The sequence below is a fragment of the Prosopis cineraria genome, unplaced genomic scaffold (assembly GCF_029017545.1).
Source record: "Prosopis cineraria cultivar Desert tree isolate PC_DT_omini unplaced genomic scaffold, ASM2901754v1 PC1, whole genome shotgun sequence".
Taxonomy (NCBI): Eukaryota; Viridiplantae; Streptophyta; class Magnoliopsida; order Fabales; family Fabaceae; genus Prosopis; species Prosopis cineraria.
In genome coordinates this window covers 44,838,904-44,963,520 of record NW_026555332.1, presented here as the reverse complement: position 1 = coordinate 44,963,520, position 124,617 = coordinate 44,838,904, and the positions used below count along the sequence as shown (strand labels likewise).

Sequence of the window (124,617 nt, the reverse complement as noted above, 5' to 3'; positions counted from 1 at the left end):
GGTTCTTTAAACTCGAAGGCGACAGTTAAACAGATCTCGCCCGACTTCAGACCATGGGCAATGGAAGTTTTCCAGAGATTTAAGAATTTAATCGACACTGAATGAAGCCCTTGTTGCCTGTATTCCTGAGAAAGTTGCCTGCAAAGCGAGAGAAGGAACGGGAGGGGTCCAGACAACTAAATGAAATCTTTTAAGAAATTCTAAAATACAAAGAAGGGAAAAAGTGGTGGGACCTCAATCTTATACCGTCGCAGATTTTTTGGCTTCGTGGTTAAAACTTCATTAAGAAAAAGAACACAATGAAGAGCTCCACAGGCGAGTGAGTAGATAAGGAAAAGATGTGTTTGGATTAGATTACAGAAAAATACAACCCAAGATCGAGACTTTCATTAGATGAAGAGGGAGCGATGTGGAAAAGATGATACGATTCATAAAAAATACCTTATGCCAGAAAAAACATGACGTAGACCTTTTTTTATTTTAAAAAGACATAGCTATATGGATAGAAAAGAAAAAGTCATGGAAGGAGGAGGAGAATGGTGAGTTCGTTGACGTTTTCAGTCAAGATATCTATTTTTAGACATAGAAAGCTTATATTGTTATTTTATTTTGGGACTTGAGTGGCTACGATATTACAATTAAGTAACATTGCAGCATTTTCATACGGATGGATCGTCAGCTTCAAACACAAATTGAAGACCATAAGACCAGAACGTATGAAAGATCGTAATCTGAAGACTGGTTTAGAGGGAAGAGAAAAGTGGAAAATTCTTTTTGGCCGTATGAGGCTGAGTGAGACCAATGCAAATCTCAACAACCTCTCTTGTACTGAGATCTGCCTCGCTGCCTTCGACAAAATTGGGTCCCCTCCTTTAAAGCATTGTACGTTTCGCTTGCTCCCAGTATTCACCATCTATTTCTTATTTAATTTACTAATATTAATTTTTTTAAAAAAAATAAGTATCGCATACAAATTTTTCTCTTTTTACATATTCTCTTTATTAATTTATACACAACCAAGTAAGCTGTTTTTCTTTGTCTGATTCATCAATAGTAAGTCAGTTTCTTACTTTACAAGTGATGAAAATGAAATTGAATGGAATAGCTGCTAAAGAAGTCAGATTTTTTATTTAATGATATTTTTTTAGAAACTATTCACCAGCCTTATAGTTTAAGGACAGGGTTAAGATACTTGAATTAATATTTTTGCTGTATTTTTTCCAATTTAAATCATATCGTGGATTTATTTATTTATCAAGCCTTTGAGTCAGATTTTTTTTTTGGAGAATGACAACCAGGTCTTATGCAAAAACAATTAATTACTATAAGAGTTATTAACAACTGATCAATTTAATTACTGTATTGTCAATGTAATTTAGTTTAGTTGTTAATAGATCTTTGTGTGTGGGACCTCAATGTAATTTTATTTTGAACAAAAAAAGATTACATTTAAACCCCACATAAAAATCAACTATTATAAGATATATTAATTATTGAATAAAAAAATTAATAATATAATTAACTGTCAATCTTGTTAATTCAGTTCCCACTGAATGTTTATAATAATTAATTTTTTATATAAAATTTTAATGTAATTTTTTTTTAAAAAAAAGTGAATCTCATGTTTCTGTCAGTTTACTGTGTTGGTTTTCAGAGACTCTTCGTCTAAAGGATCTAAAATATTTTGACGATAAGTCATCTTTTCCCCCAGAGTAGCTACACGGCAGAATTAGCAACTAGCAATTTAGCATCTTTCAGGCTTTGAAATCTGCCACCATTTGCACTCGTAAAGTTTGCTGAAAGTCAGTTATTAATACTTGGTATCATGCTTTTCAGCAGATTCACTCTTTTAATGTGAGTAATTCAGGTTTAAAAAAAAAGGTTTTAAGAAAATCTTTTTGTGTGTGTACTTTAGATTTATCTCTCTCTCTCTCTCTCACAGAGAGAATTAGATTCAGATTACCTGAGATTGTGAAATTCTAAAATATTTCTGAATAAAAAAAATAAAAAGAGTCGTATGAATATTTTCATTCCTGTCTCGCTCTCTTTCTATTCCGAAGTACTTTTACATTTACCTTTAAAATATTCAATTCCAAAAAAAATCACATTCTAGTATTAAATTTTATGAGGAATGCATATAATGCAGAACTCATATATCTGATACAATTTGTCGTTTAATTAAAGAATATTATTAATTAAATGACATGCACACTGCACAGTAATATTTTCAATTTTCACATTTGTGAGCATTTTTATTATCTCTGACCTTAATGTTCTTGGCGAGACTCCAGGCCAAAAGCCACGAAGGATACTGTTTCTGGTCCTAACTACCTAATCCCAACCACAATGTTAATAATTAGGAATCTATTTTGTTTTGTTTGCGTTAGGCCAAGTTAATTTAAATATATTTGGTTTCATCTACTTTATGACGTTGGATAATTCCCCACACATTACCCATTCTCAGCCTTAAATGCCAAATAACAATCATATTGCTGTTGGCGAAATAGAAAACAATATATTGCCGATAAATTTTGGAAAAAAGAAAAGGAGTAGTTTATTTATTTTGGTTAGGCTTTGATCCTCTAATTTTATACTCCCTCCATTTAAAAATATAAAATATTTTTAATTAAATATCACCCTTAATAAATTAATTATTATTTTTAAACTAACTCTATTTTTTTTATATTTACACCTATTTAATAGGATGTTTTATTTAAAAAAAATATTAAAGTCATCTATTCAATAAGGGACTTTTTTAAAAACAAGTTAATGAATTACATATTAAAAGACTAAAAATACTTTATATTTTTAAAATTTAACCCCTCTAAAATATTTTATATTTTAAATTGAGGGAGCATATAAATTTCATTTTAATTTTGACTTTTTAATCATAACATTATTGATTTTAAATTATTTTTAAGACAATCATTATTATTTTAAAAAAGGTTAATTTAATATATCAGCATGCAAAAATATTTTAATAGTATTTAAAAATTTAATATATAAATTTATTTTTTGATAAAATTAACTATGTTAAAATTAAAATATTTAAAGATGCTTCCTTATAAAATTAAAAGATTAAAATTGTACTTTAATCTTTTGATTATTTGCCATCTTTTCTCTCCTCTTTTGTTGTCTTGTTTTTTTTTTTGGTCTAAATTATATTGGACGGTTTAAATTAAAATTTTAAAAATAAATAAATAATTTAAAATATTAAAATTTAATCTAAATGATTTGAATTAATTAAAATAAGGGATAAAAGAAAAGTAGATAAACCAAATTGGATTACGTGCCAGGCTACCACAGGGCCACCTGACCCATTTAACATCGGAGTCAAAGCAATAAAATTTTAAACATACTGTCTGCGCAAAAAACAAAATTCCCATCTATTTATGACACCCCATGATTCGTTGGCCTGACTTAGGAGTCGGTTGGTCATCAAATTAGCTCACTCTATTAATAATTAAATACTTCGATTAAGACACTTTCATCCATTGCGGAGACGGAATACAAAGAAATTCATGACTACGTTTTATCAAATGTGAGTCATGAACATAATGTATTTTTATTTTCAAAATTAAGTCTACAATTTTTTAAAAAATATAAATATATAGAAAATTTAAATTGGTCCCGTTACAGTGCACACTTTTTGAAGGTCACTTGCAAGGGACATCATTAAAATTATTGCTGGATGTTGCCCCCCAAAAAAAAAAAGGAAAAAGAAAGAAAGTCCCTGTCGAGACTCCGGAACAATCAAGTCATTTTTGTGACATTTGAGCTAAACATGTGAATCTCACTTTTTCTTTCTATATATATAAAATTATATATAATAAATATGTGTATTAGAGACAGTAATTTAGAGAGGCAGTTCAATTCTTAAATTTAAATATTGATAGATTTAATTAAAATAATTATACATTATTAATAAGATTTCAGCTCTCAAAAGTTTACTTAAAGGAAACCAAGTCTTCTTCTTCTTTTTTTTTTTTTTTTTTTTTTAGCTGAGAAATTAGCACTGGTTAGGTATGCAGTATGCTCCTACAAGGTGACAACTTTTAAGTGGAGATTCTTAACATTGCTCATCTCATTCTTATTTATGCTTTTACTTCAATAACTCTGGGAGGCCCCTTGCTAACCCCACTTCATTAATTATGTACCTTCTCTTTTTCTCCAAACCTTTTGAATTAAGAGAAAAAAAAATCAAGGAGAGGATCTTATAATGAAAAGGATGTAAAATCAGATTCATCATTTTTTAAGACATTATAATAAAAAAAATTAATTAACAACAGCTGGATCAAAATAAAAGAGACTTAGAATCTTGAAGAAAGATTTTAAGTCTGGATATTCTGAATGAGAAAAAATATCTTATAATGAGAAAAAAGATATAAAACAAGATTAATGATCTTTCACAAATATTGTATAATTATTAAAATTTCTTAACTAGGGTTAAGTTCGCAACAGAAAAATTTGAATATAGTCTTGAATCCAAGTCTTATAAATTTAAAAAAAAACTAAAAAAAAAAAGCTTTCTCCCTATTTAGATTTCGGCAAGACTTAGATTGAATTAGTTAATTTATTTTACATAAAACAGTGTTCAAAAAAAGAAAATTGCGGACCCCAGAAAACCCATTGTAATGGGATGTCGCTTCATTCTTGTTTTATCAATTTCATTCATTGCTTTTAATGCACTGATTAATAATTATCATTAGGCAAAAGATTAGCCTTCCAAGTCAAGGCATCTTCCACTCTTTCTCTTGCAAGTGCTGCTGCTGTCCTCATCAATTTGTGAAGGAATCACGAACATTATGCGCAGCGGTCATATTTGAAGTAAATATCTCTCTGTAAAAAAAATTTTTTTTTTTATGAGTGAATGTTAAAAAATATTATATTTTTAATTTTTTAATATATAATTAATAATTTTTTTAAAAAATAATTTCAACAAATAAATCATTAAACTTTTTACTTTTAAGTATAAACACTCTATTAAATAAGGATAAATATAAAAAAATACTGTTAGTTTAAAGATAATAAAGTATAATTTTATTTAAAGTGACTTATATTTTTAAATGAAGAGAGTAATTTAAAACAATGAAGTAAATAATCCCTTCCTTGGCACAGAATTACACTGACAGTGTAATTAAAAAAAAAAAAAAGCATCTAACAATTGATAAACCTGATTACCATGACGAATACCAACATGCCCTCGTCAAGGAATGAATCAGAAACTTGGCATGTAAGTGTAAACTGATCTTTCCTTGAAGGTCACATCCGTTCCCTTTTTTATTTTTTTGGGCACACAAGAAAAACAGTAGACAACATTATGAGTAGTCTAGTCAATAAAAGTTGATGGAGGAAAAAAAAGGTAGAAACCAGCATATGGCTTGCTTGTATTAAAAAAAGAAAAAAGGAAAAAGCTAACAGTGAAACTAGCAAATGCAATTCAATTCATTGCCTTGGCGCAGCTTTACCTTTTAGATACCACTTCGACTAAAGCAAGAATGCGTGTAATATAGACCTAACTTTAATTCAAGCTCACCCTCCCACCCTCTCCCTTCACTGCTATAATTGATTGTGTTACCTAAGCTAAGTGGATCAACGTACCTGATTCTGTATAATGCCATCATGATATTCTAATTAGTTCAGCTGTTTTGCCGTGTACGTAATGGCTTTGTACATTACTGGATGGATTCATGAGGGATTTCGTCTTGCCCGTGTGAGGGATAAAAAGCAAAAAAGCGCATGGAGACTAACAAGAAGCTCACGCCAAAGTCACTGCATCAGAACAGAAAGGGGCTCACACTTCACAGGCATATAATGTATGTATGAATACGATCCCTCAACTTTCCAAATGGGGTCCTCCCTCCCACGTGCCTCTCACAAGATGACTGACCAGAATGTTTACGTTCCAAGCAAGCAGAACCAAGCATGTGCTGTGTGGGTTTCCCAAGCACGAAGAGATTCCAAATGTGGACAGCAATAACAGTGATTACATGAAAAGTTGAGTACTAATACCGCATTACTATTTACTAATAATCGTGCTGCTCACTGACTTTATGAACGCTACACCTTACAGAAGTACTAATCACATTAACAGAAGGGCAATTAGATATCACCAATAACTCATGATTGAAATGTTTGCGAGTGCTTTTATTCTTGTGCTTGTTGGATTTTCTGTCCAATTCCTGCCTTCAACATGCTAAATTGTGAATCTGTTTATGAGGTGAGGAACCGAGAGCTAAGTCTGCACTCTGCACAATCCTCTTAAACGCCGTAAATTTCTCTTTTGACGAGAAGGGAAAAAAAAAAAAAAGGTTTACGCAGAAATTCTCAATGACAACTAGAAATCTTAAATTCAGCTCCACTTCCCTCCCTAGCCCAACCACCCAAACCCCTCCCCCCCCCCCCCCCACCCGGGCCCCCCAAAAAAATTAAAAAAAAGCGCCAAGAGCCTCATTTGACAAAATCCACTTGCAGGTTCCCTGATAAACGACGTGATCTGGTAAAAGTAGCAAAATTTCCCCAGAAGAGACGCTCAGCAAATTCAAGTGGCGCAAATGAAACAAAGGAAAGAGAATTAAGTGCATTTTAGCCCATGATTACGAACTAGTTATAAGATTGGGTCATAGATGTTAAAACGCAACAAATTTGGGAAGAAGACATGCTAAACAGTCAGATCGCGCAAATGAAATAAAGAAAAGGTAAATGCACATTTCGCCCCCATGAAGTATTAATCCAATCATAAATAAAATTAATACATAAACAGCAAAACGTAACAAACACCCTCAAAAATTTTCAAAATGTAACTAGCGCTTCAACTCCCAGGCACGGACGAAGGACAACAAAACATACCCATAAAAATAGTGTTCAGGGGGTGTTATGTGTACTTTAAAGCTCGTGAGATTTTGCTGCGTTTTTAAAATTCACAGTTCATAAGAGTAAATTGTACCTTCCCCTACAGACTATCTTTCATAAGCTAAACAATTCAGAGAAATAGAAAGCAATCAAAACTGCTGGAACTTGGAAGTTTTTCATTAACAACGATGGCAAATTCACCAGCCTGGTAAAGATTATTGCTATCCCTTGTTTTTGCTTCTTTGGCAAACCTGAGATCAGAATCAGCTTCAACCTAGCAATTCCAATAGTTCACCCTTCTTCATTTTTGAAAATCCTTTTAGGCCTCGTGACTTCGCTAGTACCCTCAATTCGGACAGCTTCAGTGCACTCAAATCCTTATTCTGAATCACTTCCTTCCCTTCTCCATCCCCGTTAATGAAGGATCGTTCAGAATCATTTGTATCATCCTCCGCCAACTCATCCATCCCAACATCTTGGAAGAAAATATCATCCTTTGGATCAGGTTCTAACTCAGACTCGGGCTCTAAATCAGTCTCAGGCATCAAACCCAGACCTGCTTTATCCTGATTTTTCTCTCCAACTTCACTGCTTAGTGGGATTGCATTTACATCTTCCACATCATAAGAGACAGGCTGGTATTTTACACGAGCAATAGGAGACCTTCTTTGGAAATTTGATCGAGGCCTGGTGACAAATGGGGCGTTGGCTTCTCGAGTCTCATCATCCTTTGCAGTACTATCCAAATCAGAAAACCTAAGGCTCTGTCCTTCGTTGTACTGGCCACTGTCTTGCTCCAAAATTGAATCCTTTCCTCTAACATTTCCACTGCTTCTTTTTACTTGTTCTACCGAATGTTTTCTCAATAATTTGAGGAGGGAATCTACAGTGCCATTGTCTCTACCTTGCCCTTGGGAGGCTTCGGCCTTCTTTCCTTCTTTGGTAGCAACTCTCTCTTGTAACCGAGCTTGAACCTTCCTAAATAGTTCGACAATCTCCTTCTCCTTAGGTCCAGGAGCTGCAGTGGCCTGGGATTTTGGGATGCTAGAAGAAGAAAGGGATGTCAATGGGCCATTTTTTGAAGATAACATGTCTTCTTCGAAGTTCTCAAAGTTGCCTTTCCCTTCACCATGCCTGTGTTTGCTTCGAGAGAATCCATGCTTGCTTTGCCTTGAGATATCTGGATTCCTCCTTGCTTCACACACAAAAGATGCTCCAACAGAAGCACACTTTAGCCCTTTAAAATTAACATTTGAATAAGTTCTGCAATCACCTCGAGAAGAGCATGAATATACAACAGCTGTTTTTCCAGAAACACCCAAACATGGGAGACACCTGCTGTTGGGCACTCCACGACCTGCATGATCACCAAAGAAAATTGAGCAATCAAAAAGAGTGAAGCATATAGAAAAGTAAATCAATATATTATTTATGACAAAAGAAACTAAATACCACCCTAGAAACTCATGTAAAGGCTCAAGTCATTTGCTAATGAAAGCCTTTGCAATTGAAATAACTAGGGAAGAAATAACATTAGAATCCAAATGTAGAAAGCCAGCTCAAACAGCCTAATCATTGTGAAACAAAAGCATCTAATTCATATAGTTTTGGAGTGATACGGTCCAAGGCAGAAGCGGGTCTAATTGGCTGTGCTTGCACCTATTTATCAAGCTTGAAGATAATCACAAAGGTATAGGGAACAACAGTTTTCACGTCTTAATGAATGACCCTGCACTGAAAGAATAGTGAAAAACAATTGCAGAAAATGATGTCCATAAATAACTTAATATTTGCAAAGATGAGATCAGAGAAATTTCTTAAAAATAACTAAAAATGTATAATTTAATATTTAGATCACTTCTTTCTTTTTATTGCATTTGTCAAATTACTAAGAACCTGATGACTTCCTCGCTGAATCACTTCAACAATAAATGGAAAATAATAGGAGAAATCCAAAAACTACAAATACACATGGAACATCTCTATCTCTCAACAGAATCTCAAAACGCAATTCGCCAAAGGGACGGAAGGATGAACCATGATCATGCCAATGAGAGAGAAAAGTCTGCAGAGCCAGTCATCTTCAACGACATAATGCAAGGAAAAAACCATATATTGTACGACTAATTACTAAGATCCACCCAAAAGCGTACAAAAACATCAAACCAAAAACACGCACACCGGTGAAGCTTTCTAATCCAACAAAAAGAAAAAAGAAATTTCCAGCCTTGGGCATACAGTACTGAAACGCCTGTGCTTAGATAGCATTTCAAAGGAGAGTAAGTAAAAATAAAATTGAGAAACCAGATGGGAAATAAAAGCACCTAATTTAGGTTACAACGCTTTCATTTCATTCTGAGGAACGCGAAAGAAAATAATTTTAAGTACAACGGCAAGAAACGACAGTCGAAGACCAACAGAGCCGAGACACTCACCGGGGGCGGTCTTGGTGACGGAATGCAACGCTTGAGACATGGCCCGTAGAGCTGGAACCCAGGTCAGTGGCGGTATTTCATTTTAGTCACAACTCCTAGGTTTTTCCTTTATGAAAAATTGTGCCCTGCTGATAAGGGGCATTATAGGAATAAAATATTTAACGACGGGCAAATCTGTGGTAACGATAGCAACTTGCGGCAATCAATTAATAATTAAAAAAAAAAAGTGCCAACTATACTTCAATACTATTCAATAAGTTAGATTCCATTACGATGCATCAACACTTCACAATATTGATAATCAAACTAAATAGGAAAAATGCCAATTCAACAGGCCATGGCGTCTTTTTTTTTTTGCAATTAATTTTTAAATTGAATTACAAATTTTGATAAACTAAATTTAAATGCAAGACTTTAAGATAGGCTTGGAGTATAAGACAATAGATAAGAGGTGATGACCTACCTCCGTCTTACTTTCTCTTTAATTGCAAGGGATGGAAAATTTAGACTGATAAATATGAAAAGAAAGAGACTCACTTTTATCAATCTTTCATTTGACAAAACTTATAAGAGGTGTAATCTTTTATCTTGGAATAGATTCAAAATTTTTCAATCTTATATATCTTCATTTGACGCTCGTGATAAATTATCAATAACAATATGATAATTTCCTTTGGATCCTCCCATCTTTATATAATTTTCATAATTAGAAGCCTTTCAGGCTTTGTAGCAAAGATCTTTGATCTTAAATGTCCTTTACTGCAATATACATTCCTTAATTTCTTGTTGTGCTTTTGTTTCATTTGTTATTCCTATGTTTAGTTTCTTTCATTTAAACTTGGTTCAAAGACCTATATTGTTGCAAATTATCTTTGCACCTTATTAATATATTTGATCTTTTTATAAAAAAAAACCTAAATGTAAAATTTTTTTATTTTCATAAAATTATATAGGGACAATCACACATTAGGCCCACCAAAGGAATATACTCACACTGCATACCCAATAGACTCTGACATTACTTTGCAAGTCCAAATGCCTTAAGTACAATTTTTTTAAAGGTTAAGAAGATTGAAATACCCTTGATGAGTGAGAATGTTTGAGCTACACATTAACCGCATAAAATTAACAATAGAAAGTATGCAATTGATAAGAAAAGTTTAATTATTTACAATAAAAAATTTTTTTATTCACAAAAGTCTTTGCAGGTTAAATTTATAAGTTAACCAAATAAAATAATAATAGAAAGTCCATATATAACACAAAAGTTTAATTATTTACAAAAAAATCTATTTATTCAAAAGAGTCTATATGAATTTATATTTGTAATTGAAAAATTTACAAATTAACTGAAGAAAATCAATACTAGAAGGTTTGAAAAATAACAATAAAAGTCCAATTATTTATAACAAAAAGTCTATTTATTGACAAAAGTTCATGCATTTTTATACTTGTATTTGAGAAGGAAAAAATTTACAAGTTAATAAAAAAAATTAATACATAAGGTTCATAAATAACAAGAAAAATTTAATTATTTATAATACAAAGTTAGTTAGTTTACACAAATTCATGTGAGTTTACTTAAGAGTTGTCTGGTTGTTCCACCTTTGAAAATAATTGCATTTAAGGTCTTTAGACTTGTAGGGGAGAATCATAATCTATTAGACCTATAATGTCAATATGTCCTTCTAAGGGCCATATATGTAATTCTCTCAATTATATATGATTGAATTAATTTTAAAACTAAAAAAATATAAGTAAATAATATATTTTACGCATGTTTAGACTTAAAAATGAGCAGGACTTAAAGAATAGGCCTAATAAGATAAGAGGTGCATGGAGCTTATAAAGATGAAGCGTCATTACTAAGAATACAATTGGTCCTGAAATAGAAAAGATCACTACTATAAAAGACAAGTTAAAGTATACTTTTAATTCTTTAATTTTATAAAGTATCTTTTTAATCTTTTAACCTTAACATCATTAATTTCAAATGATTATATTTTATATCAATCATTATTATTTTGAAAAATTAAACTTAATATGTCATCATTTGATAATATTTTGTCAATATTTAAAATTTAATGTAAAAATATGTTAGGATAAAACTAATAAGATTAGGATTAAAGGACTAAAAATATATTTTATAAAGTTAAGAAATTAAAATAAAATATTATATAAAATTAAAAATTAAATGTATGCTTTATTCATTAAAAAAAATACTTTTTTATCTTAGTTAAAAAAGAACTAGTATGAAAAGTGTGAGCGGTGATATTTTTTGTAAATAAGTGACCTTATTCCTAACTTTCTACACCGTTTCTATAGATAGCTAGTGTAAAAGCTATTTTCTACACCAATTGTCTTGATATTATTTAAAAAAATTAAAAATAATTGATTGGCTTTCTACCCTTTTTTTAAATAACTAGTGTGGAATGTTTTTTTAGTTATTTTAAAAAAGCAAATTTTAAAAAATTATTGCCATTCTATATAGGTTACTTAAAAAAAATAACTAATGTAAAAAGATTTTAATTTTTCAGAACATAAAAAAATTATGAATTTTTGTACCAGTTCTATAGACAACCAATGTAAGAACCTATTTTACACACACGTTATTTTAAATAATCAGTGTAGAATGTTTTTAGTTTTTTTAAAAGAAAAATTTAAAAATATTGACTTTTTACACCATTTATAATAAGAATGTATAACTTTCAATGTGTAATAATTGGCGTAAAAATGTCAGCTTTTTTGGATAATCAGTGTAGAATATAAATTTTTCACACCCGTTATTTAGATAATCAGTACAGAAAGTGCTTCTCATTTCCGCCACCTGCCCCTCTCCTCGAAGCACTTTCTACACCAGTCTCATAATTATGTAGCAGTGGGTGCGAAGCGTGGGTAGGATGGGCGGGCGGCCTTAATGGGGTTGGATTTCAAGGAATGCGCAACATGTCAACGCTCAAGCCCTATCTATAAATAGCATCAATCCAAACGCTAGTTATTCATAAACCAGAGACATTCAATTGTTACTTGTATTCTTGGAAAGCACTTACGACCCATCTGCATTTATCATCCAGTATAATTTATTTCAACGCAATTTACATAATGTATTTTACATTTTAAGTAAGCAGTGTTCCACCTTCTTACAAGTATTTTCCCAATACTCTCTTTAATCTTTATGTTGTGACTATACTGTATTGTAGCAAATGGAGAGCCTATAATAAACAAAGTATTGATAACTGAATTGGTCATTGAATCAATTAAAGTAGTGGTTCATGGGTTAGTAATTCAATCGGGAGTCAAACCGGAGTCAAACTGATCATAATTAAAATAATAAAATTTAATTAAATTATACAAAATATTTTTATTTGACTATAAAAAATATTTAAATAAAAAAGATATCAATCCTCAAAATATTATATAAGTTAAAAATACTATTTTTTTAAAAATAAAACATTTTATAAGATGAAATGTATAAAATGTATAACTAGAATTAAAAAGTAATTTTTATTTTTTACTTAACATCATTTAAAAAATTATAATAAAATAAAAATATAAAGATTAAATATTTGAATATATATACATATATATCAAATGGCAGAAAAAGTTATGGTCACCAAGTTATATTCAAAATAGGGGTAATAATAATAATATTTTAAATGTTTTTTAGTTTTAAGTAATTAAATTAATAATTACTGATATTAAAATTTTAAAAGCACCAGGTCCCAAGAAAAGTGGAGGAAGCGTGATGCAATGGGATTAGGGGTCAATAAATAGTATAGGCTTGGTTCTGTTCAATTATCACATTAGTGTAAATGGTGCAGGCACATTTTTTAAAAAAATTAAATGAAGTTTGAAACTTCTCTTCTCCCTATTTTTTCTTCCGTCGTCTGTGTGCGCTTTGAAACTTTCATCCTCCTTAAAAATAGATCGAAGTGGAAATCACAGATGGGAGAGGTTGAACGGCTTTGGCATACGATTTCTTTACTATTTCTTTCTTCATCATTTTTTTCCTGAATCTTCTCATCTTCTCTTTCCTTTTTTTCCCTTCCTTTTTCTTCATCCCTCATCTTTTATTCATCTATATTCTTTGTCTCTTTCTTCTGATGGCTAGTTTTTTTCATTTTAATTTTGTTCCCTGCAGCTTGGTACCGATTAACCCAACGGGTTGGCCGATTTTTTTCGAGTTAATCCCGAGTTAACCAAGTTATTGTGCTTCTGGTTTACTTTCTCAATTGAATCGGCCAAGAGACCGGTTCACCGATTTACTGGTGACCGGCTGGTCCTGTCCGGGTTTAAATACCATGGTATTAAGGGACTTCAAGAGCTTAAGAGTATCCAATTTGTATTCATCCCAATTGGCCCAGTTTCGTTACAGCTACAAATGGAATGAGACTTTGAGGGAGGGATAAGAAAGAGGTTTGGGACAAGATGGGACATGGGATTGCCCTCAAAACATCTTGTCTCGTCCTGAATATTTTATATATATATATATATTATTTTTTATTTTAAAAATATACATTAAATATATAAATTATTTTAATATAATTTATACTTACATTTATTATATTAATTATAATTTCAATAAGAGCAATTCTTATTTAAAACTAAAATTTTTTTATATTGATAATTTTAATGACACAGTGTAAATAATACAGGGTGATATCTTTCTTTATAATATATTAACCATATTAATAGAATTTATTTTTATATTTATCTATTTAATAACTTCTGTTTATATCATATTTTTTATTTTATTTTAGAAAGAATAATTAACTTAGCATATCTTAACTAAATAAGAAGAATAATAATTTGATGTTGTGCCTGACTTTGTCTATTGTTGTTGGTCTTATAGCCTAACACTTGTAATTACTATCATAATATGTTACACACGTGTAGTTATGATTGATGTAATTTAATAAATGACTTTAAATTGTTGTGATTTATGTACTTGTATTGTTTTGATTTTAAAATTAATAAATTATGTGACTTAAAATTTTAATGAATGTTATTATCCAAATATTTCTCTCACATTATCTGATTTATAGGGACGGTGGGATATCTAGATCTCGTCCCAGTTCCATCCCAATTCTTAACTGGATGGGATGACTTTCGGAATAGGATGAGATGAGACAAAAATTCAGTCTCAATCTTTTTTCAAAACGGGACAGAAGACAAGGGTGTTCCGATCTCGTCTTGTGAACACCCTACGAGAGCCTATTTTTGTTTGATAGAAGTCGTGATACAAGTGAAATTGTTTTGAGTTTACGTCACACACTTCGACGATGCCAACAAACTTTTTTAGCATACTCAATACTGGTGGGCTAGAAAGCCATTTTTAGGCTAACAATCATTTTTGGTTATTCTATCAATATAAAAATGATAAATCAATAACAAGAATGAGAAATCAAACACGAAATTATGTTCCTATCGTCAAACAATTAGGGCTATATTTAAAATAAGGATGATATAATTTTTTTTTCATTAAAACAAAAATGAAAAATTATTAAAAAGGAGTCTAACTCAAGGGTTAGAGGGCTAGCCTATTGTGGGTCATAGATTTGGCAAGCTAGGCGAAATAAGCCCACCTTTAAATGGGTTATAAATTTTTCAAATACAACCCACTACTCTTTGGTAGATTGGCCTGTCAAGCATAACTCATATTCTTGACTCTATTAAACTTAACTATGCAGCACATAATTTTTTATTTTGCTTTTAGAAAAAATGAATAAATGAAATGATTGGTTGGGGCACCGAGCCTACCTTACTTATTGTCCTCAATGTATTTATTGGAGTCCTCCCTCAAGATGTAAGGACATTTTAACTATTAGTATGAATTGATTTAAGTTTCTCTTACATGATGCTTGTTGTGTCCTTTGTATCAATGTTTAGGATTTTTTTTAAAGATGGAATGGAATGAGAGGGCTAGAAGTCTTATGCTATTGTTTGGGATAAAAATTTTTAAATGAGAGTGGAATGGCTTAGGGTGGCCTTTTAAGCCATCCCTTGCCATTCGAAACCTTTTTTTCAGATCAATGATGGAATGATATAATACAAATAATATTTTTTACAAAATTACCCTCATCTTTCTCACTCTTTCACTCCTCATCACCTTCAATCTGAAAATATAATGATACCTTATTCAATTCTATTAATGTTATAACTATTCTCAAATAATGATTAAATAAATTCATTTATTCCTTTAATGAAACTCCTAAATAATGGAATGCCACTCCATCCATACAAAATCATTCCGATTAAACCCTAAAACTAGGTTAGGCAAATTCATTTAAACCATTGAAACTCATATTAATTAGATTCATCCAAACCCTAATCTATGTATCCTGCAAATCCAAAAAGCAAGAGAACTAAACGATAAAGACAAGGCACAACTAGATCACTTACAAGAGGGATTGGAAGCTTCAAAATGCACCAAAGAGGCTGAAATAGACAAGCTTAAATGGAGGAGATCCTGCACCTTGTTTCTCCCTTCTCTTCCTATTTAGAACAAGAAAGTTTATGACTTAAATTATATACTTTATGTTTCTCTAGTACCAAATGAGTATATTAGATGCTGGATAGCATCAATTTTATTACTCTCTACACTAGGCACATGCATGCTTAAAATTATGATTTTTGGTCCAACTGAAACCCAATTTAAATACTTGACTCTATTTTAATCATTCCTTACTCTTTTCAAGTCTTTAAAATAATTTTTTGGATGTTATAGATGGCCTCGTAGGACCTATAAAACCATCCTCAAGTGGTCTCTATGCTCTGTCTTGTCCTTAAAATAAATAAGAATGTCGTCAATAAAGTTTACGACAAACTTATCTAAGAAAGGTAAAAAAAACCTATTCATATAGTCCATAAAACACTGTCAAGACATTCACCATCTAAATGGCATCATGAGAAACTCACAATGTTCATATGTAGTATGACATCTATCTTTAGGACATCTTTGGCTTGAGATCTCGATTGATAGCATCTTAATTTTATATTCGAGAACATTGTCGTTTTGCCCAACTAGTTGAGCAAGTTATCTTTTCAAGGTAGGGGATACTTGTTTTTTATGGTTACCTTATAAGACTATTTGTAGTCAATGCATAGTCTCATCATCCTATCTTTATTCTTTATGAATAACATTAATGAACCCCAAAGGAACACACTCAGTTACATAAAGCTTTTTTTGAATAGTTCTTCAATACGCTTCTTTAACTTTGCTAGCTCTATGAGTAAGATTCAGAAGGGATTCATGGAGATTGCTCTATTCTTAATATGAGCTCAATAGATACCTTGACCTTGCATTTTGAAGGTAACCCTAAAACTTATTTTAGAAATGCATTTGGAAATTCCCCTACAACCTCCACTTTGTCCACCCTTGTCTTTGCTTGAGTTGAAAAGAATACAAGGTAGGTTGGGTAGCCTTTTTAGAGGTAATTCTTGGCTTCATTGGTGGTCACAATCTTAACTTTTAAGATTCCTCAATTTGGATGTGGGGATCCAGTAACGCCAAGGTCATCCGATGGCAATCTAGGATGGCTTTATAAGTTCTAAGCCAATATATCTTGATGATCATATCTAACCCTTACAATAGTAGGGCACTAGGTCGATTATCATTATATGACAGATAAAAATCAATTACAAACACCAATAAGCCATAGAGGATCTCACAGACGCTTATACTGGTATAGACACCACAATTATAAATAGTAGCTCCTTTTCATGTAGAGCTAAATGTCACATGCCATTAACAAATACAAAGAATAAGATGCTCCAATATCAAAGAAAGAGAAAATATCATAAGACTGGAGTTGAATCATACTTCTAATGAAGTTGAGGGCATTCCCTACCTCCTTTTATGTCATGGTAAATATACAGTTGGTTTAATATCAGTATAATATACTAGCCCTTGTTGTAGATATAGGAGATATGCCCTATCTTCCTATACTTGTAGTAGACCTAGGAATTGCTTTAATACCTCATCCTACAAGCACTGTACTCAACTAGGGAAGCTACATTAGCCTAGCTAGAAAGAGCAAGTATAGTCAAACCTCTTTGTGATCTTTGACCCCATTTAGGCTAGCGATAACATCCTAAAAATTTAACTCCTGACAATTAAGTAATTAAGTATAAATGAGTGGGAATTATGTGGTATGTGGTGAGAGGGGACTAATGAGTGTTTTTGTTGTGATTTCAACCATATCTTTGAGCCTAAAATGAAATGGGATCACTTGGGCATCAAAAGAGGTGAAAAATAAAAGAACGCATCTATGCCACATGCCGCAGCGTGTGAGTAGTATGCTATGACTTATAGAGACAAAACATATCAAACAATCTTCTATGTAACACATGTCGCAGCACATGGGAACAAATGTCGTGGCGCACGGTGCAGATTCTATAGAAATAAGTCACAAATCAATGTTAAAAAACAAAGCAAAATAAAAATAAAAATGAGGAGAATGAAAAGAGCACTGCTAGGACATGACTTTATGAAGGATTTGAGAGGGTTTAAAGCTCCCAATCATTAAGGTAAGTCCTTTCTATCTTTCCTCTTCCTCTCTATACTAGTTTGAAGTGTAGAGTTGATTTTCGGCCTATATTGGCTATGAATCTGAACCCATTAACTCAAATAGAGTTAATGAAAGTTTTTTAGGTATTTAAACAAGTGATTGAGAATTTTACACGTTTTTGGTGTGTGGGTTTCATTAACGTTTGAAAATGGGCAATAAATGTGAAGTTATGAGGGTTTTTGTAACATTAATGACCCTATATGAGTTGATAATTGTTAGTGGGGAGTGATAAAAACTATTAAACCTAGTGGATAAGCTTAAATATGAGAAATAAGGGTATTAAGTATTTTAGAAATGGAAAATAAGAGTTAAAAATATATTTGTAGCATTGTTAATTGAGTTTGAACTTGATAAATTGTAAATTTATCATCGGGGCACCATACTTGGCTTGAGAAACAAGCTTGGAAACATATATTGAAGGGTAAACCTTTGATCTCTTAAAAGTTTGAGATAATCAGGGAAGCTCAATTTTGAATAGCTGTTTGTTAATTGAATTTTAATGTGAAAATAAGTTTTTTTGCATGTATGATTGAGTTTATAAGTGTGGAAGCATGCTAGAAATCATATAATAGAATATTAACCTTGATCTTACATAAATATGAAGTTGATTGTGAAATGCATTTTCAAACTATGAATGTGTGTTCAAATGAGAATTTGATAATGGCTGATGTATTGTTAGTGTGCTTGTGTTAACATGTGAGTGTTATATTTATGGCTAAATGGAAATTTAAAATGTGTTATAGAACTTAGAATTTGAAAAGGAGAATGTGGTAAATATGACATTAATGCTCACTTGAGTAGCATATTATCATAAGCCTAAATTAATATTAAATAAATGAAATTGTGAAATGTGTCAGTATCATACATTATATGATCATTAAGGCAGGAGTTCACCTAGGGAGAGGAGTAGATAAAATTCATATGGTACTTATGGTTGCCTTTTAGTGCATAAAGATATAGCCTTATCCCATAGTTTGTCAAGGGATTAAAATCTAACTATATTCGCCTGTTTATCGAGGGGGTTAGTTTATGATATATGACACCCCAGAGATTCGAGAGTGGAAGAAGCCGTGGTCTGAGAGTAAATACTATGACATTTAGCCAGGTCACACCTCACGATTGGTGAGCTTGGATAGTTCAATCATATAGACAGAGCCTTCATTGATATTATAGCCCATAGTTTCAGTCATAAGAAATAAGGAAGGTGTAAAGAAAGTTCAATCATGTATACGTGAGTATATCCGACATGTCACATGGTTATTAAATTTGTGACAAGTCATGATAATGGGGGTGCCATTATTACACGGTTGATTGTCTAGTGGCAATGTGTATTGATTTGATGTGTTTGAGTAATTGTCAGATATTTGTGTGTATTATAATGATGTATTTTGTGAATTAAGTTGAGAAACATAAGAGTAAGATAAACTATGAAACTATAACTTGTATCACATGTAATTAAATGTTAGGTTAAAGGTAAAAAATGTCCTTAAAGTGCACGCAAAAGGTTATAAATGACCTTAAACTTAACTAAAGATCATTTATACCCCTCAACTTAAAATATTCTATTTCTTATCACCTTCACGCTAAATATACCAAACATCATTTTATAATTAGTAGGGCCTATAATTTTTTAACATTTTTTGTTCCTACCTTTTCTCTCCCTTCTTCTCCACGCCTGCGACTTCACACTTTCAATCCCAAGGATGATGTTTGCTCCTCTCTCGGTCTGCTCTCTCCTTGTCTCTTCACCTTGTCTTATCTCCTTCTCCTCTCCCCTCTCCTCGCCCACTCTCTTCTTCACTTTTGCTATAACTGCCACTTTCTTAAGCTTCCTTAAGTCCTCTAGCGACACCATAACTTCGCACTTTCTCAAGCTTTCTCCTACCTTTTATCTTCTCTCTTCTTCCCTACACTTGCACGTCTTCTCCATGCTTGCAACTTCCCACTTTCACCCCAAGGATGATTTTCACTCCTCTCTCTACCAGTACTCTCCCCCCGTCTCTTCACTCTATCTCATCTCCTTCTCTCTTCCCTACTCTTTTCTTTATTTCTGCCATAACTGCCTCTTTCTTAAGCTCTCTCTCCCACTGAGAGTCCTTATTATGAATGTCGATCGTAAAATACGATGCTAAAACATCCTTCTTCTAGTTTTGGTATTAAAAGGATTGAGGAGTAAAAATTTGATACTATAGTATAAATGTGCATGTGATGTGTTGTACAAGTAATCTTAAGTTCATTAAGTATGGCCTGCGTATTAAGTATGGCTTTTGGCACATATGTGAGGCTTGGGACACCCTTTAGTGGTGAAAAATTTGAAAATGGTTTGAAAATATGTTTGGGTATCCAACTTTCTTATATGATTTAATTTGAAAGTAAAACCTATACCATTAGCTAGTTGATGAAAATATCTCTTCATAAATACCTATATCATCTCATGTGGATGTTGGATAGAGAAATGAGACATGCCAAAAATTGCATTAGGATGTTGTCAAATGGTAGCAAATTTACTATAAAAAACATGCAACACGCTGAGACATATAGCACAAAAAAGGAGCTGTGCTCTGTGTTTCATTCCTCAATGTATTTCAACTTTTTGATTCTTTTTACTCCTATAAGGTGACCCATGCTTCTAAATCATTATTTTACTTTGATTAAAATTTAATAAATAGTTTTGATTTTTTTAGACTATGAAAACCTGGGATCCCCATTTCTTTAAATTACAAACTTGGCAATCTTTGTTGGGTTAGTCCTTGGATTACCTCGATTTTGGTGTTACTTGGAGATTAGTGAGGGAGATATTTCACTAGCCTTTAGAGTTGTTTGTTGAGGGCTACCACTCTAATTTGGATTTCTTTATGGTTGTCTTCTTTATCCATTTCCTTGCTTAGGGCCTGAGCTACTAGATTTGTAGTCACTCTGCTTTCTAACTCCATTATAGGTATTAAGGATGTAGAAAACTGCCTTTAAGAGTTATGCTTCTTCTTTACCTTCACCTTTCTACCCGTCTTGAATGAGATGGCTGGCAGAAGAGCCCACTACTATCTCAACTCTAGTTAAGCTTTCTTTAAGAGCTACTCTACTTTTCAATTATCATCATTATGCTTTAGAAGGTATGTTGAGTACTTAGCCAAGTCTAAGAACTGGCTATGAATTCTATCTCATCCAAGTTTACTTGTTGGAAAGCATGGAACTCAACTTTCTTCTCAGCTTGCAATACCTCTAGGAAGAGCGGAGGAAGAAATGAATCTTTAAACACCTCTTGGGATATTGGAAATGCCATCATGCCTTATGCTCTCCCACTATCACCTTATATTCTTTTTTAGCAACATGACCATTAGTTGCACCTTTTGCTTTAAGATGTAAGTGGTGATCGAGAAGGGTCTTAAGGCAGTCAATCTACGCCTCTCCAATTGATGGCTTAAGGTTCTTGTTAAAGGTTGGAAGGTTAAACTAGCCGAAACTCTTCCAAATCCTTGAAATGTCTGGATAGGTGACTTGGGAGGCCAAACGCCACTCCCATTATAATCAATCTCCATATAAGTCTTTATATTTTCCCCTTGCCTAGAGTAAGCTATTGGGATATCCTCATGTCCTCTAAATAGAGTCCCTTAAACCTGAGGTTAAAGAATTTCTCTATGTTTACACGTTCTTTGGTTGATATTAAGATTATGTCTGACATCTCTTATATGGTGCTTGTTATCCTTGGTATTGGTGTACAACTTATATTAATTATTTACCACTTCTAAGGATGTAATGCACCTTAGTTAAAGGGTAATCAAACAAAACAAAAAAAAAAAAGAAAAGGATGAGTCTAAGGAAGATGCACCTATTGCCACCAATATACTACATAAACAAAACAAACAATTTAGAACCTTTTACAATTGCACCTAATACTACACGATAGAAAAAGACCTCACCAAATGTCTACTGTGATTAAAAAAAACAAACATAATTTCTCTAACAAGAGCCTTACTATTTAAGCAAATATAAGACACTACTACAGTAAAAAATGATAGAACTCAATTAATTAATTAGTCAATCAAACAATGATTCCATGTCAACTATAGTAACAACAGAGTGAGCCACTTGTGTATACTTACCATCATAAAAAAAGATTCAAACCAATTAATCATAAACATGCAATCATGCAATAATAATCCTTATCAAGTGAAACAACATGAAAATAAAGCATATATATAACAAATATCCTATGTTGACTCCACCTATTCTAATATGCTTGCAAGCACCTAGTTAAAGCTTCATACTCTTCTTTTAGGATGTACACCATAACATCCTCAATTTCAAACTTTGAGTTTTTAGTGTTTAAAAAGGATAAATTAATAAAATTGAATGATTAATAAATTAGTTGTGTTTTCAAACCATTAATGAGGTTATGGACCTTTAGACAGCTTTGAAAATGAGCTAGGGTGGAGTTACAGGTCAGTCAAGCTTGAGAGGGTAGCCAAAAAAGCATATAGTCTTGTTGTGCCACGTGCACTGTGGCCATGACTAAATTCTAGGTTAAATCATATGTGAATTGTGTTTGATTTTGAAGAACAAAAGAGAAACTGAGAAAGGCGAAGAGAAAGTAGAGCTTTTAGATAGCTAGGGATTCACTTTAGAGCAATTTAGAGGCATTTTAAGCTAACAACACCTGGGGCAAGCTTCTTATCTTTTCCTTCCTCTCTATGTAAAAATTTTATGTTTTGCATGTTTTTGGAGGTTGATTTCAGTTTTCCCTGGGTTATAGCATAACCCATTGGCTTAGCTAGGACCTTAAGGAGTTAAATTAAGTTTTTAAACATTAGTTTAAAAATTTTATAATGATTGAGATTTTGGTTAAGGTTTAACAAACCTTAAGTAAAAATTAAAAGATTAGGAGTAATGTAAGTAAAGAATTAGAGAAGTGCTTGGTGTTAAATACTATGGTGTGTGTTGGAAGTGTTAATTTTGCTAAAAAAGAAACTTTAACACATAGTGGGTACCCAAAATTAAGTTAAAAAAGAGGTTTACTTAAGGTTAATCTTATAGATTAAATATTGATCGAGCCCTTTAAGTTAATGAATTATTATAGAGTAACCAAATTGCCATAATAACCTTTTTGATGAAAAGGTTGAGATAACCAAATAATTTAATTCTTTTACTTGCGTATTTGAGTAGTTATGAGCTTTGTGAAAGTATTTGTATATAAGAGAGAGAGAGTGTGTATGTGTGAGTGTGAAATCTATTGTGAACAACTAGTGATTTATGAATTTTTTCGTATTTTATAAACGTGCATGAAGAAGTGTTAAACTTTTGTATTATTTTGTGTTTGAAACTTGACTATACTGTTTACAAATTATTGTGAATCAGATACAATATGAAATTATAGTATATGTGTTGTCTGGCCTGCCCAAGCCTACTTATACTTAAGCCTTTTAAATAGGCTCACATTTTAATTTTAACATTTCAACTATAAATATACAATATATAACCTAATTTATTAATTATAATATATATAATTAAAAGAACTTACACACTACAATATAATACAATAATAAAGTAATAACATTGATATATAGGTTCCAATCTAATTAAAATATAACTAAAAATAAAAAGGAATAGATTGATTAAAAAATCAAATAGTGAAACCGATATATGTATGATATAACATAATAATATATATATATAGGCTACTCTGTTGGTTTATAGGCTAGGTCTTAAAAAATAGACCCGATCTATTTAATTAATATTCGTATTAAAAGCCTAAACTTAACCTAGTTTATTTAATAAATAGGCTAGGCTAACCGAAGTAAGTCAAGACATAAGCTCTTAATTGGGACCCGACCTATTCCATTCCTCGTTCAATGGAAAGGCTTACCAAATAAGGAAGCTATATGGCTGTCTCAATTTAATTCCAGAAACAAATTTTCAAATTTTCCTCTTGTTGACCCTTGAGGACAAGGGTGTTTGGGGAGGGAAGTATTGATATGTAAATGTTAGGAAATATAAATTAGTTAGATATAAGAGTATAGTCATTAGTTTTATGTACTATTACTGTTATTAGCACTTAGAGTCGAATCTAAAATAAACCCCTAAGTCAGTATGTGGTGGTTGTAATTTCATTAATAGGAAGCGTATTATCCAAAAATTCTCATATATTCTCTCTTTCTCTCTTACCTATCTCTCTTCTTCTCTCTTCATCTCTTTCTACCTTATCAAAAAGCCTACATTTAATGCTTAAACTAAAAACTTCGACATCCTAATTTTTTACCCATCAAAGAGAAATAGGAAGGGAATTATGGATATAATTTAGCTAACATGCATCTATCTCTCCATCATTCATATTCCATCCAATAAGAGATGATTGTATGGCAATAACATAATTAGGCAAGGTTAAGTGATTCTTGTCAAATTTATGTTATTACAATTTTATGTTTTATGCATAGTTCTTTAGTAGTATTTTATTTTTAATAAATTTACATTTGATATTCAAAATTAATTTATTAAAAAAAATATTAATATTTATCTTAGATACAAATCCCTTACAACTAATTAATTTTTCCGTCACTAAATATTGCTGCCACATCATCCTCCCTTTTCCCGTTACTAAATATTCTACCACATCATCCTCCCTTTCCACTGATTGCAATGTTTCTTACTACATGTGGCAGAAGATACTAATATGGTGCAAGTCTCAGTTTCACAGATACAAATGCGGCAGAAGATTTGAAGATAGACAGAGATAAAAGAATAACTTTCCCAATAGCGGTTGGAGATGGACATCGTGTTAAAGGCGAATGAGTGTATCAAAATGATGATGTTCTTGAGGTGCAAAAGATACAGGTCTAGCACTCATTTTACCCCATCAGACAAGATATGATGTAAACTTGAAGGATTTGGCTAGACTTACATGGAGAATTAATGGTGGATTAGAAGAACTCAACTTTAAGAATTAATATCGAGAGATATTTGTTGCTTATAGGGCAACCCTACACAGCAGAAGACCTACCTCCATACAAGTTTGTGATGAAGAATTTCTAGAAAGGTGACTGAGAATTATTATTGAGTTTTAGTACTATGGTCATGACTTGAATATCACAATGCTATAGAACCTGACGTATAGGAATGAAAGTAGTCTAGGTCGAGCTAGGCTTTGATAAAATGGGCATGAGCCTATGTGATAAGTTAGAGGCTTGAAGCTTATATAAGGTTTTTTAATAGCTCAAGCCTAAGAATATCTAAAGTCTGGCCTGCCCAAGCCTACTTATACTGTAAGCCTTTTAAATAGGCTCACATTTTAATTTTAAAACATTCAACTATAAAATATACAATATATAACCTAATTTATTAATTTAATATATAATAATTAAAAGAACTTACACACTACAATATAATTACAATAATAAAGTAATAACATTGATATATAGGTCAATCTAATTAAAAATATAACTAAAAATAAAAAGGAATAGATTGATTAAAAATCAAATAGTGAAACCGATATATGTATGATATAACATATATATATATATATATAGGCTATCTGTTGGGTTTATAGGCTAGGTCTTAAAAAATAGACCCGATCTATTTAATTAAATATTCTTAATTAAAAGCCTAAACTTAACCTGAGTTATTTAAAAATAGGCTAGGCTGAACCTGATAGTGAAGTCAAGACATAAGCTCTTAATTGGGACCCGACCTATTCCCATCCTCGTTCAATGGAAAGGCTTACCAAATAAGGAAGCTATTGTGGCTGTCTCAATTAAATTCCAGAAACACTTTTTTCAATTTTTCCTCTTGTTGACCCTTGAGGACAAGGGTGTTTGGGAGGGAAGTTTGATATGTAAATGTTAGGAAATATAAAAATTAGTTAGATATAAGAGTCTAGTCATTAGTTATGTACTATACTGTTATTAGCACTTAAGAGTCGAATCTATAAATACCCCTAAGTCAGTTATGTGGTGGTGTGTAATTTCATTAATAGGAAGCGTATATCAAAAAAATCTCATATATTCTCTCTTTCTCTCTTACCTATCTCTCTTCTTCTCTTTTCATCTCTTTCTACCTTATCAAAAAAGCCTACATTTAATGCTTCAACTAAAAAAACTTCGACATCCTAATTTTTACCATCAAAGAGAAATAGGAAGGGAATTATGGATTATAATTTAGCTAACATGCATCTATCTCTCATCATTCATATTCCATCCAAAAGAGATGATTGTATGGCAATAACATTAATTAGCAAGGTTAAGTGATTCTTGTCAAATTTATGTTATTACAATTTTATGTTTTATGCATAGTTCTTTAGTAGTATTTTATTTTAATAAATTTACATTTGATATTCAAAAATTAATTTATTAAAAAAATATTAAATTTATCTTAGATACAATCCCTTACAACTAATTATTTTTTCCGTCACTAAATATTCTGCACATCATCCTCCCTTTTCCGTTACTAAATATTCTACCACATCATCCTCCCTTTCCACTGGATTGCAATGTTTCTTACTACATGTGGCAGAAGATACTAATATGGTGCAAGTCTCAGTTTCACAGATACAAATGCGGTAGAAGATTTGAAGATAGACAGAGATAAAAGAATAACTTTCCCAATAGCGGTTGGAGATGGACATCGTGTTAAAGGCGAATGAGTGTATCAAAATGATGATGTTCTTGAGGTGCAAAAGATACAGGTCTAGCACTCATTTTAACCCCATCAGACAAGATATGATGTAAACTTGAAGGATTTGGCTAGACTTACATGGAGAATTAATGGTGATTGGAAGAACTCAACTTTAAGAATTAATATAGAGAGATTATGTGTTGCTTATAGGGCAACCCTACACAGCAGAAGACCTACCTCCATACAAGTTTGTGATGAAGAATTTCCAGAAAGTGACTGAGAATTTATTATTGAGTTTAGTACTATGGTCATGACTTGAATATCACAATGCTATAGAACCTGACGTACAATAGCTTCTAGATGAATATCTAAAGGTGCTACAAACAAAGCCTAGCTTACCTTTAACCTTTTCATGATCCCACCACTGAACCTCCAGCAAGGAGCATCACCACCCAATATTTGACCTTAGTACCTTAAAGGTACTCATATTTCTAAAAGAGGAAATTGAGAAATTGATAAAAGAGATGATATTAGCTAGAATTATAAGAAGTAATAGAAGTCCTTTTTCTATTCCAGTATTGCTTATTAAGACAAAAGATAGAAGTTGGCATTTTTGTGAGACTACAGGGCTTTAAACAAAAATCATAATGCAAGACAAATTTTCTATACTAGAAATTGATGAGATATGAACTTGGGGATTGCACAAATCTTTTCTGAGTTAGACATCAAATTTGTTATCACCGGAATCATATGAAGCAAGAGGACGAACACAAGAAAGCTTTTTAGGCACAAAGGGCACTTGAATTTTTGGTGATACCCTTTGGATTAAAAAATGATCATCCCACTTTCAATCTTTAATGAATGAATTTTTCAGAGATTACTTACAGAAGTTTATTTTGATGTTTTTTTAATGAAATCATTATACTTAATGGTGATAATAGCACTCATTTACACTACCTACAGATGGCTTTTATAGTGTTGGATAGAATCAGTTGATTCTCAACATTAAGAAATGCATATTTATCGAGTAAAAACTTGAATATTTGGAATATAACATTCCTAAAGCGGGTGTTCAAGTTGACTAAGTTAAGGTTTGTGGTATGAAAGTATATAAAAAGGAGGGGAGGGAGGAAACCTATATTATGCACTAATGGAAATCAACAACCCCTTTCAAATCATTAACAAACTCTTATTTATAGACAGAGTGCATGATTCACATATTAGATTCATAGCATGCTTATCAAGCCAGCACCTAAACATCTCCAGATAAGTAATGATGAGAATTTGAAGAACCATAAATCAAAGCCAAACCTGAGGGTCTTGTCCACAAAAGCAAGCCTACCTAAGCATTTCAAGATTACTTCATAGCGAGCTTGTAGGAGGTCATATAAGTCAATTAACAGCTAAGCATAAAATTCCAAAAGGAAAAAAAATCAACTAAAGTTAAATTATGAATACTTGGTTAATAATACCTTATAGCAGTGCATTACACAACGACGAAGGAAAACCAACACATCCATATCACATCAAATCAAAAAGCCAACTCTAGTATGACTCAAGAATGCATTATATATATATAGCGAGCACATTAACATAGCTGTCTAAATTAACTCATTTAATATTTTTCTGATAACCCACAAAAGTTGTTGACAAACATATTTGATTCATGTAAGGGGGCTCCAAGCTCTGTCTCTTAGCTGCAAGCATATGGGTAAACCCCTTTTAAAAATATCAACACATCCGGAGGAGGTATCAAAATATTAATTTTGATTGACCCGCATAGTGGTGCAATAAAAATAGATGAAGGAAAGCCAACACATCCAAATAGGAATAAATCATAAAGCTTAATATAGTATGCCACAAGAAATTTATGAGGGTCATAGGGCTCACATGAGAGGAGTTGAAAAGTAATGAAAATTTAAGCAATCATGTTAAGGGTATTAAACCCCTTCATATATTTTTGCACGTCTAGAGGAGGCATAAAAATGTACAGTTGTAATTGAGCCTCATACGAGTGCACTTCATATAGATGTCAAAATACCAACACATATGCATAAGAGTAATCATTAATATTTCATCCAGTACTAGTAAGGCCGCCTTTCATTTTTTTCAGTTTACCTTTCATACATTACAGGGCTTGGAACGATGCTGTAAAATTAGAAAAGGCTTCACAATATACTAATGCAATTATGACTCGTGAGACTGCATTTCATATATATGCAAGCATATAAAAACATCTGTCTTAGATTAACATATCTAAGATTTTTCTGATAAGCCATAAAAGTTTTTGACAAACCACATTTGATTCATGTAAGGGGACTCCAACTAGCAGAGCCATGGAAAGTATGAGCTGCAAACATATGCATAGTAAACCCCTTTTAAACATTTCTGCACATATAACTTGATTGAACCTCGTAGTGGTGCATTACAAGCAGATAAAGGAAAGCCAACACATCCATATCAGAAAAAATCATAAAGCTGACTCTTTAATGTCACGTGTAATTCATGATGGGTCATAGCACTCACACGGGGCAAACATTTGATAAGCCATAAAAATTTAGGCATCCATGTTAAGGGTACAAAAAGCAATAGAGACACAGAAAGTGCATACCAGCATGTTAAAGATAAACCCTTCGCATTGCACATCCAGAGGAGACATATAATTCACAATTGCCATTGAGCCTTGTGGGATTGCATGTCATACAGATGTCAAAATACCAACACATATGCATATGAATAATCATTTACATTTCATCCAGAAAGCCAATTTTCATATTTTCAATTCACATTTCATACATGTAAGAGCAAGGAATGCTGCTGCAAATTTAAAGAAGGCTACCAAACATACAAATGCAATTATGTCTCGCAAGAGTGCATTTGATACATATGTCAGCATATCAACACAGATTAAATCATTTAAGATTTTTCTGCTAACCCACAAAAGTTTTGACAAAGCATATTTAATTCATGTAAAGGGACTCCCAGAACCAGAGACATGGAATGTCTTAGCTGCAAACATATGAGTAAATCCCTTCTAAAAATTTCTGCACATTTAGAGGAGGCATCAAATATACAATTTGATTGACCCTCGTAGTGGTGCATTGCAAATAGATGAAAGTAAGCTACACATCCATATCAAAACAAATTATAAGGACGACTCATGTATGCCAAATGTATTTTATGATGGGTCATAGTGCTCGCATTAGAGGGACACTTGAAAAGCAACAAAAATTTAGACATCCATGTTAGGGGTATTGAAAGAAGTAAAGACACAAAAAGTCCATGCCATAGTGTAAAAAGTGGAACCTTTCATATATTTTTGCACATCAAGAGCAGGCATCAAAATGTATAACCAATTGAACCTAGTAGCAGTGCACTTCATATAGATGTCAAAATACCAACACATATGCATATGAGTAATCATTAATATTTCATCCAGTACCAGTAAGGCCGCCTTCCATATTCTCAGTTTACCTTTCATACATTATAGAGTACATTATAGAGCTTGTAACGATGCTGTAAAATTAGAAAAGGCTTCACAATATACTAATGCAATTATGACTCATGAGACTGAATTTCATATATATGCGAGCATATCAAAACCACTGTCTCAAATTAACATATCTAAGATTTTTCTGATGAGCCATAAAAGTTTAGCAAACCACATTTGATTCATGTAAGGGGACTCCAACCAGCAGAGACATGGAAAGTCTGAGCTGCAAACATATGCGTAGTAAACCCCTTTTAAACATTTTTGCACATCCAGAGGAGGCATCAACATATATAACTTGATTGAACTTCGTAGTGGTGCATTACAAGCAAATGAAGGAAAGCCAACACGTCCATATCAAAACAAATCATGTAGCTGACTCACGAATGCCACGTGTAATTTATCATGGGTCATAGCACTCACATGGGGGCATTTAAAAAGCAATGAAAATTTAGGCATCCATGTTAGGGGTATTAAAAGCAGTACAAACACAAAAAGTCCATACTACTGTGCAAAAAGCAGACCCCTTCATATGTTTTTGCACCTCTAGAGGACTATCAAAATTCACAATTGCCATTAAGCCTTGCAGGATTGCATTTCATATAGATCTCAAAATACCAACACATATGCATATGAATAATCATTTATATTTTATCCAAAAAGCCACTTTTTATAGTTTCAGTTCACATTTCGTACATGCAAGAGCTTGGAATGATGCTACAAATTTAAAAAAGGTCTCCAATGCAATTATGACTTGTGAGACTGCATTTCATATATATGCAAGCACATAAAAACATCTATCTTAGATTAACATATATAAGATTTTCCTGATAAGCCACAAAAGTTTTTGACAAACCACATTTGATTCATGTAAGGGGACTCCAACCAGCAGAGACATGGAAAGTCTGAGCTGCAAACATATACGTAGTAAACCCCTTTTAAACATTTCTGCACATCCAGAGGAGGCATCAACATATATAACTTGATTGAACCTCATAGTGGTGCATTACAAGCAGATGAAGGAAAGCCAACATGTCCATATCAGAACAAATCATGTAGCTCACTCACGAATACCACGTGTAATTTATCATGGGTCATAGCACTCACATGGGCGGGGCATTTGAAAAGCAATGAAAATTTAGGCATCCATGTTAGGGGGTACTAAAAGCAGTACAAACACAAAAAGTCCATACCATTGTGTAAAAAGCAGACCCCTTTATATGTTTTTGCACCTCTAGAGGACCATCAGAAGTCACAATTGCCATTGAGCCTTGCAGGATTGCATTTCATATAGATATCAAAATACCAACACATATGCATATGAATAATCATTTACATTTTATCCAGAAAGCCACTTTTTATATTTTCAGTTCACATTTCGTACATGCAAGAGCTTGGAATGATGCAGCAAATTTAGAAAAGGCTTCCAATGCAATTATGACTCATGAGACTAATTTTATATATATGCAAGCACAAAAAACTGTCTTAGATTAACATATCAAGATTTTTCTGATAAGCCACAAAAGTTTTTGCAAACCACATTTGATTCATGTAAGGGGACTCCAACCAATAAAGACATGGAAAGTTTAAGCTGCAAACATATAGAGTAAACCCTTTTAAACATTTTTGCATATCTAGAGGAGCATCAAAATATATAACTTGATTGAACCTCGTAGTGGTGCATTACAAGCAGATGAAGGAAAGCCAGCACGTCCATATCAAAACAAATCATGTAGCTGACTCACGAATGCCACGTTTAATTTATCGTGGGTCCTAGCACTCACATGGGGGGCATTTGAAAAGCAACAAAAATTTAGGCATCCATGTTAGGGGTTTTAAAAGTAGTACAGACACAAAAAGTCCATAATATTGTGCAAAAAGCAGACCCCTTTATATGTTTTTGCACCTCTGGAGGAAGCATCAAAATGCACAACCAATTGAGCCTCATAGGAGTGCACTACACATAGATGTCAAAATACCCACACATGTGCATAAGAATAGTCATCCAGTAAGCCACTTCTTATATTTTCAATTCACATTTCGTACATGCAAGAGCTTGGAATGTTGCAGCAAATTTAGAAAAGGCTTCCAATGCAATTATGACTCATGAGACTAAATTTCATGTATACATGCGAGCATATCAAAACATCTGTCTCAAATTAACATATCCAAGATTTTTCTGATGAGCCACAAAAGTTTTTGCAAACCACATTTGATTCATGTAAGGGACTCCAACCAGCAGAGACATGGAAAGTCTGAGCTGCAAACATATGGAGAGTAAACCCCTTTTAAACATTTTTGCACACTCAGAGGAGGCATCAAAATATATAACTTGATTGAACCTCGTAGTGGTGCATTACAAGCAGATGAAGGAAAGCCACACATCCATATCAAAACAAATCATGTAGCTGACTCACGAATGCCACGTTTAATTTATCGTGGGTCCTAGCACTCACATGGGGGGCATTTGAAAAGCAACAAAAATTTAGGCATCCATGTTAGGGGTTTTAAAAGTAGTACAGACACAAAAAGTCCATAATATTGTGCAAAAAGCAGACCCCTTTATATGTTTTTGCACCTCTAGAGGAAGCATCAAAATGCACAACCAATTGAGCCTCATAGGAGTGCACTACACATAGATGTCAAAATACCCACACATGTGCATAAGAATAGTCATCCAGTAAGCCACTTCTTATATTTTCAATTCACATTTCATACATGCAAGAGCTTGGAATGTTGCTGCAAATTTAGAAAAGGCTTCCAAGGCAATTATGACTCATGAGACTAAATTTCATGTATACATGCGAGCATATCAAAACATCTGTCTCAAATTAACATATCCAAGATTTTTCTGATGAGCCACAAAAGTTTTTGCAAACCACATTTGATTCATGTAAGGGGACTCCAACCAGCAGAGACATGGAAAGTCTGAGCTGCAAACATATGGAGAGTAAACCCCTTTTAAACATTTTTGCACACTCAGAGGAGGCATCAAAATATATAACTTGATTGAACCTCGTAGTGGTGCATTACAAGCAGATGAAGGAAAGCCAACACATCCATATCAAAACAAATCATGTAGCTGACTCACGAATGCCACGTTTAATTTATCGTGGGTCCTAGCACTCACATGGGGGGCATTTGAAAAGCAACGAAAATTTAGGCATCCATGTTAGGGGTTTTAAAAGAAGTACAGACACAAAAAGTCCATACCATTGTGCAAAAAGCAGACCCCTTTATATGTTTTTGCACCTCTAGAGGACCATCAGAATTCACAATTGCCATTGAGCCTTGCAAGATTGCATTTCATATAGATATCAAAATACCAACACATATGCATATGAATAATCATTTACATTTTATCCAGAAAGCCACTTTTTATATTTTCAGTTCACATTTCGTACATGCAAGAGCTAGGAACACTAATGCAAATTTATAGAAGGCTTCCAAACAAACAAATGCAATTATGTCTCGCAAGAGTGCATTTCATACATATGTAAGCATATCAACACAGATTAAATCATTTAAGATTTTTCTTCTAACCCACAAAAGTTTTCCTAGCAACAAAGACATGGAAAGTTTTAGCTGCAAACATATGAGTAAACCCCTGCTAAACATTTCTGCACATCTAGAGGAGGCATCAAAATATACAATTTGATTAACCCTCATAGTGGTGCATTGCAAATAGACGAAAGTAAGCCAACACATCCATATCAAAACAAATCATAACTCATGTAGAGCTCTCGCATGAGAGGGACATTTGAAAGGCAACAAAAATTTAGGCATCCATGTTAGGGGTACCAAAAAGCAATAGACACACAAAAAGTCCATGCCATGTAAAAAGTAGACCCCTTCAAATATTTTTGCACATCTAGAGGAGGCATCAAAATTGAGCAATGTAAGAGTGCATTTCATATGGATGTCAAAATACCAACACATATGCATAAGAATAATCATTTATATTTCATCCAGTAAGCAACTTTTCATATTTTAAGTATTTCATACATGCAAGAGCTTGGACTATTTCTGCAAATTTAGAAAAGGCTTCCAATGAAATTACGACTCATGAGAGTGCATTTCATATATATGTGACCATATCAACACATTTGACTGAGATTAAATCATTTTAGATTTTTTTGCTAACCCACAAAAATTTTTGACAAAGCATATTTGATTCATGTAAGGGGACTCCAAGCAAAAGAGACATGAAAAGTCTTAGCTGCAAGCATATGAGTAGACCCCTTCTAAAAATTTCTGCACACCAAGGGGAGATACCAAAATATACAATTTGATTGACCCCAGTTAGTGATGCATTACAAATAGATGAAAGAAAGCCAACGCATCCATATCAAAACAAATCATAAAGCTTACTCTGGTAGGCCACAAATGACTAAGGATAGTTCATAGCACTCATATGAAAGGGAGATTTGAAAGGCAACAAAAATGTAGACATCTGTTTTAGCAATACTACTTGTAGTAAGTACATGAAAGTAGATGCTAGTGTCCAACAAGTCGAGCACTTCATATATTTTTTAACATATAGAGGAGACACTAAAATGTAAATATAGAATGAGCATCCTCATTTATACAAAAAAATAAAGCTCTAAATCTCGGTTCACCTGTTGAGCCACAGTCTACTGAATATCACAAGAAACTAATTGCTTTACTCACAATGTTGCAAATGTAGACCTAAAGAATTTTAATCAACTCATTGCTACAGTTAGTACTTGCAAGTGACAGTCTCACATGTTTAATTAGCTTCAATAATGAAAAGCACTATGTGAAAATATGCTTCACATGTGCCTGATGAAACTTGCCATCATCTGGTATAAGAAAGTCAGCTTAAAACCAAATAGAAGAAAATCAGTTCAAGGGCCATACAACTATACCATTTAACTAGATCTGTATCTGTAAAACTTGTATAAGAAAGTTGGCTTAAAAAAAACTATAACATGAACATAGCCAAAGCACGCTATAGAACATAACATCTGGAAAGCTTATGACTTACTTTCTTGTTTTATAAATAGAAACGCTAATGATAAAATGCAACAAGGAAAACAATCAATAGAATTCTTTAAACACCCATGCTGCCCATAATGTGGCTAGATCTGGATCTTTGGTAATTTTTTGTTAGGGGAATAGATTCAATTAGAACGAGAGGAGAACAACTATCATCTGATTAAGGAATCACATTTGAGTAAAGTTCAGAAGTCAGATTGAATCGATAATTGTTTTCACAGAAAAAGAAGATCATCAGCATATGTCTAAAGAGATGACAACACATTTCAACTGCAACCTTTTGGAGCAGGGATTGTATGAAGTGAGTTGCCATTTTATGTCAATATTGAACGATAAATGCTAGCATCAACCCAGGAACATTATACTTTAATCATATGCAAATGGCTGCTAATAATAATTATAAGTGTCACTCAAAGCTGATAACAAATTTCATAATGAAAATAAATAAATGTATTTAAGCCCATTGCAACGTCAAAGATGATGGAAGACTGTTAATTGCCATCTCATCAATATCCAGTTTAATTACAAACACTGGCAAATCCCACTGCATGCCAAAGTGACTGGAGGAGGAGTAGAATATACAATTATTAGAGGCACGTCCTCAGTTATAAAAAATAATAATAATAATAATAATATTAACGGTCAAAAGTTTGGTCCACCTCTACTGTACAGGGCATGGGCTGCTGCAGATCGCAAGCAATATGTGACTCTGTCCACAAAGTCTGTCATTTGAACTGGACCAAATATTCTACTATCATATGCTTCCTGCAATTTGAAGAGTCAAAAGGATAGCATAATTACAGCTAATCCTATATGGTCTTTGAGGACAGTAATCTCTCTCTACATGCTACTGCAAAAAATTCAAACACAGAAATAAAATGAAATTAATAATATCCTCACTTAAGAATATTCTGCTAGGTAGAGTAAATCAACTAAAAAATTATAATGTTGAGGTCTGAGATAAAACAAGCCCATATTAGTGGAAGAAGTTTTCTTTTCTTTCTTTCTTTTTTTGGGCCAACAATTATTTTTCAGTTATTACTGGAAGGAGCAAACTGGTGATTGTGCATGAGTAAAGGAACTACTACCCGAATTTTCACAGTAATAGAGTTTATAAAAGAATTAACATTGAGATACCCAAGTAGTGTAAATGTAAACTCTCTAGCCACATCATGCTTGTAAATACTGTTTTCTGAAATGCTTTCACTAAATTGCCGAGCCAAGTTTCTGACCTAATTCATTTCTGACTTGGCCATGAGATTTTAACTAGAAAAGGTGTTTAAATCTATTGTCAAACATGAATGATTAGCATATTAATATTGGTAGCACTTTTAGAATGTGCTATACCTTGGGTTTCAAATTTTGATTATCAGCCAATACCCAACATTGATCCTGCTCAAGAATGAAAGGCTCAATGTAGAATTCATTTCACAACCTTCAATGGCAGCCAGTCTTCTGACTACATGATTCTTTCACTTCTCAGGGTCCTTCAAAACAACCATATTTCCTACCCAAAAAAAAAAAAAAAAACACCTGTCAAAGAAACATGTATATTACTAACAAATAATGAAAAATGAGAACATGAGCTTCAATTGACAATTTCAACCATCAAAATGTCATTACCTAGTTCCACTCCAAAGAATAATACACAAGAATGAGACGAAGAAAGAAACCCCACAAAAAGATTATAGTTTGATAAAAAGATCTGATTACAAACAATGCCCAGAGAAGGAATAGCAAACAAGCAAGTCTTCGTCTCCAGCCTAAACTATTAAGTTTTATTAACCACTAAGGCACTATGAAAGAATATTATCTAAAAGGATAATAATTAATACAGAAAAAATGGCATTTCATGATGAGATTAAAAGAACATTAAAAAGATATTCCATGATGACATTAAAAAAACATTAAAAAGATAAGGAGACCCAACATAATTATCGCTTCCTCTGTCACACACTCCACAGCCATTTCAAAGGCCACTTAGACCAATATAGTTGAGCGGGTTGTTAGAAAGCAATATTCTGCCTACACCTAGTAAAAACTCGGTGAACAAAAAATTTAAGGATGTCAACAGAACCGCAGGGAAAAAGATGAAATGATGGACAGCTAATAGAATGGGAGTTTCAAGACTGACAATTAAGCTAGCATAGCTCCACAACAGGAGATACAAGAAGTTTAAGTTTAAGACATCTCCTCAGCACACCAAAAGGCACCAAAACTTAAAACCTATAGATAACCAAACAAAAGTTGACCTTCTCTCATCCAAGGCTGTTTCAACATAAAACTTAATCACATTTTTCATTATAAATGCTACAATGATATTAAAATAATGTACTGTCTAAATTTACCAGCTTTAAGCCTTTAAGCCCCTGATTTAAGAAAATACTTCCATTCAACTTCAAATTTCTTGATTAAAAAAATTTCTTAGAATTTCATCTCCACAACTAATCAACCAAAAAGCAAGAATACTCATGAAAACATTAATATGGCCTCTTGTTGAGCAAGAACCTTTCAAACTAACTGCAACCACCTCAGTGTAAGTGGTGCATGTCAAAGGCCAACAGAACACACTAACACAAAATACTATCTCATTCACACCAACGATCTACTGATGTGTAATCATAATTAGAATAAGAGGGATAGGTTAGCGGGTCTAGATGTAAAAATAGGCCTGAGATGTAGATGTACCTGATATGAATTGAATATGAATTCTCTCAAGCATTATCCAGAAACATCTCTCGAGTTCTCAATCCTTGCCTTACTCTCCTTTCTCTATCCTATTTTCCCTGTTCTTCACTCCCTTATACATCATCTACATATCCAAATATCCTTCCCTATTCATACTAGATAGGTTTCCTACAGTCCCAAATTCCCTAGCCACCCCTTGACTTAATCCCCAACTACTTAGTTCTCACGTGACCATACTCCCCCATAAGAATGACCCTTGTCCTCAAGGATCAGTACAATGTCATTAGTTATTGTCATGTGGGAACTAAGGGTAATGAGGGTAATCATTAGGAATCAATGGGGTAGTTAGGGAACTTGCATGGAACCTATCTAGCCCCTGTTTGTATAAATAGGGGAAGGATGGCCATGTGATGCATAAAGAATTTTCTCATTGCATTGACTCAGTGCACAAAAGATACGGACTTGTTCATAAAAGATCTAACATTCCTTGGTGAATATCTAGCCAGGAACAAATCCAGACACACATATATGGGAGCAAAATTGAAAACCATCTAGAATACGGAGGAGCTAAAACTAATTCACATGTTTTACAAACAAAATTAAAAAAAAAATTACAAAGGAATAGTCCACCACCTTGCATTTGTCCGTCTATATAGCCTTTCCTTGAAATAGAAGACAATCAGTTCCAATGCCATACAACTATATCATTTAACTTGATCTCTGTAAAACTTGTATAAGAAAGTTGGCTAAAACCCCAAAAAAAAAAAAAAAATACTTGTATACGAATATAGTCAAAGCACTCTGCATAACATAGCATCTGGGAAGTTTATGATTTACTTTCTTGTTTTATAAATAAAAAGACTAATAATAAAGTGCAACAAGGAAAATAACCAACAGAATTCTTCAAACACCTATGCTTCCTATAATATGGCCAGATTTGGATCTTCAGTATTTTTTTTCAGGGGAATAGAATCAATTAGAACGAATGAGAGGAGAACAACTATAACCAGGTTAAGGAATCGCATTCGAGTAAAGTTCAGAAGTCAGATTGAATCGTTAATTGTCTTTACAGAAAACGAAGACCAGCTGCACATGTCCAAAGAGACGAAAAAAGCATTTCAACTGCAACCCTTAGGAGCAGGTATCGTATGAATTGAGTTGCTATTTCATTTCACATTGAATTATAAACCCCAACATCAACCCAGGATCATTAGAGGAAACATTATACTTTAATCATATATATTAATATTAATAATTATAAGTGCAACTCAAAGCTCATAACAAATTCCATAATGAAAATATATACATGTATTTAAGCCCATTACAACGTCAATGATGATGGAAGACGGTTAATTGTTCAAACAACAACAAGAAGCCTTAATTGTTCAAAAATGAAAGATAAACAATTCGAAAAGTCGGAAAATGGCAAAATTACGAAATAAAATATGAAAATAAACTTAGAGATATAGGGTCAGAGAGGAAGTGAGACCTTGAAGTCGATAGATATGAAGTACTCGAGTTTGAGAGCCATATACCAAGTTTGAAAAATGTATCGACTGAGGGTCTTTGGGTCTGTGAAGAGAACTTGATCGAATGAATTTTCCTTCTCAACAGCATCTCTAACATACTCGAGGATGAACCATACCGAGTCCTCCAGAGAACGAGGAAGAAAGAAAAAACAGTGAGCGAAGGGCAAAGCATCCGACGAATTACAGCGACAAACCCGAAGCGTCTGAAAATGCACCGACTAAGGGTATTTGGACCGTGAAGGCGGGCGGAAAATAGCGTCCTTGATCTTTTTGGGTCGAGCACAACGCAGAGCACTCATGGCACGCGCAAGCGTCATGCAAGCGACCAATTCTGCTGGTGGCTTCGATTTCTATAGTGACTCCTCCCTGCCGCCTTCAATCTCCACCCATGGGGTTTTGGCGGGCATGCGTCCTACGGCACGAACGAGAACCGCCAATAATTATCTTGCTTGACAAGAAATGAAAACCTATAATAATTATCTTGATTGATTCACAGCCGTAAATCTTTTTTTTTTTTTGGTGAAAGCAGTTGTAAAACTTTTATTGACGTTTTAATTAATGATTTCATTGTTTATTCAATGTTTTTATGGTTGTGTTTTGGGGCCAACGGCACTCTCCTGAAATTTAGGTCTTTTATTTGTTTTCCTTTTCTTTATTTGTCGATATGAATTCCTTGACCGACAAGAAATGAAACCTCAAATAATTACCTCATCTTAATTGATTAACGTTCGACAACTAACGTTTAATTTTTTAATTGGTGGGTTAATTGTTCATTCTTAAACATATATTCCATTTTTTCTCTTAAGTCAAAGGTTTGATTTTATTTTTTTATAATAGACCTGATTTTAATTGAGAAAGGATGAAATGAGTTTAAAATATAAAACAAAATGAAAGAAATAAAAGTTATTTGCACTGCATTACTTGCTTGTTGGGTGGATTTAGTGGCTAGTCTTAACATTTACAGAAATGCAATCTTAATCGTTAAACCTTGAGAATATTGAAAAACAAAAAAAAAATAATTTGTTTCAAATTTAAAAGCAATAATAATAAAAATGAATGATATATAAACTCTTAAAATTCACTTTTTTTAATAAACATTCACTGTCACTAGTCCAAGCTATATGGTGTGCGGTTGGGAAAAAAAAAAACTATTGTAGTCATATAAATAAGTTTAATTACAAATACATACAAAAATTAACGAGGATAATTTTTTTCAAGTTGAAAATGTATAAATTTTATGATTTTGTTTTAATGAAGAGTGAGAAGATTTTATATTTTATAAAAATAATAAAATGAGAAAATTATTTTAAAAAAATTATAGCAATTCATGGACCTCAAATGTTGAGAATTTGAATCCAAAATTAACAGAATAAAAATTTGAACAAATTTTTTTTTTTTTTAACAAGAGAAGAAACGAAACACGATCTCTTATTTTGAGGAAGACAGAGATTGGTGACAGAAGACCGAGAGTTATTCAAGCCTGGTTTTATCTTCACTTTTTAAGGAATAATGACAAAAAAATTTTAAAAGAATCAATTAATTTAAATTATATGTTAAGTATTAAATTTTAAAAATTTATAACTTAATTTTATAATTATATTATAATAAATTTTTAATTTATTTTTTAAATTTTAATCTGATTAAAGAATAAAAAATTTATTTTTTATTAAAATTTAAAATATAAATTATAAATTTATTACAATCCCCGTGTGAAGTTTGTTTGATTCACGTTATACCAATCAATGCATTACCATCGTCATCCATAAATACCCAATACCCCCCCCCCCCAAAAAAAAAAAAAAATCTCTCCCGTGTATTAATCACAGATCAGTCAGAATGTTGGACAACTTTTGCATCATCGGTAAACATAATACGCCTTCCATTTTAAATTATAATATATTTTTAAAATTAATATAAAATATTTTAATAAAAATAAAATTTTATTAATAATACTTTTTATAATATGACCCTTTTCATATATTTTCTCTCTTTAATATTCTTTTATAAATAGAATATTAAATTAAAAGTGCATTTGCGAGTTTAGGATTGAATAGCAAGGAATGATCATTAATAGAATGGAACAAAGTGAAGTGAAATATACAACAAAATTTTCATTATTTGAAAGTTTTCTAATGGGAAGGAATGGCTTTACATGATCATTTTTTTATAAGTTACTATAAAATATATGGAATGGAACGGTTTAAAACTTTTTTCTTCCAATATTATCCATATAACTAAATTTTAAAAAAATAATGCCCATTAAATAATATTTATGCAACATTGAATAATAATATTTATTAAAATTTATCATGAATTATATTATTTTTATGATCTTTTAGACATTTTTTACCATTACAATTTTTTAAATCTCTTTCAAAATTTAAAATTTATTTTAACTTATTATTATGTAAAAATAATTAACAAATGTTGTTCATTTAAACTTTTAAAAAATTACTTTTTATTTTAATATTATTTTTACGAAGAATATATTTTAAATAATAATAATAACAACATTTTTCTAAGGAAAACTTTTTTTATATTTTTCAAAAAATACTCAAAAAAAATGTTTGGATTAATCAGGCCAACCTGATGTCCAATTGTTGAACTGCACATCGAACTAATGAAAATAACAGATAAGATTTTTTTATTAGGATAGAAGGTTGAATTAATTTTGTAAATGAAATAGTTATAATGTGCTACTCCATCCTTAACCCCCAATTTAGGGGACAAAAAATATTGATTTATAAATGACAAATGAGGGCTTTAGAGGCCCTTTGCCATTCCATCATTCTTAAAAAAAAAAAATTACAAACAATGACTTACCCTCCATTTGAATGGGAAGAAAAGTTGAAAGGAAAAAAAAAGGGTAGGAAAGAAAATGGAAAGAAAAGAAAGCTAGAAAGAAAATATTATCACTTATTGTGTTTGGATGGACAGGAAGAAATAAGAAAAAATAAATAAATAAATATTATAACGACTATAATACCTTTATATCAATATGTATTATATCTAATGTAATTATCTTTGTAAAAATAAATTGAAAGAATAAATTATATTAAAATTAATATCATTAAATTAACTTAAAATTAGATTAGTTGTTAAAAAATGTAAAGAGCTAAAGACGCACATTATGTTTCTATTTCTTAAAATCAAATTAATTATATTAAAATTAATATCATCAAATCAAATTATATTAAAATTAGTTGTCAAAATTAAATTAGTTCTAGAAAGCTAAAGATACAAATTTTCATAAAAATCAAAATTTAACTGTTTGTGAGTAATTAATATGGTTGAAACAAGCAAAAGAGGGAGAGAGGGGGAAGGGTAGATAGTGAAAATAATAATTTACTTTCGAAGTCTACCCACCTTTGGGAGAAAAGTTGGGAGTAAAATACAGTGAATCTCACACCTCATTTTCTTTTCAACTTTTTTTCTCTCTCACTTTTTTTCTTCATCCAATAAAAAAAAATATATTTTTTTCTCTTGTTTTTCTCCCATATTTTATTTTCTTTCATATTTTCTCTCCAACCAAATAGAACATTAAGCTTTTTAACCACCCCACTCCATTATATTCCCCACTAAAAAAATCTCTCAAACATAGTGTAAGAATACTTTTAAAAATTTATATTTTTATTTTTAAAAAATAAGATTATTAAGCGTGTTTAATAAACTTTATTAGTAAGTAAAATTTCATCTAAAAATATTTTATAATTTAAGATGGAGAAAATAGATGTTAATTATTCATAAAATATCAATAGACGCCTGTTTAGATTCTATTTTTAAAAATATTTTTTTTTTAAAAAAAAGAACTCATTTGAATGAATGTTTTGATTTTAATTGTTTTCAAATCTATTCTCATTTTAAAAATAGAAACATTTTAAGACAATAACTAATTATTATTAAAAACCACCGCCAATAAACTTGGCAACTATCATTCTCAGTCAATTTTTTAATTTTAAAATTATTTTTAAATTAAAACAATCAAATAAATTTTTTTTATTTTATTTTGGAAAACAATTTAAAAATTATATTGCAAAACAATTTTTAAAAACAATAACATGGAAACACAAACAAACCGGCCCTCAGACACCCTCCTTTCTGAAATAACCCAATGTCCAATCCAAGCCAGGGGTGTATAAGACCAACGGCATTCTCGACATTAAATTTTGAAAATGGAGAAAGACCATAAAAAAATGATACGAAAATCAACTCGAAAGCTAAAGTGGGAAGGACCCAACACTTTTTATTCGACTCAGTAAGTTTAAGCTTTGTTCATCTCTTACGATCATATACACTCGCCCGGGCGAGCAACGAAAAAGATATATAAAAGATCATCACCTCGAATGACTGTATAAGAAGGTGCCGAGGGGCATAGTAACACTAGGCCTCCAAAGGATATGCTCCTGAGGCTGGAAGGGAACCGCAACTTGCGAAACGGATTCATAAGCAGTCTCAGCCAAGTTCTACGTTGATCCAATCATCCAAACATAATCTTCTATGGACTGGAGCCAAATGACTCGGCCATGAAACAAGGGGCAGAGAAGTCTTTCCTAGTGTTTCAGCTCATGATTTTTCTTTCTAATAAACAATGTTGAATTCACTTTCCAGTCGAAAAGAAAGAGAAACCAAGTTGTACGTACAAAACAAACAAGTCAGTGAGCAAAAAGTCAGGCTCTGGTACTCTTTGCCATCTCATCAATATCCAGTTCCACAGCCAACACAGGCGAATCCCTCTGCATGCCAAAGTGACTGGAGGAGAAGTAGAATATACAATTATTAGAGGAGCATCCCCAATTATTAAAAAAAAATACTAATAATAAGGCTCAGAAGTTTGATTTCACCTGTTCTGTACAGGGCCATGGTCTACTGCAGACCGCAAGCAATATATGACTCTGCCCACAATGTCTGTCATTTGAACTGGACCAAATATTCTACTATCATATGCTTCCTGCCATTTGAAGAGTCAAAAGGATAGCCATAAAGTTACAGCTAATCTTAAACGGTCTTTGCGGAAAGTAATCACTTTCTAATTTCTATATGCTATTGCGGAGAATTGAAACACAGACAAAATAAAATTAACAATATCCTCACTTAAGCATATGCTGCTACGTAGAGTACACAGTAAAAAATTATAATGTTCAGATCTGAGATAAAAAAAGCCCGAATTAGTGGAAGAAGTTTTTTTTTTCCTTTCTTTTTTCGGGCTAACAGTTATTTTTCAATTATTACGGGAAGAAGCAAAGTACCAAACTGGTGATGATTGTGCATGAGTAAAGCAACTGCTACCCAAATTTTCACAGTAACGGAGCTTATAAAAGAATTAATATTGAGATACCCAAGTAGAATATATACAAACTCTCTAGCCACATCATACTTGTAAATAACGTTTTCAGAAATGCTTTCACTAAATCGCCAAGCCAAGTTTCCGACCTAATTCATTTCCGACTAGGACATGAGATTTTAACTAGAAACGGTGTTTAAACCTGTTGTCAATCATGACTGCTTAGCATTTTAATATTGGCAGTTCTTTTAGAATGACGAATTTTCTCGAAAAGAAACGCATGGCTATACCTTGGGTTTCAAATTTTGATTGTCAGCCAATACCCAACATTGATCCTGCTCAAGAACGAAAGGTTCATCCTTTTCATTTGCAGAAACCATTTCATACCCTTCAATGGCAGCCAATCTCCTGACTAAATGATTGTTTCGCTTCTCGGGGTCCTTCAGAATGACCACATCTCCTATGAAAACACGCCTGTCAAAGAAACATGTATATCACTAGCAAATAATGAAAAAATGAGAATCTGTTGTGCAATGAGCTTCAGTGGACAATTTAAACCATCAAAATGTTATTACCTAGTGGAACTCCAAAGAACAATGCACAAGAACGAAATAAAGAAAGAAACCCCCACAAAAAAGATTATAGTTTAATAACAAGATCTGATTACAAATCCCGCCCTATGAAGGAATAGCAAACAAGTTTGTTTTTGCCCCCAGCCTGAACTATAAGCTTTATTCACCACTATGAAAGAATAGAATCTAAAAGGTTAATACTTAATACAGAAAAAATGGTATTTCATGATGACATTAAAAGCATTAAAAAGATAAGGAGAACCAACATAAATATTGCCACCCACTCCATAACCATTTCAAAGGCTGTCTAGACCAATATGGTCAAGCAGATTGTTAAAAAACAATATTCTGCCTGCACCTAGTAGAAACTGGGTGAACCAAAAATCGTAAAAGCAGATTGGTTAGTTATCACTGAATGACCAATGGAGAAACATATAATGATAAACCAACTAGAACTTCTACATACCAAACCTATATTCAAGTGCATGATGGAAACAATATTCCCCCGAAAACATCTGTAGGAATGGGGCAAAAAAAAAAAAACATTGTAGTAGTGAACTTCATAGCAAAGGTTATGTTACACGCATTAAAGAACGGCAACTATAGAGTGAAAATTCCAAAATATGTAATTAAGTCTTCAAATAAAACTGCAATTTGTATTCTGTTGTTGTGTATTTTCCACATGATAACACCAAGGTGATGATGACATGGAATGTGGATGTAATCTCCAGGAAAATATCAAAATAATGTATTCCCTGGGATAAAATGGTCCTTATATGCCAACTAGCAATAGCAATATGTAAATTTGTAATATAAAATGTTTACGTTGGGTCTGCTTTTGGTAACTTCCGAACAAGAAGATTCACTCCTTTTCCATCTAGGGTTGGGGCCATTTCCTCTCCTTTGTTCCAGTGCAAGTATGTCAACCTTCCTTGAATGAGATTCTTCCAAATAAGATACTTTACCTCTTTGTCTGTAATTTGACCCCCTTTATAGGTCTGAGTCACATCATTGAATTGGTCAGAAAAGCTTCTAGAAAATTAAAAGCTCATAATGTGATCCACTGGTAGAGTAATGGTAAGGGGAGAGAGAGAAAAGCAAGACTGACAACAAAATATATGTCAACAAAACTGCAGGGAAAAAGATGAAATGAGGAACAGCCAATAGAATAGGATTTTCAAGACTGACAACTAAGCTAGCATAGCTCCACAGCAGGAGATACAAGAAGTTTATGTTCAAGATATCTTCATAGTACACCAAAAGGCATCAAGACTTAAAAAGCTATAGATAACCAAACAAAAAATGACCTTCGCTGACATCCAAGGCTGTTTCCACATAAAACTTATTCACACTTTTTCAGTATCAATGCTACAAATGATATCAAAATAATGTACTGTCTAAATCTACCAGCTTTAAACCTTTAAACTCCTGCTTTAAGAAAATACTTCATTAAACTTCAAATTTTTCCAATAGAAAAAATCTTAGAATTTCATCTCCACAACTAATCAGCCTAAAAGTAATCAAAACACAATAACACAAAATACTATCTCATTCACACCAATGATCTACATATCCTTCCCTATTTACACCAGATAGGGTTCCTACAGTCCCAAATTCCTTAGCTTCCCCTATGACTTAATCCCCTACTACTTAATTCTCACATGACCATGCTGCCCCCATGAAAATGATCCTTGTCCTCAAGGATCAGTACAATGTCATTGGTTATTGCCATGTGGGTACTAAGGGTAATTATTAGGAAACAAGAGGGTAGTCACGGAACCATCTAGCCTCCGTATAAATAGGGGAAGGATGGTCATGTGGTGCTGTGAGATGGAGTTTGTTCATGTTTTTACCTTTGCTATGCATCAGTAAGCAAGCAAGGTCATGTGTTTAAACATTTATGAGAAGTACCATGTAGCAGATATAGAACTAAAGAATTTTCTCATTGTATTAACTCATTGCTACAGTGAGTACCTGAAAGTGAAACAGTCTCACATTTAATTAGTTTCGATCATGAAAAACACCTATGTGAAAATATGATTCACAAGTGCCTGATGTCACTTTCCATCATCTAGTATAGAGTCTGCTGATACAGACTCGGGAACAAAAGATCCGACATTGTTTGATGAATATCTAGCCTTTCGTTGAAATAGAAGACAATCAGTTCCAACACCAAACAACTATATCATTTAACTTGATCTGTATTGTACAAAAAAGTTGGCTAAAACCCCCAAAAAAAAAAAATACCGGTATATGAATATAGGCAAAGCACTCAGCAGAACATTGCACTTGGGAAGCCTATGATTTACTTTCCTGTTTTATAAATAAAAAGGCTAACAATAAAATGCAACAAGGAAATCAACCAATAGAATTCTTCAAACACTCAGGCTGCCTATAATATGGCTAGAGTTGGATCTTTAGTAATTTTTTCAGGGGAATAGATTCAATTAGAGCGGGTGAGAGGAGGGCAACTATAACCCGATTAAGGAATCACATTTGAGTAAAGTTCAGAAGTCAGTTTGAATCGTTAATTGTCTTCACAGAAAACGAAGACCAACTGCATACGTCCAAAGAGACGACAAATGCATTTCAACTGCAACCTTTTGGACCAGGGATCGTATGAAGTGAGTTGCCATTTTATCTCACATTGAATTATAAACCCCAGCATCAACCCAAGAACATTAGAGGAAACCATTATACTTTAATCATATGTAAACGATTCCTATTAATAATTATAAGCGCCACTCAAAGCTGAAAATAACAAATTCCACAATGAAAATATACATGTATTTAAGCCCATTACAACGTCAATGGTGATAGAAGACGGTTAGTTGTCCAAATACGAAAGATAAACTATTCGAGAAGTCGGGAAATGGGAAATTTACGAAATAAAATATGAAAATAAACTTAGGGCTATAGGGTCAGAGAGGAAGTGAGACCTTGAAGCCGATTGATATGGAGTACTCGAGCTTGTGAGCCATGTACCGACACCATGTTGAGAGCGAAGCCATTGCAGACAGAGTAGTCCGCAAAAGTCCGATACTTTTAACTCTTCCGTTCCTTAAACCCACTGAGAAATTTCTATACTCAGGACCCAGAACAAAGATAATAAAATGGACAAACCCTCTAAGACATTTTCTCTTGCGTTTTTGTAAACCGATTTTCGCAACTTCGTATGTTAATTTAACCCTCTTGAAAGCTCCGCTTGGGAATTGGGATGAGCTCTGAAATGGGGAAGGACTCCATGTGCAATAATTATTATTATTATTATATAATTATATAATAAAGAGAAAAAAGAGTAAAAAATTATGACAATGTTTTTGTTTGCAAAAATTTACACTAACAATCTTCTCTTCTTTTTAGAGCCACTATAGCATTCCTTTTTTTATACATTCTACCTTCAGAATAGGGGTTTTTAGAATCATTATGGCAATCATTGTTATTTGTTTTTAAATGTTCATGTTACACAATAGCTTAGCTAACAATTCTCTTATAAGAAATTGTAAAATAAAAATTCCCCCACTCGAACAGGCAAAATAATTAAAAAAGAACAAATGAATCGAAGAATATTCAAATCAATTTCTTTTTAATAAGTAAAAGGAAAAAAATTAAGAAAAACAAACTATTACATAATGAAATGAAGACTAAACAATCCATGTGAAAGAGTTAAGTCTTAATAGTCAGCTATACTTAAAAAATAATCACACTATTTAATAAATAAACAAAGTAAAATAAATTTTACTGTTCATGCAACTGTGAAATTAATAATATTGTGGATCTACCAATAACTTTCTTTTAAAATTTAATTATTTTTCCAAAATTTTAACATATTTTTTAGTCTCAATTTTTTATTTTGTTGAAAAAATTAAACTAACATTAAAAATTATTTTTATATCATATTTTAATAATCTCATATTAACATATTTTTTATCTATGTAAATTTTTAACTTACAATTTAATTTTTCATGAATAATAAGTTCATAAATAAGATATGAGGTTGAAGTAGTTGAATATGATTTAGATGGATTCAATGGCTAATTATTACTCTCCCTTGTTTAAAAATGTAATAAATTTTTAATCAAATCTCACCCCAATAAAGTAATTACTTACTTTTAAATTAATCCTATATTTTTATATTTATTTCTATTAAATACTTTACAATAAATATAAAGTCATTCATTAATAGAATTTTTGAAAAAAAGATAATAAATACACTTCAAAAGATTAAAAATGTTTTACAAACATTCAACTCTTTTAAAAATATCTTATATTTTTAAATGGAGAAAGTATGTTATAAATTTATGATCGTTTGCTCAAATATTTTTTTTAATTATTATTTGAAATAGTAATACGATATATTTATTAATTCTATTTTTTCAAGTTGGCTAACTGTGATTTTGTTTTGCTTTCCATAAATATAATGGATACATTAGAGTTGGATAATACAGAAGACAAGGAAAGAGCACTGTGACTAAAAATGAATGTTTAATGATGTTTAACAATTTAATCACTTATACTTTTTAAGAAAAAAAAAACTTGCAGCATGATTTAATACTATCACGTGTTAACAATTTTTTCCTTTTTTTCCTCTAAGAATAATTAAAACTTTTTAAATTATTTTTTGTTTAAATTAAATAAAAAAATACACCAGGATGATATTTATTGTTTTTGAGTTTCACATGACTTTCATTTTTATTCCTCTAATTACTTCATATATTATATCAAAGCATCTAAAGTTCATGTTTTTAATGCATATGCTTTTATTTCAGAAAAGATCCCAAGCAACGAATAGAAAGATCTATTTTTCATTATTTTTAATCAACTATTATAATTCTATTTTCATGTACAGGTGTAGTTTGCAAAATAAAAAAAGTAAACAATTATAATGTGTTATACACCATATATTAAATATAATAGGAGAATCACCTACCAATTTCTCATGGTTCACAAAAAAATAAAAAAAAAATTATCAACACAAACTCACATAATATTCAAGAACAGGAGGAAATAAATTTTTTTTTTAACCCCATGCACGGTAAGAAAAAATTTCTAATTATATATATATATATATATGTATATATATATATTTCATTTGTTTAAAAATATAAAATATTTTTTTAAAAATTAAATGTTATAAAATATAAATTTTTTAATATTTTAAGATGTAATTATTTTTTTTAAAAAATATTTTTATTAATAATAATTTTATATTTATTATAAAATATTTAATATGAATAAATATAAAAAAATGTGATTGATTTAAAAATATGTAATAATTTTATTAAATAAAATTTAATTAAAAATATTTTATATATTTTAATGGAAGGAATATATAAATAATAAAATTAATTTCATTAATCAATGGGGAAAAGAAACTAAATTTCACAGGGACACGCTTATCCCGTGTGATTCAGTCGTGTCACTCTCGCATTTATTTATGCACAAGATCGAACGTCCAGAATGAGAGAATGGGTCGAACTTCTGGCCCACCAAAATCCGCGACCGCCGCGAAATCCAATATCTCTGTCTCTCTCTCCCCCTGTCAAAACATGTTTGTCAGTTTGCTCTCCTGTGAGAAGATTTTATCAAGTGTTCGCTCACAGAGTTCAAAGGCGTAACTTCCTGATTGCAGTGACAACCCTGTTGGTAACTTGGTTTGATCCCCTCGTCTACTCTCACAACTTGAGTTCCTCGACAATTCAATTCCAGGTTTGTGGATGGTCATAACGCTATAAATATGTTGTTATTCCCCTTTTTCGTTCATCCTGGTTGACAATATAAATATCATCGGATTTTGGAAACGAATTAGTCGGTGCGAAATGTGTTATTTATTTTTCCCTTCATGATGAACCTCAGCGGTGTTTTCACTCTAGTGTCAATGAATGAGCCGATCTTTGTGTTTATCCCTCATTTTCACGTCTTCATATATTGTTTTTTTTTTTTTAACCCATTAGGCTTGTGGACTGTGAAATCTGTTCAAATAATGGACAAGTTGAATCTAGCTCAATTGGGTGAGAAGCTGAAGACGAGTGGAGCTCAAATGGGTCGAATTGTTAGTGACAAAATGAAGGAAATTTTGCAAACCCCTACTCCTGAATCAAAGATGGTTGACGAAGCAACATCGGAGACCCTAGAGGAACCCAACTGGGGTATGAATTTGAGGATATGTGCAATGATCAATAGTGGAGAATTTAATGGATCCGAGATTGTGAAGGCCATAAAGAAGAAGATTTCAAGCAAGAACCCAGTGAGCCAGAGGCTGAGTCTTGACTTGCTGGAAGCCTGTACTATGAATTGTGAGAAAGTGTTTTCTGAGGTGGCATCAGAGAAGGTGCTTGAAGATATGGTTCGAATGATTGATAATCCACTAACAGATCATCAGAATAGAAGAAGGGCCTTGCAGTTGATCAGGGCTTGGGGAGAGTCAGGGGATCTTGCCTACCTACCGGTGTTTCGTCAAACCTATATGGTGAGCGTTTTTACTTAATGTGTTATGAGTTGGTCTAGATGCTTACTGATCCGTTTTTCCTTGTCCTTTTATGTTGTTATTATACTAACAACTCACTGAATTTCTTGTATTGATTCTTTTTGTTTGCTTTTCTGGGATCCTGTAGACGAACTTGTTTATATATTTTTTTATTATGGACTCTAGCCCTTTCAATGAACTTATTTTTTAGCCGGACATTTGGCAATCCAGGATTAAAATACGATACATTATGCAGATCAATATCAATAAGTGCATAACTCACAAATAAGAGGAAAGTGGGGGAAAACAGTAGCTTCTGATGCCCACAACAGTTGGCCTTAGATCTACTATGGAAGTATGCCAAAACAAGTTTGTTTCAACTAAATTCATTTATTTAAATAAAGATTTCATAAGAAATGTTAGAATGTTTTCTTCTTAAGAAACTATTAAATGGAGTTGTTTTTTTTTTTTAAAAAAAAAGTAAATTCCCGTGCCTTTTTATCTGGCTTCGGAGAAGCAACTTTGTCATGGTTTTATAACTTGATTACTTTGTTGATTTTTCCTGTCTTCTATAGCTCGCAGCCATTGTTGTATACTGTTGTATAATCTTGATTGGAATAGCCCTTCCCAGGCAACCCTGAGTATTTTCTTATTAGGAGTGCTTGCAGCATAAGCCTCCACTTTCTCACTTGCTTTCAACTCTCTCTAATCCATCAAGTAGAGAGCCTCTCTTTGTCTTTCTTTAATTGGCTGTTTTTATTCTGCTGTATTTTGCTGTGTCATGTGTATTATTAAATTTTACCCCCTACTGGTTGATGGCAGAGCCTGAAAGGAAGAAGTTTGCCTCTGGAGATAGATGGAGAAAATTCAGCGCATGTTCCATATTCCTTGGAGTCTCATGTACATGAAGATTCATTAGATCCTCCTGAAAGTTATCCTATTCCTGATGCTGCATTTCATGTGATGAATAGATCTGGTTTCTCTTCTAGTCCCAGAAGCCTATCGGTTGAAGAGAAAAAGGAGCATCTTGTCATTGCTCGAAACAGTCTTGAATTACTCTCTACCATATTAAATTCTGGAGCAGAGCCAAAATTGTTGAAGGTAAACCTTCTGAAGTTAAAGGAAGTCAGCATTCTGTGAGTTTTAGTGCTTTGTGCATGTTTGTTCTTGTGTGCTGGTATCTCCTCTTAACAGATGTTTATATAAACATATGCATGAAATGTAAATCCATAGCAGCATTATGGGAAGATGGTGTAAATCGTTTTATAAATATGGAGTCCTTTGTTTGTAGACTTTGAAGAGTGAAATTATGGGAAAGAAGCTACATGCTTTTCAAGGCAAGAGTAATGGTCAATTGCAGATACTTTAGTGCTTAAAATGTCCAATTAGTCATGATAACGGTGTCATTTTTTAGGTATGAAAATTTCATTAACTTATGAAACGTTTGCCCCCTTTTTTCTGTGAGTCACTGGTATTTCCTATATCGCTAAATAGATAGAATAATTCTTCACTGATAGAATTTATCAAAAATGGCGCATGGTTGCAGGAAGATGTGACTGTGAGCTTGTTGGAAAAGTGCAGGCAGTCACTATCTGTCATTAAGGTGATTGTTGAAAGCACCGCTGATGATGAGGGAACACTTTTTGAGGCTTTGAACCTTAATGATGAGCTACAACAAGTAGTTTCCAAGTACGAGGAGTCGGAAGCTGCCCAAGACTCTAGAGCACAACCATATGTAGCAGCTGATACCACGAAGCATGTTGCAGAAGCTGTTCAAAATCCCATCGGACCACCTGAAAGCGTTGAAGGTGATGAACCTCGTGAGTCAGATGCTGCTGATAGACTTCAGAGGAAGGTGTCCAATAAGCCCGACGCTTCTGAGGTCAATTCTACTACTGTTGTTTATAATCACTGTGAGGCCAACACAACGAATTGCGCAAAAGACAAGGATGCTGAATTGAGCGGCAAGAGAGATGCTGAATAAGGAAAGAGGAAGTCGGCATGGTTCGTGTAGCATTAAATTTTATCGCTGTCCATATCTTAGTAGTAGCTTTTGGTTCTTTCGTGCTGTTGACCGTATCTCTAGAACATGAAAGTGGCCGGAGTTTCTCCCTGAACGCCTGTGAAACTTTATATCTAATTGGGATATCATGCGTGTTTCTTGTGACTTGATTCACGGTCTCTAGTTATGTGCGTCCTCGTTTCAATCTAAAATGTGTAGTTTAGCGCAAGGAGTAAAATAACGGTAGTTGTACTTTATGACCCTTTGTTCAGACTCTAGAAAATAGAAATATCCTATAGCACCAGAGACCTCAATAATTGATGTAAACCAAAAAAAGCAGACAAATATAAATCAAGGATTTAGATCTGATTTCTTCAAAAATTTAAAACAATTTTTACAATCAAAACACTTTTTATAATACTCTCTTCAAAAAAATTGAGATTTGATATTTTTTAAGTATTGTAGAATAGTTTTTTTTTAACTATTTAATTAAGTTGAATGATTTTTATCATGCTATATAAAATACTCGTTGAGTGACTGAATTTAGATTATTCACTTAATTCAAATTCTATAAATTGGACAGAAACTAATCAATCCCACCAAGATGGGATTGTATCTAATCTTCAACCGAGCAGCACATTACGTGGTATTTTCACGCATTTGGGATATGGTGTATCAGGACCCTTTTCCTGAACCCTGATTCGTTTATTTTTATGCATGGTTAAAATTGTTACCATCCTAGTGTCCTACGACCCCTCTTCCGTCTCTTAATGATCGAAATTCGAAATTACTCTGGTATCAATTGATTGAGAGTAAAATACAAACGCAATTATTCAATTTATTCACCACTTTACATGTCAGTGTCATCGATGAATTACATCATAACTGTAAATATCTTTAACGTTAGCCATTACACAGATCTAACAAACCAAAATCTTTTGTTTTCGCTCTGCATTTATATCTACATGTTATATATATATATATACACACACATATATATAAAATATATTTTTGGGGTTTACTTTCGGTCCCTTTTTGCGCAACGTCCCGAAAGAAAATCTAATCATACTAACAGGAATACATTCGATATCTTTAACAACCAAGTACTAAATCCAAGTATCTAGCCACCGCATAAAACCTAGTTTGAATTACTAACAGGAACGTTGGTAAAGAAGAAGAAAAAGAAATATTGACAATAACAGATCCTTACTACTTTCCTGTTTTGGTTTTTTCGTCCTGCCTCCTTTTCTTTTCTGGATCTTTTTGAGTAGAAATATCCGAGATTAATGGAAGAACGAAGCGGTAAAATAAAATACAATTCTAAGGTTAGCATTTCTTTATAATCTTTTTTATTTTTTTGGGGCGCAATTATCGTTATAGTAAGTCTATCAGAAGTAACGCAAAAATAAAAAAAAATGTAAACAATAACAGATTAGCCTTCGTACTGTGTCAAATCCAATGGAACCTGGAAACTAAATTTGGGCAAATAATGGATGTCTTGACATCGGAAATTGAAAGAACAGTGCGGAGTTTGCGTTATGCAGAAGAGGTGCAAGTTATTTTGTGTCATCACAAGTCTTTGTACGTACAAGTCATTATTAGTTGTGGGCGTTCATTATTTAATTGATCATTCATTAGTCATTCATCTCAAATTCTACAAACACAAACACATATATTAATTTTTTTATTCATGTTTTTACAAATGCAAGCGGATGAGAATCCTGCATGGTTCTATTTTTAACAGGAAGAAAAATAACTACTACGATCGAGAAGAGTTAAAGAAGGAATTTAAAAAAAAAAAAAAAACAAATCTATGTGCCTGAATGATATCTGTATCAGTGGTTTCCAAGTTGTTTAGAATTTTTGACAAAGCTGTAGGATAGCTTGAGAGCATTTTTAGTGTCTTATTTTTATTTTTTTATTCATGAAATATGGGGTAACTACTAACCAAGGTGTTTGTGGGATGGGACAAGATTGGAACACCTATGTCCTGTGTCCTATCCTCAAAAAAAATTAGAATTAAATTTTTATCTCATATCTCATCTTGTCCTGTTAAGAATCAGGAGGACATGAGTGGGACGAGATCAGGATGTCCCACCATCTTGATAAATTAAATAATATTAGAAAAATATTTAGATAATAATATTCATTAAAATTTTAAATTATATAATTTATTAAGTTTAAAATTAAAACAACACAATTATATAAATCACAACAATTTAAAGTCAATTATTGAATTGCATTAATCACAACTACACATTATGATAGTAATTGCAAGTGATCTCTAGGTTATCAGAGTAGTAATAGGAAAGCTAAACACGACATCAAATCATTGTTCTTCTATTTTAGTTGAGATGTGTTAAGATAATTACTCTTCTAAAAATAAAACAACAAATACAATATAAATAAAATTTATTAAATAGATAGATATAAGAATAAATTATATTAATATAATTAATATATTATAAAAAAAGATATCGTCTTGTTTTCTCTATGTCATTAAAATTATCAATATAACAAAAATTTATTTTTATATAAGAATTGCAACTATTGAAATTATAATTGATATAATTAATATAAATATAAATTATATTAATATAATTAATGTATTTAATGTATATTTTGAAATATATATATATATATATATAATATTCAGGATGAGATATCCCAATGGTAATCACATGTTTCATCTCAATTGTTTTCGAGACAAAATGAGACCTCTTCTAATATGATTGAGATGATATTGAGCCAATTGAGATAAGTACAAGCTAAACACCCTCAGGGGTGATGATAATGGAATTCTTTCCTTTGTGTATTTTCATTTCTCCGACATTTTCAAAGTTATTTTTTACTCAATTGGTTCTGACTTTTGAACCCTTGAAAGTTAGAAGTGCAGCAGAGGATTAATATTACTTGAGATGGAAAGTTGTATTATCTAACAAAAAATATAATTATTGAGTTTTAAAGTGATTTGATTTAGGTCTTTATAATTTTGTTCTCGTTGCTCAAGGATATAGTTTATCTTGTTTATAATGTCAATCTATTTATTTTTGAATATGCCCAGAATGAAGAAAGAATAACAATAATGGTGTTAAATATGATGACATATGATTAATACTGTTAATTTGTACCAGTATAAAATTATGATTTAGTATATTAACTCTATTGTTCATCTCATTCTAATGTTTTACTTACTCTAGTTTTATTTATAAATCACTTTTAGCATATTTTATCGAAATTAAAGAAAACTTTAAACTTTATTAACCTTGTTTTAAAATTTAATAAGTTTTCACTTTATTCCTAATATGTGTTCTTAAATCTCATTACTAATATTTTTATTTAAAGCATTTAATAAAAGTAAAAATATAAAGAGGAACGTTGAAAATTGATAAGTACCTTATAAATAGAATCAATTTTTTTTTCTCTTTACCTTATAAATAGAACTAGAGGAATATGTTTCAATCTATTGAATTATAATTTTATCTCCGCACATATTAACAATATTAATCACAAGTCAATATATTTAATATTGTTAGTGTCATCTCTTCATTCTCATGAACATGTTTTAAAATAAAGGTATTAACATTGTAGACAAAATAAATTGAAAGGATCCCTAACAATTAAAAATAACTACAAAACCTATATCAAAACACATTAAAATTATAAGGATTAATAGTTATATATTTCTTATCTAACATATATACTTCCTTTGATCCTTATTATAAGACATTTAGTCGGGTCATGCATATTAAAAAAAAGTTAATTTTTTTATATCATAAAAAAGTGAGAGATACTTTTATTTTTACCTTTGATTTTAAATAATAATTAAACCATATTAAAAACCTTCACACTAATGAAGAAGAGTTAAAATTAGAAAAAAATGGTTTATTGCTTATTTGGTTTGCCCAAATAATTGATTACTCCCTCCGTTCTTATATATAAGGTGTTTTTAAAAGCTTATTTTGTTCCTAAATATAAAGGGTGACAATGATATTTTTGAGTAATTAGATAATTTTATCCTTGTCTTGGATAATAAAATAGATCATTAATTATATATTTTTTCTGCCACAATCATGATATTAATTATGATATTATTAGAGATAACACTGAAAATTATTGTATTTTATGTGAATTTAATTAAATAATAAATATTTATTGATATGTGAGATTCAGTTAAAAATATTTTATTTATAGGAAAGGAGGGAGTATTTGGGAGGAAACCATGGTTTGAAATTTTTTTTGCCGAAATAGCATAATTAATCAAATAATCAATTATATAGGCAAAATAACATTTTGTAATAAGTTACCTCACAAATTTTCTTAAATCAAATAATCAATTAGGCCTCTTTATTTTTGAATAATTGGATGAGAAATCGTTTTAAGCCAATAAAATGATAAAGGGAAGTTGTGAAGCTACCTCATTAGATTGTGTCACTATCCATCCACTCCACATTTTTCAATACTGTGATTGCATCCTATCATAAAAATATAGGTAAAATGTTAATATTTTATAATTTAAACAATTATAATTAATCAAATATATAAGTTAAAAATATTTTACTTTTTAAATAAAATTAAAAAAATTTAATAATATTATATATAACTTTATTAATAATTTAATTTAAAAAAATAATATCCTTTGTAATAAGTTATACAGCTAAATTTAATTTGGATCAAATTATTTAAACATTTTTAATTATATTAAAATTAATTTTTAAAAAATAATATTCAAATAGATTGTATTATAATATAATTAATTATAATTAAAATTAATTATATTAATTAATTATTTTATAATCAGTTATGTCCAATTAAAATTCAAATAGATTCTTAATTATTATAAAATATTTTATATTTTAAATTAAAAATTAACTTTGAAAAATATAAAAGTATATATATATATATATATATATCATCATCATCATCATTGTGTACAAAAGCTTTCATTTTTTCATGGAAAAAAAAAATCGAAAGCGAAGATTGCACACGAAACAACTTTTTTTGAGAAAAAGAACGAGAGGTCTACGATAGTTAAAGAGAAACTCACTTCTTATATTCATGCTTTTCACATAAAATGATTCACACTCACAGCCCCAACTCTAAATTTGGCGCTTGTCAAGCAACGGTTGAGAATTCGCTGGTTCTCTCCATGAACACCAATGCCTTCGTGAATCTCCCATCTTCCTTCCTTCCTTCCTTCTCTGTCCACTCCTTCCAATCTTCCCACCTCCTTCGTTCAGTTTTCCGGCATTTCATCGCGCCGGAATTCTGACATTTCGCCATGAACGACACCGATGATGAAAGCGAAGTCCGGAAGGCCCCGATCATAGCGAAGGATGTGTATTTCATCAAAGATGAGAGAACCCTCAAGGGCCCGGATCTTGCTGATAGGGAAAGGCCCCATGACGACCCTGATTCTGAAATAGAGGACCACGAATTCGCCGCCCAGCCAGATGGAAACCCAAGCCCTGCCGAACTCAAGCTTAAAACCAAGAAGGCGTTGTTGGAATTTCGATGCAAGGTTGAAGATTCCATTCTTGGCAACTACTTGTTAGGCGAATCAGACCAGAGACTCTCGCTTGGAGAAAGAGCGTTAGCCGCGGAAGAATTGAGAGAAATTACTCTCTGGGGCATCCCATTGTTGCCCAGTAAGGCTCATGAGGGTACCGATTCGGTTTTGTTGAAGTTCTTGAAAGCCAAAGATTTATGCGTTTCTGATGCCTTTGAGATGCTACAGAAGACCATGATATGGCGAAAGGAAAACAACATTGACACAATCCTCGACGAGGATTTGGTTTCTGAGTATGCAAAATCTATGTACATAAACAGCAGGGACAAAGAGGGTCGTCCTGTGTGTTACCTCGTTTATGGGGTTTTCAAGAACAAGGAGCTGTATAAGAAAGCCTTCGGGACAGAAAAGGAACATGACAAGTATTTGAGGTGGAGGATCCAATTCATGGAGAAGAGCATGAAGAAGCTGAACTTCAGAGAAGGAGGGGTGGATTCCATGGTTCAGATTATTGATTTGAATGACACACCGAAGCACGTAATGAAGGAGCTCAATTCAGTCAGCAAGAAAACTTTGGCTCTGTTTCAAAACTACTATCCTGAAACCATTTATAGAGAGGTTGGTATCAAAACAACTGCTTATTAGGATTTTGATTTTCTGAAATCTAACTGACATTGAAATTTCTGTTTTTGGGCATATATACAGATAGTTGTAAATGCTCCATTTTGGTTCTACACCTCCCAATTGCTATTCTCACGGTTCACGAGTCATAAAAGTGAAAAAGAGTTCACGTTGACTAGACCACCTAGAGCCACACAGACACTCCTCAAGTGAGCTTTCTATCCATTTTTCCCATCTTATATTTTCCATTATTTTTTTAAAGAAATATCAATTATATTACAGAGAAAAAAGTTACAATACAGCTATATCATAGTATTCCTGAATAAGTTCCAGCAGGGGGGATATAAGGAAAATTATGGGAGTTATTTTATTCATTAATAAACGCTATCATCCTGACTATTTTCTCAATAACCTGAAAAAGGTTCATAGCCCCAGAACATCTTCCAGTTGAATATGGAGGTCTCAAGAGGAAAAATGACCAAGATTTCTCCCCCGTGGATAAAACCTTAGAACACAAAATCAGAGGAAATACAATTTCTACAGTTGAAATTCCAGTGCATGAGGTGAGCCCAACTTTATTATGACGCTTTCATACCAAAGTTCCTATGACCTAATTTTCACTCATAAAAATTTCGATGTTTGGGAATTGGGATGTGCGTCTAGCCTGGAGTGACACTAATCTGGGATGTAACTGTGGTGGGATGGGAAGTGTCGTACAAGGAAGAATTTATTCCAGAGGATGAAGGCTCATACATTATATTGCTGCAGAACCAAAAGAGAATGGGTGATAGTATAAGAAATTCCTTTTACATAAATGAACCTGGGAAGATTGTGATTACAGTTGGAAATGGAACCTTCAAGAAGAAGAGAATGTGCTATAGATCTAAAGCTGTAACTACTGTCCCCATGTTCATCTTTTTGAAATGATCCACAACAGATGGCTTAAGCTGAATTTGAAGCTCGTAGTTTCCAAGTGGCTCTGAAGCAACCATACGTGGGTTGATTGAATAGGTTGTCTAACAAGTTGTTGATTACCAGAATTGATTGTCTATGTCCAATATTGTATATTTGTACAGGATTCTTTCCTACATTGAGCTTGAAATAGAAATCGCATGTGATAGTGTCTAGTTACGTTGTACTGTATGATTTATAAGAATCCTGTATCTTCGCATGGTCAAAAATTATTCCTTATGAAATTTTGTTTCGGATGTGTTGTGAAATATTCTTAAGTTGGATAGCGATTTTCGAGTTTCTAACTAATAAGGTTATAAAAGTTATAATATCATGTTAAGAATTATTTTAAATTTGACAATCGAAGTTTCTCGCAGCTATATCTTTATGAGAGCTTAAATATGCTTGAACAGGGAAAAAAGAAAAAGATTTCCTACACCCTCAAGAAAAATTCGAATCTGCATCTTTCAATTAAGTTGCATGTCGTGAATTAATTATTGTAATATTCCATATGTGCTTGACAGTTAAATATTCAAATTTAACATTTCTTGAAAATTGTTTAAGATTTCCGAGTTTTGCATATAAAGACGGCAGTTTAAAATTAAAGGAGCTTATATGGATCAGGATACTGGAAATGCTGAAACAAGGTAATAAATGATTAATGTGGCTTCAGAACTTCATTACACGAATGTGCATGCTTTCACACCTCGAAACTTGAAACATAGACTTCTGCAAGAAATTTCAACCTATAGATTCGATAAGAAGTTAAATCACGGCACTGAACAGAGACCGTAATAAACAACTATGAACCACATTCAGAAACAGCAGGTAAATTCCCACCAAAGCACCATAAGATTACACCCAACTGGTAAAGTAACTGATCGCGGACAAATAGCCCATCATTATCCTCCAACATCTATCCTCATGAAACTGATTCAATGTAAAAAGGATCGGAGGGAGGGAGATATAATAAATTCAAGTGATGGAGGTGTCAACTGTCAAGCATAGATATATGGTCCCTGATAATGTTTGATTGGGCCGTATAAGGTTGTGGGCAAGAGGTATCACTGCTGCATCAGATACGAATAGTGGCATGTCTTCGTTGCCTTATAGGAGAAGAATGTAAAAGCCAACCTCATTTATATGAGGTGTAACTCATTAAGGTTTCATAGCCATGCATGCTGAAGAATGTCTTAACCTCGACAGCCCACCTTCTGACGTGTCCCTCACTCACCCCTCTCGTTTTCACCATAAATCACACCCACATACCCTAGGGGTTCTCCGCTTCACCAGCAAGGAAACGCAATCATGGCTAAGCTTTCTAATTCGCTCTCTCTTTGCCTTTGGTATTCGTTTTTGGTTCTGGGTAGCTGCTTCACTTTCCGGGAGCAGCCACAGCAAAATGAGTGCCAGTTGGACCAGCTTGAGTCTCTGCAACCGGATAACGTAATTAAGTCGGAAGCCGGTCGGGTTGAGACATGGAACCCCAACCACAAGCAGTTCCGGTGTGCTGGTGTGGCACTGACTCGCTGCATCTTGGAACAACACGCCCTTAAGATTCCTTCTTACTCCAATTCTCCCCAACTCATTTACATCCAAAGAGGCAAGTAATACTAACACTGCCATGTCGTATTAAAGACAGACACACATACATCAATTCATTCATATAAATGCAGGTAGAGGAATGTTTGGGATTGTGATTCCTGGGTGTGCTAACACATACGAGGAGGCACAACTGTCAGAGTCCGGAAAGATCTGGAGGTCCCGAGATCGTCACCAGAAAATCCGGCAATTCGAGCAAGGTGATCTGATAGCGGTGCCGCCGGGTCTTGCTTTCTGGATGTACAACAACGAGAATGATCCCGTTGAAGCCATATCTCTCCTTGATACCAGCAACTACATCAACCAGCTTGATAGGATGCCCAGGGTAATCATAATCAAATGACACATTCATCTTTTTCTTCAACTATCCTGGCCTCAATTAATTGCCAACTAATTCTTTATCGATGTGTTCTCTTTCATTTTGTAATTTGTGATATGACAAATAGAACCAAAAGAGTAGCTTAATTTTAACTTTTGTTTGTTTGACACTTGATGGCAGAAATTTTATCTTGCTGGGAACCACGAGCAAGAATTTCTGCGATATCAGCAACAACAGCTTGAGGAAGAAGAACGACAACATGGTAGTCATCAAGAAGGCCAACAACAGCAGAGAGGTAGTGACAACGTGGTCAGTGCATTCGACAGGGCTTTGCTGGCTCAAGCCTTGAACACGGACGAGGAGATAGTCGGTGAGATCCAACAAAAGAACGTTAAGAGTGAGGGAGGCATAATCAGAGTGAGTGGCAGCGGTCTCCACATCTTCCACCCACCTTCCAGGACACAACGACCAAGGAAACAGAAAGGAGAGCAAGAGGATGAAGAACTTGAGGGCGAGGAACAACAACAATCAAAGCAGCAGGAGAGAGGCCAGGAAGGACGCGAAGGAGAGAGCGGAAGCGACAATGGCTTGGAGGAGACATTGTGTAGCCTCAGACTTCACCAGAACATCGGACCTTCCGCATCCCCTGACATCCACCATCCTCAAGCTGGTAGCCTCAAGACCGTCACTAGTTATGACCTCCGTGTTCTCAAGTTGCTCAAGCTCAGTGCTGAGTTCGGTTCAATCCGCAGGGTAATCATTCCATCAAAACCCCTCTTCCTTATGACAAAATCATTTCATTTGAACTATAACGATTGATATGAATGAAGTGTTGGGGTTTCAGAATGCTTTATACGTGCCACACTACAACTTGAACGCTCACAGCATAGTTTACGCACTAGAGGGAAGGGCTGAGGTTCAGGTGGTGGATTCCAATGGGAAGTTGGTCTACAACCAGGAGCTGCGACAGGGAGAAGTGCTGACGGTGCCACAGAACTATGCGGTGGCGATTAGGTCAGAGAGCAACCAATTCTCGTTCGTGGCATTCAAGACACACGACATGGCCATGATGTCGACGCTGGCGGAGCAGATGCAGGCGTGGCCGGAAGAAGTGGTAGCGTGCGTATACCGGCTGAGGAGGGAGCAGGCTAGACAGCTCAAGAACAATATTCCGCTTCATTACTTGCTTCCCCCACAACAGTCTCGGAGGCCCGTGGCTTAGAATTAGAAACATTACAAATATGATAATATCCCGTGTCTACCAGAGATGATCCTAAATAAACAAAGCAAAGGGCACAGAAGCCTGTCGTTATGGGAGTGTGTAAAAGAGTAAAAGATGTACTGTTTTTGCCCCTAAATATGATAATGCAATATAAGTACTACAATTTCGAACTCTGATTCAATTAATGCGCTTTCTAAATTGTAGCGGAAACAAGGCTTATCTGAAATGGGATTTTAAATCCTTTTTTTAATTAAATCTCATAATAAAAGATTCCTTTTTTATTAAATGAAGAAAAAATATGCACAGGCGCAAGTTGTATAGCAATGTTAATTAGTTAGGACATTAATTTTTTTTTTTTTCCTTACACATCTGGTATCCTAGGTAGACCATCTTTCAAGTACAACAATGACCAAACTAATTCAAATTCATCTATAGTCAGGCACCTCAAAGGATGGGAGAGCTGGCCAAAGGACATTTTTTCATATCCAAATAGGGATCGAACCTTGCCATTCAGTTAAGGGAGGATGAGCCTTTACCACTCAACCACATGCCCCTGGTTTAGTTAAAACGTTGATTTTAAGAAAACATATATGGCCAAGAATACTAGTGGATCCGTCCCAAAATGTCTCGCTCTTGTTACCTATCATATATCCACCACTGCAGGGGGCATGGAAGGCGTGTATACATGATCACAATATAAATTTCTAATTAAAAAACGTGTATTAATACAAATTAAGATCTTGTTCTTTCGTTACATTAATATTAGGAACTAAATTTTTTACTTTGGAAATGGAATAAATGAAGGCGGCCCAAAATGTCTGATATATAGGATCATTTTTTCCCCAGATGTCGAATTTGCGAAGAAATTTAAAGAGGACGATCCTGCAAGTTTCCTAGCGTCAGATTACCAATTGAACAAATGAAAAGCATAAAAAGGCAAGAGAAGGGTCAGTGATCATGGCAACTGGTAACTGGTTAGCCCAAAGGAGACTGTATAGATATAGAATGACAATAACAGACTAGAAGTGCTGATATATACACTTGTATTTTGTATAGTTATGAGCAGCTGTAGTAGTCTAGGTCTTAACAGGATCAGTGGCGGTCTTGTGGCTTAAAATTAAATTATATATATACATGGCTAATTTATGAACTAATTTATTTGATTCAGGATGTAGCTTAAGGCTTAACAAGAGTGAGGTTATGAGTTGAGACTCAAGTATAGAGGACGGAATAAAAGATAATATATGAACGAGCAAGAAGGACGTACGATATATAAGGACCATTCATGATCTAGCCACCTGCACTACGAGCACAATGAGGTGTAAGGAAATTGGGAAGTGGTAGCCATGCACGCCCAAGAGTATCTGCATATGACTACGCATCATCTATCTGTCTAAACCCTATCCATACATATGTAGATTGCAGACTATTGTCTCCTAGCTTGAGTCACGGGTCAGATTCAAGGGAGAGTAAATGAACACGCGTTGCTATCAGTATTTCAACTTCCGATGCCTAAATACAAAACGAAGATGACCCGAATTTTGAAGCCTACGGATATACAGTCACCTGAATTAATTCAATTTGCTGGGTTTTATATAATTACTCTGTGAATATAGATATCCATGGCCCAAGCTGACTGCTACGTGGTCCCGTTTCCTTTGGTCACTCAGCAGGTCAGGTTCCCGGCTTCCGCATAGAAACAATATCATAATTGGATCATTATGCGATTCTACGAAGCATCGATCGGAGCCAGCATCAGAGTTCATGAGGTGTAAGAAATTAGGGTTCCATAGCCATGCAAGCTGAAGAATGTCTAAATCTCAGCAACCCACATTCTATGATGTGTCCTTCATCCACCAAACTCCTAGCCACAATAAATTAATCAGAACGCCTGGTGATCCGCTTCATCGGAAAATCCAATCGAGTTCGCAATGCCGAAGCCTAATACATATCTGCTTGGTTTTTCAACTCTCCTTGTGGTTTTGGGTGTCTGCTTGGCTCGGCGGGCCGAGCAAAAGCAGTTTAACGAGTGCCAACTCGAGAGACTCAATGCCTTGGAACCCGACCACCGCGTCCAGTCGGAAGCTGGCGTCACTGAGAGCTGGAACGCCAACCACCCAGAGCTCCGCTGCGCAGGCGTCGCCGTTGTGAGGCGCACCCTCTATACCAATGCCCTCCACTTGCCATCATATTCCAATGGTGCCCAAATGCATTTCATTGTCCAAGGTGGACAAATTCTCTTGTACCAATGTTCTCCCTCGCTTTAATTTTTATCTATTAGCTAGTCATATTTTTGACAAAAGTCAAGGTCAATTTTTCCCCCTGAATTTGTATGAGTGTATATGTCATGTATTTAATTATTTGTTATTGAATTGGCGTGGGCTACATCAGGCAGGGGAGTGATTGGAGTTGCTATTCCTGGTTGTGCTGAAACATACGACGCACCACAACCAGAAGACCGCCACCAGAAGCTTCATGAGATTAAAGAGGGTGACATAGTCGCAATTCCGGTTGGAATTTCTTATTGGACCTACAATAATGGGGACACCCCACTTGTTGCCATCACTCTCATTGACACCACCAACGAGGAAAACCAGCTTGATCCAAACCCAAGAGTAAGCTCATTCAACTTTTGTTAGCATAATTAGTAAGCTTAAAGGGTATGGTATTATTATCACCTTTTACATTTTGTTGAGTGGTGGCTAATTGGGTGCAGAGATTCTATCTTGCTGGAAACCCAAAAGAAGAGCACCCAGAGACATTGCAAGGCAAGCATGGGAAGCAGCAACAGCAACGCAAAAATATGTTAAGTGGATTCGAAACACGGTCGGTGGAGGATGCTTTCAACGTAGACGAAGAGATAGCAAGCAACCTTCAGTCTCAGAGCGCCCGAATAGACCAAATGATAACAGTAAGAGGAGGTCTTGGTATTATGAGCAGGCCACAGTCTCAACAAGGACAACAAGAGGAAAGAGAAGAAAAACAGAGGCAACAAGGAGAAGGAAGTGGAAATAGCCTTGAGGAAACCCTTTGCGGCTTAAAGATTCACCAGAACATCGCCGACCCATCACAAGCTGATTTCTTTAACCCCCTAGCAGGACGAATCAGCGGCACCAGCCTCTTTGATCTCCCAATCTTGAGAAGGCTCCAATTGAGTGCACAACATGTTGTGCTATACAGGGTAAGTGGCTTTCACCATAAACAGTATAATTTATTTGAGAGAAAGAAATTACAAGATCAAAACTAGGATTTGATGTGATAACGTCTCGAATGAGCAGAGGGGAATGTACACACCACACTGGAACGTGAATGCGAACAGCATCATATACGTGACAAGAGGAAGAGGAGGAGTACAAGTGGTGAATTGGGAAGGTAGGTTAGTGTTTGATGGAGAACTGCGAAGGGGCCAGTTGCTAGTGGTGCCACAGAACTTTGCGGTGGCACATCAAGCGTGGGACGAGGGATTTGACTTCATATGTTTCAGGACTCATGAATTGGCCATCATAACTCCTATACTGGGGAAGCAATCCTTCTTTGAGGCTACTCCTGCTAAAGTGCTTGCTAATGTATACGGGCTTCGCCTGCAACAAGCGCTTGACATCAAGCATTCTCGGGAGGAGGGCTTTTTATTCAGCCCTTCACAATCTCAAGAACCTTTGGTTGTTAAGGCCTGAACTAGTAGATATATTTATATATATATATATATATGCCACATAATAAAGTTTTGGCTGCTGGAAAACCGAATATAAATATGGCCTCACGTGCCTGAGCTCTGTTAATATGGTGGCTTTATATGCTCTTTATTAATAACAGGGAAGTAGTCACTTTACCATACGATTACTTTGCATATCATTTAATTTTGGTTAATACTACATCTGAAACTCGAGAATGTAAAGCAACAATTTAGCAAGGCAAGCCCACTGGCCAGAACAGATAAACTTTATCGCACAGAAGGATCGATTGGCCCCAAAAACTCATAAAGTATATATTTTGTTCACTACAAAAAAAAAAAAGGATTCACCAGAGTCACCATCTAATTTGTTGATAGCTATGAAAAATCGAGTATTTATATTCTATTACTACCCTACATGTAAGATCCTTGTGATTATGATCATGATTACTTATTCTCTAGCCAAGAGGCCAGTATATATAATAATGTTACCAAGCAGCGATCATAGTTTCAGTCTGGTGCGGAGTACAGGGTACTGCAGTGCATAGTACCACAGAAGAAAGCTAAATATTTATCATTCCGTACAGGTGTCAAGTGTGCTTAATTAAGCGTGTGACTTGGTGAATTTATCATATCCACTAAAGGGCCTTGTTTGGACCTTCTCACCCAAAACGAGCGACAATTTTGGCTTGCGTTATATTATTTTTTTAGAATTTTTTTAAATAAAATAAAAAAAGAATCGACCGTCTACTACATAGACAACGTCGTGACATTATAGTTATGCGATGGACGGTCCTAATCGACAAGTATTAATCACGCTCGTGTTCAATTTGAAGAAGGGGCAGTCCCTGAATATAGTCAATAGCAGCCATGTTTTGTTGAATTAAAACTCAACTAGCTAGCTAGACCATTTCATACGGGCCGTGATGAAACACACACACACACACACACAAGCCGCTGCTACAGGGGCTTTTATTTTTCATTACCTAAGCATCTACCTGACTGAAAACGACACCACGTGAGGCATACATGATATATATATTTCAAATCCAAGTGCCTAAGCAAATTAAAGAGCCCTTATTTTGATGAGGACGGGGAGGTTACACTAAACAGAGAAGTCTGGTCCCTGCCGATTTTGAGCTTATAGGCTTCCTCTTTACTAACTCGGAAAATCTGGGCAACGACATCCACAGGCAGAGCTCCAATGGCTGAGGATATCCCTACTAGAGTGTTAATCATTGCATTCTCTGCCGTCTTGAAGGCTATCCACTCGAACCCTTCTTCTCCAGTCGCCTGCATCACCGCCACGAAATTCTGAGGAATCACTAACACCTCTCCCTCTTCCATCTCCCCGTCGAACACGCTCTTCCCTTCGTTGTTCACCACCTGAATTCTCCCAATCCCTCCTGTCACATACACTATGCTGTTCGCATTCAGATTCCAATGTGGCGTATAAACACCGTTCTGCATCCAAACAAAGTCCATATACGTTAATAACGTGTGATCATGATTGTTATATATGTGTAGTTAAGGACGTACTTTGTAAAGAACGCCTCTCTCGGCGCTCAGATGGAGGTCGGCGAGGATAGGGAGCTTGATGCTGTTGAGGGTGGCGATGCGACCGGCGTGTGGGGTGTATATATCGGCACGTGCGGCGCTACCGACGTGCTCTCTAACCCTCAAGGTGCATATTGTCTCCTCAATCCCATTGGCACGTGGCCCTGGGTCTGGCCTCACCACTTCCAGGCCTTCCTTCACCAACACAATGTTCTTTCTGGGATCATCTGCACCTTTCATCTTCGTCACCGTCTCAATTCTCACGCCGAATATCTCACTCAACAAGTCTTCGTGAATTCTGCTGAATAAATTTCTTCCACCTGATCTCTCCCCATCAGTTGCCTGTCCGTGTTCGTCTTCTGGGTTCCCAGCAAGATAGAATCTCTACATGGACAAGTCAAGTTGTTAATGTTTCAATTATTATGCAATATGGAATTCGATAGATAAGGTACACAGTTTCTTACTCTTGGTTTTCCGTCAAGTTGATTGTCCGCGTTACTGGTGTCAATGAGGATGACGACAACGAGTGGGGTCTTACCGTTGTTGTAGAACCAGTAACCTATTCCAGCCGGTATGGCAATAATGTCGCCTTCCCCGATTTCATGCACCTTCTGATGTTGCTCTCTGTGTTCTTGCCGCTCAGATTCTTCAGGCTCTTCAAACGACTCAGGGCAAGAAGGAAAGATGGTCATCCCTTGAATCCCACTTCCTATATAGGAATTACGCATGCATGAGCCAATGCAAAAAAGGGCGCACGCGCGCACGCGCGCAAATATATTCAAGTGACGGGTTTTAGTTTTCACCATATATATGCGCTCGTGTGCAGTTAGTGAGTTAGTTATTAGTTATACTTATACCTCGGACATAATAGAGGAGTTGGGGAGCATTGGTGTAGGAAGGCAGGACGAGGCCTTTGGGCTGAACGGTGCGTCGAACGAGGGTAACACCAGCGCAGCGAAGTATCTTGTCGCTATGGTTCCATGATTCAGTCAGCCCACCTTCCGATTCGATACGATAAGCGGGTTTAAGGGACTCAAGGCGGTCGAGTTGGCACTCGGCCACCTGGGGTCTCCGCTCCATTCGCATTTTCTGTCGATGCGCGACGCCGTCACTGGCCAACATCAGAACAAGGCACACCAGTGAAAGCAAGAGAGCCAGCGAAGCCCTACCCATTTCCCCTTCAGTTTGTGTCTGTGCTTTTGGTCGTTTATATGTCAATAAGTAGCAAGTAGGCAGCAATATATGGGAAGATCTTCATGTGTTGGAATTTATACCAGATTAAGCGGAAGGGTGGGATAGACACGTAGGGATGGTAAGGTGAAGGAATCAGGAGACGTGCAGCTTGCATGGCGAGCAAACCCTTCAAGAAATTACACCTATTAGATGTGTTGGGGCAGGTGGCTCAATATTCAGAGGATGCTATAAGATGGTTGATCAATAATTCAGTAGCAATAATGCAGTTCCTGGGTATTGAGCAGGGAGTGTGCATCTCATGATAGCATTACTTTAATGAATTTGATGAATGTTGTACCTACTACCGTCAGAGTTGGACGTGGATGGAAAATTTGTTTAGGATGCTGATGAACATGCAAGGCTTTCACGATGAAATTTATTAGTTGGACGTAGATGTTATGATTGACCCTTTAACGTGGTGTTTATTTACAGATTGCATATATAATATTGAAGTTTGTTGGAAAACCGAAAAAAGCATGAAAACATTCTCTCCTGTAGAAACAGACACTGCACTTGAGGACAATCAAACATATGCCATTAGTGTCATCAGTCATACTTTCGAAAAGAGCCTCGTAACTTGCTAGTCCAATTTAAGTGTTGTGCGGTATGATGCATGCACATATTATAGGGAAAATTAGCGTAAGAAACAATAGGTCGTTTACATAGGATAGGAGCAAGAGTTTTCCTCCTATATACATCCCGTTAAAATTAAAGTACTAGTATTAAGTTTTCCAAGAAAATCCAGTCTGTCGTCACACCGAATGGCTCGAAGATATTTTTTTATTGTGCAACGTGAACGATGGTTATCTATGTGAAAATTTATTCATTAGAATAAATGAAAGAAATCATGAATAGAACAAAGGTCATGCGATACCTAATATGCATGTTAAAATTTATTCACTGGCACCTATGTAGAGAGGTATAAGCAATAACCCGCGAGCGTTTGATAATTCCGCGGCCAAAAAAATTAGAAGTTTGAAATTCTTGTTATGTCTTGTTTTTTATTTTATTTTTTATAGGATTTTTATGTGTGCAATTTTTAAGTTCATTTTTTTACTTTAATAACTATTATTTTTTCAGTAAGGCAGTTTCAATTATGATTTTTTTTTGGTCGGCATAATGGCATATATTCTAATTCAGATTTTTTCTCCAATGTTTGAATAAGGATAAAGCTATCAATTAGGGCTAGTCCGACCCTAAAGGTATAAGATCCTAAAAAAGTAATCAGGATTTAGCTAAGTAAATGAGAGTAAATAAGTGGATTATGTGGTGTGTGGCCAAAAAAGTTTAAGAAATGTGTTTGGTTATGATTTCAGTCCTAAATATGGGTTTGAAGTGAAGTCGGGTCATCCGAACATCAAAAGGTGAGAAAGAATTAAAGAAGGGACATCTGTGCCACATGCCATGATGTGAGGGACACTCGCCACGGTGCACAAAGGCAACCAACATGAATTAGCTAGGCCTTTTTGTGTCATTGGCCACGGTGTGAACTATGTGCACTACAGTGTATGTCCAATTTTTCTAATATACTAGTCGTGACCTAGAGGAAAGAAAAATGAGAAAATGAAAGGCATAAGGTTTGCTTTATTAGGGCACAAATTTGAGAACCATTAGAGGCATTTTGAAGCTTCCTAGCACCCAAGATAACTATATTATGCTTTCTTCTCCCCTTTCCTTCTATTTTCATGAAAGTTAAAGTTAGGGTTTGATTTAGGAGAGTGATTTTCAATTCTTATGAGCTATGAATCTGAACTCATTGGCTAAAATAGATATAATAAAAGTGGTTTAGAGTATTTAAATTTCATATTCATGGTTTTATAAATTATTGGTTGTTAAGAGCTATTCATATTAAAAATGATAATAAATAAGGCTGTTGGTAGTGTTTGATGGCCATTAATGGTGGTTAATGGCTCATTGATGACAATGTGGGTTTTTGTGACCTAGTAAACCCATTGGGCATGAATGGGAGTGAGTTTATGACTTTAATGAAAGAAGGAATGTGGAGTGAAATGTCATAAATTTCTTGTAAAAGGATATTAATAAACATCCTTATGAAATAATTGTAGGTTGATCAATTGGTACCATTCATGCTGGAGAATAAGCTTTGAAAGTTGGCATTTTAAGGGGTAAGCCTTTGATCTCTCAAAGGTTGGAGATAAATAAATGAAAAATCTAATTTGTATAGTTATATATTAATTAATTATTTATTGAATGAGACTGTCTAGAATTTGTTGTGTGTTTGAAAACTTTTTGATGTAAATTTTGACAATCTGATGATTATTTGTGAAATTGTACTGACTTGTTGGAATAATAATATGCATGTTTATTTATGTAACTAATGATGATGATTTGAAAACATGACATTATGAAAATGAGGAATATGCAATTTTTAACATGTAAAGTATGTTGGAGTGATAAAATTGTGTGAGTATAATATGAGGTTATGAATTGTGTTAAAATGACATGTCTAATGTCAATATGTGCATAGAATGATCATTGGTGAAAGTTTCATCTAGGGAAAGGAGTAGAATAGTAAATCCATGTGGTAATAATCGCTTACCATTGAAATCAAAAATTTGCTTGGTACCAAATATTGGAATTGGGAGGTAGCTAATGTCCTATGGTTGATTCGAGACTGTTCTACTTATTCTTTGAGAGACTTGAACCTAACTAGTCTCCACTGATTCATAAAAAGGCTAGGTTAGGGGTACGACATCCTATGATTATTAGTATTAAGGAGAACCATGGTACACAAGTGAGTTAACCTTTATTGAGAAGCTCCTCACAAGCGAAATAATGGGTTAATTTGAGTTGTGAACATAGCTACCTAATAGCCACTAGTTTCATGTTAGAGGTATCAAAAGAGTATAAGGTTGGCATTGATTATATATTATAGTTCCGACCACATGATTGTTATTATTGTGGTCGGGCATGTTTTAAGGGGGACGCATGGTTATTATTATCGTGACTCCATTATGTGCATTCTTCAATATATGAGACAATATGTATTGCACGCCTAGTCATATGTTGTATTTTTGTATATAGGTATGTGATATTTGAATTTATTACCATTTGCATCCATATTTAATTGATATGCAATTGTACATGCTAGGTTGAGCATAGTTACTAAGTGGTTGTACTCACATCTCATTATTTTAACTAAGATTTCATTATATTATTTTGTCTACTTGCATTATAATTAAAAGTGTTTTGTGTATTTTGTGCCCTAAGCTAGTAATAAATGTTTGTAAAGCTTAAATAGGGCCAAAATACTAATGCAAGTAAGGTAAAGTGTATTTAAGTTGTTTTGTATAAATATTAATGATTTTATACAAATTATCTCCCCTTTTTGTTTTTTTTTTGTGAATCAAGGGGTTAAGTAATGAATTTATGTAATATGTATATTTGATTGATTATGATGTGTTGCACGAGTCCAAAATGGTTCATTGAGCATGGTCTAAGAGTTGATGTAGGCTTTTGACATATGTATTGGGTTTGGGCACCCTAATTGAAAGTTTTTATGAAATGAGTGAGTTTTGAAAAGAGTATTCAACTTTTGATAGAAAATGAGTTGATTGTGAAACTTTGCCATTAGCTAGAGTTAGGAGGAAACTCTCTGTAAATACTTAAATCACTTTAATCGAACGTCGGACGGAGAAATAAGACACATTAAAAGTTTGTCCCGGGGTGTTGTCAAATGATAGCAAAATTTGCTGTCAAATTTGTGTAATATGCCGCGACGCATAGCACAAAGGCGGACACACGAGCGACATACCTGCAGCAAGCCACGACACATGTGGTGCTTTTTGCACAATTCACTGTTTTGAAGTTTATGTGCAAATGTTTGATTCTTTCCTTGATTTTCATGCTTCTGCACAAGTTTTAAACTCTGATCCATGAATGTATAAGTATATGGAAATATTTTAAATTGTAAAAACTTGGGATTTCTATTGTGAAATTCTACAATTTTGGATAATTACCTTGATTTTGAGAGATTAGGAGCGTAATAGTAATGATAATCTTACTTGTCTATCCTAAAATTTACAAAAGGGCCCGCCTTTAAAGAGTCAAGTCTAAAGAGGTTGGTTTTATTAAGCTCAATTATACTTTAGAGCTTCATTTTGATCAACTCAACCTTGGCCCTTAGGATTGAAGGACTGGCCCTCAAAGCCTCAGTCCAATATTTTTCTATTTTTTAATTTTAAAATCTTAAAAAAGTTATTACATATAACATTAAGTTTAAAAAAATCAAATTTAAATTAACACACACAATAACAAATATAAGTTTAATAAAAAAATAACATCATAAAATCAATATTGGTAGCAATCAAATTTTACTGACATCATTAATTAAATCTTAATTATTTTTAATAATTGTCATTATCATCAATATCAATATAATTTCATTCTTTTCCTTGTAGAACCTCATCAATGAAAAATATATTAAGATTTTTATATATTTTCTCTCCATCATTGTGAAATGAGGTTAGGATTTTAAAATTAGTGTAATATTTAATTTTTTTAATATTAGAATTTACAAAAAATTATACAAGAGCTTAAAAGGGCTGACCATAACCTTAAAGGGCTGAACCTTTTATTTCAAGGCTTAAAAAGGTTAGTTTTTTTTAAAATTTTTCATTTTATATGCTAAATTAGTAGCTTAGTTTTGAATTTTTTTCGAGTTTAAAAAAGCCAAGCTCAAAATAAAAGTTAGAGCAGCTTTCTTGACCAGATAAGCAGCATGGGCTTGGTCCGTGGGCTTGGGCATGTAAGTAGGCTTGGGCTGCTCACTTTTGATGGGCGAGATTTGGGTTGATTGGGGTGACAACATGAGCAACCCTAGAACGTGAAGGTCTTGCAACGGTGTCGCTAGCATTCTTCGCACTCCCTCGCTCGTTGTCTTTCTTCTTTCTCAAGTAGGCAAATTGCTTTGTTTTTATTCAGGCTCGAAATTTAGCCGAAACGAAGTTGAAGCTTTCGTATGTAATGGCAAGCAGAAAGCTATTACGTGACTTATTCTTGTCCAAGCGATCTCATTTTGTTCAATTAACATTTCAGCAGGTTCGTTCAATATATATATATATATATATATCTTTTACCAGAAGTCCTTTCTTCTCGCTGCGATATGAAAATCTGTAAGCTTTGGCCGTTTCCACTCACCTTTTTCGCTTGTTGGGATCTGCTATTGTAGGCTTCAAGCAGGAGGCTGCGTTTGCTTTCACGGTGTTCGAGTTTTCGTAGATACAGTGTCTTTAATGAGTTCTCAAAGAAGCTGAAGGGCGAAGCTGAAAGGTAATCCATCTCTCTTTCCTTTTTTAGGCGGATTTGTCCTTACCCTATGTTCTAGAGGATATAATCGGTTCTCCAGGATTCCTCAATAACAGCCGCCAAGGAGTGGCAGACTGGTATTTGAGGTTGTTTTTTTTTATTTTTTCTTTTTAATTATCGAGTCAAATTTTAGTTTAATTGGCATAGGAGTGCTCAGTCTATAGCGGAGGGAGGGGATTGGCAGGGAGCGTGGCCCCAAGTTTTCGATTTTTTCTTTGTATGGTATAGGTCTCAGTCCCTGAAATTTATTCGAACTTTATACTGTACGGTGTGTTTTTCAATTTCGCTCCCCTCATATCTAGATATTGGCTACGCCCCGGCATTCCAATTATATGTTTGTTGCCTCTTATAGCGTACAACTTGGCAACCTTAGTGTATGTGTCATGGCTTGCATTTTTTATTATTAAACTGGTTGCTGTATGTGTTTCCATGGTCTTAGAAATCCAGAATTTCGGCAGTCGGTGAAGGAGCTCAAGGAGAAAGCAGAGGAGCTAAAAGAGGTAAAAGAAGACCTTAAAGCTAGGTAAGTATTGTATCATGGTGACCATAGTACAATGGATAGCTCGTAAATTATTGATTGATAGGCTGAGACATACTGTTGTATGTCAAGGCTGGGTCGACACTTCAATGGAAGGCCTGAGATGCTGAAATGAAAAATGCAGAACAAAGCAGGTAACTCAGCAGCTGTACAAACAAGTGGATGGAGTTTGGACAGAAGCAGAAGCTGCTGCAAAGAAGGTACAGTTGAACCTCATCTTTCATGTTGATGTGTTGCAAATAAATGGAAAAGGAATGTCAACTACTTGTCAGAGGATGAAAAAATAATTTCTTGTAGGCATTTTTTTGTTTATGGTTTATCATGTATACAAATCAGCAATATATTCCACTTTCCTTTAATTCTTATATGCTTCAATTGTCATTGGTACTTGTTGTAGGGGAGGCCTTGTCTATTTTATAAGCTGATGTGGTAAAATATGACTGCTAATTGTACTTTTTGCAGGTTTCTAACAATGTGAAAGAGAAGATTTCATCTGCAACTGAGGAGGTATGTTTATGATTTTCCAGTCAGCTAGTAATGAGAAGGGATAAAAATGAGATGGAGCAAATAGAATTGATAAAAAAAAGTTAAAAATCAGTAATTTATGGTAAGATTTAAATTTTGGAGCAGCTCAAATAGACAACATAGATTAAAAAAAAGAAAAGAAAAGAAAAAGAAAAGATAGTTACACAAAGCACGATGTTTAGCTTGCCTGCACAAAGACAAAAAATGAAGCCGTCAATTTCAATAAGCTATGTGGCTTAGGTGGCTTAAATGGCTTTATGAACAGTAACTTTGTGAGAGGAGCCACAATTTTTGCCATGGCTTGGTGGAACTACTTTCTAAGATATATTGATTCAGGTGAAAGAAAGTTCGGGCACTGGAAAGCAGAATTCGGCAGGATCAACTGGCTCTTCAGCTGAATGTGATGCTGATGCAACAGAACGAATTCAGTCTCCATCTGAGGAAGAGAAACACCAGCAATTTGGATCCAGTAATACTGCGGAATCTTTGTTTGGAAAGTTTAAGTCAACTATCTCTTCCCCAAATGTTTCATCAGCCTTCCAAAAGTTGAAGGAAGCAAAGTTGGTCAATGTGGCGAAGAAAGGATATGAAATAGTAAAAGAGGAGTTAAGTGATAGTCCAAATAGGAGAAGGCGTGTTCCTTCCACACCAAGCGGTGAGACAAGTACAAGAACTGAACTTGTTGTTGTGCCCTCAAAACAATCTTGGTGGGGTAAGAAATTGGATGAGTTCAAGGAGAAGGTAACTTAACCATCTGTTTTTCATTAAATGGTTGGTCTTGAAACTTCCTCCGTTAAGAATCTTTTTAAATTTTGCTTTTAGGTGAAAGGCCTTCCTATATCCAAGCAATTCATCAAATATAGCGATCCTGTTAAGACAAAAGGCCAGGAGGTATGTTTTACTTTTGCCTCTTTCCTTCTCCCAAAAAGTTGCTGGTTCTTCTGTTCCATTCAAAATTCCCATCTGAAGTATGCTTTGTTTGTATTGGTAATGTGGTGGTTTCTGAGATAATAGTGCTGGAATGATAGAAGAAATTGTTGTTGACTTCCAGACTATATTTTTAAATTTTATTTCTGTATTTGGAACTGACAGATCGTAGAAGACTTGCGAGAAAGATATGAGACAAGTGACAGCCCAATTATCCATAAAATACAAGAGTAAGCTTCTGATTTTCTCTACACATTCCTTTTCGTGTCATGTATGATGTGAGGCTTAAGTGCTAATTTGCTATGCTCCTTTTGTAGCATGAATGATAGCATGTTCCAGGAGACAGATGCTGCAATATCATACAAGGAAATACGTCAACGGGATCCGTATGGTCTTGCACCTTTTGCACAACTATCAAAAGTTTATCTCCTATTGTTACTCTAGCTCTTAACATCTTTGTCATTTATTGTGATTGCACGGAGTAGTGATTTCTCGTTACCAGAATTTGTGGGGGAAGTTCAGGAGGCTATAAAACCAGTTCTTAATGCTTACATTAAGGTTAGTGCTAAGTTTGCCCAGGAGTGCTGGAAATTTACACTCTTTTGTTCTCCTACCTATCAAGGTTACTTTTTTTTTTTTTTTTGGGTACCATTAATCTATTCACAGCCCAGTCTTCTGCATTCATTTTTTTCCCCATTTTTTGGTTTGGAAATTATTGTGTAGGGGGATGTTGAAACTTTGAAGAAATATTGTAGCCCTGAGCTAATAGAACGTTGTAAAGCAGAGCGCCAAGCTTACCAAAGTCATGGTATTTTCTTTGATAACAAGGTGAGATTGCATTTATCTAATCGCTTGCGATCAAGTTTGTTTTATTATCTGAGGACTGAGGTTAATATTGCATTGAGTAAGATTGATTTTAACTTAATAAAGTAGATATGATAGATGAAGAAAATTCTTGGTGAAATAATATTACATCTTGATATGGGCCATTGTACATTGCAGTCAACCAAATATAACATTAGGAACATATCTTCTGTAAGCAGAATGCTACGAAATGATTACTTATATGTCACTCTTAATAGAGGGCAAGTAGGACGCATGCTAGCAAAAACCTTTTTTTTTTTTTTAAATTCAGAGAGCTTCTTGTTGACGATGTATTAATCTGGATTAAGAGATGGTGGGGAGAAGCAGACTTTTACAAGCACCATTATGGTCAAGATTATTGTAAAATACATGCTTCCAAATATGCTTATACTATCGTTGTATCTTATATCATATTTTCTAATTATTTTCTGCTGCCTTTCCGTCTGTTCTGAATTCATTTTTATCATGCAAATTGCAAATAACATAGAGTCAGATTTATCGGTACTTATTCCAAAATAACATCTCTATTTTCTCCCTTATTCTTGTAGGCTATGTAGAAGTCATCAAATATAAAGATGCCCAACCTTTTTTTTTAGACTTGGAATAGGAAGTCACGTGTCTTTATAATTATAATGAAATGAAGATTACATTTAGTGTTTCTGTTGTTTCATGTGTAGATATTTCTACAGTAAGGTTATGGTTGAGGTGCATTTCCCTTCTAAAGTAGTGTTGTACACATTTGATTCTTGATACAGATTCTGCATGTATCAGATGTGGAAGTGAGAGAGACCAAGATGATGGGGTCCTCTCCCTTGATCATTGTAATGGTATAAAAATTACTACCGAAACTTCTTTGCTAATTCCCAAAAATTTATTCTCATGTCATGCTGTGCAAATAAAAGCTTGTCCTTCATAGCTCCTAACAGGGTTTGTCCTAATGATCCTTTTAATGATTTTCAGTTTCAAACACAACAAATCTATTGTGTACGTGATAGGAATGGGTCAATTGCTGAAGGAGGCAAGGTGAAGTATTATTGCTTTTTATTTATATTTTCAATAATGAGATGTGCAAATATGCTAGCTTCTTGTGAGGTAAAACTTCATCGCCACATATAAGCGTATCATGCAGGCATTTCCTCTTCTCTGAAATTGCATCATTAAACAAATCTTGTCAATTGAAGCCCAAATTTAAGTTGGGCACCGTAAAAATCTTAGTTTAAGTCTCACTATTTTACTGAAACATGTGACAAGTACATAAAGGACAGTAAAAAGGGCTATCTTGATACATTGATTGGATTGTTTGCTCTTTTTTGTTATCGGGGAAGGCTATTTAATTCTAATATTTATCAATAAAAAAACCCTATAAGCCTAACAGGTAATTCAGATTGGGGGCTAGTTCATCGTGGTGTTGTCTGATGGATTTATGCCTTTTCTGGTGAAACATGGAGTTCTCAGTTATCATTGATGGAAATACCATCGCATGAATGCTCATATTGAATCAATATGCAATAATCTGATTCTTGACAGAGGAGGTAGCTAAATAATTTCCCCGAACAGTGTCCTTTTAAAGGTATACTTGTAGGATCTGCTCAAAACTACGAAAATACGATGAAGGTTGATAAGACTGCTACTAGAGATGCTTGCCTGCCTGTGAGCGGTGTATTCTGTAACTAGAGATGTTTATGTGCATAAAAAGTAGCTAATTCATGGAGTGAATGAAGAAACTTTGCTTCTTGGGTATTTATTATAATTTAAACTCATGACGTTGATCCCCTTTACCAGGACACAATCCACACCGTTTTCTATGCTTGGGCCTTGCAACAAATGGAGCCAGAGGATCGCGGAGAAGATGCTATTTACCTCATGTGGAGACTAAGAGAAATGCAACAGCAGGGTGTCCAAGCCCTTATATAGTTATTCATATCCTAACCCATTGAGAATCTTGTATCATTGAGCCTTTATTTCCTGTTTACATTCATTTTTTATTCATAAAAATTTTGTAGCGGCCATTGATAAGTCACGTCATTTTTTTCAGGAAAAAAAAAAGATGATACAGAATCAAAAGAAATTTTGTACGATGAGTTCATTTTTGAATGCTCATTTAGATGTGTGGCTGTTGGGAAAATATGAATAGGCTTGTTCATAATGCTTTGTCGGCTGTGTATATGGTGGCTCATCTAGTATCCACTGTTATCACAAATCTGAACCTTGACCATGTAATGCTAAAGCTATGTACTCCCTCCGTCCTGAAGTACAAAATTTTTAAGGGAAAAATGTTTTGTTCTTTTTGCGTCTTAGAAATTTAAAGCAGCATTTATTAAAATTTTTTTCTACTACATCCTTATTTATACCAACTTCACATAAGTCTCTTTCCTTTAGACTTATTTATAAAGAGGAAAAATAAAATTTGGTTTTATTTATAAGGTGTCTATTAATTTTTAATATTTCTCTTTACATGTTTGTCTTTATTAAATATTTTAAATAAAAATATTAATAATGAGATTTAAGAATATTTGTTAGAGATAAAGGTAAAAATTTATTAAATTTTAAGGTAAAGTTAATAAATTTTAGAGTTTTTTTTTATTTTAATAAAACATGTTGAAAATAATTTATAAATAAAACTAGAAGGAGTAGGACATTAGTTAGGTTATATATATTATTTTAATTATACTCTTATTTTACTGAGTAATTAATGATAATGTTTTAAATGAGTTAAAATTTATATTTATAATAACATTATAAGTTAAAATGTTTTGAACAAGTTCTTATCATAACTTCATAAGAGTATGAACACGCTGTTATTTTAAATAAGTTAAATGTTATATTTATCATAGATTGTAAATACGGATAGGATTAGCTGGGAGATAGGCAAACTAGCCATGTGTTTGGCATAGTTTGGTATTTTTTTAAGGGTTAGTCAACCTAGGTGACCTGGGAGAAACCACCATTAACTCGGTCAATCTCATGAATCAGGTGAGTTAAACGGGTTACCCAAAAAAAATTAAAATTTGTAGAAAAATTAGATGTTCATGAGGCTACCCTCTTGAAACCTCAAATCTTCACCCCTTGTTCTTGGTGTTCTCTCCTTTTTTTCAACCTTTGTCTTTCTCTGCGACGTTCTCATCTTTGTCTTCTGTTGACCTTTTGGCATCCTCATTTGCGATTATGTTATTTGGTTCTCTTGGAGTTCTCGTTTGTGACTCATCTATTTGGTTGCCTTCTCTTCTTGATGTTTGAAGAGGGGAAATGAAATGGCGTATGAAGGAACTGAGGAAGAGAGAATGAGGTGAAGGAAGAAGAGTGAGAGAGGGAAGTGATGCTGATGACTTTTCAAGAGATGACTTTTGAAGGAGAGAATAAAATGAAAAAGAAGAGGGAGGGAGGGAAAAGCGAATAGGGCAGGCGGGCAAGGGAGTAGTTAGTTTTCAAGAGATGTGATGTAAAACATGAAAAATCGTGATTGCAAACTTGGAAATGACAAAATTAAGTGAAAAAAAATAAAAAAATTAATATTAATAATGAGCGAAATAATTTTTCATTATTATGCATTACTAATTTATTATTTTATTATGATTAGTCTATCTATGATTTAACTCTTAATTTGATTTTGGTTGAATTATTGACCTCTGTCCTAATGCTTTGGCTGATTTAATGATCGACCGATTTTAAATATCTTAATATTTATCACACTAAAAGGTACAATGGGAAAGATGTGAATTTTTAAAAAAAATTCAAGATTTTAACATATTTTTTTTTATAAATAATTAGTTAACAATACTTAAGCCCGGAGGGAGTATGAAGCTTTGGGGATAAAGTTAATAATGTGATCTATATTTTTATGTATTAATTGTATTTCTTAATGTGTATTAATACTCTATTCATTTTAAATTCTAAAACACTTTTGACATAGATTCGATTTCTCAAAATATAAAACACTTTGACAAAAATAAAGTTTTATTAATAATACTTTTTCAATACCACCCTTTTCATATATTCTTTTTCTTTAATATTTTTTCACAAATGATATATTAAATTAAGAATATTTTTAAAAGTTTATATTTTTATATTAAAAAAGTAAGATTGTAAAGTATCTTAAATGAACTTTATTATATGTGTGATTTTGTCTGAAAATGTCTAATAATTTGAATCAAAGGGAGAGTTTTAAAAGAAACATTTTGAGAGTAAGGGAGTATTTATACAGACTATAGATACATGATATCTTTTTTTTTGGGCCAAGGATACCTGATACTCTCTTCGATCCAAAATATAAATAGTTTTTGAAAAAAAAATTCACATACCAATAAAGTCATCATTTCCATAAAAATATATATTATTTTTTTATTCCTAATCCTAATTACCAATGTATTCCATGATGAGTGAGGTATACATTTATATAAATATCTAAGTCAATAAATATAAGGGGTAAAATAGAATTTATTTATTTTTACATATACTAAATTGCTTATATTTTGAACCAATATTAATTAAGGAGGAATGCTTATATTTTGGACTAGAAGGAGTATCATTTAAGAACAAATCAAAAGGGACTACCATATGCCAATAATGTGTGAATATACCCAATTATCTTTCACTAGTTGATTAGTTTGTTTATTATATGGCGTGTCAGTGTAACATTTTAATTTTTAATTCCTTGATTAAATTAATTAACCAAGAGTAATTTGGTAAAGTTAGGTATTAACTGGCTTAACGAAGGTTATTGATGGCTAACAAGTCTAAAAGTCTTAAGTATAGCTTGTGGATTGGGTCTAAAAGTCTTTTGGTTTACTTGGGCCCAAAATAGGAGAGCAATTGGATTAGGCGCTCTTTATGCCATCCGCCATGGCGAAGGTACTATGTACTATGGTGGATGGTTAATTTTTTAAATAAGAAAAATTAATTTTTTAGTCCTTCAACTTTTAACTCGTAATTTAGTTTCTCAACTACTTAGTTCCTCAACTTTTAACTTACTTATAACTCGATTCTTATTTTTTCAAAAATTTTTTAAAATATTCTTATCAAATAAGAGAGATAAAAGAAATTCTCATATATTTCTCTAAAATACCCTTCTCTTGCCCTTTGATGTGTGATTTAAACTAACATAAAAAAAGAAACTAATAAAAGCTCAGGGGATTGAGTTATAAGTGAGTCAAAAGTTGAGGGAATGAGTCATAAACAAGTTATAATTGAGAGACCGAGTCACAACGATTCATAGTTGAAGGATTAAGTTACAATTAAGTTAAAAGTTAAAGGATTAAAAGATTTTTTCTTTTAAATAATTAGGTCATGATTTGCAACTATAGAATAGAGAAGGGGGAAGAAACTGAAAATAGGATGATAGGATAAGCATTTAGTCTGCTAGGGCACAAGTCCTTTGATACCCTAAAGTGTTTCTATTTTGGTTTTATCTTGGTAAGCCTTTTATCTCCTTTCATCTTCCATCTACATGAATTTGAATCGAGATTTAGGATTGGAAGATGAAAATTTTTGAACCTAGGGCTATAGATCCAAACTCATTAGTCTTAATGGGATCAATAAGAGTTGTTTTAACATTCTAAATATAGTTTTAAGGATTTTACAAGGTTGTGAGCTTGGGTCTTGGTTTTTGGATGAATCCTAGCTACTATAAGTAAGATTTTGAGTTCTTAAGAGACATATTAGTTGTTATTTAAACTTATGAGAGCTAAATAAGGTTAGTGAAAGTTAATAAACTCATTGGATGTGAGTTTGAGTTTGTAATTGGGAAGTTGAGTTGTTAAAGTGTGAGTTTAGGAGTTGAAAGTTGTAATTATGTAGTTGATTAGTGATGATGATTGTTATTACATATAGATTCATAATGTAGCATGTTGTTTAAGTTCATTGCAAGCTCAGGAAGCAAGTTGTTATGGGTAATTTTTGAGTTCTTAAAGGTTTAAGATAATCAAAAAAATTATATATCTTGCTATTTCTCATTAGACTAATTATGGTCTTCATGAAAATTGAATAACATGTTTTCTATTTAAATGAACTTGTTTATTGTTTTAGAAAAAAGAAATGCAAGTATGACTTTAGTATCAACAAGAAAAGATCATTGTGCAAATGTTAATATATTATTGAACACATGAATTTGAATATTGTGATTGAACTTGAGATTTTGTGATAATATATGCATGCTTGTGTTAAATTTAATATACTTAGAGTTTCTAGTATGCATGCTAATGCCTTGTGCATTGTTGTATGATCACATATTGGGCAAGAGATTGCCCTAGGAAGAGTAGTACTTTTTTTCCATATGAATATCTACCAACATCATGGGTGGCCTTGAAATTGGTTTAAGATCATGTCTTCCTGAATTTCATCCAAAAATGGGTATAAGCGTGGGTTGCCTAGGCCCTTAGTCATTGCATCTTCATGTGTTGGGTGCACTGTAGGACTTGTAAGACCCAGTGAATTTGAGAATTGGGAGAATATATGATTTGAGAGTGAATGTATCACTTTTGGCCAAGCAACTCCTCACGATTGGTGAGCTTGAGCTAGTCTCTTCACATAGACTTAATCCTATTAAATTATCAGCCTAAATTCAATCGACAATATATAAAGGAGAAAAGGAGTGATTTGATCATGTATCGGTAATATCATGTGATGTGATATTATGCTATATATTTGGATGATTTTTAATGCCTACTTTACATGCCTTAATTAATTTAATTTGCATGTGCATGATTTAAAGTTTTTCTTAGTTATTGAGTGATTATACTTTTTTCTATTCTACATTTTACAGGAACTAACTCCAGGAAAGACAAGGAAAAGGATTTGGAATCTTAAGAGTTCACATTCTTACTATAGGCCTCCTATTTTAGCTTTTATATGTTCATTTTGATAATATAATTCCCAACTAGAACAATTCTTTTGTTACTTGAACTATTACATGATATATGTGTGGCTTTAATTGAATTTAATGCCTTCAACTTTGTGCATGAGCTATGGTTGTCTAAATAGGGCCTAAATACTTGTGTAAGTATATTTATTATAGTTTTAAAAATAGACCAGACCGGCCATTTCAACCAGTTGAACCGAAAACAAGCTCTTAGTCTAGTTTGGTTGACATCCTAAAATTGGACATCAGGGAATCGATCAACAACTGGTAAAACTATTTGAAAGGACCAGTCCCATAAGACTAAAATAAAAAAAATAAAAAATAGGCCAAAAACTAATATGTTAAAAGTTTTGGGCCATGAGTTGTAAATTTTACAAAAGTGAAGTTCTAGCATATTACATTCTATGCTTGATCTATCCTACTCTTTATAGACATGCGAGCCTTCCTTCCCTTATGATATGAGCAATATGGGACCTAGTAAATATTTATATTTAAGGGTCAACTTGTACTTAAATGTCAGCTAAACAGTCAATATTTAAGAAATTTGATAGATTGATCACTTTTGCACCAACTCTAGTAACATTATGGGTATTTTTGCCCCCTTTTTTCACTTTAGGCTATTAGATGTCCTTGGCTAACTACCTCATGGGTATTTTTGCCCTTTTTTTAATCCACATCAACAAAGACTGACAGATGATATGCGCAATCAGCATTTAACATCGAAAACTAACGATATTAGAGCAAAGTTAACTGTTTGGTCATGTCTACACCCACTCATGTAACATTATAGTTATTTATGCCATTTTCCTCACTTTATGATAATAGGTGCCCGTGGCCGACTACTTTAGGTGTAAATTTATCCTTTAACCCTTAATATTAATTATATATTCATCAACAAGAGATCATATTACCAAGAATTTATTAATTTTTTAAGTATAAATATTTACATATATTTCTTATCTAATTATGATTCATAAATTAAAAGATTATTAATTTAATATCAATTGATTCAACCATAGCTCGACCACTATTCGACAATTGAATTGTGAACTAATACCTAGCTCACCTTAATGACCAGTTTGATTTTTAAAACTTTAATATTTATGTTATTTTAATGATTGCTTGTGATGATATTGGAAAATTTAAAGTGTTTTATGTGATGGTATATTGTACAGATTGTCCAATATCTTTGGGGTTTGGTCTAGGTGGTTAGTCAGGCTTTTAGAACTTGGTTAGGGTTTTAAACACCTTTAGACGTGATTGTGTGTGAAAAAAGAGTATTTTTTATTCTAAGTGTCTAACTTTTTGGTATGGTATAATTCAAAAATGAAACTAGTGTCATTAACTAATTTACGGAATAAGCTTTCCATAAACACTTAAATCACTTCAATCAAACATCAAAAGGAGGCTCGAGGCATGTAAAATAACCTAATTACTCTACCAAATTTAACCATCTAGCCACATATTACTACGGTGATTAGGAATTAACCATCCTAGTCATCTAATGTGCACTAGTCACTTAAGTACTCAAATTAAATTAAAAAATATCCTAATGTGTATAGGGAGCAATCTAGGTTGAATCTCTTGTGGAGTTGATTAAAAATTCACACCTTGATTATTTAAATCTACCAAGAACAACAACAATTTGATTGGGTTGATTGATTAGGAATTAAAGAAGTAAAGATTAAATGAAAACTATTTCTTTAGAATTTTTAAGATTTTGAATAGATTTGGAAAATGATTGAAATGTGTGATTAAAATACAAAACAATAGTCTTCTTAGGCACATGAACTCCCTCTCTTATCCTTGCTCTATCTAATTAACTTTCTCGTAACCCTAATTAGCTTTAAAGTCATCCTAATAACCATTAAGAATCTAGCACTTTTAGATTCTTTAGATTAACTAGGACCTTAGATTAAACCTTAGAACTAATTATGATTAAAAATGACCAATTGATTATGAAATTAATTGCCAATTTTAGCCTTTGCCTTAACCAAATGAGACCTCAAATTAATTAAGAAAATGATTAGCTTTAACCAAATGAGACCTCAAATTAATTAAGAAAATGATTGGTCTATCCCAAGTGTGCTTAATGCAAAACTGTGACTCACAAGCTCACAAAAGACAACTAAAAATTAAATGCAACAAGGAATTGAATAAAATAAAGATTTAGATAGCACCCAAATCACTATGATAGCACCTAAATTGGAAAATAAACAATATAATAACCTCATATAATACTCAACCAAGTATTAAAAATTTAATTCTAACAACCATTGTCATTACAATGTCATAAGCATCAAAATTCAAGGAATTAAACAAGAGGTAAGAGATAAGAGAAACTCTCAAAATTTAAGAGCTCAAAGAGAAATCATCCATGCATCCTAAGAGAGAAGCTAAGTCTAGCCACACCTCATTAGCATCCCCATAGCTTCTCCTTGTTGACCAAATTTAGAAACCACTACGGATGAATACCTTGAGATTTAGCTAAGACGAAAATGAGGTGGATGATGAATTTTTTTATTGGGTTTTTGTCAAGACTATTAGGGGAGTTGTATGGTAGGTTTGGATGGTGAAATAAAGGTTTTGAGGTGGAGAAGTGGTGGAATGGAGGCTAATGTTTATGGGTGTTTTTGAGAGCAAAGATCAAGATGAATGAAGGTGGAAGATGAGTGAAAATATGTGAACAAAGGGGTTGATAAAGCACAAAATTCTAATGTTTGTGGGGTGTTTGAGGCTTTGAATGATTGATCCAAGGGCTAGGATTCATGCCCACCAACTACCCTAAAGTGATTTGAGCCTTATGTGCATCTAAAGGCCCTTTCACATGGTATTTCATTTATGACTATAAATTTTAGGAATGGGTTATTTAAATGACAATAAATGGAAATGAAAGGTATCTAATAATCTAAAAATGGATGGAGAAATGTGAAAATAACATGATGGAGATGAAGCAAAAATACATAACAAAAATAAGAAAAAAGGGAATTAATTTTGAAAAATGGAATTGTTATAACTATTCTTGTGATTTCTTGAGATTTTATCAACCATTTGTAACTTTTTAATCATCAAAATAGCTCATTAAAGGGCTCCAATTTTGTGCAAAGGGCTGCTATCATCATCCAAGAGCTTTCAATAGCCTAAAACACATAATGAACTCATTAAATAGCAATTTATGCATAAATAATTTTATGTGTCATATGAATTTATCCAATTTAGGTGTAAATTATGAAAATAAAGTGAAGTGAATTAAAGTGATTAAATGAAAGATTAGGAGATTAATTTAGTTATGAGAAATTTTCTAGGATTTATTGATTACAAAAACTAAACTTAGTATACTTTCAAAGTTAATGGAAAGTACAGTTAAAGCATAAAAAGTGTGTATTTTAAAGGATGTTTTAATACATAACTCACAATCTAAGTTGAATTAACTCAAATTAAACTTATGAAATTAATGAAGAATTAAAAATTAAAAATTAATTTTTATATTTTTTAAAATTATAGTTTTGCCTTTAAACTTTTAGAATTTATACTTTGCCCTAAAAGTTATGAAAATTATAAAAGTAGCCCAAATGATCTTAATGCTTCTAATACGGATAAAATACCCCTAATAGTGTCAAAAGTTAGGGAAAATAATATGAAAATGACATGAACAAATGATAGTTATCATCATCATACCACAATAAAAAGAAAACAACTGCAATTTAAAAAAGCTAACCTTAGTAGAAAAGAAAAAACCTAGGTTGAAAGATATAGTAATTATCATCCAAGATGAGTTTTTACTTGTTAATACTATTTTGTATTTATAAATCACAACAAACATATAAGGTACGATATCATCATATTACAATATCACATCTCGTGATATTTTTTAAATTCATGATTAGCAACTCCTTATCTCTTCCATATACTGCTAATCAAATCTATGAGCCAACAATTTGATAGAACTAAGTTTGTATAAATAGACTAGCCCAAGCTCACTAATCATGAAAAAACACTTGACTAAAGATGCTTCACTCAATCTCAAACCACTGATTCCTCTAATTCTTGAATCCATTGTGTTGTCACAATGCCCTACCCCACACTTAATCCAGGGTGATGTTAAGGGGCAAAAGTTCTAGGTAACCTATATTTACACCCATTCCTGGGTGAGATTCAGAAAAACCCAACCCAGGAAACCAAACATCAAGGCCACCGATGATATTGGTTATGTAATTCCATAGGGAAATAATGTCTACTCCTCCTACAGTGCCACTATGCACAATTATCACCATGCATTATCATACCTCATAGCGTAATGAAATTAACCAAGCATGCATATAACCACATAGTTATAATAGGCATGCATATAAATCTTCCCATTTCAAATAAAATCTTTCAACAAGATATAACATTTTCCAACATAATAAGCTTTAATGGAAAATTACAAAAACCTCACTGGCATTTATTTTCTAAAATAATAATTAAGTTTATATTTAAATAAATTCACATGAGTCATATTCGCAAAACAACTTAAATTAATCTAACAAGCAATAGCATAAGTTAAAAATCATCCAATTACCTTAAATCTTTAAGAATTCAAAAGTTAGCCCTAACACAACTTACATCTCGAGCTGGGATTGAGCTCAAAACTCATATAACAATGATAATTTACAATTATCAACAACCAATATCACTAGAAAAAAAAAACTTAATTCTCACTTCCAACTCCTATACTCACATTTTCCTCACTCTAGCTTCCCATTCACAAGTTTAAATTTACAACCAAGGAGTTTATTAACTCCTTTTAACTCCCAATAGCTTAAATAACAATGAATATAATGCCTAACAACCCAAATTTCATTTAAAAGTGTTTAGGGTTCGTCCAAAACTTTAGACCTAAACTCATAACCTTGTAAATTTTAAAAAGATAGGTTTAGAAATGTTAAATGACTCTCATTAATCTCATTAGAACTAATGAGTTCAGACCCATTGCCCTCTAGGTTTGAAATCAACATCCTTAAAGAGAAACCCAAACTTAAAAAACATATGGAATAGAAGAGGAAGATGAAGAGAGATGATTACCTTGAGTGTTGAAGCTTAAATCTCCTTATATTGGCCTAAAAGGTGTGCCCTATTAGAGCCAAGCAACTCCTTCATCGTGCCTCTCTCAAACTCTTTCCTTTTCTTTTTGCAATTTGTGAAAACGAATTGTTGATTCAAAATTTTTAACCATCCATTGCAATACATGGTGCATTTACTACAGAGGATGGCACATAATAGACCAATTCAAATTTGCTCCTCAATCTTGGGCCTAAGTGGCCTAAAACACCTTTGGGCCCAACCCATAGGTTGTACCCATATTCGATAGATTTGTTAGTTATCACTAACCATCATTAAATCAATTAATACTAAATTTTGCTTAAATACCCTTGATTAACTAACTTAATCTTGGAATTATAAATTCATGATGTTACATGTTAGAAGTTTGACCCCATAATTGTGTCATGATAGCAAAAATGCTATCACATTCTATGTAGTATGTCACAGAGCAGGACACAAATAAGATCTCATCCCGATATGGTGTGACACTGACATGTTGTGGCAAAAACTTCTAAATGTTGAAAGATGACATTTTTACCCTTTTTCACTACTGTTCTCAAACCAAAGTTTGTCTCATGCTTCCAAACATGTTTGAAACTCTAATTTATGAATGATCAGGCCTTGATGTGCTTTGAACCACTTGCTATCTTGAGGCCCTAATGATCAATTTACTTATACTCTATCGTGATGGGTTTTAAGCTTTTCTAGTATACTTAGTAGCTATTAAAATAGTTTTAATTCTTTTTACCATGATAGAGTCTATTCTACCATAGCATGGTCTACTTGTTTGTGTTTATTTCAGTACAAATTATAAGTTTAATTTTATTAACTATAGTATACCTTAAATTTGGGTCTTTTCTTTTTGTTTTTTTTTTTGCTATGGTTAGCTCTTTTTAACTATAATTAATTTCTTTCTACCATGCTAAGGTTGCTAAACTGGTTAATGTTGAACCCTCATTTTAATAATTACAAAATAAAGAGAAGATTATGTTTTACAAGTTAATTAATTATGATAAAATAAGGGTAAAGTAATTAGCTAAGCATTTTAATATAATCTGATTTAAGTGGGTTAGCACTAGTACCTTAAATCTTGTACTCAATCAATTTTTAAACCTCATATCTCAAGAATTCTTATTCTCTATGAAATTGTAACTAAGTTAAGTATTTAACTTAACACTTTGAATCTTTAAATATCCTTCTAAAAGGTTTTCAAGCTAAGTCTTTTGTCAAAATTCATCTTCTGAATTTTAAAATCTACCTAAGTATTTTTAGCATTAGTACTGTGCTATTAGCATTGGTGCTATTCTTTCTTTAGCACCAGTAGTACTTTTTAACACCAGTAATACTTTCTAGCACTTGTACTACTTGTGTTTCTTTCATTCACTCTTTACAATTCTTTAGCACTTGTGCTAAATATCAATAGTAATACTATTTCTACTTTCTTTAAAAATTCTAAATGTTCTATTTACTAGTTTCACTGGTTAACACCTGTGCTATTTGATAGCATTGGTACTATTCTCTAGCTTTAATTTTCAAAGAGTTTGGTAACACTTGTGTTATTTTCATCTCAACAGTGGTACTAATCCTAATAGCACCAGTACTAAGTCAAAGTTTCATGTTCTGTTTTACATTCCCAATCTTAAACTCTTGCGATCAATTGTGTTCACTCTATAACTTTCATAAAATCCTTCCAAACTCAATTACTGATTAGATTAAACTTTTGTGATTCATTCTTGATTTATAACACCTGTGCTAAAATGCTATACTGGTATGAATATTCACCTACTTCTGTCAGAGCATTTAATGTTATAGCAATTTCCTTGCTTAAAGAGAAACATCAGCCGTAAAGCACTCTTTTATTGCTTCAATCACCAGAGAAACTCAACGAGGTTCCTTAAGACTCAATGTAAACTCAAATAGTAGAAGTCAAACCGAAATAAATCATCTATGCAAACTCTTCTCTTTCATCTCATGTATTTGGTGATATTGATTATATACTTCTCTTATTATTTTTGGAAATTTTAATTAGCTTTATTCATCCTCTCTTAAGGTCATTTATAGTTAATTTCTAATTACCATGGTAGGTTATGGTGTTATTATTAAGTTAGTGGATCAACCTAAGCAATATTACAATTGGACTATTGGCTAAATAATCTTCCACACAAGTAACAGGATAGCTTGGCAATTTTTGTAACGCTTGTGCCAAAAAAAAATAGATAAAAGAAAAAATAATTAAAGTCCATTTGTTTTTCCTTAAAGTATTTAAAGAGGAGCACCTAGTGGTTTAAAGTCCTTGTTACAACAATTTTACCATTTAAGTAATTAAAACAGATTATTTTTCCCCAACATTAAACCTTCATAAAAGTCCATTAATTAACATTAATGGGACCCACTTTTAAAATATATGATAGTGACTTGGCATTTTGGTCCAACTCTCAGTCTGGAGAAAGGTCTCTCTCTTTTTTTTCTCTCCTTTTCCCTCCTTTTTTTCAATCTTTATCATTAATTTTATTTTATTAAATAAATTTATTTTAATTATAAATTTGATGGAGGATGAGGATTGAGAAAAGGCGGGAAAAAGAGAGAACAGAAAGGGAGATCCCTCGCCCCTTTCGGTCCACCATTACCTTCTTACTATCCCCAGTCCCAAACAAGTACACCCCGATCTGCGTGATTTTGCATCCCCAAGCTTTAGCTCAACGCAAGTAGTTGAGCACAAATTAAACAAAGTTAGCCGCAACGAGGCATGTGAAGCCGTGGACGACACAACCGGTGCTGTGAAATTCATCGCCACCAACAACCTCTGCGGCACGGCGGCAATCGTGAGAGCATGTGCTACAAAGCTATACGAATTGCAAGTGCTGGCGGACAGGAACCATGACGATCCCGAGAACATGACCCAATTAAACTCCTGCTTCCTGCAATTTTAGAAGATGAGGGTTTCGTGAAGATGCTGCGATGATGATGACATGACAGCTCTCCTTTAAGCCTATAATTTTTCTATCTGAACAGATGGGCTAGCAAAACATGATTAAAAAATTAAAACATGTATCATTGATGAAGCTAAAATCGCCGACCTAAGGATCTACCAAATTTGAAAGAAAAAACTTCACAGATATCCCATTGATACTTATCTTCATCAGACAACCAATTTCAATAAAAATAGAATACTGAAGTTCAAAGATTCAAGCAAAAATGCAATTAGAAGCGGAGAGAGAAAGTCGAACAATGGAAATGGAAGTAAGAGGAAGGGGAAGCAAGCAATGATGCTACAAATTCTACCGATGGGAAAAGAAGACGCTAGAGGAATGAAGAGAGTGACGAGAGAGAGCGAGACAAAGGATAAGTTGCAAGGGGAAAGAGGCAGAGGGTGAAAAGTAGAACTAGATGGTGGGAGGGGGAAGATGACAAAGAAAAGTTTTTTTTTTTTTAATTGTTGAAATAATGTAAATTATAAAGAAAGCCTTTTTTTTATTGTTGAAATAATGAAAATTACATGGTTATTAACCAGGATTAACTTATGTGAGTATGGTGAGACCCATATCTCACATTAACGAACCTCACTTATCATTTAATAGTAAGAGTAAAATTGCACAATTTTAATTGCTTGAAGAGTAATATTATTATGACAAAAGCTTTATATCACTAAATGCTCATATTCAAATACTTTTAAAAGTAAAAATGAATTTTAACTTAAGAAAAAAGTGGTTTTACACTCAAAGGCATGGACTCATGAGGAATCTGATCGACAGTGTTAACGAATATCTGTGTAATTTTCAAGGGCAATGCCTCTGTTCAAGTTCAATTTTTGTGAGTCCGACAAAAATTGAAGTTGCATCTCCCAGGTATGAATTCATGCTACGAAAATTGGAAAATTACTCGGTTTTCGGCGGCCAGTAAATACAAGGCATATATAAGCTCGATTTTGTTCCCAATATTTTTAAAATTTTACAGTAGAAATCACAAGAAAAAAATATTTTGGAAAAAATAAACACCTAGACTAGAGATGTGAACGCCACCCATTCCTCAAGTGCTGAAGGACCGCGCATTTCTTCCTAAAAAAAATTCTGTTCTATCCTTTGCTCACACTATCCACAATATTTACGGCACATCTTTGAAAGGAAACCACGGATTTCTATTCAGTACTTGTCAGAAAAGCAATAATATTCTCCGTGTATGGTGTATACTGTATAATTGTAATTTTTACGCAACTAAAGAATATATTTGGCAAAGCAGATTCACGACCTACCAACAAGTCAAGACAAATTAGACAATCACCAAAGAAAAAAACTAACCCAAGGTGCAATAAAATAATAGGAGAGTGGTTAAGAGTCAAGATCCGCTTAAAATTTAAGCCACTCCATTGCTGCTAGACGATGTGTACGCCATCCATTCCTCAATGAGAATTCTCCACTGGGAAAGGAATCATCCAATATCTTTGTTATAAAGGAACCGAGTTGCCACTTGTACATGATACGAGTACAACTTAGTTGAACCTCTGCGAAGCCTTGCTCTGCTTCTCTTCCATGTCGTGCCTGAGTCTAAAGCTTCCTCCTGCTCGAAAGGTATGGAAAAATTTCACTTGTACAATTGGAAAACTTCGCAGGATTAACAAGTCCAAAGCCATTAAAAAACCCAGAAAGCATATGAAGAGGAGTATCCTTGTCTCATCCACCAAAAGGCCCTACAAGCTGCCTCCTAGGCGTTTCAGCCAGAAAAAGATACCAGGATTCAGGAGTGTTTTCTATGGCTTTCACAAGAAACCTGCGCCTGTTTATATTGACAAGCTCTTTAAAGAGCCGATCTGTGATGCAGTGAAGCATGTGAAGCCAGATGTGGCAGAAAATCCACCACACGAAAGGCTTCAAAGCTTCGCGATGAAGCAGAGGAAGTAGCAGGAACAAGCAATCGAGGTCGTGGATTTGACAGAGACAGAGACAGCAAAGCTTGCACATCGGATGATATGTGGGAGTCTCTGGCCTTAGCCTCGCCTCTGATGCAGGGAATAAATGAAAGAGCAGAAAAGTTCATAGCCCGGTTCAGGAAGGAGATGGTGGCTCAAGAGATATTAGCCAGAAATTTATAGTACTTAGAGTTAGACTGGGTTTCTTATGATGTTTCCGTTGCAAAAATTGAGGATAGCATTAGAGATAAGGATTTCGGTGAAGTTTATAGATTTAGTTAGCGATGGTGATTAATGTACATAGAGAAACGAACTGCGTGTATGATTTGTTTCTCTAGTGTAGAGCCTGTATGTCGACTCTCTAAGCACTATAAGATTTGCTTCTCTTGTATTTTATGTTACGAAAAATTGGGGAAAATATGTGAGATAATCTTGAAATTTCATAGACGAGAACAGAAGTTAAAGCGTTCAATGACAAAAGTACTTCCATATATCTGCACAAAAATGTCCCGGGAATGAATATGCATGAAACCTTAAGGCTGGTTTGATGTTATCAAAAAAAAAAAAAAGTTAAAAATAAGACTGATTTGATTTTAGGGAGAATATTATCCAAGGACCATTGCTGGGACTTATTTATAAATCAAACACAAAACAATCTGTAATATCATTGCAAGGTCTTCAGGTTGAAGTGAAATTAAATAAAAAAGAAAAATGATCACAATATCCTTCTTTAGTTAAATTGAAATATTGAACAAGACACATAATTTGTAATGTCCGCCTCGATATTACCAGAAAAACATGCTTACATGCTATTATGATAATCAAGATTTGATAAAATCTTCAGAAGAAGTTATCACAACCCAATGGTTTAAAAGATAATTAGTTAAAATAATGAAATTTTAAGAAACCCTTTTTAAAATATTATTTGAGTTCAAATCATAATTCAAAATTAATTAAATATGATAATTGAAGCATGGAAATCAAAACAGCAATTAAAACAAGCTGAAGCAAATTTGGAAATTCTCTAGATTCTAGCCAATCCACTACGGCGCAAGCCACGCCCGTTGTGGTGGATGGCACAGAGAGACGAGTCTCTCAAAGGTCACTTGTGCCAAGGCACAACTACCATGCGCCGCGATGCGCACCTACTGTTATAACAATTCTCCAAACTTTCAGAGTGCACCGTTTCGCCATCCGACGCCTAATTTGAGCAATTCAAGTGTCTACACAAAGCTCTTCTAGCCTTCTATCTAATGACACCAGTCTTACACTTAAACAATCATTCGTTAAAAAGATGGATACCTGAACCTAAAATGGTTAGTTTTCACTTCAAAACACAAACAAAAGTGTCTAACTCACAATGCCAAATGCCATTAGCCCTAGATACACTTTGACCACCTTAAATGAACCACATAAAACATGATAAATCAATCATATCATACAAATAATCATTCACACTTAAAATGACCATCAAACCCCCATTTGACAATAATACAAAACGGTGGATAAAATTTACCACGCATGTCAATTGATCATTTTGGCGCATAAATCACTTCGAATACATCATTTGTAATTGTAACTTGGTCAAACAGACACACTTAATCCACAACATCAACCTTGGACCAAGATATGCACACTTATCATAAATTCTTACAAGTGATAACAAAACAATGTCATGTTCCTAAGTTGGTATTATATAATGATAATATTCGTTACAAACCCAAAAGAAAAGGAGGAAGAGCTATACTACAATGCTCTTCACTCTTCAATTGCCCCTTTCTTTTCCTTGTCCCTATCGGAGGCCTCTCCTATAAGATATAATCACGAGATGAGATAAACATCTCAATAACAGAATAATTCACTATTATTAATTAACATGCATAATCATAAAAGAATAAAGCTATAAAACTCCAAAATATACTTTTAACATATTACAATATATTCCTTTCCATGAATACAAATCATTTAACACTAGTATGATCATTCTACCATTCGAGCTTCCATATCACCCTGATTGAAATCATAGGCTCTTAGACCAAGTGCACATTCATAATGGTCTGAGCTCACCTTCAATGGTAGGATTACCTTGCCAAAGGTGTCTTATCCCACTCCCGAATTATAATCTCCTCTTATCACACACAAATTGGGGTATCATTACTCCAACACTGTATCACTGATACTAAAGAGTGTCACTCTCCAACGCCACGTCCCACATAAATACTAAGAAAAAAATCTCCAACACCATGCCTCACCAGACACTAAAGAGATACATGCCATATGGACTTTCACTACTCCCTCCTATGGGTGAACTCCCACCCCTTAACATGATTTATGCTCACACTTATCATATATAACACATATATATTTTAAATTTTTCAACTAGTCCATATAAAACTTTCATCATTCTCATCGTTCGCAAATAGTTTTTCATGCACAAAATCACATTTTTCAATATGTAAGGTTATCAAATCTTAAGTAATAAATTTAACATATCTACTCATAGACAGTTAAGTAATATAATTAACTAATATAAATTATTTCATTACCTCAACCCTTTGTCACACGAAAGGGTTACTGTGACTCAATATTAGCTCTACATATTTTATATACACAAAGTAGTTTGAGCAACACTCAATCTACACAATCAAGTGACAATCATCAATTATTACTCTGGATAAACTTCAAATTTTTTAGGTCCTAAGTGCCTATATCACTCAATTTCTTTATCTAACCACACTGACTATTTCAAAACTCTAACCATTCTATTAAACATCCCAACATAAACAAAATCAATATCCAATTTTTCACATTGTCTTAAAACCTCCAGATTATGTCTAAGATTCATCCAAACCCTAACCAAAAATCTCAAATCGCCATAAAACTCACAAACCTAGGATTAGAAGCTTAATTTAACTCTCCAAAACCTTAAATAAACCAATGGGTTTGGTCTAAATTAAAAAAAAACTGAAATTAAAGCTCCCATTACCCCAAATGTTTAAATTTTTGCATAATGAGGGAGAGGGAGAAGAAAGGAAAGCTTACCCAATGTATATAAAGCTTGTAAGGCCTCTAAAATCACATTAAAAGCAAGCCCTAACAGCCACAAGCGATTCTCTATCGCTACTCTCGAGTACACTCTTTCCTCTCTTCTGATTTTTAGTCTGATTCACAATCTAATAAGTGCGTATTTTCCATATGCGCCGTGGCGTATAGCACAAAAAGTCTCATAAAATTTAAACTACCTTCCATGTCATAGCCTGCTCAAACATCAACTTAGCTCTCTTCTAAGGCTGTCTAAGGAATTAAAAACTATATTAGTCCCATAAACTTCATTAATCAATAATTTATCTAAATTGATCAATTTACCCTTAGAAACACCAATAATTATTAATTAGGAAACTTAAGATGTTACATAATTGATTTAACAAGGACAAAGGATTAACAAATAAAATTACTCATCTAATAGGTCAATTACATCACTTAAAAAAGTAACTTGATAGGTAAAGATTCATTACATGCTAAACGTTCAATGATTAATATTACTTGTTAACTCCTTATCATTATTTGTTAAATCTATTATATTACTCTTACGGTTAAAAAATGTACGATATTTTTAACTAAATTTCACCCCAATAAAAATAGTTGAACATCATCTTTTCATATTTATCATTATTTAAAAAGGTGTTTAACTTTAAAATAAATATAAAGTGATATATTTATTAGGGGACTTTTTAAAAAATATATATTAATTACACCTTAAAACACTAAAAATTACTTACATTTTTTACCATCCAACTTCTTAAAAAATGTATCGTTAGGTGCATCATGTTACTTGTTCAAATCTAATATGTAATAAATATTTTTTGTCAAGTTATTTTTTTTGTAAGCGCTGTAATTGATTTGTTAGACACGTAATATTATTTGTTAATCTCTTATCGTTACTTGTAAAGTCTATTATATGCCATGTTTAATTTAATTGAAAAAGGGATGTTTTGGTTATTTTGCTTTTTGATTTAATTTCAATTTAGATCTAAAATCCTATTGTGATATTTCATATTATTTTGAGCCTAATTTGTAAACAAGTCACATCATTGTCCTGAAATTCTCCCATAGATTTTATTATTATTTTAAAGCAGTTTAATAAAATTGTTTTTCATAACAAGTTGTGAAAATAAAAATATTTTTTAATATTCTTCATTTTTTCTAGATTTTGACTATTCTTTTGAAAAAAAACTTATAAACGAAATAAAAAGGTTTAAAAAATTGATTTGAAATAAGGTTTCAACAACATAAAAATAAAAAAAAAAAATTGTTTCATTTACTTATTTTCAAAATATTAAAAATCAAACTGATCATTGAACAATTGAGACACTAGTTCAAGGGCTAGTGTTTCAATCAGGGATCAAATGGGAGTCAGATAGGTCATGATTAAAAAAATATATTTTTATTATACAATAAATAATGAATATTTGGTAAAAAATAATGCACACTTGGTTAACTTTTTTTAAAAAAAATTTACAATATATAAACATGTACCTGCCTATTTGTAGCCTGGCACATATCATCACCCCCTCTACATATTAAACTAGAAATAGAAATACATGATTGGGATTTTGAATTTTTTTTAGTGCATGTTTAATTTCTTTTATCTTAATTTACACTATTTTAAGACTTTTTTTTTCCCTTGTGTGCTAGATTTGCCTTATACATTCACTGCCTCACCATTTATCTTTCCCTCTTGAAGCTCTCACGCTTGTTTAACATAAATTCTCTAGTAATCATCCTTTTATTAAAATTATCAAGAAAATTAAAAAATTTGTTATGAGAGACTAGATAATCATATTTGATCAAATCTTTAAAAAAGTGAATAAATATACTGATTGACTTGCACATTCAACTTCAAATGATAATTTAAATATCAGGATTTTTTTTTCCACCACCAAATGGGTGTAGGAGCTTTTTGTATTCTAACATTGAATTGATTTGTCATTATTTTGCACAGATTTTTTCATGGCCTTGTATTAAAAAAAAAAAAATTTAACTATCCTTGCATGCATCATCATCTTCTTCCCTATTCTTTCTTCATCTTCTTCCCTCTTCTTTCATCGAACAGACAAGCAGCATCAAGAGATAGAGACAAAGGTGATGAGATTTCATAATAGAGACACGATGAGAGATGAGAGGCTGTGAACTGCAAATGATTTGGGGCTTTGACGGACACATATTCAAGGGCAAGAGACACTGAGGTCTACGGCAAAGAACAATTTGGCTTGAGCACTAAGAATTTCAGACAGAAAATTATTTTTCTTGAAAAAAATCCAAAATGATGTCATTTTTGGGCTTTGACAGATTACAAAAAAAAAAAAAAACCAACCTGGCCAACCTGCTGGATTACACTCAAGTTAACCTAGGTTAACTCTTTCCTGAGTTGCCTCATAAATCAAACTGGCCAACTAGCTAGTTTACCGTATTATTGATCGAATTAGCCAATCCAATCCGATTTTTCATTCCTTGCTTATTTTATAAGGTTAATATTGAGATATTTGTTTACAATAAATATCTACTCTCTTCAATGAATTTTATCCTATAATAAAGTAGTTATTTATCTTTAAATTAATCCTATTTTTTTATATTTATCCTTATTTAATATGGTATTTCACCCTAAAATAAATATAAAGTGATTTATTCAACAGAGATATTTTAAAAAAAAAAAGGTAATAATTACACCTTAAAATATTAAAAATACTTTACATTTTTTAACATCCAACTCCTTAAAATGCCTTATATTTTTTAACATAAAAAGTATATAAATATTAATGAGCTAATATAATACTAATATTTACATGAAATGAATGAAAATGATGCAGTTACAACTAAAATTGAAATCATTTTAAACTTGCTGTAAGGTCTACTAATTCTTTAGTTGAATATATAACGTGTTAATTATTACTTACAAATTCCTTCCTCTACTCCTCAACGAGCGAAAAAAATACAAAGGAGGTTTCTCTCCCCACCATGTGGGGCTTAAGATCAGAGTATGAAAGGCTACATTCATTAAAATTATAAATTATTAAAATTATAAAATAAAATTATATTGAAGGTAAATCATCTAACTTTGAAGCACCTAAACTGTTTCCAATATTCTGTGTTCATTTTTCAGGATCGTAACTCATCTTGCTCAGTAGATTTGCACTGAGCGGAATTGATAATTTTAATACCAATTTGAGATTGGGCTCCGTAACTAAGTCACATTAATGTAAGTTCGGTAATACCGGACGAAACGGGAAAAATATGTCCCAATCAGTTTCCCGATATCTGAATAGCAAATTAATAGTATTTTTTTCCTCAAATTTTCACAATATTACACACGATTAATTCATCGATAATGATTAAATCACCTTGAATTTGATCTAATAAGCTTGTTATACAGGGTCACGGCCCAGATAAACTACAAACATAACAGAGGTAGGGTATTGCCACGGCTATACAAGGTGATCCAATCTCCCAAATTGTGGCATCAAGTCGTCAGTAATAAAACAGGCTGCATGCTTTTATGCCCACTGTGAAGTTTAGTGCAGAAAGCTTTTCATTGGATCATCGGGGTGGATTTTCTTCATCCTGTATGCCTCCATGTCCTCTGCAGTGACCTGTAGTAGATAGAGATGGTTAGAAAAATCTGAAAGAGGGGCCACGATAATTTCTCAATCAGCGGCTTCAAAATTCAAACCTCATCATTCCATCTAACGTTATATTTACGCTTCCTCTCATCTTTCTCTTCTCTCTTTCTCTGATCCTCCTGCATGAAACCAATGGAATACACCGATCAGCACAACATTCTCAAACACCATACACGTTTGAGTTCGCCTTAAAAGATTAGCTGACCAAAAAATTAATTACCACCTCCGGCCATATAAGAACCAACTCCTGAGGTAGTATTATGCAAGTACAAACTTAACCTATAATATAGAGCTCAAAAATATCATTATTTTGAGAAATAATATTCATCGCTTTTATTAACTCGAACTTTTCACCTTAATAAATGCAAAAATAACCAGAAACAAAACTATTAATAAATTTTTCACCCAAAAAACACTATTAATAATTCAATCAGAGGCTGGCAGAACGAGAAAGAGACAAAAAGAACGATGTCAGTACATTAATGCGAAAAAAAAAATTGATATTGACCTTTTTGAGCGCTTCAGCGAGCAATTTCTCGTCCAAAACAAGGTCATCAGGAACATCAGTTCCCCATGTTGCAAGCTTTTTCTCCTCTGCAGGCTTACGATCCTCTGAGAAAGGTTCACAGAAAAGAAATTTATTATCACAGAGGAAGCAACACATGATACAACAGAATTATGAAAAGATAATAACAAGCAGAGAAAATGGGAAGGGGAAGAAGTACGATAGAGATAATGGCACGTTGTCAGTTACCCAGCATACCTTCAACAGCCTCTTTACGAGCAATGTTAGCTTTCATGAGATCACTTGCAGCCTCAGCAGCTTCAATACCAGCAGCTCCTGTGCAATAGCTATTGCGTATTGTCTGCTTGCAGCACTTGTAACCCCAATGGTAATCCTTCCACCAGGAGCCCCAAACAGTAGTGTGGTTGTTAATATAAATATCTTCTTCATACTTGCTCTTAGGAAGTGCTGCCTCCTGTTAGAAGTACAGGATAAATAACTAAATCCATCATCTTAGAAGGAGCAATCAAGGACAATAAAGCACAAACCAAACGAATTTTCACTAAATTTCAGACTTCAATCAAGCGGTGTAGTTAACAGACTAAGGTAAATGGTCAATTTAAACCAACAACAAACATCAAGTCAGCTAAAATTACACAAGACAAAATGCAACATGGTAGTTAGAAACCAGAATGCAAAATGCAAATCTCACCTGTCCTTTTATAATTCTACCAGCACGGTCATACTCAACTTGCCTCTCACTTTGACCCAGAAGAAGCTCTCTTGGAAGTTTGTCCTCATCAGATGCATTGCCATACTTTGCCAGAATGGTGTCCTTTGTTTGAGACTTCAAATTTTCCTTCATTATCTTAAAATTCTTATAAAGCAACTCAGCTTGGGATGGAGCTGCTTGCATGTGAACATCTTGCCCCTTATCAAATGCTTCCCAAGCATGGATGTTTAATTCCTTGAATTCCAAAGCTTGTCCGCTATTTCTATATTGGTTATCACCCTGCAGCAGACAGCACATATAGTTTACATACAAGCTCAATAGATATATAGCATTGAAGCTATGTTACAAGAATTTCTATAAATTTCAATTCACAAGGAAAATTACCCCATAGAATTTCTCATTCGGATCTGCATCTGGAAGAGGATCCTCACGCATGGACCGTGTTTTGGGATCATAGTGTGCGGAATTGACATCGAGATTCAGCAGATATTTTGCAGTATCCTCACGAATACGCAGGTTCCTGGAAGGAAAATTAGTTAGTTCCTTTTTTTTGTTTTTCTATTCTTTTTTAAACTATATTTAGTTCTAATTAATTTATGATAATTGATTAACATGGGAAAATAATGGTCATCTAGCATACAGGACTGATCCAGTGGCCCCTGGATCACAGAGGAATGTAATAGCAATGATACCTCACAGTTCCCGTACTTCCACCACCTGTTGTGCGCACACGTTTCTCAACCTTTGCAAAGTCCATTTGTTTGCTTTCATCCACCTTAGCCTCATCCACTCTAAGATCATCTTCCTCTTCATCTTCATCACTGACTGCATCCTCACCATTTTTGTCGCTTTTCTCCAATTTCTTCAGTTGTTGTTCTTTTAAATATTTCTTTCGAGCTTCATCTCTAGCTTCATACCTTTCAATCACTCGAGCATAAGTTGAAGCATCATACCCATTCCATCGGTCCCGTTTACCATCATAGTCAAGCTCAAAAGTTTCAATTTTCTCATCAGGAGCAATGTACTTGTTTGTCCACTTCGCTCCTAATTTACGTGGTCTTTCCATGCATGACTTGGCATTGTGAGTCATAGCTCCACAGCTGAAACATGTAAATATCTATTAACTGATTTAAGCTTGAATAGAATACAAAAATATAAACCTTGGAATAGTCAAGGGACATGAATATAAAAGATCCCATGAAATCTTTGGCATTATCATCAAGAGAAATTTAAAACATTCATAATCTCACCCAAAAAAATTTGTGCTCAAAGAAAAATAAATTTCCTCTCCAAATGCAAACATTGACACATTAAAAAAAAAAAACTTTCACCTTCCTCAGCAAGTGGGACAAACTTCCACATCAAAGGAAGACCTGAGACTAATTTTACATTCCAAGAGATCACTCATCTCGTATGTACACGCAATAGACAGGAACATGAGAGGAGGCACTTACTTCTCACATGCACCCTTCCTAAACTTGTCGGCCTGAAAAGTTTTAGCACCCCTATCATACCATGATTTTGTGTAATTGGGATCTGATTTCCACTTCCTTTGATGTTTCAAACTCTACAAAAAATAAAAAATAAAAATGGTTTTCATAAATCAAATATCATTAGACAAGCTATACACATCTAAAAAAAAAGAAAAAGGAAAATCGTGACTTACAGGTCTCTCAGCATTAAGATACCAAGGGGCAGAAGACATGTATTGGGGAATATGAGGGTTGATTTCTTTTCCATCTTCGTCAACCTCTGCGGGTGCAAGCCCTGCTTTACGGGCTTCTTCCAATTCAATTTGTTTTCGATGGTCCTCCCTGGATTTAAAAGCAACTGCAATTCCCAACAAATATTTTACACACAATTAGGCAATTCAGCCGGAATAATATCGTGCAAAGAAAATGATATTAGAAAGGAAAATCCCGGGATCAGGTGCTACATAATATGGTGGGCAATCAAATAAACAACTACACACATAACCATGCTCAAATTTTCAATTCATGGGATGAGAGACAAAGCTCGTTCACAAATAATCCGCCCATAAATTCTACATGATTTTTTGTTCATTCCCTCACCGGATAGGTTTTCACTCCCGTTGGCATAGCCAGCGGCTCTTTTTATTGTGATTTTTTACACAGATCGCAAGCATTACAATTAATTATTCAACCGTCCTTTTGCTTGAAAGGAGAACTCGTCTATGGGGTATATTGTTTACCACACATGGAGTGAACAGCTGTGCTCTACAGACATGAACCAACAGCAAACTCTATTGCAAGAACGGTATGGACTTAAAACAGACAAATTACATAATCTAATTTCGGTATTTTGGAACCCTAAGTAATCCGACGCAGTTGAAAGCTAAAAACAAGTACCTGAGGCGGTCGCCATGGCTTCGCCTTAAACGGAACCTCAAAAAATCAGACGCAGAGATATGTGAAGTTGAAGCCGAGGATGAAATCTGAAAATCAAAGATTAGCGGCGCCAAGATATCAAGAGCTTTTATGATCGTGAGTTTTGTATTACGCACTTGAGTTACGATAATAAATCTCTCTCCGAGTCACGATGAGGTTGTTCTTGCAGAGGCGGTGCGCGTGCAGCCGTTTTTTTTTTTTTTCCCCTTAATATATGTTTGTTTGGTTAGTTTAAAATATAAAGTATTAAATAAATACTTCTTTTATTTAAAAATATAAAATATTTTTAATTAAATTTTACTTATTAATAAAATAATTAATTATTTTTTAATTAATTTTATTTTTTATATTTATTTTTATTAAATATTTTATAATAAATATAAAATTATTATTAATAAAGGTATCCTTAAAAAAATAATAATCATACTTTAAAAGATTAAAAATATCTTATATTTTTTAATATTTAATTTTTTAAAATTTTTTTTTATTTTTAAACAGGAGGGGTAATTTTTATTCTATAATCCTTCTTTATTAATTATTTATTTTAAAAATTTGAATTGTTATTATTAAATTATTTATATATAATATTTTAATAAGAATATAATTTGAAAGATATGCCATTTAAAAAAATTAGTTACTTATATATATATATATATTATATATATATATATAAGTCTTCTTTTTGTGCAAATTATCTGTATCATCCATCTGTGTGTAACTATTATATTTTATATTTAAATGATATCCCGTGTGCATACACATGATATTTGTTGGTAATTGTAACACACCAAAATTTTTTTTTTTTAAATAATTTAACTCAACCATAGTTGGGTTACAGCCACCCAACACATTTTTATATCAATAATTTCGATATAAAATATTTTATAATTGGCTTCAACTCACACACTATAACATTTCAGATAAATTTTTACCTCCCACATGCCATTAGGCTGAATCACATTTGTCCATCCTTATACTCCCAACAAGTAAACTAAATCACATTTGTCCATCCTTATACTCCCAACAAGTAAAATAAGCAATTTAGTAAATTTTCAACACAAGCCAGTTATTTGGCCTTATAATCATGCCATTTTAACCAATCCAAAGTAAACCAAATATTAAAATTACAGTCATCCAAATTGTACCAAAAATAGAAATAGTTTGAAAGGCATGATTACATTTATATATTCATATAATTGACAATAAACAAAAAGCCCTAATATTGGCAATATAACACATTATAAATCATAAATTAAATACCCAAAAGAGACAGTGGATCTATACCACTAAGCCTCTGGGACTCCTCCACGTGTCACTCGTGGCTCTTCTCCTGAAAATTGTTAACCACATAATGAGACTCAAAAGTCCCAGTAACCAAAGCCAATTTATGATTGTGTATACAAACAGTTAAGTGTGTGCTTACTAAGTGAGAATTAAAAATAATATAATTCCAACAAATATAAGAAATATTACAATACACACAAACAACCATCCTTATATCCCTCCATTAACCTCGAGCCGTAGCCCTCACTCGGTGCTAAATTACCCGGCCAAAGGTAGATTAGCCCGAGCCCTTACAAACCACCTATTGAGCTCCAATAGGGGCGTACCACGTGGCACATAAATACAATAACAATAGCAAGTCTCCCAACACCTCCCACAATAATCAAACAAATTCATAATAATATTGTACAATTATACAATATTACAAAATTCATAATTTTCTCAATAATCACCCAATTAACATGAAGTAACACTGATCACAAATTAAAAGCATGGTTACCTTGTGGCTTTTTCAATAAATTATTCCTTAAAATTTCTCTCTCACCACAATCTTCACCAGTAATACAATCTACAAATAACATATTATTTATAAATATTAGTTTCAATTTTTGAAACTAATAAATAATTCTAATAATAGAATTAAAAATATAACATAATTCCTAATCTCAATCTTAATACAAATCTATAGTTAATACTATTAAGTATAATTTTTAACTCCTCTTTTAATTATCAATAAACATTAATAATCTAAAAATCAACTTCTAAACTAATTTTTATTATCAAAATTTTTCTTTTTATTTCATAAATTCGTACCTAAAATACCCAAAAAATTAAAAATTAAATCTCTAGCTTAGAATCATAATCCTATAGCCATAATAATTCATTTCTCATCCTAAATAATCATCTAAACCTCAATAAATCAACATATATTTTCAGATCTAGTCTAGAATTTGATCCATAAGCCACAAATTCAAAGATCACCAATAAATTTATACTCTAGAATATTTATTATACTACTAACAACCTCAAAAACCATATTTATTCAACATAAATTCATCCCTCTTCCAGATCTTAAATTTTCTACCACTACAAACTCAAAAACAAAAGAAAAGGATGACTAAGAAAAATTTTAGAACACTTACTTAGTCTTAAAAAGCTTAAAATCACACCCTAAATATCCTATTAAAAACTCTTACCTTAAAAATTTAGATATTTCGCACCGGTGACTCGCGTTCTCTCCGCCTCAGCTCGCGCGCAGGAACGAATGAGGAAATGAAGGAAGGTGAGTTTTTATAAAAATTCAGTGGGTCCCACATTTTTTTAATTATTTTCTCTCTCTTCTTCTTCTTCTTTTTTATTATTATTTTATTATTGTTACTGTTGAGGCGGCGGACGAAGCAAATTCGTTTTCTTCTTCTTCTTCCTTTCTTTCTTGTTTTTACACCTTTTTTTTTATTATTATAATAATAATTTAATAATATTATTTTATTATTATTTTTTTTTATTTTTTTAAAATTATTTTTTTTTAAATTTTCTATTAACCCAAATTAACTATTAAAATTTATATTGGGATGTTACAGTAATAAATTTTTTAAAAAATCTGATCTTCATAATAAATCCATAAGGATTTAATTTGGAGCTCCCGAATTCAAGATCAAGAATAAGTAATCTATTAAATGTGCATAAATATTTATTATACGTAAGCAACCAAATTATTGATATAAAAAAGAAATGCGATGTACAATTTTTTTGGTCAACAAATGTGATGTATTTGGCCCAAAAAAACACGAATGTGATGTATAAATTAACACAATACATTTCTGGCAAAAAAAATTTATACAGTATACACCAAACGTAAAAAAGAAATTAAACGTAATACATTAACAGATACAATCAACTACTGTGGTCAAAGGAAAGAATAAAAATAAAACCAATTCAATCAAACCTGATGCAGATGTGAAATAGACCATTCAAAAATTAACTAAGATGTGAAGGCCCAGCCCAGCCCAAAAAACCATGGGCCGAAAACCACAATTAATACAAGTTTGAGGCTTGAGCACCGTCGACCATGATTGAGTTTAAACTGAGGGTTGGCTTTGTAAGCTAAAGAAGTATTTCAAAACTAACGAAAATCTAACAAAAGAGGTTAGTTACTCGTAGCACACTAAATTAAGAATCAAATTTTTATTAAAAAAAAGTGTTCACATTTGGTGTTTGACAGTGTTACAAACAAATGCCTTTCAATGAAAGGATACCTATTGGTAATCAAAAAAAAAAAAAAAGATGATGGCTGATTGCAGAAAGTAACAAATGAGAAAAAAAGAAAGAAAAAAATGCAATTTTTGATCTTTATAATTTTAATAAAGATTTTTAGTCCTTATAATTTTTTTCAGTATTTTTAATCCTTATAATTTTAAAAAGATTGGGTGAATTTTATTTTTCAAGTTCTTATATTTTTTATTTTCTTAATGGTTTTAATCTCTATAGAGATTAAAAATACTGAAAAAATTATAGAGATTAAAAATAAAATTTAATAAAATTATAAAAATCAAATATTGTGTTTTCCCAAAAAGAAAATAATTCCCATGGCACAAAACTACACGATCGTAAATTAACTTTTGGTTGGGGAGGCAAGGTGTTGAAAAGTGCATCATCCTGAACTTGACTGACTAGGCCCGATACTCTGACGTTCGATGGGTCAATTAGTTAGGGGCCGCCCCTCTCTGCCCCATCCATATTCAATCGGACCAATCCCAATCATTTCAACATATATGATTTATTTTGTATCGAATCTTGTCTTGCCACTTGTCACTACAACCATTTCTGTTCTTTAGATTTGTAGTTACATAACTCTCAGGTTCTTAAGTATCTCTCGCTCTACTCACAAGAGAATGAGTAAATCAAAACGGGATTGTCCTCTCAAACGAGCTAGGAAGAAAATCTGAATCTGTCACCTAATTCAACCTCTTTGTTTTGAAATCATCCATGATTTCACACAACTTTTATTATTAAAATTGGGACTGTCACCTCTAAAGTAATCTTACTACATGTTTAATTAATGCCGCAATCAATGCCTTCTTTATCTTTATACATTATATTAATAATCAAAGCGTCAAATAACGTTAAGTTTTAAAACAAAGTTGTTGGCAAATCATAGAGATGTCAACCGAACCAGTTGAACTCAAATTAAATCATGACTTGCTGATCATGAGTTTTCTGTGGAATAATAACATTGAACAGGAGACAAGTACCGGGAACAAAGGATATACATTGTATTCTTTGAACGTCGATCAGTGCGTACAGTTATTAATTAATGCCGATGTAACAAATCAACGACAGATTTTCTTGAACGAATGAACAAAAGTTAAAGTTCAATGAAGCACAACTTCACAACTGTGGTAGCTCCGTGAATTCCTCCGCTCTAGTGTAAACATCAAACCAAAAATCCATGTCATCGCTCATGCTCGACGAACTAACATGATCTGCTTCCACTCGCACCTCGTCTAGCTGAGAGAACAGAAACTGAGACTGAGACTCCACCCTGCCACATGCGGCCGGAATATAATCGGTAGTCTCCTCGGAATTATCAGCCGACAGTACTTCCGACCAGAAATCATCGTCCAATGCCAGGGCTCCTCCGGTGCAAGAGACTCAACGTTAATATTTACGGACATGTCGTCGTCGTTAGTGACATTATTACTAGCAGGAGGACTGCTAGTCGCCATACTGTTATCGTTGTTTGTGGTGAGGGTGGACGCATCGCTTGAACTCTGTGAGGAGAAAGTGGTCTGTTAACGTTCTCCGTCACGATGTGTTGTTCCTTCTGTTTTGGTTTTCGTTTTGTTTGGAGATGGTTCTGTTGGTTCTGTGGAAGCCTCTTCTTCAAGTGCGTGTGCCACACATTCTTTATTTCGTTGTCTGTGCGGCCCGGTAACTTGGCTGCTATTGCTGACCATCTGCAATGATTAAACATCATATTAGCATAATTCGGATATAGGAAATTAAGTGACTCAGTTGTTAATGTAGTATATTATTACGTTTGGTTTATATCATTATCTGTGATATGCACTAACGAGACAGGTAGCAGTACCAGCCGCTCGTTGCTCAGAGACCGGCCGACATTAATTTGCTTTTGAGGATTTAGTGGATTTTTTAGAATATATAATAGGATTATTACAACCACGCGGAAAATGTTGCAGCCAGTGAGGAATATTTCTCTGAGAGCATGTCCATCATCTGTTATAATTATGAATCGCAATAATTCCATTGAGAGAAATAAAGAACAGTGTTTTTGGGCCCAACCCGTTTTACCCAAAAAATAATAATAATAATAATAATAATCTTTTAGGACTGGAATGCTCCCAAGAAAGAAAAGATTTTACGTTTGCATTTTGCATTCTCTAGCTCCTTCATTAGACGAACAAACTGGTCATTCATCAATGTCATATATACGAGCTTATTTCTTTTGACTAACTAGTTTGTATATATTATTCAGTCCGTGACGTTAATGTGAAATACCTGTTTCCCAGCATTTCATGAAGCTTGATTATGGTGTCCTCTTCTTCTGGGGTGAACTTTCCTCGTTTGATGTCTGGCTTCAAATAATTTATCCATCGGAGTCTGCAACTTTTTCCGCACCTTAGAAGCCCTGGAGTGCATAGAAGAGCAGAGATTCATTATAAGCAAAAGACAGGCAGAGGGATTGAAGGTCAGAAGAATTAGTTCGATAATATTGAAATAATTAGAATCAATGAAGGATCATATATAAATAAGTAGATACCAGCTAATTTGGGGAGAGCACGCCAATTGCTGTGGCCATATTTGTTGACATGATTGATCAGTATCTGATCTTCTTCTGGAGTCCAAGGACCTTTCTTCAACCCCACTTTCTGGCAGCAAGGAGCTCTTCCCATGTTCTGCGATCTCTCTCTCTCTCTCTCTCTCTGTGTTTCCGCCTGATTCCGAAGACTGAGAGATGCTATATGTCCGATTTATATACAGAGTCGTGGGACTGGCGTATATCTGGTCTTTCTATATCCATACATATATATAGAGATAGATAAAGTTAGACCAGCCACTCAGACCTCAGAAAAGTCCAAAGTTCATTTCTGAATATTTCTGGAAAAGGGATATATCATCGGCCACACTTGGACGATCTCTCCTTCTCGGAAGCCTCTCTCTCTCTCTCTCTCTCTCTCTCTCTCTCTCTCTCAAGCAAGTGCGTTTTTATTTAATTATGATTATCATAATATAATTACAATCCGATGTGAATGATTATATCAGTCAAATAAAACGTGGCACTTTAATTGGATCTCTCAATATTATAGTATTATTATTATTATATATTTCAGGTGCATGCACAGATGCACTTTTCTAGCTTTCCTATCCCAATAGCAGGCTGGCAATCACTCCTGCTCATGCCACTTATTCTGACTGTCTTCAGTCCTTTTTTTTTTTTTTAAAGGCTGTCTTTAATCTTAATTGCAATGTCGTTGTATATCATGCTGTGTACGCTAGTCTCTTCAAAAAGCACCTGTCATGATCTTCAACTTATTATGGCAATTATACAAGAACTAAACTCGATCATCTTTGCTCTATGAATGAAATGACATCTGCTGTATCGAGGTGTTTCAAAAAAGGCGCTTGTTTTTATGAAACTTTCCTCCCGAAATAAATAAATATCATTGTCGGCTGGGTTAATTTAAAATCTTACCTTTCGATGTTTTGTTTGTATTACTCGATTGTGTGTCATTTGAATTCCATTCCACTTGTTCTAGTTAGGCTGGTTTCTAGTGCTGTAAAGCAGTTAATCTCCGCTAAATGGTGCTGTAAGCTCATTCCGATGAATCTTACAGTGATTGTGTAAATTAATGTAAGCCTAAGAAATGGGCTATTTGCGACTTGTTTTCTAGTTATCATAATATTGTTATTTTCACATATGAAAATTGAAAAAACAACTCTTAGGTCATAAGAAATATAACTACAGAAAAATCTCATAAAAATATAAAATTATTCTGAAATCCAATACGAGTGTTACTTACTGAAAATTTTAATCTATTATATTTAAATTGTCAATTAATGCTAGACAGTAGTAAGTAGTTAGTTGGAGTTGTTTAGTGGATAACTAAACAATAATAATTAATAATTATCTAGTAGTAATTAATAACTTCAATCCATAGAATCAGACTTTATGGAAAAATTTTATGATTTATAAGATTTTTTATATTAGATTTTTTTTTGACCAAATTTTTTATATTTAGATTGCTTATATAGGCTTGAAAATAGTGATTTTCCCGTGAAATTCATATCCATTCATGGTGGTACTGTGCCATGATAGACACGTGCTTCTCGATTTCTTCAAAAGCTTGAATAAGACTTATAAACTCCACCCCATCAAGACCCCGCCCAAAGAGGAGGAACACGAACACCACATGGCTGTGATTTTTAAGAAAAACGGGAAAAGAATTCAAATGATAACTGCATAAAGATGGTTAATATATATACATATATATAGTTGGGGCAAGATGGTTAATCAAATGATGCTGGTCACTAATTCAGTGTTTAATATTAAAATAGGCATATATAAAATGGTGGAGTCACTTGATTGTGAGGATGGGCACCTCCTCACTCTAGAATAAATTATAAATAGGGGTGTAGATTTTATAATTTTATGTCCCCACTCTTAATATTTTGCATCATATGAACTAAATAGAAAATATTTGACCTCAAAAAGTCACTAAATATATAATATTTTAATAATAAAGATAAAATATAAAAAAGATATTTACTGTTCAATATTATTTGGCACTCCTGCTACTAGGCATGGCATGGCAGGAGATATTTGTAAGTGTATATTTATATTAAAAACTATATTTTATTAACACGTGTGATTACTCGTATATTATTAATGACAAATAAAAACACCAGCTCGTGCATTCCATGACTATCGATATGCAGTCATGCAGTATAATATTGTTTCCGTTTTAAATTATAAAATGTTATTACTTTTGGAGGAAATTTTATTTGAAATATAAGACATTTTAAAAAAATTAAAATTTTATTAAATAAGTTTATTTTAATATTATTTTTTATTTCTATTTAATTTTCATTCTTCTCTTTTTTTTAATATATTAAATGCAGATTATTTTTAAAATTTGTATTTTTATTTTTAAAATATAAGATTATTAAATTTATTTAAAATTTATTAATATATAAAATTTTATTAAAATATTTTAAAATTTGAGTCGGGAAGTGTTTAAAGCAACCATGGTGAACAGACCAACATCATAAAAAGACAAACTGGCCACCAGTAGAAGTAGTAGTTGGATGGCTGGTCATTTTCTGTATACTGGACCTACTGACCGACCTACGGACCTTCAAAATTTGACATGAAATTAGAAAATCTGCCACCTATCAAAATATTATTAATTCAAAAAAGAATTAAAAGAGCGAACCGCTACTAATTGGCAATCGCGCCTACATACTTTTCATTGATTCGATCAATAATCTTTTTGTAAATCAGTGGTTTAAATATGTTTGATTAATTTGATTTTTCTGATGAGTCAATGTTGTCCAGCAGATGGCCCCGGGGGGAAAAAAAAAGTTGTCCCGCGACATTGTATGCATTTGCAAGAACCACACTACTATATTTTTCCAGTTTTAATTTTCATAAACTGATAGACCTTGTATAATTTTACAAGTCGTACTTCGATATAAATAACACAGCATTCGGTTATTCACAACTTATCATATATAATTAACAAGCAAATATTTATTCATGAACAAATTAAAAAAATTGATAAGCCTGCCTTGATTTTAGAAGTCTTGCTCATGTATAAAAAAAAAAAATCGGCTATTAACAAATTATCATTCATAATGAACAAGCAAAAATTCATTCATGAACCAGCTACAAAATCTTATAGGCATGATTCATTATTTATAGTCAAATGGTAACTTATCAATGGCCAATTGTTTTGTTGTTTACACGGGAACAATACTTGTAAAATCAAACAAAGCCTATTAATTTTGGTAACTTGTTTATGAACAGATATTTACTTGTTAATTACACATGATAAGTTATCAATAGCCGAATGCTTTTTTATTTATGTGGAAGCAAAACTTGTAAAATTAAACCAGGCCTAATGCTTTTTTATTTATGTTTTTGTAATTGTTTATGAACGAGCGTGGCTTTTTAATTACGTTTAGTGACTTATCTCAATAGCTGAATATTTTTGTCGTAAAACACTATAAGGGTAATTATGTCTCTTCCCCCAGAGCTGAATCTTATTTCCAGATAGGTCCCAAGGGGCACAGTAATATTTCATATTTTTGGGATCATTCCTTTGATATTAAAACGTTAAGGGATCCTCAAACGATATTTTTTCGAAATAAAAGTGGTTGTTTAATTTAAGTTGTATAAATTCGTCGGATGACAATGAATCAAGTGATTGAAGCTCCTTGCCTGATGTAAATTAGTAGAAAAACGAGAATATTATTATATAGTTGATCACTTAGCTTACCATTGAATGATCTGCACGGCTCAGATCACGTCACCGCGTGTGCAGATTAACCTCAACTTACTAATTTTATCATCAGCAACAATGCAACATGAGTTCGATAGATATGAAATAGTCTAAATTCAATTTGTCTTAAATATTGACCGATACCATTAATTATTTTTTAAAAGAATTTAAAGATAATAATCATGTGTAAAATGATAATGTAAAAGATCATTAACTAATACCAGACGTGTGTCCTTGGGAGAGGGAAAAAAAGGCGCGTGATGAATTACTGAATTTTGAATAGTCAACATCTAAGAAAGAGAGGTCAAAAAAAGGAGGCCAAGTAGTGCCGAAATATGAAGGGCGGAAGTTATTATTTATTAATATATAAAGAAAATGGAACAGTTTCGAACATTGAAGTCGAAGGCGGATGAATAAACCTGTCCTCCATGTACGACTTTCTCAATGCATTTTTTTTTATATGTCTCCCAACCTACCCTTTCTTAATTCGGACCTCCTCTACATGCATAGTATGTGTTACTTTCATTGATGTCCTATGTGATTGGCGTTACGTATCTACCACCATGATTCTCTCCTCTTTCATCTGATACTTTTAAATTATGCTATTCTCTTTAGAGAATAAACATCGCATGATAGATATATGCATCCTCCAATATATTTGAATTAATTTATCAATTAATATGTGTACAATTTAACTTTTCTATTACGTTCATCCAAAACTACTCTAGCATGGGAGGCGCTATGCAAAATTCAGGAGGGCAAATGCACCCGTTAAATTTGGAGACAATTACAAGAAGGGGTCATAGGTTTTACTATTTTGCACCCTTTAATCCAATTTTAAACATGTTTGGGTTCCAAAAAAATCTTAAATATATTCAGATAAAGCCCAAAAAAATGTCGCACCCTCTGATTCAGGGTCCTGACACCGCCACTATATTCTAAACAATTTTTTTTTTCAGTTTTTTTGACCGAACTGCTCTTAACTATTATAATGGCTTTGATTTATTTGTGGTTGTTTTTCACATGCAACGATTTTCCTGGTCAATGAAAAAATGTAACAAATTTTATTTTAAAGAATGGGGTTTGTTAATTCGGGCAAGGCTTAGCTTGATTTTGTCCAGTTTAGAAAGGCACAGAACGTAGACAAAGTCGATGACTACTTGCATTTATAAAACTCAACTGATGAGTTGACCCAACCAGGAAAATTGGAGTTGTGCTGGTTTCTTTTTTTAAAATAGGGGTGTTCAGTCTGGATCTCTCTCGATTGATCCGGTATCATCCCGATCACATCGGGACAGGTCTTGTCCCGGCTCGAAAATAATCGAGACCGGACTTTACGAGACGGGACAGGAAAGGAGTTTGGGACGGGATAGGACACAGAATTACCATTGGGACGTCCCATCCCATCTCGAATATTATATATATTATTTTTTATTTTAAATATATTAATTATATTAATATAATTTATATTTATATTAATTATATCAATTATAATTTAATACTTGCAATTCTTATTTAAAAAAAAGTTTTTTTATATTGATAATTTTAATAGCATGGAGTAAACATGGCGATATTTTTCTTTATAATATATTAATTATATTAATATAATTTATTTTTATATCTATCTATTTAATAACTTTTATTTGTAACGTATTTCTTGCTTTATTTTTAGAAGAGTAATTAGCTTAGCATATCTTCACTAAAGTAGAAGAATAATGATTTGATGTTATATTTGACTTGCCTATTATTGCTAATCTTATAGCATAAAGATCACTTATATTTGTTATTATAATGTGTAGTTGTGATTAATATAATTCAATAATTAATTTTAAATTATTGTTATTTATATACTTGTGTTGTTTTGATTTTAAACTTAATAAATTATATGATTTAAAATTTTAATAAACGTTATTATCCAGATCTTTTTTCAATATTATTTCATTTATCGGGACGACGGTACATCCCAATCTTATTCCAGTCCTGTCCCGACTCTTAACGGGACGGGATAACTTTCGGGACGGGACAGGATACAGGATCAAAATTCAGTCCCGATCTTTTTTTAAAACAGAACACAGGATGGGGGTGTCCCAATCCTGTTCCGTTCCGTGAACACCCCTATTTTAGAAAGACCAGAAAGATTAGAAACGCAAAAGATCACAAATCAGAAAAGGCAGTTATGCATGGCTGCTGTCATCGATGATGTCACAAGTTAATTGATTAACTAGGTTAAGTTTAAAGCACATATAAAGGGGACGACACTTTCAAAGATAGTTGACTTAATTAGTATCCTCAATGCCCCGTGAATGTGACTTAACGATTTTATAAAGATAGTATAATTAACCTTTAACTTTCAATCCTGCCCATCCACCAAACGTAACACTATTAGATCGGTCATGATATTTTTTTTGACGCTATGCACATAGAGTGCGTTTTAACTTGACTTCTAAGCCAAGATCATGACAATTTTGGTGTAGCAAACTAGTTTCTCCACTTGTCTGCCGACGTTAATTGTTATATATAAATTAAGACAGATTTAAGGGATAAAACAGATGTTTGCCAGAGTTAAATGCATTCGTACCTAATTATTACGACTTGGTAAAGGACTTGCCCGCGCATTAGCCAAACCTTGACCATGTGCTGCTGGTGGTCCTAATCTGTCACCTTTTACGTAGAATATTTTGACAAGTTAGCTAGCTGGCTTCTCAAGTTGGATATAGCTTAATTACCGTAGCTTTTAAGATTAATATGCTTCGTTAACTATCTATCTGTCTATCGTCACAGCACTTGATCACCTAGCTAATTGATATTTATTTATTTATATTCTAATATAATTTAATTAGCGTTAAAATTTATGCATGCATGGCTTGTGCAGATCGCAGACCTTTCAAACTCCGATCGGCCTGCAGAATTTCTTCTTCATACGAGTCATTCAACAAGAACGGAGTGTCATCCTATTTTTGTGCATGTTTGCTTGTCGATTCCGTAATTTACTTTACCCAATTAATTAATATGAAAGTTGATATACTCAATCTTAGTTTTGGGTTCAGTTGGATTTGTCCTGATTACTAAGTCCTCGTTCGCCAGTGACTTCGTCATTCTTACTCCCTCCAATCATAAGGTTTTCTCTTGCGTAGATACCAAGAAAAATATGTAAGTTAATGAATTTAAATTCTCTAAAGTTAAGATATGTAAATTTATATGAAATTTATTTAAAAAAAGAAGAAGAAGAAGACAGTCTTATATTTTATAAGATATAAAAAAACAATAAAAAATTTCATTGAAATTCAAATATCTCAGCTTTGCAAAATTTAAATTCATAAGTTCATTATTCCATGAAATCTGTTTAAAAATATAAGATATTTTTTAGGTTTGATGTTAAAAAAAACTCTATAAGATATTTTTAATTTTTTAATGCTTAATTAATGAGTTTTTTTTAAATATGAGTACTTAATAAAAAAACCACTAAACACTTCATATTTAAATAAAAATCCCATTAAATAAGAATAAAAATAAAAAGATAGTATCAGTTTAAAAACAATTAACTTAAAAGCATATAATTTTCTTAAAAATGCATTATATTTTTAATAAATAGATGGATATTTGTAATTAATATGTAAAAAATTTACTATTGAATGATTAAAATTTAACATGTAGAGATTAAAAAAATTCTCAATATATTATGAGAAAGAAAAATTTGCTCCCTCCAAATTATAATAGAAGTTATTTAACTAATTTATGTTTTGAAAAAAGTTGGTAAAAATCTTGATTTTTTTAAAATGTTTACACCTTTTCCAATATAAGTGAAATAAATATAATATTTGAACTCATTCAAAACACCATATCAAGAATTACTTGAGTGAGATATAATAAAATAAGAATATAGTTGAAATATATATATATATATATAATATCAAATACTTTATATTTTAAATTAAGTGATTTTTTTTTTGAAAAATGCTCTATATTATAGTAGGGGGAGTAGTGGCGAAGCTACAGCATATGCCCCCTAATTGAGAAAAAAAATTGCATGCATGTATAGGAATCTAGGTGTTAATATTTTTACACCCTTTTCTTTTATATTTTTGTACCCTCTTGTTTTAATATTTATGGCAATTTGACCTCAATAATGCAAAAAAAAAAAATTACCCATATATGATACTTTTAAAAGTATTTTTCAGTATACTATAAATATAAAATTTGGCTTGTATCATACCAATATTCAAATATTTTTTTAATATAAAAGTATAAAACTTGATCTCTATCAGATCGAGTTATGCTTATGAAAAAGAAAACAAAAGCTTAGTTTATGTCAGACCGAATTGTACTCATGTAAGGAAAAAAAATCAAGACGCGCACTTGCCCACCCTTACTTTTCCTCTCCGCCCTCACTTACCTCTCTCTACCCTGTGCCTGTGCTCCCTCCTCATGTGTGAGTGAATGACATATATTGCGTGTTATGTGTATATGTGGTGGTATGGTTTTTTCTTTCCCAAGTATAGGGAGTGTTTTATATATAATATAAATAATATTTTTTTCATTTTAAAATATAAGATAATTTGATATGAGATCATGTATATAAAAAATATAATATAATAATGACACTTTTGAAATTTATTTTTTCAAAATAAAATTATAAATTTTTAAAAATATTCATACACACTTAATCATGACACTAAATATTATTTCAATTATCTCCTCAAATGAATAAAATATAACAATGACACATTATGAAATTAGTTTTTCAAATAAAATTATAAGTTTTTAAAAATACCTCTACACACTTAACCATCATCCTATAATATTATTTTAATTCTCTCACCAGATACAATATTATTTCACTTGATACATGTGAGGAGAGAATTGAAATATTTCCTCCATTAAAAAATATAATTGTAGCCTAGTGATTAAGTGTGTAGAAATATTTTTAAAAATTTATAAATTTATTATGAAAAAGTAAATTTATAATGTGTCATTATTGTGTTTTATTCATGTGAGTAGATAATTAAAATAATATTGTGGCATCATGATTAAGTATGTGGGGATATTTTAAAAAAAATTATTATTTTATTTTGAAAAAATAAATTTATAAAGTGTTATTATTATATTATATTTTTACTTATGTGCAGAATCTTATACCAAATTATCTTATAATTAAAGACACAAAAATGTTATTTATATTATACATAAACACTCCCTATACTTAAGAAAGAAAAAGCCACACTACCCCCCCCCCCCCCCCAAAACACACACAACACCATATATAACACTCAATACATATCACTCACACGCACTTAAGGAGAGAGTATTGGCGCAGGGTGCAGAGAGGTAAGTGAGGGTGGAGAGAGAAAGTGGAGGGTAGGGATGTGTACATGTTAATTTTTTTTCCCTTTCATGAATATAACTCATTCTGAATGAGACCAAGTTTTTTTTCCTCTTTCATGAGCACAAACTAGATCTGACAGAGACCAAGTTCTATACTTTTATATTAAAAAATGTTCGGGTCTTGGTATGATACAAGCCAAGTTTTAAATTTATAGTATGTGAAAAAAATATTTTTAAAAGTGTAGCACATGGGTAAATAATTTTTTTTTTAGTATTGAGATCAATTTGCCAATATTTTTAAATGTTAAACCCATTTCATGTTTTACATACAAAATTAAATTTTTTTGTTCAAAGCCCAATAAAGTTTAACTCACAATTTCACCATACCTAAACACAAGTATTATTTTACAAGAAATAATTCTTTATAAAATAATTTTTTTATTATTTTTGCATTTATTATTATGTAAATAAATTTGTTTCTGGTCTAGGATCCAAGATCTGTGACAAGGGAAGGGGGATGAGACTTTATGGGTGCATTTAGTATGTGAGACTGAGTAAGTGGGATTGGGTAATACCAAATTTTTATATTTGGTGAGTAGGAATGGCAAATTTATTCTCAAACTCAATCTCGTCTAGGTGGAAATACCCAATACCACCTCTCCTTAGTATTGTAAAATCAATTCCAGAATTGAAAAGTTGCAAACCAAATTGCCCTTCACTCTATGCCCCTCCCTCATCTAATGGTCTGAAGTCTCCATCTCTATTGTTAACGATGATGCTGTGCCCCTTGTAGGTGACGCCACCTTCTACTGATGGTAACATTCAATCCCCATCTCCCATCCATGCAAATACTATCTCCCTTGCACCTCAATCTATTTGCACTTAAGCGTATGGGCAATCAAATGAGGCAACGAGAGGCAAAGTTGCAATAATGCTCACATATATGATGAGGTTAAAGCTTGAGGGTTTCAGGTTCCTATAATGGGTGATAGCACATGTGGCTTTGGTCGAAACTTTATCCTTCCTTCTCTTTTACCTTCTCCTCTTGTTCCCACATTCACCATCAAGAAGCTTCACCGTATTATTTATCTCCTTAAGAATTAGCTCCGATCCAAATTGTAGAGCTTGAGAAGTTTGATCTTGCATCGAATTGTGAAATGAAGCTATGAAAATATTAGAAAGAGAAATGGAGGAGTTCAATAAAATCTTTTTCCTCCCCTAAACCGTGCAATTGTTCATCTTCATTTTTGATTGTGCAGTTCTTTTTTGTTAATACTAAGAGGCATTATAGTATTTGGATTATTCTTGATGAATTATAAAAAAATTAATACAAGTATTTTATTCAAATATTACTTCATACTAAATATATTTTTAAAATCTTAATATTAAATTTAATATCAATTCTAATCTCAATCTATCAAAATTCATGTCTACGTACTAACTAGCACCTCTATTGTCAAAATCCTCTAATGCATCGACCTTCTATTTAATAGGGGAGGGAGTACTACAGTCAATACACGTGCCACTAATCAAAGAAAATCGATCAATCTTTCCTGGTTAATTTGAAATGATTGGGCATAAACCAACTTGGTCCTGTTTTACTTAATTACGATACGACATGGCGCATCATCTCATGTAGGGTCCATCTACCTACCCCTACCAACTGACCGTGCCCATTGCCCCAATCATCAACTTAAGCATAGTTTCAGTATCAATTGTCCACCAGAGATGCCCTAAACACCATCCAATGTATAAAGCTGATAATTTAAATTAAATTTAAATAAAATTTTAAAAAATTTAAAATCAGATTTAATAAAATTATTATTTTTTTAATATTTGGGTACTGAAAAAAATAAAATCAAACCTGATAAATATCTGGATGAAAAAAATCATTTTAACAAATATATAAAATATATTAAGTATGAATGATTTTTAAATTTTTAGGTCATTTTATGCTAATATGTTATATATTTGAGTACAATATTAGGGATATTTTTTAAACAAATTAAAAATATTGATACTGTTATATTTTTATTATTTGTAATTTATAAAATATCTCAAAATAATATTTAAAGTATATTATTTTTTAATTTTAAGACATGCATATTTTTTTAAAACAAGTTTGAGTCTTCTACATCATTTAAGCATCCCAAAAAATATATTTTTTATTTTTATAAAATAAAAATAAATTAGCTTAAAAGTAAAAAATTAAATTTAAAAATTAAAAAAATTGATAATTCATGCATTCGAGTCGAGCTTGACCATTTGAGCTAATCGTTGAGCTCAAATAAGCTCAACTTGCTCGAATTATAAGCTCTAGACAATATCAAGGGAGGAATTTTTAAGTAGATTGGGTATGCTACTCATTTATAATTTGTTCAATAAAAATATGATATTCAAATGATATTAAATATAAATTAATTTTGACATTAATTATGGTAGAGAGAGAGAGAGAAAAAGTAAGAAATTACATATACATTATTCTATAAAAATACAATTAAGTAAGATAATTTGACATGAGATTTTATTTAAATGACTTATAATACTTTAATTAAACATACTACAAATAACGTGACTTGTACGATTTGCCTAAGAATTTCTCGTGCCAAGGTATAACCTTAGCATGTTGCTTTCAGTGCCGTTTTTTGTGACCATAAACATTTAGGTTGACTTTCCTCCATTTTCACAAACAGTAGCATATACTCATATTCAAATTATAAGCAATTTTTAATTATAATCCATGTATCAATAAAATTTAGTTATGTTTATAGTTTTCTTTTTTTTACCCTTGACCTCAAGTACCAGTGATAAATTAAACTAGAAGGAGAGTATTCATGTCAGCAAGTTTTTTAATGAGAGTTGCCGTTTGAAAAAGTTAGAATGATCCTTGTATAACTGGCCAATGACGTGAGAAGGAAGTGATAAATTCTCACGATACACAATAAACTAGGTTGATAAATGCAATAGCAAGATGAGAAAAATAATTTCTTAAAGTACTAAACTTGATGTATTTTACACCAAGATTAGTAAGGAAAAAGTGACTTATATTTCAAAATGAGAAGTATATGCTTGATAATTAATTTATTTTTATGTTAAGAATAAAATTACAAATTAATGTTGTGGAAGATATTAACTTTTTCGCTAAAAAAAAAACTAGCTAATTAGCTACGCAAACAGAGGACGACTACGTATGGTTTTTAAATTAAAAAAAAATATATCCCTTATAATTTTTAATACGAGATGAAGTTCGAATTTTTTTAATCCTAACTATAAAACGAAATTAGAATAATTATTTTTTTTCAGTTTACTCCTTATTTACTTATTTATTTATTGTCATTTGAATTTTAATTACTTTTAAACAAGAGTAAAATTAGAAAGTTACAAATTTTTTAATTTCAATGTCATACTAGCTTTTCTTAACAAGTGCAAAGTTTGCTAGTTTCATCTCATATTAAGACCGGAACAGTACCCTGCATACATAAACCTAAAAGTAATTAAGTATAATTAAATTTTGAAACAGTAATGTAATTATTCATAAACAATTAAATATATCATCCATCAATGCCAATACAAGTCTTAAAAATCTTAAGAGAGGCACTTTTCGTTGTAAAACGGCGACTCTCCTTGCACAGTGGTAGCTGTCAAGCACATGTCCCGTTAAAAAGTACTACACAATTGTGTTTAGTTAGGGTACCGGTCACATTAATTATGATACACATAGAGGATTCATTAATCATATGAAGTCAATTTTAATAATTTCAAAATAATGTAAATTCATAAAATATCAGCAATGTTTGTTGGGAAGTCAATCGCCGGGGGAAAAAAATCCAATGTGTACCTATAGCCAATAATTCACTAATTCCTGGATAGGATAACCTATCTACCCAACATAACAATTTTACTGTTAATTCATAAAATATCAGTAGTGTTTGTCGGTATATCACTTGCGAAGGGAAA

At 32.9% G+C, this 124,617-nt stretch overlaps 11 protein-coding genes and 1 long non-coding RNA gene across 18 annotated transcripts; 6 read left to right on the top strand and 6 right to left on the bottom strand.

Moving 5' to 3' along the window:
• Positions 1-6,720: 6,720 nt before the first annotated feature.
• LOC129305730 (rho-N domain-containing protein 1, chloroplastic) lies at positions 6,721-9,434 on the bottom strand. The gene is made up of 2 exons (XM_054945765.1): positions 9,288-9,434; positions 6,721-8,209 (listed from the first exon to the last, which is right to left on the bottom strand). The coding sequence occupies exons 1-2, from the start codon at positions 9,325-9,327 to the stop codon at positions 7,122-7,124; spliced, it is 1,128 nt and encodes a 375-aa protein (XP_054801740.1). The 5' UTR covers positions 9,328-9,434; the 3' UTR covers positions 6,721-7,121.
• A 25,950-nt stretch (positions 9,435-35,384) lies between these two features.
• On the bottom strand, positions 35,385-39,613 carry LOC129294523 (uncharacterized). 6 transcript variants are annotated; one of them, XR_008589405.1, is made up of 4 exons: positions 39,145-39,613; positions 38,289-38,383; positions 36,315-36,474; positions 35,385-35,817 (listed from the first exon to the last, which is right to left on the bottom strand). It is a non-coding gene; the product is annotated as an uncharacterized LOC129294523 (long non-coding RNA). The 6 variants fall into 6 exon arrangements; XR_008589406.1 differs by having other exon boundaries at positions 38,289-38,375; XR_008589403.1 differs by having other exon boundaries at positions 36,315-38,383.
• A 3,784-nt stretch (positions 39,614-43,397) lies between these two features.
• Positions 43,398-48,269, bottom strand: LOC129304682 (uncharacterized). Its single transcript, XM_054944433.1, has 5 exons — positions 47,977-48,269; positions 45,863-46,035; positions 44,756-44,939; positions 44,026-44,132; positions 43,398-43,933 (listed from the first exon to the last, which is right to left on the bottom strand). The coding sequence occupies exons 1-5, from the start codon at positions 48,046-48,048 to the stop codon at positions 43,852-43,854; spliced, it is 618 nt and encodes a 205-aa protein (XP_054800408.1). The 5' UTR covers positions 48,049-48,269; the 3' UTR covers positions 43,398-43,851.
• Positions 48,270-50,584: 2,315 nt separating this feature from the next.
• LOC129306570 (TOM1-like protein 2) lies at positions 50,585-53,675 on the top strand. The gene is made up of 4 exons (XM_054947246.1): positions 50,585-50,746; positions 50,992-51,506; positions 52,326-52,604; positions 53,050-53,675. Exons 2-4 carry the CDS (start codon positions 51,021-51,023, stop codon positions 53,485-53,487), a joined length of 1,203 nt encoding a protein of 400 aa, XP_054803221.1. The 5' UTR covers positions 50,585-50,746; positions 50,992-51,020; the 3' UTR covers positions 53,488-53,675.
• A 4,905-nt stretch (positions 53,676-58,580) lies between these two features.
• Positions 58,581-60,831, top strand: LOC129291718 (patellin-4-like). The gene is made up of 4 exons (XM_054929221.1): positions 58,581-59,632; positions 59,720-59,844; positions 60,057-60,198; positions 60,299-60,831. The coding sequence occupies exons 1-4, from the start codon at positions 58,787-58,789 to the stop codon at positions 60,560-60,562; spliced, it is 1,377 nt and encodes a 458-aa protein (XP_054785196.1). The 5' UTR covers positions 58,581-58,786; the 3' UTR covers positions 60,563-60,831.
• Positions 60,832-61,825: 994 nt separating this feature from the next.
• LOC129291711 (legumin A-like) lies at positions 61,826-63,899 on the top strand. The gene is made up of 4 exons (XM_054929208.1): positions 61,826-62,189; positions 62,263-62,513; positions 62,688-63,260; positions 63,352-63,899. Exons 1-4 carry the CDS (start codon positions 61,895-61,897, stop codon positions 63,727-63,729), a joined length of 1,497 nt encoding a protein of 498 aa, XP_054785183.1. The 5' UTR covers positions 61,826-61,894; the 3' UTR covers positions 63,730-63,899.
• A 1,761-nt stretch (positions 63,900-65,660) lies between these two features.
• Positions 65,661-67,503, top strand: LOC129301989 (glycinin G4-like). Its single transcript, XM_054940648.1, has 4 exons — positions 65,661-65,955; positions 66,121-66,344; positions 66,446-66,910; positions 67,008-67,503. The coding sequence occupies exons 1-4, from the start codon at positions 65,661-65,663 to the stop codon at positions 67,401-67,403; spliced, it is 1,380 nt and encodes a 459-aa protein (XP_054796623.1). The 3' UTR covers positions 67,404-67,503.
• Positions 67,504-68,476: 973 nt separating this feature from the next.
• On the bottom strand, positions 68,477-70,163 carry LOC129301982 (11S globulin seed storage protein Ana o 2.0101-like). Its single transcript, XM_054940638.1, has 4 exons — positions 69,814-70,163; positions 69,421-69,665; positions 68,939-69,340; positions 68,477-68,863 (listed from the first exon to the last, which is right to left on the bottom strand). Exons 1-4 carry the CDS (start codon positions 70,127-70,129, stop codon positions 68,477-68,479), a joined length of 1,350 nt encoding a protein of 449 aa, XP_054796613.1. The 5' UTR covers positions 70,130-70,163.
• Positions 70,164-75,039: 4,876 nt separating this feature from the next.
• Positions 75,040-80,522, top strand: LOC129294460 (mitochondrial import inner membrane translocase subunit TIM44-2-like). Of its 2 annotated transcripts, none has more exons than XR_008589397.1 (14): positions 75,040-75,250; positions 75,381-75,481; positions 75,957-76,040; positions 76,180-76,255; positions 76,518-76,562; positions 76,917-77,321; positions 77,403-77,471; positions 77,673-77,737; positions 77,825-77,893; positions 77,993-78,065; positions 78,231-78,335; positions 79,143-79,198; positions 79,332-79,394; positions 80,154-80,229. XR_008589397.1 is itself a non-coding variant. In XM_054932857.1 (14 exons), exons 1-14 carry the CDS (start codon positions 75,176-75,178, stop codon positions 80,283-80,285), a joined length of 1,434 nt encoding a protein of 477 aa, XP_054788832.1. In that variant the 5' UTR covers positions 75,042-75,175; the 3' UTR covers positions 80,286-80,522. The 2 variants fall into 2 exon arrangements, 1 of the variants encoding a protein (XP_054788832.1); XM_054932857.1 differs by having other exon boundaries at positions 75,042-75,250; positions 79,127-79,198; positions 80,154-80,522.
• Positions 80,523-94,662: 14,140 nt separating this feature from the next.
• Positions 94,663-95,667, top strand: LOC129287267 (uncharacterized). The gene is made up of 2 exons (XM_054923474.1): positions 94,663-95,197; positions 95,242-95,667. The coding sequence occupies exons 1-2, from the start codon at positions 94,833-94,835 to the stop codon at positions 95,390-95,392; spliced, it is 516 nt and encodes a 171-aa protein (XP_054779449.1). The 5' UTR covers positions 94,663-94,832; the 3' UTR covers positions 95,393-95,667.
• A 5,858-nt stretch (positions 95,668-101,525) lies between these two features.
• On the bottom strand, positions 101,526-105,702 carry LOC129304779 (pre-mRNA-splicing factor SLU7-A-like). Its single transcript, XM_054944570.1, has 11 exons — positions 105,649-105,702; positions 105,494-105,579; positions 104,791-104,954; positions 104,579-104,691; positions 103,817-104,224; positions 103,509-103,644; positions 103,104-103,403; positions 102,650-102,866; positions 102,395-102,498; positions 101,937-102,005; positions 101,526-101,856 (listed from the first exon to the last, which is right to left on the bottom strand). The coding sequence occupies exons 2-11, from the start codon at positions 105,507-105,509 to the stop codon at positions 101,779-101,781; spliced, it is 1,605 nt and encodes a 534-aa protein (XP_054800545.1). The 5' UTR covers positions 105,510-105,579; positions 105,649-105,702; the 3' UTR covers positions 101,526-101,778.
• A 4,367-nt stretch (positions 105,703-110,069) lies between these two features.
• LOC129285662 (transcription factor MYB14-like) lies at positions 110,070-111,973 on the bottom strand. Its single transcript, XM_054921433.1, is given in 5 exon segments — positions 110,070-110,448; positions 110,451-110,591; positions 110,594-110,772; positions 111,335-111,464; positions 111,597-111,973. Coding segments are annotated over 5 exon segments (828 nt in total). The 5' UTR covers positions 111,730-111,973; the 3' UTR covers positions 110,070-110,203.
• Positions 111,974-124,617: the final 12,644 nt, after the last annotated feature.

Bases quoted from the DNA above. Each gene is read 5' to 3' on its own strand.
- LOC129306570 (XM_054947246.1), top strand. From the start codon at position 51,021: ATGGACAAGTTGAATCTAGCTCAATTGGGTGAGAAGCTGAAGACGAGT. The intron at 51,507-52,325 runs GTGAGCGTTTTT...GGTTGATGGCAG, and splicing joins TGTTTCGTCAAACCTATATG to AGCCTGAAAGGAAGAAGTTT. The intron at 52,605-53,049 runs GTAAACCTTCTG...GCATGGTTGCAG, and splicing joins CAGAGCCAAAATTGTTGAAG to GAAGATGTGACTGTGAGCTT.
- LOC129294460 (XM_054932857.1), top strand. From the start codon at position 75,176: ATGGCAAGCAGAAAGCTATTACGTGACTTATTCTTGTCCAAGCGATCT. The intron at 75,251-75,380 runs GTTCGTTCAATA...CTGCTATTGTAG, and splicing joins TTCAATTAACATTTCAGCAG to GCTTCAAGCAGGAGGCTGCG. The intron at 77,738-77,824 runs GTAAGCTTCTGA...CTCCTTTTGTAG, and splicing joins ATTATCCATAAAATACAAGA to CATGAATGATAGCATGTTCC.
- LOC129305730 (XM_054945765.1), bottom strand. From the start codon at position 9,327: ATGTCTCAAGCGTTGCATTCCGTCACCAAGACCGCCCCCG. The intron at 8,210-9,287 runs GTGAGTGTCTCG...GTGATCATGCAG, and splicing joins CGTCACCAAGACCGCCCCCG to GTCGTGGAGTGCCCAACAGC.
- LOC129301982 (XM_054940638.1), bottom strand. From the start codon at position 70,129: ATGGGTAGGGCTTCGCTGGCTCTCTTGCTTTCACTGGTGTGCCTTGTT. The intron at 69,341-69,420 runs GTAAGAAACTGT...TTGTCCATGTAG, and splicing joins AACTTGACGGAAAACCAAGA to AGATTCTATCTTGCTGGGAA. The intron at 68,864-68,938 runs GTACGTCCTTAA...GTTTGGATGCAG, and splicing joins AGAGAGGCGTTCTTTACAAA to AACGGTGTTTATACGCCACA.
- LOC129301989 (XM_054940648.1), top strand. From the start codon at position 65,661: ATGCCGAAGCCTAATACATATCTGCTTGGTTTTTCAACTCTCCTTGTG. The intron at 65,956-66,120 runs GTGGACAAATTC...GGGCTACATCAG, and splicing joins AATGCATTTCATTGTCCAAG to GCAGGGGAGTGATTGGAGTT. The intron at 66,911-67,007 runs GTAAGTGGCTTT...TCGAATGAGCAG, and splicing joins AACATGTTGTGCTATACAGG to AGGGGAATGTACACACCACA.
- LOC129291711 (XM_054929208.1), top strand. From the start codon at position 61,895: ATGGCTAAGCTTTCTAATTCGCTCTCTCTTTGCCTTTGGTATTCGTTT. The intron at 62,514-62,687 runs GTAATCATAATC...ACTTGATGGCAG, and splicing joins AGCTTGATAGGATGCCCAGG to AAATTTTATCTTGCTGGGAA. The intron at 63,261-63,351 runs GTAATCATTCCA...TTGGGGTTTCAG, and splicing joins AGTTCGGTTCAATCCGCAGG to AATGCTTTATACGTGCCACA.
- LOC129304779 (XM_054944570.1), bottom strand. The intron at 104,692-104,790 runs GTAAGTCACGAT...TATTTTTTGTAG, and splicing joins ATCTTAATGCTGAGAGACCT to AGTTTGAAACATCAAAGGAA. The intron at 104,225-104,578 runs GTAAGTGCCTCC...TACATGTTTCAG, and splicing joins AGGAAGGGTGCATGTGAGAA to CTGTGGAGCTATGACTCACA.
- LOC129287267 (XM_054923474.1), top strand. From the start codon at position 94,833: ATGTCGTGCCTGAGTCTAAAGCTTCCTCCTGCTCGAAAGGTATGGAAA. The intron at 95,198-95,241 runs GTAGCAGGAACA...TGACAGAGACAG, and splicing joins TTCGCGATGAAGCAGAGGAA to AGACAGCAAAGCTTGCACAT.
- LOC129304682 (XM_054944433.1), bottom strand. From the start codon at position 48,048: ATGGCTTCGCTCTCAACATGGTGTCGGTACATGGCTCACAAGCTCGAG. The intron at 44,940-45,862 runs GTAAACATTTTA...TTTCTTTGACAG, and splicing joins TTACCAAAAGCAGACCCAAC to GCGTGTTTTCATAGGAGATG. The intron at 44,133-44,755 runs GTATAGCCATGC...TTCAAATGGCAG, and splicing joins ATCAAAATTTGAAACCCAAG to GAAGCATATGATAGTAGAAT.
- LOC129291718 (XM_054929221.1), top strand. From the start codon at position 58,787: ATGAACGACACCGATGATGAAAGCGAAGTCCGGAAGGCCCCGATCATA. The intron at 59,633-59,719 runs GTTGGTATCAAA...GCATATATACAG, and splicing joins CTGAAACCATTTATAGAGAG to ATAGTTGTAAATGCTCCATT. The intron at 60,199-60,298 runs GTGAGCCCAACT...ATGTGCGTCTAG, and splicing joins TTGAAATTCCAGTGCATGAG to CCTGGAGTGACACTAATCTG.